Here is a 121,273-nt window from a genome sequence, read left to right as displayed (position 1 = left end):
ACCTTGGTGTCCAGAACCCACCACCCAAATGACCAACATCCCACCATCCCCTATGATTCAGTCCCCACCACCCCAAAGACCAGAATCCCATCACCCCAAAATCCAGCACCCACCACCCCAATATCCACCACCCTCAAGTTCACCACCCCGAAACCCACCACCTATCACCCATTTAGTACTTGCAGCCCAAAAGGGGCAGGGGGCACCCACTGGGTGACCCTCCCTGGCTGCACTTGGGTCAGAAACCTCACAGTAAACACGGAGCACCCAGCACCACCACCACCCCCCAGCCCCACATCACCCCCCCCAGGGGCACCGCGAGGGCTCGGGGTGGCACTTACCGGGTGACGGTGGCATCTCCAAGAAGCTGCCAGAGCCTGGGGGGTGGGATCGCCTCTCCAAAACATCTCCCATCGGTGTCCATCCAGCAAGAAAACCCCCCCCCGGCCAGCCAGCGGATGGAGCAGGGGAGGAGAAAACCAAAGACCACCCCCCAACCCGCAGCCCCTCCCGGGGTGGCTCCCGGCCGGGCTGCGGGCAGGGGGCACCCAACTGCTCACCCCTCCTGCCTGTGCCCCCCCCCCCCAAACCTGCCTGCACCCCTGCCCTGGGCTCGGGGAGGGCCGGGGGGTGGGGGCAGCGCTGTCTGTCCGTCCGTCCGTCCGATTGTCCTGCTGCGGGGCGGGAGGGGGGCGGCAGTCCGGAAAGCAGAGCCAGGCGGTGAGCAGGAGGAGCGGGGAAAAAAATCGGGGGGTGGTGGTGGTGTTTTGTTTTTTTTTCCTCTCTTCGTCCATTATTATTCTTTTTTTTTTTTTTTCCTCGCGTTTCGCTTATTTTTCAGCTTTTTTTAAACTTTTTTCTTTCCTTTTTTTTTTTTTTTTTTCCTTTTTTTTTTCTTTTCTTTTTTTTTTTTTTCTTAGAAAACAAACAAACGGTTCCAATCCCAGTTAAATACAGAACTTGAAAAGTGTTCCAGAAAAAAAGTGCTGGCTAAATTACCTCTGAAAAAGAAACACAACATGGAGAGGGAGGGGATGGACACACACACACAGTGAGAAAAACACAGGGGGTGTCATTTCATTCCCACCACCACCTCCCTCACCCCGAGGGGTCTCCCCCCACCTACCCTGTAACAAAACCTCGTTGTCCGGTTGGCACGTCAGCAGACACTACAATGAGGTGACCGTAAAAGTGTCCTCGGGGTGTTGTTGCTCTACCATGGGTCCCAAAAACCCGCTCTTCTGGGTGGGGGCCATGACGGGGTGCCCTTGGGGTGCAAAACTGGGGTACCTGTAGTTGTCCTGCAGCTGCAGCATTGAGTCTCTTGGTACGGGGGAGATGTTCAAGTCATTGATCAAGGGACAAGCGTAGGGACCTCGATGATGTGCCCGGGACATCTCCAAGGGTTCCTTCTCACCCTTGGAGGGGTGGGTGCTGCTCGGGCTGCTCAAGTGAGGGTTGAGACACGGGGGGTCCGTCCTCCCCATGAAGTCTACCAGCATCCCGGCCCCCCCTTTGCCGTCGTACGAAGGGCTCCGGGTGCTGGCATTGGGGGAATACCAGTACGGGGGGTTTTTGCAACTGGGGGAGTCGTAGTGAGGTTGAGGCATGGGGAGATCGCGGCAGGGCAGGTGGGGGGCGTGTGGCAGGGCCCCCCCCCTGCATGCTGTGTTTGAGCGAGTCGCAGGCGGGCAGCTTACGGATATCCCCAGCCCGCAGGTCCTCCTTGAAGGCCAAGGTTGGGGAGCAGTTGGGCGAGAAGGCTTTCTGCAAGCCGGCCTCGAAGACAGTCTGCTGGCCGGGGGCTGCCAGCTGGTGGGGGAGGGCAGGGAAGTGCTTGCTCTCCAAATCCGGCTGCCCCAACCCGGGGGAGTCGCTCTGAAACCCCTGGACGAAAGTCCCGTCCGAGGGGGTGGAGGGGTTCATGGAATAGGGGCCGGCGTAGTCGCAGGGGTCCCGCTCGCCCATCCCGAAGCCCCGGGACTGGGAGGGCAGGGGGGACATGCTGCTGTCCCCGCTGTAGTAGTCCAAGCCCAGGTCTGTGCTCTCCTGGAAGAGGGGGTTGACGGCCTGTGACTTGGTGGGGAACTTGGCCTTGCCCGTCCCCCTCTCCTTCTTGGAGGCACAAGCCCCCCGGGAACCCCGGGGCTGCCGGGGTCCTGTGCTCCTCTTGGAGGGGTAGACGGAGGAAGAGGAGGAAGAGGAGGAGAAGTTGAGATGGGAGGTGTCGAACATGTCCACCTTCTTCCGTCGGCCTCGACCCGGCTTGGAGTTGCTCTGGAAGAGGACGCTCTGGTTCCAGTTGTAGCCCGGGGCGGAGGACGCCTCGTTCCAGTCCATCATCAGCTTCTCCAGGCTGGAGAGACTGGATTGGCCCTCACTGGAGGAGGCTTCGCTGTTGGCACGCCGGTAACCGGCCGGCTGGTTGAACTGGGTGCTGTCGGAGGAGGATTCGGAGAAGGTCTCCGAGACCGTCTGCTGCTTGGCTTTCTGTGGGGTGTAGTTAGAGATATCCAGGATGACATTGGGCTCGTTGAGGTGACACTCAAAGCCCGGGTTGTAGAGCTGGCTGAAGGCCTCCGAGCTCCAATCCAACCCACCGTAACCTTGCCGGAAAGCCCACGGCGTGGCGCTGGGGAACTGCCGGCAATTTTCGGGCGAGGGTTGGAAAGAAGCCGACCCCTTGGGCACCATGTAGCCACCGGGTGAGACGGTGCTGGCCCGGCTGTCACAACGCAGGGGGGTGTGGGCTGCACTGGAGAACTGTCCCCCTTGCTCGGCGCTGTTGAAGAAGGCAGCTTTGCCCAAAGGCAAGCTGGGCCCAGCCGTCGGTGGGGCGTAGCCGGCGCTGTGGGCACTGCTGGGGGAGGACGGGAGGCTGCTGCCACTGCCATAGGCAAAGCTGCAGTCCTTGCTGTTGGGACAATCCTGCGCCGACGGATACTGCTTCCCCGGCGGGAAGACGCTGGCGGGTGCCACGCTCTGCCCGGTGCCGTAGTTGCCGTAGGGCGAGAAGCCGGTGGTGCCGCTGGTCGCTAGGTGAGCGGTGGGCGAGCGGGACACGGCGGAAGGCGGCGCCAGCTTGGGAAAGGCCTCGGCACCCCGGCATTCCGATGACCCTTGGGACACGCTGTAGCCGGTGGCAGCGGTACGGCCGGGTGGGAAGGCCGTCCGACCCTGCATGGCTGCGTGGAAAGCGGCTTCGGCGCCGGGGGTGGCGGCTGCCACCTTGCCACCCCGGGCCGGGTAGGTGGCCATGCCCCGTTGTCCCGGCAAGGCAGCCGGGGGAGCGGTGTAAGCAGCCGCCGATTTGCGGGATTCAGAGCGAGAGGCTGAGAGGGCGAAGTCCAAGAGGTCGGAGGAATCATCCGAGTCCAGCAAGGAGCGGAAATACCCGGTGAAGAGGCTGTGCCTCTCCGGGCCGGCCTCCGCTTGCGAGGATGCCGCGCTCCCCCCGTAGAAGCCAGCCCGGCCGGAGGAGCCCGACTCCAGCCCGGCGGCGTGGAACGGCCTGGCCTCAGCCCCTTGGTAGCCACCATTGCGACCGGCTTGGCCACCGGGGTGGCCATGATGGGGGGCCCAAGGGCTGCCCTTCTCTCCCCCAGCCCACTCGGTGGGACCATCGCCGAAGCTCTGCCCGGGGTTGGGTTCGGGGAACAGGGCCCCGTTTTTGCGTGCCCGTCGTTTCCGTTTGGGTTTGCCCACGGGATCGGGCTCCGGGCGGCCCCGCTTGCGCGGGTGCACGGCGTCGGCGTGGAGGGCGGCAGCGGGGGCTTTCTTCTTCTTCCCGATGCCCTCAAAGAAATCACTGAAGGAACAGCGGGCAGCACGGGCGGCGTGGCCACCCCCACGCCCACCAAACCCACCCGCCTTGCCGCCACGCCGGCGGAAGCCCTGGACACGGTGCAGGAAGTGGGAGATGCTCTGGGTGTCCGGGGCTTGGTGGATGGACTCGGGCTCACTGGGGGTCCAGCAGCGGGGCGGTGAGCAGCGCCCCGAGCACTGGCTCTGCCTGTTGAGGAAAGCCAACTTGGCCAACACATCCGAGTAGTCGGCCTTGCTGTCGTTGGTGTCGGCGATATAAGAGGGTTGGGGGGAAGCCAGCTTCTGCTTCCTCCTCCTCCTCTTCTTCACCTCCGGGACGGGTTCCTTAGGCTTAGCTTGGCCCAGCAGCAGGTTCTTGGGGGGCCTGCCCCGCTTGCGCTTCAAGATGATGGGCATCTCGCCGGGAGGGAAGACCACCACCACGTTGCGCCCGTTGTTCTTCATCTTGAGCAGTGGCGTGGGCTCCATGGAGCTGCTGGTTGCCAGCTCCTTGCCTTCCAGGTTGAGGTTGCTGCTGAGCGATGACACCTTGTAGGTGGTCTTGTTCCTCCTCCCCAGAGACACGGGGATCTTGGCCATCTTCACTACCATCTTCCTCACCCCCCGGCACTTGCTCTTCTTCCCTGGGGGGGGAGCCTTGGGCACCTCATCGGGGTCCATGGCGGTGGGAGGCGGTAGCGGGGGGGTCAGCAGTGGGGTGCTGGGTTCCTCGGGCCCAGGGGGCACCTCAGCAGGTAGGGCGAGCGGGGATAGGACACGGCTCTCGGAGGGGATGTCCGCCCGGCGCCCTCTCCCTGCCCTCCTCCTGCGGCACAGCATCTTTGGCTTGTCTGTCCGGCGCAGGGCGTACTTGCGGTGATCCTCTCCGCACCGCCCGGCCCCCCGGCCCCCGCAGGGACCCCGTTTCACCACGCTGCTCAGGGGACACCCCCCCAACCGGGGCTGCAGCCCATGGGGCCGCATTGGATCCCCAGCACCCGGTTGGGCTTCCAGCAGCTCTGACACGGGGCCCAGCGGCTGCGGTTCAAGCAGGGAGGGCTCGGTGGGCAGCAGAGGGGCTCGAGCATCCAGCAGCGGCGGCTCCAGCGCCCCGGGAAGCGGCTCCAATGTCTGCAGCCCCAGCGGTTCCGCCAGCGGCTCCAGAGACTGCAGCTCCAGCGACTCGGACAAAGGTTCCAGCGACTGCAGTTCCAGCGATTCCGAGAGCGGCTCCAATGACTGCAAGCCCAAAGGCTCCAGGTTTTGGAGTTCCAACGATTCCGGCAGCGGCTCCAGGCTCTGCGAATCGAGCAGCTGGGGCTGAGACTCGAGGGACTGGGAATCCAGCAACCGGGATTGGGAGTCCAGCTCTTGGGCTGGCAGCAACTGGGGCTGCGGCTCCATCGCTTGCGACTCCAGCAGCTGCGTCCCCGGGCACGCCAGGGAGGCCAATTCGTTCAGGATGTCCGCCTCGGCCAGGTCCGAGTAATCACCGGCGTCAGGTTGGGAGCACCCAGCTTCCTCTGCCGGTGCTTTGGAGACCCCCCCGCTGTGTCCTGGGGGTTGGGGGGTGCTCCCCCCACCCCCCTCAGCTTCTCCATCGCGAGCCGGGGGCCGGGGGTGCCGCGGTGGCTCGGTTTTGCAGTGCACCCCCCGCTCCTCGGGGCTGCGAATGCTGTTGGCCAAGGAGGGCGAGGAGAAGAAGCTGTACTGGAGGTCGCGGTCGGCAGGGAGGAGACGGTTGTCCTCGTGGCCACCACCACCACCACCTCCACCCCTTCCACCCCCACGGAGGCTGCCACAGTCCAGGTGCACCCCGCTGCTCTTGAGGTCCTCGGAGAGGCGGTTGAGGTCCTTCATGATGTCGATGAGCTGCACCACGGGGTGGAGATTGATGTGCCCGTTGCCGCACTTGCTCCGCAGCAAGGCGAGGATGCCGTCGACGTTGCAGCGGCCCGAGGCCAGCGTCGCGTCGGGGAAGGTTTTGGGCGCCCGATCGCGGGCGGCTGCCTCCTCCGCGCTACCCCCCAGGATCCGGGGCTCGCCGGCACAGCCCAACAACTCTTCCGCTGCTTTGGTGCCCCCGTGTACGCTCTGGCACCGGTCAGCCGGGTCGCCGTGCAGCAGCGAACCTGCTTGGTGCTCCCGGCCGAGCGCGGGGCAGGAGCCCTCGGGGAAGCTCAGCACGCTGCAGGATAAGGCCTTTTCCGCCGGGCAAGCCGGGGGCCGCTGCGCCGGGTGACCCGGAGGGTAGAACTTGGGCTCTCGGACGTAGTCGGGTGAGCCACGCACAACGCTGGTTGTTACCACTGGGCCCGGGGGCTTCACGCGCATCCTGACCTCCTCCTCCCCCGCGTGCCGCTTGGCCGAGCAGTTGCTGACATGGGGGTCGGGGAAGGTGGGACCGGGACCTGTGTGGGGGCAGAGAAGGGACAGTGAGGTGGTGAGGACACTGCTGGTGAAAGCAGCCAAGAGTGCCTGCTCCATCCCTTCTGCAGCTGAGCTCATCCTGCTCCATCCCTGCTCCATCCTCAGGAATCTGCCCCCACCACCTCCAGCCACCCCACCCAGGGGAAGGACAAAGGGTCCAGGGGGTATCTGGATGCCCTCCCCATGGAAGGATTGCTTATGCAGCCCCTGAAGTAGAGTCACCTCCAAACAGGGTGGCTGTGCCCATTGAGGGGGGGGATTGGGCCAGGGTTGGGGGGTCTGGGACTTACCCTCGGCTTTGCTGCTGCTCCTGCTATTGCACTTGAGCTCTCTGCAAGGGAAGGGGTGCAGAGGTCAGGGGGGAAAGGGAGGGACCTAGGTGCCCACCACTCTTCTGGGCAATGCCAGGCCCTCCAGAAGACATGGGGGTGTGTGGTGTGGGGTGGGCATCACCCTGGCCTCAAGGCTGCAATCTAGGGGGGGGGGGAAGAAAGTGGAGGGAAGGGGGGGGAGACTGCCTCTGATCTGGGGTGCAGAGGGGACAGGTTTACACCCCCATAACCCCTCCACAGGGATTGGGTGCTGATGAGGGGGGGTCCTGCGGGGGGGGTCGGGGGTCCTGTGCCCACGTGGCCGCTAGGTGTCCCCGGTGAGCCGCGCGCCCGCCACCGCCCCCCGCCCCCTCCCACCGGACAGACCAGGGCGGGGGGGGGGGGGGACAGCACTGAGGCAGCTCAGCATGCTCTCCCCTCCTTCACCCCTTTTCCCACCCGTGGCAGCCCACGCCCAGCTGCTGCTCCCCCTCGAGGTGACACCCGTTTCCCCCTGAGAACCTCCTGCCTCAGTTTCCCCTTGCTGCCAATCCGAGATCTGGAGCGGGAGGGTGGGGATGTGCCCAGCACCCACTGCCCCAGACCCACCCCCCATCCCCATTGCTGCTCTGCAGCCCCCTCTCCTCTCACCGGGGCAGGGACGGGCAGGGTAAGATTTGCTGCCTTCCCTCCACCCCCCCCCGCGTTCCCTCGCCGAAGCCCCCCCCCCCCCGAGGGTACCTGGGCCGGGGGTGTTTGCAGTGCAGGTTCACCGGGAAGGTGCTGCTGTCGCCGTCGCTGCCGGGCTGGCGGGGGCCGGGGCCCTGGCTGTGGGGGCACTGCTCGGCTGCCGGGGGGCTGGCACCGTTCTCCAGTGCGAGGGGCTGGCAGGCGACCGAGCTCCCATCTGCTCGAGCAAGCACAGAGACACAGACATCCCCCCCCGCCCCAAAACACGCCTTGTCAGCCCAACAGCCCCCTGGGCTGGGTGGTCCCCCACCCTCTTCACGCCGCCCCCCTCAAAGCCACAGCCCAAGGGAACCCACGCTGTCCCCTCTGCCCCTCAGGATGGGGCCTGTCACAGGGTGCCTGAGCAGAGGATATTTTGGGGCAGGACACCCCTTTTTGTCCCCAAAGGAATGCTTAGGTGAGGCCAGGCAACCCCCAGCCAGGCTATGGGCAGGTGAGTGCGTCCACATGGGTCAAACCCACATGGATGTGTGGTTACCACTGTTGCACACGTGTGTTCGTGCCCACACGGATGCATGTGAGGGTCCAGGCATGCCCAGCAGCTGCCCATCCAGCACAAGGGTGCACAGTGGATCCCCTCAACCCTTTGCAACTCCCTCCTCCCCCCCCGTGGCTGTTTTTTTCCGCCCTCTGGAGCTGCCTTGGCTCCTGTTTGCTCCCCCCATCCCTGTTGGCTCCTTCCCTCAGCACACACACACACACACACACACACAGAGCCTCTCGGCGTGATCCAGGCTCTTCCCGGTGTCTGGATTAGCGTGACAACTTATCAACAAGGCAAGGAAAAAAAGAATTCCAACCTGTCAGTCCATCCCCATCCCTCCCTCCCTGTCTCCTCGCCAGCCTTTGGGCCCAACGCTGGCAGGCGGGAGATGGGGGCACCTCTTCTACTGGGTGTAGAGTTACACCAAGGAGCAAAGGGGATGTGGAGCAGGAAAATATGTGCTAGAAAGACCGGTCTAGTCTCTGATCAAGCTGCTAAATTTGCCCGGAGAGCTGCTGGAAGGGAGGCGGGCAGGAAGGAAGCAAACGGGAGGTTTTCCAGAACAGCCCCTGGGAGCCCGGGTGCTGCTGTGCACGGCTCGACGGGGAGAACCGGGGTGTTAGGGGGTCCCCCAGCCTCTGTGCTTCTACCCCTCCTCGCATCTAGAGGTGTGGCTGTATAACCAAACCCTGTGGGATGGTCCCCAGCGGGGTGCCCAGCACCAAATGGGGTATCCCAGATCCCTTCCAATCCCTGCACTGCTGTCCCCTCCACCCAGAGCTGCAGATACATCACTAAACCTTCCAGAGGGTCCACAACGGGGTGCACAGCACCCACCAATCTCTGCACCAATATGCGTGTCCCCCATTCAGAGGCACGGATGCCTCACCCTGTGGGGTGGTCCACAGGGCAGCCACCAGTGTGCACCCAGAGCCTGTGAGGATGTCCCCCCCTTACCCCACAGTGGACCTCAGCCTCCTGCCTTCTGTCCCCCCTCCCGTCCCCACCGAAGCCACATGTCCGGCGACAAAACAAGGGACACTCCCCACACCACGCCAGCTCCTCCCTCTCCATCCAGCCTCCCCCCACCCCGCAGGGGAAGGCAGCACCCACCATCCCTACCCCACCACCACACCGTGGGGTGCCGGAACCTGGTCCGGGACGGTGGGGAGGGGGCTGCGGGGGGACCCAATGCTCTCCCCTCCACCGTGCTCACTTTCACCTCCCCGCTCAGCCCCAGGCAGCCGCCACATGTTTCGCATTAGGCTCTCCGGACTTCGCCATTCCCGGCTTCCTTGCCAGGGGTAGGGCCTTTTTCCTTTTTTTTTTTTTTCCCTTTTTTTAAAAATTTTTTAAAAATTTTTTTAGTGTTTTTTTTTTTCCCTCCTCGCTGGTTACAAAACATCAACCGAGACCACACAAGCGCGGAGGGACAGAAGGAAGGAGGAGAGATAGATGGGCGCCGAGGAGTGAGAGGGGGGGAAAAGCAGTGTGACTCGGGAGGGGGGGGAGGGAGGTGGGTGGGTTAAAGAGGGGACGGGGGGGGGAAGGGGGGGAAACCGGGCGAGATTGCAGTCACCTCCGCTTCCCACCTCCTGACCCCGCAGCCCTGCAAAGATAACAGCCCCCGAAGACTGCTGACTCGCCTCGCAGAAATCCAATATCCTCGCCTGGTGAACTAATCGACTACCTGGGCTCGCCACCTCCCCTGCCCGGCCTTAATCCTGCTGCTGCAAAGCTTTAATTAGTTTAACGGTTTCAGGCTTGACAGAGCGGCTGCCACCCCCCCCCCCCCTCCTCCCCTTCCCCTTTTTTTCCCCATCCCCCTCCCTCTCCTCTACCCCCGGCCAAGCTTAGGGGGTGCCATGAGGTGGCACTATGAGGTTGCGGGGGGATGTGTTTGCGTGTGTCCCCCCTCCAGCTCACCCCTCAGGTCTCCTGAGGCTGCTGGCGCCCTGCCTCGACCCCCCCAGTGCTGCTGGAGGAGATTGGAGGAGGGGAGGGGGCATGGCAGGACTGGCTTGGCACCGGCGTGGCGGCAGCTTGACGGCCCCGCAAGACACGGCCATGGTTTGGTGCCCGGCTCCGAGGCCACCCAGACGTCAGGGTGGGGCCGGAGATGCCACCACCGGGAGACAGGCGGGCGGCGGGGACACAGCAGCCACACAGATGGGGACATGGCACCTCCCACCCCGCTCGGGGCACCGCGCCGGGGATTGGGGGGTGGGGGGGTCCTCCCCATCGCCCCCACCGCCTCCCTGGGTATTGGAACACCCCCCCCCCTCCGGTTGGTGGCTGGGGGTCTCCGGACACCCCCATCGCCCATGTGCACAGCCGGCTCGTGCGTGGGTGCACACACACAACTGGGGGGCTGCAGGGGTGCCCCCTCCTTCCCGTTGTGCCCACTGCCCTATGGCACCCGGGGGTCCCGCTCCGTGTCCCTTGCACACGCGTATGTGGGGACACGGTGGGGTTTGCCCTTCCTTGCACACTCACATCTAAGGGGCACAGTGGGGGCTCCTTCCTTTGCACACACACATCTGGGGGGTACAGCGGGGGTGTAGCCTCCTGGCACACCCACCTGGGAAAACGGTGGGGTTTGTCCTTCCTTGCACACACACACCTGGGGGGCACAGCGGGGGTGCAGCCCCCTTGCACACACACACGCTCCTGAGACATCAGGGAGGTGCCCCCTTTGTACACCCCCCTAATGCTGTCCCCTCTGCGCCCTCTTTCTTGCAGGCTCCCACACCCCCTCTGCTCGCTGACACACACACACCCGGCCCCCCCCATCCCCCCACACCGTAAGCCCCCCCCGGAGCCCGTCCTGCGCTTGCTGACACCAATGGAAAATCCCCTCCAGTGACAGCTTCCTGGCAGGCGCTTTCCGAGGGTTTCCGTGTTCCCCAGCCAGCCCCCAGCCCGGGCCATCTCCTCCCTAACGCCACGCGGGGGGTCGGCCCGGAGGACCCCCCCTCACCTCTGACACCCCGACCTCCACATCCCCTTCTGCTCAGCACTGCGGCCCCCACCCCAACACGGGTCCTGCTCCCACCTCTTCCTCCCTGCACCTCATCACCCTGCCTGCACCCCATGCATTGGGCATCACCCACCGCCCCCCTGCCCACCCCCCACTCCCTCCCGGAGCACCGACCCACCTCAGGACCCCACCACCCCATGGTGCCACCGATGCTGAGGTTAGGGGTGGGGGGGGTGTCCAAAGGGATGGGCACAGAGGGGTCCTGGGGCACCAGGTGATTGTGGGCAAGGATGGGGGGTGCTGGCACCTTCTTTTGGTGGTCATCCCATGTCTGTTGCTAATTGAGCCCACCCACAACTGCATCCCCCCCCCAACCCCCCCCTCCCCCCCAGGTAATTAGGAGATAGAGCAGATGGCGCCTGGGTTTCATCTTAGGTAACGGGTCCAGGAGAGCTGTTTGACCACCAATTCCCTTTGTGGGGCCAGCAGTGGCCAGAGCAGAGGTTTTTGGGGGTTCTTCCCTCCAAGGAGAGAGCTGATGGGGGACTATGCCCCACCCCAAACGTGGTGCTGGGAAGCAGTGCTGCTGCAGGAAGAGATGGTGCTGCCAGGAAGGGCCTGGCTGGCACCATGGAGATTATAGTCCTGAGGGAGAGCTGGGGCTGGCAGCCACCATCTCATGGCACCCCTGGGTGACACATCCCCTGGCCTGGCACCAGGGAGGGGGCTCAGGGACCTCTGGGGATGCCTGCAGGTCTTGGCATCCCCCCAACCACCCAGTGCTGCAGCAAAGCAGAGGGGGGAAACTCATCACCAAACCAGCTCCAAAATCCTGGCTGGCCCTAGAAGTGGGGACCCTGGGGACACTGATGCCCCAGTGCTGCCAGGGACGAAGCTGCATCAGGGGACACTGCTTCTCTCTCAGGCCTGGCCCCAGCTCTGCTGCTGCCACCAGAGTCTTCTGCAGCAAAGCCCCAGCCTAGCTGGTGGCATCCTCCAAGCCTGCTGGTCCCAGGGCTGGTGGGACTCTTGATGGGTTCAGTCCTGAGCCCTGAAATGGGACACTGTGCCCTTGGGGTAGGCAGTGATGGGGACATCCAGTGCAGGACCCATCTTTCCCCTCTAGAACCATCTCCCCACAAGACCCCTCTCCCCTGACACAACCATCTCCTTCACAAGCCCCATCTGCCCTGCAAGGACCATCTCCACCACAAAAAAACATCTCCTCCCCAAGACCCATCTTCCCTGCACTGACCATTTCCCCCTTCATTCACCCCCCTGCAAGGAACCATTTCCCCATGCAAGGACCCCTCTCCCCCCCACCACAGCCCCTCGGGGGACACAAACCCCACGCTCCTCTCTCTCCATGACTAAACCCCCCCAAGTGGCACCAACTCCCCTCTACCACCCCAGGCTGGCTGTGCCCCTTTTCCCTGGCTGGATGGGAGGGAGTGGGTGGGCAGGAGGTGGCAGTGGAGGACCCGGGGGGAGGTGGGACCACGAAACCTCTCGACAGATGGACAGCAGCGACAGTGGCACCTCGGCCGGCTGGAGCCCAGCGAGCAGGGAAAGGGGCTAAATTTAGCTTCTTCCCTCGGTGCCAGCTTTGTTCCCCCGCCCCGCCGAGCAGGAGGCCAGCAGCCAGCCTGGCCCCCTCCCCTGCCCTCTCCCTGCTGGGGTGGGGGACAGGGGACACCCCAGCACCCATCCCTGGGTTGGGGTGCTTGAGGATCCTCAGGGTGTTGGGGTGCTTTTTGCACCCACGTCTTGATGCGATGGCATCGTGGGGTGCTTTGCTCCAGCGTGGTTCCCTGAAACATCCCCCCCGGTCCCCCCCAGAAGCATCAGGGAGCCTGAGGCTGCGCAGATGGCTGTGCCACCCCCCCACACACCCCCCCTCTGGGCTCCCTGTTATAGCCACAGCGTGAGTCACAGCCCCGGTGTGTCCCTGCCCAACGCCGGCCACTTCGGGTCACCTAACACCCACTGCCACCCGAGCAGGGCGGAGGGGGGGGGGTGTCCCTCCCCCGCCCACATCACCCCTCACTCGCAGCCTGTGGGACCCGGCGTGGCTCCGCGACCCCCAGACACCCTTTTGGGGGAACCCGGGGGGGGCTTAGAGGGGTGATGGTGGCTGCGAGGCAGCGGTGAGGGGCGGGTTAACACCGAGCAGGGCCGGGATCCTGCGGGGCCAGTAACATTTGGAAGGCGCCAGATGGACGCGTGCCCGTGCCGAAGGCTCCCTCCCAGCAGCCATGCACCCCCCCGGCACTCAGCCTGGGGGGCTGCAGCAAAGAGGCGCCCACCGAGATGGGGGATGCCAACCCTGCGCCCACCGAGGGGTATGGGCCCCCCAGCACCTCTCCACACCCTCCCCCCACCCCCCTTCCCCATCGCTGCCCCTCTGGTTTGCTGCCCCCCCTGCAGGGAGGGTAGGGTCCGGGGAGCCCATGGCATCACCCCTGGGGTGCTGACACCTCGGGGGGTCCAGGAAGGGTCCGGGCAGCGGGAAAGCAGCCTGTTGCCTCCCTTGGCCAATTTTAGAAACTGGCTAGACAAGAAAAGCAGAATGGGCCGGGCAGGATTTATGGCCGGGTTGGTGTCAGGGTGGTTTTTGCCTTTTTTTTTTTTTTTTTTTGTGGGAGGCACACACGAGTTGAGCGGAAACTCCTGGCTGCGGATCCTGTTTCCTGGGAGATGCGGCGCGGTGCGGGGCCGGCTGGGGCCGAGCTAGGGTGTGGGAGCCAGTGGGGGCACTGCCAGCCCTGGTGGGGAGGGAGTGCAGGGAAGCCGAGGGGGGGGTGGAGGAAGACCCTACGAGACTGAGGGGAGGCAGGCACCCATAGGGGAGGATTGTGTACACGTGGGTGCACCCAGGCAGGCAAGCTGGGGTGCAGGTGTATGCACACACCTACGCGGGTGCAGGTGCACACGCGGGTGCAGAACATGCGCGGTGGATGCACACCCCCCTTGGGGAGGGTACAACGCACCCACAAGTCCAACCGTGTGTCCCCACGCACCCCTGAACCCCCGGCCACGCACCCAGGAAGCCCCCGTAGAGGGATCCGACAGCGGGACCATGAGTACTCACGGGGAAACTGAGGCAAGGAGGGGGAGCGGCTGTGCTGGGGTGGGGCGCGAATGGAAAGAGGGAGCTGCAGCCAAGTCTCCCAGAGGACCCAGGAGTCCTGCATCCCCCCAGCCCCCTGCTCCCCCCCACCCAGCTGCCCTCCCGGCTCCGGTTACAGCCACCTTGGGCCTTGCTGTGGCATGCCGCGTGTGCCGGGGGGGGGGAATCCTTTGGGGATGGGGAGATCAGGGCACCCAGTTCCCCCCAGCATCCCTAACCCTGCCACTGCTGGCCTCAGACACACCTATGGATACACCGATTATTTTTCCACACAGCCCCCCCTCACCCCCCCGACCTCGCCGGGGAGCTTTCCATTAAAATTGGAAGAACGCAACTCGGCGGCAGAGCCCCGGCGCGGCTCGTCCCCAGCCTGTCACTCACACATCACTTTGTAGATGCCCATAAATTGCTTCATTACCTCTTCTAATTGAGGAGAACGCAGCTGCTGGGGGGCGGTGACAGGGAGCCTTCCCTTTGAAGGGTGCCTTGCTCGCCAAAGAAGGGCCCGGCAGAGCCACCGAGCTCCCCCCCGCCCCAAACATCCCAATAATAATAACAATAATAAATAATAATAATGGGAATAATAAGGATAATGACAGTATCCAAGGCAAAGCCCTAGGGCAAAGGGGAGCGGGGCTCACGGGTGCTGGAGTTGGGTGTGGGAAGAGTGTGTGAAGTCCCTGGTGAGCCCTGCATCGGTGGGGAAACTGAGGCACGAGAGTGGTTGCGCCCCGCACCGGGGAGAGGGAGGGCATTCAACCCCCTGCGTCACCCCAGGACCCTGGAGGGGTGTTCCAGGGGTGACAGGTTTTAGGAACACCCCTGGGCTCGGGGAGGGGAGGGGCCGCAGCATCTCCCCCATCCCTGCGGTGAGGATTTGGATCCAAAAGCTCCCACCCCGGTGCGGAGGGCCCCGACCTCTACCAGGGGGAAGCTGGGGAGGGTGGGGTGGGGGGTGTCTGTCACCCTCCCGGTGTCCTTGTCCCCTGCACCCCGTCCCCGTGTGGGCCCCCTGGCTTTGTCTGGCAGGCGGCGGGTGGCTGCGGCTGGGCTCGGTCCCCTCGCAGGATACTGCAGAAGGATTTACTGTATTGCAGCTTGTGCTGGCTGCAGCCCAGCGCACAATAGATTAGCTGTAGCCCAGGGCAGCACATTGCGGGGGGGTTTGGGGAGGGTTTGGGGGTGGTGGGAAGGAAGGTGGGATTCATTCGGCTGCAGATCGCAGGGTGTTTGCTGCAGGAACCTGCAGGATCCAGCTGCTGGCTCCGGACAACTCCCCCCCCCCTTTCCCCCTCATCAGTTTGTGTCCCCCCCTCCACCCCTGCGCCAAATTGGATGGCGTGTTTGCTTGGTGACACCTTGCTTGTCCCCTGTCCCCATTCTGGGCGGGGCTGTGGTCCCCGAGGGTGCCTGGGTGCTGCCGGGACCCCCCTCGGTGGGTGCGGTGGTACAAAGCCGGGGCAGGGAGGGAGCAGCACTGATTAATAGTGATTAATTCAGCTCCTGTACACCCCCCTCTGGGGCAGGGAGAGGTGCTGAGCCCCAAACCCAGCCCTCAAGCAGGCTGTGCCACCCCCCCTGTGCCCACCCAGTGCAGGCACCCAGGCCTGGGGGATCCACACCACCCATCCCGGGGGGGACTCAGGTGGGTGCCCGGCTCCTGCTGCTGCCCATGGGGTGTTGGGTGCCCACGCAGGTGGTTTGGGGGTCCTTGGGGTGGACCCACCTCTCTTGGGTGCTGGGTGGGTGGGTGCCCTCCTGGCACAGGGATAGCACACTGGGAGATGCTGCTTAGGGGAGCAGGGTGACCGGCAGCCTCGTGGTGACACCTCTGGCTGTGTCACCAGCCAGTGGGAACAAACCAGGGGACCCCGTTGGGGACAGCAGGCACCCCTGGGCACAGTGGGTGAAGGCGGGGGGGTGACACACAGCCAGCCAGCCGCCTGGATTTCGGGGGGGGGGGGAGTTCGGAGCCTGCAGATCCCAGCTCCATCCTTCTCCGTGGGATGCAGTTTCCACAGCAACAGAGGGTCAGGGGGCAGCCCGGGGAGCTGCTGCTCCACTCGGCATTGCCGTTGTGCCACCAACTGCCCCCAAAGCCACCGAAAAGCCACCGGGGGTGAGGTGAGGGAGCTGGGATGCTGGGGCCATGGCGGGGAAGGAGGGCGGTGGGTGCGGGGGCCGTGCGGGGCGCGGGGGCGGCCGGGCTGGTGCTGCTGAGAGCTCAGTGTGGCGTTGTCAGCAAAGATGTCACTAATTGTCTGCAGGAGCAGCAAACTCTCATTAACCCTTGGGCAGCCGATGGTGGGCACGCTGATGAAGGGGGGGGGCACCCAGGGGGTGGGGGACCCTCTGCCCAGCACCCTGGGGCAGTCCCACCTCTGCCACCACCCCCCTTACATGGCCTTGGGCAAGGCTGCACCCCCATTCCCCCCAGTGTGGCCTACTGGGACCCCAGTGTGTCCCAGTTGGTGCCCACGGGCAGTGGGGTGACACCAAGCATCCCCATGGGTGCTGGCTTTGTCCCTGCTGTCTGTGGGTGTGACAGCACCTGGCCAAGGAGCATGGAGACAAACACTGGCAGTGCCAGGGCCATGGGGACAGGGTCACCTCCATCCCTGAACACCTCCACCCCTGAACACCTTCATCCCTGAACACCTCCAGCCATGGTCACCTCCATCCCTGGCCACTGCCCTCACCCATCGAGCTCAGCCAAGGCACAGAGCTGCAGCACCCTCAGCCACCACCTACCCCCATGCACACCCCACACCCCATCTCTAACCTCATGGGAGAAGGGCACGTGGCCTCATGTGACACTTGGGGACAAAGTACAAGCACCCACCCTCTCCCAGGCAGGGTCCCCCCACCCCAGTGCCATGGGTTTGGGTGAGGAGGAGATGCCCAGTGGGGCTCCTGGCACAGGGCACCCATGGGGTGATGTAGATGGGGACACATCTGCCCCAAGGGGGGGTGACCAGGGGGAGGTGGCAACTGGGGACCTGAATCCAAACCTAAAAACTTGCTCCCCTCCCCATAACCACCAGGGAGGGGGGGAGGACATCAGGGTCCTCGTGTCCCTGAGCATTGTGGGGACACCAAACTGCCCCCCCCCCCAGTGGGTGACAGCACCAGGGCCCCTAGGAAGGCCAGGGTGGGTGCAGCTCTGCTGTGTCCCCCCCAGCTGGTGCCCCAGGAGGAGCTGGGGCTGGGCAGGTCTGTGCAAGGCCAGGGACTCTCCCAGCTTCCAAGGACTTTGTGCTGGGATCTCCTGAGCAGGACACGGGGTTGGGATGTTGCAACACTCCGAGATTTTGGCTCCACCAACCCCCAGGCCCCACGGCCTCATGAGTGCCCATCAGCATCCCAAAAGTCACTCCCACTGCCACCCACCCTCTTCCCTTGGCCAAACACCCCATGGGTGCCTGAGCCAGCTGCTGAGCTCCCAGGGGAGCAGAACCAAGGTTCCAACACCCCACCCAGTGGGGCTTACTGGGTATACTGGGTATCCCGCAGCCGGCACCGCTCTAAGCAACATCTCCAGTTTCAGCACTACCTGGGGACCTCCTGTCCCCTGGTGTCCCCTCACGGGCCCTCCAGCTGGGGGACAAACACACCCCTGGGTGCCAGTCTACCTCCTGGGTGCAGATAGAGCCCTGGGTGCAAACCCACCCTTGGGTGCAAACTGAGCCCAGGATGCAAATCCACCCCTGGGTACAGCCCCATCCATGGGTGCAGATGGGTTCAACCCCCCCAGGGTACAACCCCCACCCCCCCAGGGTGCAAACCCCTCCTCAGGGTGCTTCTTCATCTCATCACATCACCCCCCAGCACCCCAGCATCCCAATCCTTCCCCAGCTGCCCCAGCCCAGTGTCCCCCCATATTGTTGTCCCCCCCACACTGTTGTCCCCCCCAAGGTGCTGCAGGTCCTCTCACTGACAGCCTGGCTCAGCAGACAGGTCTCCCCCCCTTCCTCCCCCCCCCCCCCAGGCTCCCTTGCTGGGCGTCTGGCTGAGCTAAGCGTATTTAGTGCTTTTAATTGTTCTTAATAAATCAATCCCGCCAGCCCCTTAAATCATTTTTGTGGCTTCCCTCTCAGCCCTCCCCGTGGCCAGGCTGGTGCAGAGCCTGCTGTCTGCAGCCCTGCTGGGGGGGGCACCACCCTGCCCACCCCAGCACCCACCTGGGTAGGGGGGCAACAGCACCCACTGCCTGGTAGCTGGGGGAGGGAGGGGGCTCTGCCTGCACACACACACACACACACACACACACACAGTGCCTCAGTTTCCCTCCCTGCATGAGCCTCTCCCCACTCTGTGGGCTCGGTCACCCTGGTGTCACCATCTTTTGGGGAGCACAAAGCCCTCCCTGTGCCTCAGTTTCCCCAACAGGCTCAGCCCCAGCTCCTGGGGGAACATGGGCGGGTGGGGGGCCCTGCCTGAGCCCACAGGTGATGACACTGGGTGTCACCAGCATGGCACCTCTGTCCCAGGCCAGTGCAGGGGGCTTCACCAGCACAGATGGACACACAAGCCCCACAACTCCATCCCTCTAAGCCTCCCAGTGCCACCACGGGGCCACCACGGGGCCACCCCCGTACCCCTACCCAACCACGGGACCACCCTGTGCTGAGTCACCGAGGGCACAGGCTGAGGCTGACCCCACTCGTAACACCCCAGGTGGGATCAACCACCTCTGGTGTGCACAGGGGTGACAGTGACTGCACAGGGGTGACAGTGACACCCAATGCTCTTATTTTGGGGGACGCAGCACACACCCAGCCCATCCCCAACACCCCGCAGCATCCCAACCCCAGGCTCCATCCCTCACCCCACCAGCTGCTCCAACCTCAATGCCACATTTTTCTGGAAGGGATAAAAGGGATAAAAACACCTGGATTGGTTTGTTACCTGCAAGGGATGAACACTCAGAATTTGTTCTGGACAAACCCCCCAACCCTGCATTGAAACACCCAACCCCAAGCTCCATCCATCACCCCACCAACCACTCCAACCTCCCCAGCATATTTTTTCTGGAAGGGACAAACCCCCAGAATTTGTTCTGGAAGGGACAAGCACCCAGAACTTGTTCTGAAGGGGAAAACACCCCAAATTTTTCCTGGATAAACACCCCATCCCTAACACTCCACAACATCCCAACCCTCTATTGAAACACCCGACCCCAAGCTCCATCCATCACCCCATGAACCACTCCAACCTCACCAGTGTATTTTTTCTGGAAGGCACAAACACCCAGAATTTGTTCTGGAAGGGACAAACACCCAGAATTTGTTCTGGATGACCCCCAACACCCCACAGCATCCCAACCCTGCATCCCAACACCCAACCCCGAGCTCCATCCATCACCCCACCACCCACTCCAAGATGCCCAGCACATTTTTCTGGAAGGGATGAACACTCAGAATTTGTTCTGCAAAGGGAAAAAAAACCACCCAGAATTTGTTCTGGATGAACACCCAACCCTGTGCTCCATCCCTCACCCCACCAGCTGCTCCAGCCTCACTGGTGTATTTTTCTGGAAGGGATGAACACCCAGCATTTGTTCTAGAAGGGACCAAACACCCAGAATTCAATCTGGAAGGAACAAACACACACCATTTTTTTTCCCCCTTTTTTTTTTTTTTTTTTTTTCCAGAAGAGCCAAACACCCAATCCCCAAGCCAGCTGCTGGGGAAGGAGGGATGGCACCAACAGCCTGAGCTACCTTTGGGTGAAAAACAAACCCGGCAGGGCTTGGAGGGAGAGAGCTAACCTTGACACAGTTGCAGCAGTCACTAATAGCAGGCAATATGCCTGTTCTTGGGGGACTGTTGCAGTTGCTAAGATACTGGCAGCCGTGTGAATGGAAATGGGTCAGTAAACCTGTGGAGAGATAGTGTGACACTGTAACCGGCACAGCTGTTGCAGCCTACATCGAAATCCCACCCTTTCAATATTTATCACTCGCCGCCTTCGGTTCCTTCCTCCCGGCAAATTGTATTTTCTTTTCTTTTTTTTCTTCCTTTCTTTTTTTTTTTTTTTTTAATCCCCCCCCCCTGCCCTGCTCTCCTCCCCTCTCCCTTTGGCTTTGCCCCAGAGCATCCCCCAAGGCGGGGTGGGTGGGGGGAGATGGGTCAGGGTGGGCAAGGAGGGGTTAGGGAGGGGAATGCAAACACCACCCACCCCCCCCCCATCCCCCACCCAAGCTTTGGGTGGGTGGGTGGGTGTCTCCTCCTAGCTCCCCGAGCAGGATGGAGCCGGTTTGCAGAGAGTTTGAACAGGAAACAGGCTGTAATCCCCCTGGTAGGAAAAAGGGGTGAAAAGGTCAATTTACTCCTGTCCCTGGTTTAGGGATTGGGGGGAAATCACAGCCTGGGCAGCAGCGTGGGGAGAAGGGAGGAGAGGAGGTGGCGGGGTGGTTGTGCTTCTCCTCGGCCCCCCTTTGTCACTCTGTCCCCACTTGCCACCCTCCCCACCCCTCCTCGGGGTGTCCCGGAGCTCCTGGCTGGGGAGATGGACCCCCTGGAGCCTGAGCATCCTGCTGGCACACACCTGGCACACGCATGAACACGCGTGTATACGCCTGACCCAGCCCTGCTGGCACCAGAGTTCAGCAAGGAGCACTGGGTGTCCTCCAGATGCTCCAGTGACCCCCCCAGTGCTCCAGCACCCCCACCCCAAATGCTCCAGCACCTCTCTAAATGCTCCAAATCTCCCCAAGTCCTCCAGAATCCCCCCCAGTGCGCACCCCGGAATGTGCCAACACATCCTAAATGTTCCATCAAACCCACTCAAAACATTCCAGAACTCCCAAAAAACTCCAGCATCCCCCCCCAGACACTCCAGCATCCCCCCAATGCTCCAGCAACCCCCCCAAAGTGCTCCAGCATCTCCCTAAATGCTCCAGCAGCCCCCCCAAAACACTCCAGCATCTCCCCAAAGATACTTCAGCACCTTCCCGTGCACTCCAGCATCCCCCAAAAGATGTTTCAGGACCCCCCAGTGCTCCAGCATCCCCCCCAAAATGCTCTCACATGCTCCCAGACACTCCTGTACTCCCAAGAAACTCCAGCATTCCCCCAGACACTCCAGCATCTCCCCAAAGATTCTCCACCATCCTCCCAAACACTCCAGCACCCTCAAAACCTCCAGCATTCCCCCCAAACACTCCCGAATCTCCCCCAAATGCTTCAGCATCCCTTAAAAACACTCCAGCATCCCCCCCAGAATGCTCCAGCATCCCCTAAACACTCCAGCATCCTCCCAGACACCCCAGCACCCTCCAGAAAACTCCAGCACCCCCTAAACCACAAAGCCCTGGCACTGCAATCCCATCCCCGGGGCACTGCCCCAGGCACACACGTGGGATCCAGGAGCCCCCAGCTGGTCCTAGCCAGACTGGGATAGGACCAGTTGATACTGGGGAGCACTGGGAGCCAGGCCACTCGTTCCCTGTCCCCAGCCACAGCGGACTGGCTCTGGCCAGGACCCCGCTGGAAGGAGGAGGAGGAGGAAGAGGAGGAGGGTGAGAACATCTGGTGACAGGGAAGAGGGACAGAAATGTGCTGAGCTGCTGGGAGAGGACTTGGCTGCTGAGGTTGGGGGTGGAGCAAGCCCCTCCAGGCCCCCCCCCCCCTCCTTTCCTCCTGCACTGCAGCTGCACCGGGGCTCAGCGGGGAGTGGAGCCGAGCAGTGGGGTCAGGGGCACCGGCCCAGCCCTGGGGAAACTGAGGCACAGCCAGGTGATGCGATTTGGGGTCGTGGGGCTGGCAGCTCCCACATCACCCCCCCCACACACACATCCCTTCTCTCCCCACCACCTCCCCACTCCCCGTGTCTCCTGAGCTCATCCCAGGTGGTTGGAGGTTCTGCTTGCACCAGGATTTCCACCCTCAGACCCCAGAGCACTTCAGGGATGGGATTGCAGCACCAGGACTTGGTGTTTGGGGGGGTGCTGGGGTGTTTGGGAGGTGCAGGAGCATTGTTGAGGAGATGTGGGCTCTTTTTTGGGGGGTGCTGGAGTCTTTGGGAGGATGGGTGAGCATTTCAGAGGATGCTGGAGTGTTTGGGGAGGTGCTGGAGCATTTTTTGGGAAATAGAGAATTTTTGGGGGGTGCTGGAGAATTGTTGGGGAGCTGTTGGCTCATTTTTAGGGCTTCTGGAGTGTTTGGGAGGATGCTGCAGTGGTTTGGAGGGGATGCTTCAGCGTTTAGAGGCTGCTGGAGCATTTGGGGGGGTGATGAAGTGTTTGGGGAGGTGCTGGAGCATTTCTGGAAAGCTATTGGTTCTTTTTTTTTTTTTTTTTTGGAGGGGGGGTGGGGTACTGGAGTGTTTGGGAAGCTGCAGCGCAGGAGCAGAGCTCTCCTCCTCCCCAAAGACACTCCCTGCCACCCCCCCTTCCCCCCCCCGCAGGTGGCTGGAGCAGAACGGTTGATATGGAGACAGGGAAGCACAGACTGTCTGGGTAAGGTGACATTCGACAGATGCCAGGTTCAGACTCGCTCCAGCCAGTATCCCCCCCACCAACCCCCCCATCCCTGCCTCCAGCCCCCACACCCCCCGGCCATGTGCAGACAGGGAGGGGGGACACACACAAAGTGAGAAAGGGGGGACCGAGGCACCCTCGGGGGTGGGGGGGTTGCACGGTGACATCCCAAGGTGCTGGCACCCTGCCTGTCCCCCCCCTGGCACATGATGACCTGGCCCCCGGGGTGCAAGCCAAGGTGACATGTCCCCACCGTGCGTGGCCCCCACGCAAAGGAAGGGGGGGCCCTGCCCCAGGCCGTGATGGGGATGAGGGGGACACTGTGCACGGGGGGCTCATTACCTAATGAGAGACACCCCAACCTTGGGGGCAGCACGGGCACCTTGGTGACAGGGTGACACTGGGCATGTCCCCAGGTTCATTTGCCTGGGGGGTTGGTCCTGGGATGCCTGAAGCTCCAATGCTCTGCACCCCACTGCCCCCCCTCTTCCTCAGGCAGTGCTGAAGATCCAGGGGCTGCTGCCAGCTCGGGCCATTCCTGGCACCCCCCATCTGGGGACACCCGGGAATAATGGGATGGGGGCACTGGCATGTAGGGGGGGCATGGCACCCACCCACCCCACGGCCTGCAAGGAAGGAAACCGAGTGCTGTGGGGCAGGGAAGGGGAGGAAAAGCACAGCAGGGTGCAGCTGGGGGGTGGGGGCAACCCCTGAGGATCCCCCCCAGCGCCTGCTGTGTCCCCATCCAGTGACACTGTACCCCCAGCCTTGGGGACAAGTTTGGCAGGGACTGGGATGGCTTGTGGGGTGGGGGTCACCAACCCCCACAAATCACCTGCAGCCATGCTCCCCCCTGCTCCCTCCCCCCCCCAGGGCTGCTGCTCCCTGATCCCCCGTGAGGAGAGGCTGGAGCCTGCTCATGATGAGCTCAGCCCTTCCCCAGCACCTCCAGCCCAGACTGGGGGGGCCCTGGCAGGTGTGGGGGGCCCCCAGCAGGTGTGGGTGACTGCTCCCCCCCCCCTCCTCCCAGCATGGTGGGGACACAGTGGCCTGGAATGGATGGAAATGGAAGATCCCTGGGGAGGGGGCTGCAAAGCCTCCAGCATCACCTGGCTTCAGCACTCACTACGGGGGGGCTGCTGCCTCCTCCTCCTCCATCCCCCCCAAAGTGCCCCCAACCCAGTTCACAGCTCCAGCTGGGACACAGCATCCAGCTGGGGGGATCCCCAGCACCCTCTCCCTCCTGCTCCTTTCACTGCCTCCTTACTCCTCCTCCTCCTTCTCCTCCTCCTCCTCCTCCTTCTCCTCCTCCTCTCTGCCAGGAGGATTTCACCACTCTGCCGAGCTCCAAACTCCACTTCCAGATTTTCAGTGCGACCTTCTGGCTACCTGGATCCAGCACTGCAAGATGCCCCCTCTGATCTCCCCTCCCCTCCTCTCCCCCCCCCCCTACACCCCCCCTTTAAGCATCCCGGGGGAGCCCGGGGCTGGATACAGCCAGGAGCTGGATGCAGGGGGGAGCTGGGGGTGGCCGAGGAGGGGGGAGAGGTCGGGCTGCACCTGGCTGCAGCTCCTCCAGCCTGGGGGGGCTCAGAGCCTGCCTGGGGATTTGGGGTTTGTTGGGTTTAACCCAGCCTGGCCCGGAGAGAAGCAGGAGCTAAAAGGAAGAGGCCTGACAAACTCGTTACACATGTGGGAAGCACTGCCAGGGCTCCTTGGGCAGTGTTTGCCCTCACTGCCTGCACGGTGGGGGTCTCCTCATCGCACCCCCCCCCCCCGGGAGAGTCCCCCCAGTCTCTTGTGTCCCCCCACTCTCCCATGTCCCCATCCCACAGAGCTGTGCCCTTTCCCCAGGCTGCTCCCGGATCGGGCCCCACTGGAGAGGGAGGGGACTCCACGGCTCCCACCCATCCCAACCCCACATAACCAGGGAGATGGAGTGGGGGGATTGGGAAGATGAGAGAAGACATAACCCACCCCCCAAAAAAATCCCATCCGGGGCAGGAGGGGCTGTGGGCACAGGCAGCACGGCGGGGCACCTCCTCCCAAAAACCCCAGCGAAAAACCAAAACCAAACATAAAAGCAAAGCGACGGAAAAAGCCCCAAAGCTCCGGTTTCCCTTCAACACACCCCCCCCACCCCCCCTTTGCCCTCTCTGCTCTCCCCGCCGGTTATTTCAAGCCTCCTGCATCCCTCCCCCCCCCGCCCCTCTCCATCCCCTCCCCGGCACCCTGCTCTCTCCTCTCTCTCTGGTATTTGGTGTGTTCCTCAGCTGCAGGAAATTCCTGATGCTCTCCATCATGCAGCCCCCCCCACCCCCCCATCCCCCCCCGCCCTGCCGCGGCTCCCCTCCAAGGGACAGCCATGGGCGGTATGGACAGCCAGCTCCTGAGGATTCACTTCTCCCTTTTTTTCCTGCCTTCAGCTTTTAGTTTAGTTTAGTTCTTTTTTATTTCATTTATTTTCAACTCCCACCCTGCCCGACCAGCCCTTTTCTCCCTGCCAAAAGGGGAGGGGGAGGCTGCAAACCACCCAGCCCTAGGCCGTTTCCCTTTGCCTGCCTTTCCCCTTCTCTCTTCTTCGTCTTCCTCTCTCCCCCCCCTCTTTTTTTTTTTTTTTTTTTTTTTTTTTTTGCGAGACCGCTCCTGATCTTATTTTAATTCGTCTCAGACGGTGTTGGAGTGTTATTTTAAGAGAGAGGATATGCACAGACATTGTGTTTTCTGCTTTTTTCCTGGCCCCAAGCCAGGCTCTCTGGGCTGTCAGCTACCCACTGTGTTGCAGTCACGTGTGGGAAGAGGCAGCCAGAGCCAGCCTCACAACTCCTGGTAGCAACATGGAAATCAAGTGTGCACTTTCTTCCCCCTGTATGTGTCTGTATTATTAATAGCATCTCTCTCGGCGAGTTATCCATAATGTATCTTAATACCTGTCCGTCCGGGAATGATGGATGAGGGCGCACACGCGCGATGGCGGCGGTGGGGAAAGCGTCGCGACGGCATCGGCGTCACCCCCGGGGTGTGGTGTGGGGACAGGGGAGAGGGATGGGGATGGGAGAGGGATAGGGATGGAGAGAGATAGGAGAGGGATGGGAGAGGGAGAGGGATGGGGATGGAGGGAGATGGGGATGGGAGAGGGATGGAGAAAGAGATGGGAGACGGATGGGGATGGGAGAGGAATAGGGATGGAGAGAGATGGGAGAGGGATGGGGATGGAGGGAGATGGGAGAGGGATGGAGAGAGGGATGGGAGAGGGAGAGGGATGGGGATGGGAGAGGGATAGGGATGGAGGGAGATGGGAGAGGGAGAAGGATGGAGATGGGAGAGGGAGAAGGATGGAGATGGGAGAGGGAGAGGGATGGAGGGAGATGGGAGAGGGAGAGGGATGGAGAGAGAGATGGGGATGGGAGAGGGATGGAGAGAGAGATGGGAGAAGGATGGGAGAAGGATGGAGAGATATTGGAGAGGGAAGGGATGGAGAGAAGGATGAGGATGGGAGACAGATGGAGAGAGAGATTGGAGAGTGATAGGGATGGAGAGAGGGATGGGAATGGGAGAGAGATGAGGATGGGAGAGGGATGGAGAGAGTGGGAGAGGGATGGGGATGGGAGAGGGATGGGGATGGGAGAGGGATGGAGAGAGAGATGGGGATGGAGAGACTAATGGGGATGGGAGAGGGATAGGGATGGAGAGAGGGATGGAAATGGGACAGAGGGATGGAAATGGGAGAGAGATGGAGGGAGAGATGGGAGATGGGTGGGGATGGGAGAGGGAGAGGGATAGAGGGATGGGGATGGGAGAGGGATGGGGATAGGAGACAGATGGAGAGAGGGATGGGAGAGAGGGATGTGGAATGGGAAAGGGATGGGGATGGAGAGAGGGATGGGGATGGGAGATGGATGGGAGAGAGGGATGGGATGGGAGAGAGGGATGGGGATGGGAGAGAGGGATGGGAATGGGAGAGGGATAGGGATGGAGAGAGAGATGAGATAAGAGGGATGGGGATGGGAGAGGGATCAGATGGAAGAGGAATATGGAATAGGAGAGGGATAGGAATGGGAGAGGGATGGAGATGGAGAGAAGGATGGAGATGGAAAGAGGGATGAGGATAGGAGAGTGAGATGGGAATGGAAAGAAGGATGGGGATAGAGAGGGATGGGAAATGAGAGGGATGGTGATGGGGGACAGGATCAGTTAGCCATGCCCAGCTCTGGCTGTGCTTGTGGGGAGCTGCAGGAGTCAGTGTGGGGAGGGGGGGGGGCAGCGGGTGCTGGGACGGAGCTGAGCAATCGCTGTCACTGGGGATGTGCCAGGGGACACTGATGTCCCCCCCTGTGGATGCTGGCTCCTACCAGCTCATGCAGGAACCCAGCACTGCACACCTGAGGGATCAGGGCTAAGCTTGCACATGACTGTGGGAGCAGGGAAGGCGCAAGCTGGACACACAGAGCACAGCACAGGGCTCAGGACCCAGCCGTGGGTCACGAGACTGCTTGGGCTCCCTGGAGCCCTCTGGGGGCTTCCAGCCCTGGGGGACCAAGCAGGGTCCCCCTGAAGCCACACAGCTTTGTGGGCAGCACCTGGCACCCACAGCCCAGTCCTGTATGGTTTGCCAGGGTCCTCTGTCTCCTCCGTGTCCTGGGGATGGGGACAGGACAAAGAAACACAGCGGGACTGGGGTCCTCCCAGTGCACACCAGTAACCACCCAGAGCACACATCATGGATAGACCCCACTCCCCCTGCACCATGCACATGGACATCAGCCCCCATCCTCATGCACCCCCGAGATGCCCAGATGTGTGCAGATGTCAGAACTTGCCTGTGCAGGGTGATGCCTGCACTACCCCCTGCCTGCAGTACCCCCTGCCATGCACACCCCGGGGTGCCATGCATGGGTGCAAGGACACAGGAGCACCCCCTGAAGTGCCTGGGGTAGAGGTGGGGGGGTGTCAGCCCTGCACCCTGTTCTGGTGGGAGCAGCAGGGGTGCCCCGTGGCCAGCACCCCAGAACCCAGCCGGCATTCCCGGGGCTGTGGGGAGCAGGAATCCAGGAAGGCGAAGGGGAGCTGGAGGCTTCGCATTTCTGGATTCTGGTTCCCGTTTCTGCTCCCGGCTGTTTCCATGGAAACTGGCGTCGGACCTGGGAAAATAAGGTTAGGGTTTGCAGAGGAGGCCCCTCGCCAGCACCCACCCACCTCTGCACCCCAATGGGGGCACATGCCCGGGCACGCACCCACGATGCTCAGCTTTGGGGGGGATGAGCAGTACCAGCACCCTCCCTTCATCCCCCTGGTGACCCCAGCACCCTCTGGGTGTTTTGGCAACCAGCACCACCACCTATCCCTGGCACCCGGGTGAAGGGCACCGGGTGCAGCCAGCCATAGCACCCACCCCCCTGCACCCCTTCCCCAGCACCCTGCTTGGCTCATCAACTTTCCATGGGTGCCCACGTGCCTGTGACATCCCCGCTGGGACGGGGGACACCGGGACTGCCTCCAAAGTCCCCACTGCCACATCCTCGGGTGTTACCAGGATCCACCATCTGCCGGCGGCATCACCCTCCCCATCCCCACCCCAGGATCCCCAATTGCTGCGGGGAAGATGGGGAGTCAGAGAGGGGAAGGGAGGGGTTGGAGGAAAGAACCAGGACACACCACCTCGGGGGAGCCGTGAAGACTAATGAATGGAGGTTTTTAAAAAGCACTTTTGAGTGAGAAGCGCTGGAGTAGGAACTAATTATTCCTCCCGCCTGCGCGCACACTCGTACGCACACGCGCGGCTCGTTCCCTCCCGGAGCCACAGCTGCAAAATCCCAACCAAATCCGGCACCCGGCACCACCACAGCCACCCCCTCGGCACCTCCGCACCCAGGGAACATTTCCACCGCTTCTCCTCCTGCCTCCCACATTCCTGTTCTCCTCCCTCCCCCCCCGGCACCTCTGTGCATCCCCAGTTTACTGCCATTACCCCCCTGGTCAAACTGGGCTGGGGAGATGTTCACCCTCCTCCTCTCCGTGCTGCGGTTTTGAGGAGGGTTTATTTTTAATTTTTTTTTTTTTTTTTTTAATTAAAAGCCGCCATTTTATAGCGCTGGCAGCCGGGTGGTTGGTCCCCGGGGCTGGATGGCACCTGGGGTGGGCAGCAGAGCTGGCGTGGGCCCCCTCTGGCTCCACGCAGGTGGGACCCCCAGCCCCGGCACAGCCTGCTTGGTGGCACCAGGACAACGAGGGGCTGGCTTGGAGCTCAGCCCGGCTCCAGCGGGGGGTGGGGGGGTGGTTATCCACCCCCTACACATCACCCCAGCCCCACCGAACCCAGATGGCCACCAACACACAGAGCCAAGAGTTTTGGGACAGCGCTGCCATCACTCCCCATCCCTCTCCGGTCTTCGAGTGGGACCCGGTCTGAGCTCATCCCCCACCCTCCCCGTCCCAGCTCTGCCCGCTGCACCATTTTGCATTCTGGAGCTGGCCGGCCCCGCTGCCCTCCCACTCCCACCCCCACCCCGGGCTGCGTTTCAGCTGTTCTTGAAATCTGTCCAGGCTGGATTCATCACAAGAGCCCTCAAGCGGCTGCAAACAAACAGGAATAAAAAAAAAAAAAAAAAAAAAAAAGAAAAAAAGAAAAAAAATCCAGCTTGCAGGAGCGATCGATCGGTGCTGGGAGGGCCCCCCAGTCCCCTTCGGCGACGCCAAACCAAGCCCCAGATTTGCCACTTCCAAGAGAAAAGGGGTCGGGGGTGAGGGGCAGGGGGAGGGGGATGGAGAGAGCCCGAGGGGCAGCACCTCTCGGGGGGGTGGGGAAGGGTTGGCACCTCCCGGAGTGTTTGGGCACTTCCAGGATGGTGCCGGCGAAGCCCCCGGTGGCGGTGGTGGGTGCAGCATGGTGGTGGCTCTGCCTTCCCGGCTCGTACCGCTCCGAAACTTCCCTCTTGTGGTTACTGCAGTTAAAAAAGCAAACAGGAGGCTCGGGAGCCTTAAGAAAGAAATAGGAAATTCCACGGAAATCGGATCATCGACGGGGGGGAAGCCGGAGGGATGGGGGTGAGGGCAGCACCGAGATGGGTGCAGGGTCTGGGTTCCCACCCTTGGAGCAGGGGGAAGGAGAAGGACGGGAGGACAAGGGGGTCACCTCGCTTGGGACCCAGCAGTGAGGACATAGTGACACGCGAAGGGTGGTTGTGACCCCGAATCCCGGCCCGGGGATTGGCAGAGGAAGCAACCACCGGTGCTGCTCCGGTGGGAATTCACCCTCCCCGGAGCCTGTGGGGTCGGGTTGCTGAGCCTGGGATTTTTAAGAGGGGCTGGATAATTTTTACCAGCAGTAACGATCCCATCTGTGCCTGACACGCTCCAGCTCCGAGCCCGGCGCTGCTCCGGCAGCGTTCCCGGCCCGGCTGCCCCGATCCACCTCCCCCTGCGCCGGCGTGGGGCACCGAACCGGCCCGTGCAAGGTTGATGAACACACAGATATTAATTGTTAATTACCAGCCCGGCGGCTGTGCGGGCAGGACTGGGCAGGATCAGGCCCTGGGGGAGGCACAGGGGGCTGCGGAGCCCCCAGCCAGATCTCCTGCTGCCACCGCCAGACCCACCCATGGTGCTGATGGGGACAACGGGTGACAGCATGAGGTGTGCAGCACGGTGACAGTGATGGGGGATGCTGCCCAGCTTGGGGACACCGAGGTTGCACATGAGGGGAGAAACCAACGGAGTCTTTTTTTGGGGGGGGTGGTCGCATACAGAGGGTTGCAACTCGCCCCCATGCACTGGGATGTTCTGGGATGGATCCTGCCTGCATCCCACAGCCAGCCTGGCCTGCAGCTCTGCCTGCACGGGTGCCAGGTGCCACCAGCCATCACACCCTGCCTGGGGACAAGGAGTCTGGGGGTGCTTCAGCACCTGCCACCTTCCTCCCCACTTCCAACAAAGACCTCCTGGAGGGCGCTGCTTTTTGGGGAGGGGGGCTAACAGCATCTTGCAACCTCCCCTCCCCGTGGGACACCCCCAACCCCTTCCCCCCAAACCGGGCAGGAGCAGAGGGGCTGCGGGACTGGTGCCTGCAGCACAGGGCTCCTCTCCCTGCAATGTCAACCTGCTGCTCCGCAGCCGCCAAGGCTGCCCTTGGAAAAGCTGTCGGCTGCACCGGCTGGTTTGCCAAGCCCAGGACAAGCTCTTTAGCTCAACTCTGCCAGAACAGATGCCTGGGCGACTGTAATTCTTCCTAGCATGGACTGGAGGGCTGGATTGGGGGGGGAGTGGGTAGAAAAAAACCCAACAACCCACCCAACCTCCCTTAAGCATCGCAGCGCCTGCTCCTCTCCAACCCACCCGCTGCAGCATCACCACCCCAGAGAAGGTCCCCAAAAAGCTTGGAAGGGGGTGAAAGCTTGGGAGGGGGGGTCTGGGGGATGCTGGGAGGGGAGGAGGTGGGAGGACAGCGTTGCATGGCACACGCCGGAGCCAAAACGTGGCTCTGCCTCCAGCTGGGGAGGAGAGAGCGACCCGGCTGCAAGGACGAGTGGGAAGTGCCAGCTCCGTGTGCCACCAACGTCCTTGCAGCCTCCTGCCTGCTCCCTGTCGATGCTCCCCACAAAACAACCTCCCCCCCCCCCCCCGTCCTCACAGCGATGTCCTCTGCGGAGAGCACAGCGCCAGGAGCAGAGCACAAGAGGAAAGGTGGCCAGGAGGCTCCACGCTCCTCCTCACACTTCCCCGAGGGATTTCTCCTTATGCCAAACGTCCCTCTCTGCACTCAAAAGCCCCCAAAGCCACCCAGCCAGGAGCCCAAAGCTCAACCAGCCCCCCAAAAGAGCCACTGCACAGCGTGGAAGCCAGCAGCATTTCCACACAGATATTTTCTTCCATTGGCTGCAGTTTGGGGCTGCCAAAAGCCAAAACAAGAATGGAAACATCCCATGTTTTTGGCAATAATTCAACGCAGGGGTTGGTTGGGTTTGGGTTTTTTGTTGGTTTTTTTTGGTTTGGTTTCTTTTTTGTTGGTTTTTTGGGGTTTTTTCTTTCTTTTTTTTTTTTTTTTTTTTTTTTCTCTCTCTTGTCTTTGGTTAGGAATGGAATTTCCCTGCCATGAAAACATGACAAAACCCCAAATCAAAACACAGCTCAGACTGAAACCTTCACTCAGTTCCCCAGGGATCCTGTGCAGGGAAGGTCCCAGGGCTGGGGCTCACCCACAAATGGCCCCAGGACATGGGACTGAGCCCATATCCCAATTCTGGTGCTGGCCACAAGCTTCCAGTCTTGCTCTGCAGTGTCCAGCACACGGGGGCCTGTAACGGGTCCATGAGGATGCTGGTTTTCCCCTGGGGAACCAGTCCCTGTGCACGGGGCCATAAAAGGACACAGGTCCAAGCACAGCATTCACCCATGGTATTCCCAGGAAAGTGCTGCCCAGAGCTCCCTGCAGGTCTTGGAGACCTCTGGGCTCCTTTGCTGCTAGGAATGGGCTCATCCCAGGGCTTTGGATCTGGCCAAGCCTCAGAGCTCATGCCTGCAGCACCCATGCAGCATTCCCCCCTCCCCAGTCCTGCTTCCCACCAGATGTTAGGGCTGGAGCATGAAATGGTTCTTCCCACCCCCGTCCCCTCCGGGTCTCTCTCCAGTTCCCATTCCGGAGTCTGGATCCGTCCAGGCTGGCTGAGTCAGGCTCTGCCTTTGTCAGGCTCCCCCCACAGTGCTTCCCCTTATCTGGCCCAGATGCTTTGCCAAGAGCAGGCAAGAGGACAGCAGCCAGGCAGAGGCCCTTAACTCTTCTCCTGCACCATTCTCAAAGCCCCCGCAGCCTCCAGCACCTCTCTTCCAGCTCTACCTTCTCCCCAAAACGGGGGGAAACTCCCCCCCCCCCTCTTCCCACTGCTCAGCACTGCACCCCAAACTGGGCACAACACCATCTCCCTCCCAGCTGCTTCTCCAGCAGGGTTGGGGGTGGGGCTGAGCATCCCTGGGGAGTGTTCAAGCATCTCTGGGGAGGGGTTCAAGCATTTCGGGGGGGGTTCAAGCATCTCTGGGGGGGTGGGGACTGCAGGCCAGGCAGGGGGTGGGTGCGGCGGGTGTCCCGGGGGCAGCACAGAGCTGGGCTATCTGTCTGCAGAGCTCAGCGAGCAGCAATTAACCTCGAGAGAGCAGCCGCGGCTCCTGCCAAGAACCACATTAGGTGTGTGTGTGGCAGCGTCTAGACATGCGAGAGACCAGAGGCCTTGAGCTGGAGGAAGCAGGCTTCATCCCTTCCCCACCCCTTCATCCACCCCCCCAACCCCCCCCCCCGCCTCCCCAGAAACCCCCTAAAACCCCCTAGCAGGGGGCCGGCCAGCCCCCGGGGCTGGAGCCTGGAGCACTGAGGATGCAGGGATGGGAGCTGGAGGTTTTGCTCAGCCCCACATCCCTCTGTGGAGTGCGTGGGTTGGAATAGCTCCGGGATGGGCTTTGAAACCAGGGCTGTGCTGCTCGGCACAGTGTAACATCCCTGCATCCCCCCCCCATCCCCCCCCAATGCCTGACCCCCAACCCCTGGGAGGAGGAGGAGGAGGAGGAAGGTGGCTGCGAGCGGTACCCGAGCCATCTCCCAGCCCTGGGATGCAACAAGCACCCCCAGGGAGCAGGCAGGAAACCCCGGGATGAGCCCTGGAGCTGGGGGTGGAGTTGGGAAGAGACCCAACTGGTCACCTCCCAGTGCCCATCCCTGTTTGCCCAGGCAGGTGGGTGCGGTGGGGGCTGGGCACCCTCCTGGCCATTGCCCCTCACACCCCTGACACCCCCTGGCTGTCACCTGCTGGGTGCAGCTACCTCAGATAGCTGCAGGATGCTTGGGAGAAAAGATTTTCCCGACGTTAATTAATTAAAATAAACAGCAAATTAAATACAGCAAAATTAAAATAGCTCCGGAAATTAATTTTCAACAAAAACCCACCTGGAAAGGCTGGATATTTAAAGAATTAATGGAGCCCTCTGAGACCAGAAAGAACCATTGAGCTCCTGGCATCCAACCAGCCCCCTCTGAGCCACCCCTGGGGTAGCCAGGATGGGACCCACCCTCGCTGGGGGCTGTCCCACAGCCCAGCACCCACGTCCCCATGCTGGGCACCTCCTTGGCACGCTTCCTGCCTGTCCCTGCCTGCACGTGCCACCATGCCAGCAGGGAAGGAGGGATGCAGGCAAGGGATGCAGGGACAGGAGGGATGCAGGAGAAGGATTGAGGTGGGAGGGATGAGGGTGAGGGATGCAGGCACGGGAGGGATTCAGGAGAAGGAGGCAGGCACAGGAAGGATGCGGGTGAAGGACGCAGGTGGGAGGGATGCAGAGGGATACAGGAACAGGAGGGATGCAGGAGAAGGATGCAGGAACAAGAAGGATGCAGGAGAAGGATGCAAGCAGGGCTCAGTGCAGGGCTGCCAGCACCCTGCCTGGTGAGGGGACACAGGGACACCAGGCTCTGGTGACCTAGTGGCCTCTGGTTGGTGGAACCCACTCTGGCACAAGGATGTCCCCGTCACCCTCCACGGCTCTGCGGGAACCCCCAACCTCCAAATAAGCCCCACGGCACTCCAGGCCCCCCACAGCTCTCCCCACGTGTAATCCCCCACCCCTCCCAGCAAGGCAGGATTACTCTGCCAACCAGCTGTGGGCAAAGCTCCTTACCAAGCACGCCAGGCAGCTCGACAGGTTCCCGAGGGACCCAGGGGGTCACGGGCAGAGCACTGGGTGGGCGAGGTACCGGGGTGCATCACCGCCCCAGGTTGGGGATGCTGAGACCGGGCACAACTCATGGCACCGTTGGGACATACCCAACCCAGGGTGGCGGGAAGGCCCATCCGGCGTGTGCCGGGCCCCTCCCCCGGGCACCGGCAGCGTTTCCTTTCCCCGTTGCCGGGCGGGTGTGCACAAGAGGCAGCGAGAGAGGCACCGGCGAGTGAAAAATGGCTCCGGAAGGAAATGGAGAAAGCGAGAAGGCGGCGGCAGGTGAAGAGCAGGAGGGGCTGCGACCGCCCCCGCCCCGAAGTACGAGAGGGGCACTGGGTACTCCCCCTCACCTCGCCGAGGTGCCTGCCAGCACACAGGTGACTCCCTACCTGGGGAAACTGAGGCACGGCAGCCGGCAGGCTGTAGCGGAGCCCCGCTCTCCCGGGGAGGGAAATGCTTCCCCCCGACACCCCCCGAAACGCTGCCGGGATGACACCAGCTGCCGGCCTCCTCCTGCTCCACCCTGTTCCTGCAGGAACCCAGGACTCCGGGCTCCGGGCAGGCAGCCAGAACCTCCCGCCCTGCCTGCCCTGCCCGTACCGCGGCCGGCTCTGGCCCTCAGCACCCACATCCCCATCCCGCCTGGCTCCAGCCTCCCTCCCCGGGCACACACACCTTCCCACCGCATGTCACCACGACCTTGGAGCCATGCCGGTGCCTCTCCGTGCCAAACTTCCCCCAGCCTTGATGCCCAGGGCAGAACCGGAGGGAGCGGAACGGGTTTGTTTTTTTTTTTTTTTTTTCCTCCCACATTTATATATTTATTGGGTGTTTTGGGTGGTTTTTTTTCTTTTTGGATTTTTTTTCTTTTTACTTTGGTTTGGCTTTTTTTTTCCAGCTTGCTAGAGACAAAAGCATCCATCCCGTGTGCCCGGACGCGGGGTTCGGAGGGTGCCGGGACCCGCTGGCAGTGCCGGGCCAGCCGCCCCGGGGGCTCTGGGTGGCCGGTTTCCTCCGCACACAGATGGTTGTTTCGACTCAGTCGAGCGCTTGACCTAAATCTCCTCCTGATCCACGGGAGCTGCAGTCCCTTAGCAGCACAGCTCAAGGCGAGGAGGAGGAGGATGAAGGGGAGGTGGGGGTGGGAGGGGGGAAACCGAGGCCAGCTGCGGGGAGGGTTCCACCGAAGGGCCCCCCCCACAGCCCGAGCTTGGCAGTGGAGGCGGTGATGGAGGGAGGGAGGGAGGGAAGAGGGGAGGGGGGTGCAAGGAAAAAAATAAAATAAAATAATAAAAATCTCCCACGCTTCAAGCTCCAGCGCCGGCTGCTCGCGCCTGCGTGCTGCACCCCTCAGACCGCCCCGTCGGGCCCGACACCCCGGCAGACCACTTCCTCGGAGAGAGGCCCCGGAGGAAGCTCCAACGGCTCGAAAGTTTCAGCTGTGACTCAAACCGCTGGCTGGGGGTGACCGAGCCAACCCCAACAAGAAGAGAGGACCCGTGGGACCCCGGGCTGGGGGTGGGTTTGGGGCAGCTGGGTGGGGGATTTTTATTTTTTTATTAAATTTTTTTTTTTTTTTCTTTTGGGTTCCCCAGACGAGGGTTGTCTGCGCTCCACCCCCAGTGTCGGAGCAGCCCAAACCGGCTTCCCAGCGACAGCAGAAAGCTTTTAAAATCCCCTACGCGCGGCATGACTCACTCCAGAGCCAGTGCCCAAAACAAGCTCCGACACGGAGAGGAATGGCGAGAGCAGAGCAGGGAGATGCTGGGGGCGGGCAGGAGGGGCTGGGGAGGGCCGGGGAGGGGGGAAAAAAAGGGGGAGACAGAAGGAGGGAGAGAGAAGAGAAGAGGCAGAAATAACAGCATCTGAAACTCTGCCTGCTGGAGGCTAATTGGTTCCGGCACAGCCTGGTTTGTTTGGCAATGTTTCCTCTAATCCTTCAGGCTCCCAGCCCCAGGGACACGGGGACATCTCGACGCCCCGGCCAGCGCCTCTGCGGCACATTCGTTTTGGGGTCTGCGTGCCCCCTTCCCTCCCAACCCCACCCCGAGGTGCAGCGGGGGTGATGCTGGCAGCGGTTCTGCTCCCCACGGGGGACCCTCCCCTGGGGCTGCATCCCGCCACGGGGACATCCTGGGGACCGTGTCCCCTGATGCGGTGCCGGGATGCTCGGAGCGTGGCCACGGTGGTCAGGGGGGTGGCAAAGGGAGGGGAGGAGAAGGGAAGGGAGGGGAAGGAAAGGGGGGGGGGGGGGGGAAGCCCACAACCCGGCCACAGCACTAGCCAAGAGTCGGCAGCTTTGTTCCAGGTGCCGGCTCCCTTTTTTTCATTAGGCTAATGGGATGCGGATGCATTATTCCATTCCACATGCTGCTAATGAACCACTCAGGCCAGTGCATTTGCATTAATGTGCAAAGCACTGGAGGAGGGTGGAGTGGCTGCATCTGGCCAAGGCTGACCTTCCCCGAGCCGCCCAGCTTCCCCGCAGCCCCCACCCCCACCCCGCCTCCTTCCCCCCCGCAGCCCCCTGGCCTCCCCAAGCTCTCCGCCGGACCCTTGATCTCCCCAGGACGGCTCCAACACACATTCCAGGACACATTAACCAGCCCCAGCCCGGCCACCCCAAGCTCGTTGCCCTCCTGGCCACACCGTGTCCCACCCACCGGTTCCCCCATCCTTCCCCATATGGATCCCAGACGATCCCCGCTGCCGACACCCCCAAAACCACAGCGTTTCCCCCACTGCCCTCCCCCAAAAGCCATCACCCTCGCGTCCTGCAAGGAGTGACCCGCTCAGCGCGCACGTTCCCCTCCCCAGTTATTTTTACTGGGACCTCTCAGCACCACCCTAAACCTCCTTTGTGCACCCCAGGGCAGCGGGGGGGGGGGGGCAGGGGGGGCTGTCCCCCAGGTCGTCGTCCCCCACGGTGCTGGCAGGCAGCGCCGGGCGCGGGCGTCATCGGAGCCCTTGGGTTGTTTGTTACGGCTCCCAACTGCCTCCGTCCCCCGAGAGGTTTCGAAGGCGAGTGACCCACGAACTGGAATGCGCAAAAGCCTCCAGCAAACAGAGCCAGCTGCCTGCCCCCGCGCAGGGGGGCCAGGGGGGGCAGGGGAGAGCAGCCGGGACCACGGCATGGCACGGCAGAACGTGGCATGGAAGAAGATGGCATGCCATGGAGAAACATGGCACGGCTAGAGCATGGCATGACCCGGCACGGCAGAACATGGCACAGCTCCGTGCTTGTCACTGTGCAGCCCCAACATGGTCGCTTGTCCCCAACACCCTCCTCCAGGACACGGTACGGCACGGTTCGGTTCTGTGCACGCAGCTGTGCAGCCCCACCGTGGCTGCTCGGCTCCAGCACCTCTCCCGGGATAAGATGACAACATTCCACTGTCCTCACCATGTCCCCAGCACCTCCAGCCACCCCGACGGGCCCCCGGCACCTCCACCCTTCCCACCTTCCTCCCAGCTCATTTTTTGGCAGCACGTGGCCTCCCAGCACAGTGGAGGAGCTGTACCGGGAGGATGCTTCAGCCCTCCATCCTCGGGTGGCCCAGGGACCTCAGGGAGAGGGGACAACACCAGACCCCCTGCCTTGGCCTCTACCACCCTTCCTGGGGGCCGGGAGGGCTCTGAATTGGTGGCAGAGCGGGGGACAGGCAGAGCCTTAGGGGGCACGTTGGGGGCTCTGGCAGCTCCGTGCCCGTGTGGAGCCCCAGTGCAGGCAGGCGGGTGCCTGGGTTTGTCACAGCCTGGTGAGCAAGTTAATCTCAGGCTCCCTGACACGTGGAATAAAATCGCGATCCCGTAATGGAATTCATTCGTCTTCCTGTCCAGGAGGAGAACGAAGCCCCCCCACTGGGGCTGGGGCAAAGCAGACAGTGGGCCAGCACCCAGCTTGGGGTGAGGGTCCAGCCTGCACCCACCCTCTTCTCTGCAATGCACTCTGCACCGGCATGGGGGGAAGGGGAGGAGGGAAGGACATTCCTGGGAGCTTCTGCCCAGGGATGTGCAAAATCCCGGGTGCTGCTGTGTGACCCTGTCAAGGTTTAACCAGGACAATCCCCTTCCCAGGGGACCTCGGCCATGGGGGTTGAGTTCCACCCCGCCCAGAGGTGATCTGGGGTCTGTTGTGCCAGATGACAGCCATGGTGCTCACAAGGGGGGAAACTGAGGCAGGCGGCAGCACTGGGGAAAGGGCAATGATGGTGGAGTGAAGAGGACAGGGGAAAATGTCCCTCTGTCCCCACAATGTCCCTCTGTCCTCATGATGTCCTTCTGTCCCCACAGTTTCTTAACCAGCCCCAGCAGGGAGGACCCCCACCCCCCCCAGGGACCCAGCAGGGACAGTACTGCCTGGGGCATCCCTGGGGGAAACCCAGCATGTCCCCAGGGATCTGGTCACCCACAGTGTGTGGCCCCAGCTGATACCACAGGTAGAAAGGACAGAGAAAACCTCTCACAGGAATCCAAGCAGGAGAAGGAGGTCAGCATGGCCACTCTGTGCCTCAGTTTCCCTTCAGCACCCACACGAGGTCATCCCCAGGCGGGAAAAAGGCCCCGTGGCTAGGGAGGAGGAGGAGAAAAAGGAGGAGGGTTGCTCCTTCCCGGGCACACAAAGCCCCTTTCATAGGGGCCAGAGTTTGGATTTCCTCCTCCAGCCCAGCACCTCGCTGCCTCCTGCCCTGCCAGAAACGCTGCGGTCGGAGCCGGGGGCTGGCGGGTCAGATGCCTGAGGGGACTGGAGGAGGGGGAGGACGGGACACACGGGGACCTTGGGGTGGCTCCATCCCTCTGTTCGACCGTCCCCGTGATTTTTTTCCCTCCTGTCAGCTTTTAATTATATCCTTAATAAAAGTCGCTTTGCAGGGAAACGGGAGCTTTGTTGCTTGGGAGCTCATCTGCTCCCGCTGCTCCTTCCCCGTTTCAAACCCTAATCCTCAGCTGGGGACACTGCAATTAGCCACCGCTGAGCTGGGCACTGTGTCACCGAGGATTAGGGCTCCCTTCGGTGGGGACATGGGGGACCTGGCCCTGGAATGAGTCAATGGCTCTGGGCAGGGTGGATTGTCCCTCCCCCTGACCATCCCCTGACCATGGAGATGGTCACAGAGTCCCTGTCCCCAGCCAGGCAGCCCCCAGCCCCCCTCTTCCAGGGTACCCACAGATCTGCAACACATCACAGCCCACTGGGTTATTTTCGGGGTGCACAGAAAGCACAGACCCTCGAGTGACACCCCACTCCCCCAGGGCCCCCCTGCCCATTCAAGGTGGCTTTGTACAGTGTGATTACAGGGACAAAAATGAGGCTGGGGGTGACCAAGATGAACTTCAACCCACATCCCCAAATCCTGCCCAGCCCCCAAGGTGCTGTGTGTGTCCTCCCCCAGGACGGGAAACTGAGGCGCCCATGACGCACACGCCACATCCACACGGGCCTGGCAGGAGGGTGACAACCCTGTCCCCAGGTACACTGCTGTGCTGCAAAAACCTGGCAGGCTGCAGGCAGGGAACTGTTGGTGTCCCCCCCCCATGGACAATGGGGCCACCAGGGTTGCAAAAGCCACCAACACTGAGCTGGGGACAGTGAGGTGGGACCCTCAGGGTGCAAAGGCCTCATCTGTGACACAGCAAAGGGGGGGTCACTCAACCCCTTCAAGCCCCCAAAAGGAGCCTGTGCATGGCTGCTGGGTGCCTGCTCACCAATCAGCCTCATCCCAGGGATGGGGATGTGGGGGGCTCATTAGCAGCTGCTCATTAAGGGCCCTCTGGGAGGAGGAAGGTACCCGGGGCACCTGCACCTTCGTTTAATGAGCTGCAGCACCATTAATCGCTGGAGCAGACCCTGGGCATGGTGGGGCTGCTGGTGAGGAGGGCTGACCCCCACCCAAACCTCACTGGGGGTTCTGTGGCTATAGGAACAGGAGGGATATGGGGAGTTGAGTCACGGTGACAACTGCAGGCAGTGGCAGGAACACCCCTGAGGTCCCCACCAGCCCTGGGGGGCACCCAGCTGCACTCCCTATACACCTGCACCCATGGGTGCTGCGTGGACAGGGCAATGGTGGCCATGGTGGCTAGTGGTGCTACACAGTGTCCCCTACACAGTGAGGGGACAGGACCTGTGGGTCCCCAAGGTTGGGACCTTCCCCCTGTGGGTGCCCCCCAAGCTGGGAAGGGAAGATGTCTTTCCCCCAAGGACCTTGCCCAGTACCCAGTGCTCCCAGTTTACCCATTACATCCCAACCTCACGCACTGCCTAGAGGGTTCCCAGGTACCCGGGGCGATGCCCCTGGGTGCACCCCAAAACACGGGGGCAATCCCCCCACCCCAGCACCCAGTCCTGCAGGATGTCTGGGTCCCCAGAGCCCTCCCTCCCCCCCAGAACCCTCCCGCCCGCCCCGCGTGGGGCTCTCCCTGGTTAATGTTTACTCGGGTTCGTTAGCACCAGCACGTTGCCATGGCAACCATGCAAGCTGCGCGCCGCCACCGGCGCCACCGCCACGAGGCGCAGGGACGTCCCCACGCGTGGGGTCACCGTGGGCACCCACCACCACCCACCCTGGGTACCTGGGGCTGGGGGACAGCGTGGGGGGCAAAGGGACAGTGGGGTTGGCCGCTTCCCCATTGGGGTGGCCTGGCTCGGTGTCACCCAGATGAGGTGACAGCACCCACTGGCTCAGTCTCGAAGAGCCCACGGTCACGGTGGGGTGGCAGGGGTGTGCGTGGCACTGCCACCACGCCTGGGTGCTGCGTTATTTGTGAACTGGAGGAGCAGAGGGCTGGGCAGCAGCCCCACAGCCCGGCTGGGCCACCCAGCCCAGTGTCACACAGCCACCGAGCCCACTGCCACAGTGACACTGCAGCCTCTCCAGGCCAGGAGGGACAATGGGGACGAGGCTGCCCATGGTGCTGGCAGTGCCACAAGGCTTCCAGATGCCACCCTCGGTTTCCCCTTGGAGGTGCAGCACACGGGGACATCCAACGTGTCCCCGAGTTCCCTGCGCCAGCACGGCACCTCCTGCCACTGCAGACGGGTTGGGGTGATGCTCAGCAATGGGGTACCCCCACCTGCCCCCCAGAGCCAGCCAGCCCAGCACAGGGCAGCCCCCCAGCTGTACCCCAGCACCCTTCCCCAAGAGCAGGATGCGGCCCCCGGCGTTTCCCCCTCCCCGCCCCTCTCTCCGGACTCCCTCTGCTCCAGCAAACAGGTTTTTCCTTTAGCTTTGCAAAATCCTCCCACCTCCTCCGAGTCCCACCTCCAGGTTTGGGGATGGGAATTGGGGAGGGGAGAAAGAAAAAGGTTGAGTTGGAGCGGAGAACCGGAGGGGGGGGGGGGAAGGGGGGGAGGAATGATTTTTAAATTTTTCATTATTAATTTCCCATCGATGCCCCAGAGGCGCCGGGGATGGTTCAGCCGCCCCCAGCATCGCCCCCCGCACTCCCCCGGAGCTCTGCACCGGCTGAAGCCGAGCCAGGCTGCCGATAGGATTAATTCTGCATGACTGCCCATCTCCGCGGGGGGATCTAAGACCCTCAGGCCTGCAGCAATCTTTAAAATTCCTCCAGCCCAACTTAATTCCCTCTTCCTGCAGAGCTGGCGCATCTGCTGCAGTCAGGCACAGAGAAAGGGAGACCGAGGGAGAGGAGAGATTGGAAGAGGGGGGAGGTGATGCCGGCACCCTGGATCACCCTCAGCTTTAGAACCAGGTGGTGGCCCTGCTGGGATGGTCACGAGTGTGCATTGTCACCGTGGGGTCACCCAAAGGCACGCAGGTCACCTATTCCAGACACACAGGTGGTGGCAGAAGGAAGGGGTTCGTACTGGGGGAAACTGAGTCACAGTGGGGCAGCCTTGGGGACAGAGACCAGTTGCTGTCACACACACACACACACACCCCTGTCCCCAGCTGGAACTCCCTAAACTGGCAGGTTGCCTTTTTTTAAGGTGTTTGTTTCCCAAACACCTTTAGGCTCTCTCTCTCTCCAGGGTTGGTGCTTATTCAGGCCCCCCACCCTGCTCCCACCCCCCCCAAGGGACAGTTGGACATTGCCTGGGGATGCCTGGATTTTGGGATGAATTACAGAGATGCAGCTGCTGCTTGGCAAACAAACCCACCCCCCCAGCACAGCCTGAGGGCAGCGCCTGCCCCCCTCCCAACCCCTCTCCTAGGGTACAAACACCCCCAGTGTCACCCCCCCAGCACCAGCCACCCCCAAACGGCGTCAGGTCCACGGTGTGGGGTGTCCTCCCCCAAACCCCACCACGGCAACCAGGGGGACAGCAAAGCCAACATTCGGGGGGCATGGCAGGGAGAGAACCAGGATGGAGGAGAGGGGGGAGGACTCAGAGCCACCCAACTCCAACCTCTGCCTGCACCCAGCATCCGGCAGCACCAACACCCTCAGGGCGCCAGAACCATCAGCCCATCAGCCCTTTGCCTCCTCTCCTGCAACTTGCCCGGCTTTCCTGGCTTTCCTGGCAGCAGAGGAGCACAGCCCCAGCCCAGCTGCCGGCAGATAGATGCATTTAAATCACTTATATCTTTACTTTCTCCTGCACTGGCTGTGAGATGGGTTTGCATTTTTTTTTTTTTTTTTTTTTTTTTGCATGCGTAATTAGGGGGTGGAACAGATGGCAGAGGGTTCGTTTAAAGTAATGCATCCATTAAAATAACCTTCGCTGTCGGGGACTGAGCTCCGGCAGGGGCCTGTTTCACCGGGGGCGGTGGGGAGGGGGGGGGGTGTGTGTGTGGGGAGGTTGGGGGGTTTTGTTCTGCAAAGAGGGGAGGGGGTGTTGGTGGTGTTGGATTTTGGGAGCCGGGACGCACGGTCCCTTTGGGATGCATCAGCCCAGCTGGTGGGATGATGAGGTGAAGCTGGTCCTGGATGCGTCGAGCTGGATTGCTACGGGGCCAAACTGGGATCAAACTGGGGCCAAACTGGGGTTGCAGCGGTCCTCTCCGGGGGCTCAGTTTCCATAGCAATGTGATGGCAGCGAGATGGCGGGGATGCAAAGCTCAGCCAAGGGCTAGTGGCCAGCCCTCGGGCAGCTCCCAAGCTGGGGAGCTCGCCACAGGGCAGGCACGGTCCTCACACAGGGTACCCCGACCCAAGCCACCACCCCTTCGGGGGGACCTCTATTCCCCACCCACCCTAAAAAACAACCCCCAAAGAGGCTGGAGGAGGACATTTCGCCTCGCCACGCAGCACCAGGCTCCTCTCCTGTTTCAAACCCCGGGTTCCCGGGAGAGGCAGGAGGGCTTTGTTCCGGCCCCGGAGGAGCGGAGGCCAGAGCGAAGCGGAGTGCCCTGCCAGCTCTTGTGTTTCACGCCCGAGGAATGCCGGGGAGGGGAGGGGAAAGCTGTTCCTCCCCCTACCCCAGCGGGCACCCAGCCCGGCTGCTGCGGGGCGCCGAGGATGGGAGGAAGAGGAAGGGACGGGGATGAAGGTTCTTCAAGGGAGGTGGGCATCGCGCCCTGAGACCACCATGGGGCTGGCAGCGGGCTGGGGACACACGGTGACACCCACCCGAGGTGGCACTGGGCCACACTTCCACCCCTGTCTCTTGGAGGAGAAGCCCCCCAAATTTAGGGGAGGGGGGTGTCCCCCCAAATTTAGGGGGCTCCAGAGAGGCAGAAGCTGGGAAAGGGGCTGGGGAAGGGTGAGAGCAGCAGCGAGCCCGAAGCCATCCGTGCGTGTTCAAATATTTAGTGTGCACTTGCTAAGGTGCTTCTGCTGCCCCCAGGGCATCATCCCTGCGTTTGAAGCATCGGAGAGGTGGGAAGTGTGTGTGTGTGTATGGGGGGGTTGGGGAGCAAATGCCAGGACTGCACTGAGCAGAGGGGGTTCTCTCCTTCCAGTTGGGCTGTGGGGGGTCAACGCTGGCCCCCACCACAGCACAGGGAGCCCAAAGAGGGCTGGGACAAGCTCAGCTTTGCTCTGAGGCATGCAAAGCCTGACCCCTCACTGCCCCCTCCCTGGTTAAGGGCCCCAAACCCTCAGGGCAGTGCATCTCTCCCCCCTCCTCATTCCCCTCTTCCTCCTCCTCCAGCCCTGAGCTTCTGCTGGCAGCCTGGGGTGTCCCCAAGCACTGATGTGGCCCAGGGGACAGCCAGTGGCTGCTGCCAGCAGCAGGACGGGGCCACTGCCCCTGCCTCTATGGCCAACGCTGGGGGCAGAAGGCGAGATGCCAGCGGTGGTGGTGGCATTGCCAAGGGCAGTGATGGCAGGCACTGGGGTGAGGAGACAGGCAGTGATGGTGGGGGGCTGCCCCAGAGATGCCAACAGCCAAGAAGGGATGGCAGGAGCACCTGGATGCTGGGGTCACAAGGGTCCCCAGGCTGGCAAGGGGTGAAGCTCCTCAGCGTCACCCTCCTCAGCCCCATACATGTCGAGGAGGGCACGCCTGCCAGCTTTGTCCTGCACACCCCTGTCCCCATGCTGTCCCTCAGTCCCTCACCCTCCTGCTCCCCACAATTCCCCCAGCTCATCCCTCTGCTCACCACCAAGTCCCCCCCCGCACACTCCCCTTTGTCACCCCCAACATTTTTCCCACTCCTTTTGCTGCACCCCAACCCTGTGAGCAGTTCCCACTCCCCTGCCAGCAATCCACTGGGAAAACCAGTCCCCAAACCCTCACCTGCTGCCACCTCCAATCACCCCCAGACACCCACACCCCCCCCCCCCGCCACCGCTTTGCCTCCCCTGGCCGCTCCCCTTTGGTGCACCCCAACCCGGGGAGCTCTTCCCACTCCCCAGCCAGTGATCCGCCGGGAAAACCGGTCTCCCAGAAAAAAGAAAAAGAAAAAAAAAACAACAAACCAACAACCTTCCCCACATCCGTGCCTCCTCCGCCAGCTCTGCGGGTCTGGGGGGGCCGCGGGCCGGCCCCCCGCTCGCCAAGAACAATAGAGCCTTGTTCCAGCCCTGCTCCATCCTTCTCCTAGCCGGGTTGGGAACACCTCCCTGGGCAAAGCTCTGGCCACTCTCACCTCTACGTCTCTCTCGCTGTTTCCCAGCTCCCTCCTGCCAAATCCCCGTTCCCGAGCGCTTCTCCTCCCCGCGGGTCCATATTAAGCTACATTCTCCTTTCAGCTGGGTGGAAAACAGCAGTAATAACCATGTGGAGAGAGCCGTGCCCCCCACCTCCACTTCCCTCCCACTTTGGGGTTCAAATTTCATTTCAGCAAAAAAGCTTCCCCCGCCTCCAATTTCTTCCCCCAAACCGAATCGCTGTCGTCTCGTCTGATCTCGGCAGGGGCCGTGGGGATGCTCAGCTCCTCCTGGTTCAGGATCTGCTGCCAATCTGGACCTCGCAAACTGGTTCTCACACAGCTCCCGCCCAGCGCCTCCCCCTCGGCATTTATTGTCCCTCCTCAGCCACCCAGCCCCAGCTTACTCCCTGCCACCCTGTTCCCATGCCACCCTGCTCCCCTGCCATCTTGCTCCCTGCCACCCTTGCCACTCCACTCCCCGTGCCACTTCACTCCCCTCTGCTCTGCTCCCCAGGGCACCTCATTCCCCTTCACCTTGTTCACCATGCCACCCTTCTCCCTGCCACCCTCCTCCAGTGCCACCTTGCTCCATGTGACCCCGTTCCCCATGCCACCCGTGCCACTCTGCTCCCTATCACCCCACTCCCCATGCCACCTTGCTCCCCGTCACCCTGCTCCAACGCCACTTTGCTCCCTGCCACCCTGCTCCCCATGTCCCTCTGCTCCTCACACCACCCTGCTGCCCACATCACTCATCCAGCGATGCACGGGGGGTGCTGCATTCCCCTCCCACCCCAACTTCTGCTCAAACTCATCCATTCCAAACCCAGCCAAGAGTTCCCTGGGGCGAGATTTATACCCGGCAAATTCCCAGGGGGCCGGCAGCCAGCGGGGAGTGGGGCAGCCCTGTTTCCTCCAGCCGAGAAGCTTCCCTCCCTCCTTCTTCCCTCCCTCTCTCCCTCCCTCCCTCCCGCAGCTGAAGAGCTCATCTCCCTCGCCCAAGGCGCTCCGTCCTCCTCCAGATATTTTAGGCCCAGGTTTTTGCGAGGAATGTTCAGGCGCCGAGCCCAAGCCCATGCGCTGAAGTCAGCAGGAGCCGGAGAGCCTGCGCGGGGCTCGGGGCCCCGGGGGCGGCCATGGGATGGGGATGGATGGGATGCTGCTCCCTCCCCGCCTGGAGCTCGTTTAGAGGTGGGAAGGGCAGAGGTTGGAGCTGGCGGATGCCAGAACTGCTCCGAGAGGATCAATACCACATTTCGACGCTCTCCCCCGGCTCCCCCGCATCGCGCCGGGCCGGGCTGCAGCACCGCTCGCCCCTCTGCCCGGGGTGGGTTTTGGCACAGGGAGGGAGGGGCCCACTGCTCTCTGTCCCCATCCCCTTCACCGAGGAGGGGCAGGGGGTGTTCTCACCACGGTGGCATTTCCCCTGCCACCACCTGCCCAGACCCGCTTTCCCCTCCAGCTTCCCTCGGCACTCCAAACCCTGCTGCTGCCCCCACCAACTGACCCCCTGTGCCCATCGCAGCCCCCCCCTTTCTAGACCTTGCAACCCTGGCAACTCATCACAGCCCCCAGCCCAGCTCAGCATCCCCGGGGGGGTGGGTTGGGGGCCACACAGAGGGAGTCCCCAGCAGACACCAGCCCTTGTCACGGCCCCGCTGGCACGCAGACACCCTACGTGCTCCGACAGGTGAACCCCCGGGGCAGCGTTCCTGCCTGGGCCAGGAACTGTCCCCACCGGGCAGCAGCTTTGCAGGCATGTTCCTTCCCAGCACGTCCCTCCCTCCTTCCCCATCCAGCCTCCCTCGGCCGGCAAAAAAGGGGGGAGCCGACAGATTTTAATGAGCTCCCCGGAGGCATCGCTCCGCACCCCCCTCCTTCTCCCCTCCCTCCTCTTCCCGTGCCCGGGAACCGATGCTCTGAAACACAACCCTGGATGGCAAGCCTGGAAAAAAACCACAGGGCACATATTCCCCTGTCTACACCCCCCCCCCTCTTTTTTTTTCCCCACCTCGCCTCCCCCAGCTTTTTTTTTTTTTTTTTTTTTCTTTCTCTCCTGCCGATGCCAAAGACCCAGCCGGGCTCTTGTGCTTTCACTCGCAGCTGCAGCTGCCGATTTTTGCTGTAAGCCCTTGTGCCTAGAAGGCCCAGAGCGAGGGATTCTGGGACGTGGTGATTGAAGACAGCACCAGCACGGAGACCATTGCTCAGACTTTCCCTGTCTGTCGCCCCAACGCTCAACCCACAGAGAGGGAGGGAAAAAAAAAAAAAAAAAAAAGGAAAAAAAAAAGGATGGAGAAAGAGACACACACACACACACAAAAAAAAACCACTGGACTGGCGCTCGCCCCTTCCCACCCACACTCTGCTGTGCCAGCACTGAGTGGCCCAGCCTTTGGACGGGTCAACCAGACCATGGGGCTGGGGTGAGCTCCCCCACTGTCCCCCCCATCTCAAGGGAGTCCCAGCTGCTTTGCTTCACAACACCAGATCCCACCCAGAGCACACTGGATCCCTCTCACCAGGCAGCCCCATGCATGTCACCATACACCACATGGCAGGCACCTCAGTGACACCCTGTTGGTGTCCCCTCTGTGTTATCTTGCAGGAAAAATAACAATAATGCAGCTTTTGAGGCACCATCTGCAGCACAGGGTGAATACCAGGGGGGGTTTGGGGGGGGTGGAGGTGATGCCGGGTCCTCGTGTGCAACCAAAACTAAAACAAAAACCAAATCCCTGCTGGGATGCATCCAGGAGCTGAGCAAAACCCCTGGGCACATGTCACCACGTCCCCTCCACATGCAAAGGCACCAAGGGAGAGGGTCCCCCAGGACCAACCACCTGCCCTCCAACACCCGTGCTGGGCCAAGGCACTGCTCAGAATGTGGCCCCGAGGCAGAGCAGGAACAACTCCAGCCTGGAAAGACAGACAGACACACAGTGGGGAGGGGGAATCTGGCTGCAACCCTGCAAACCCCCACGCTGAGGAGGGGAGGGGGGGGTCCTGCTGAGCATCTCCCAGACAGCTGAGCCCTTGCACCCCCAGATCCAACCCCGACATCACTGGCTCCACCAGGACCACCCGGCACATCCCAGCCCCAAAGTTCAGTTGGGGGTTGGGGAGGGGGACAGCGAGCAGGGGGGGGGCACGACACATCTGCGATGCATTCAGGGGCCATCCTGCATCCGGGCAGCCCAGCCACAACCCAGCAGCCAGCCAGCCAGCCCCAGGGGAGGTGGAGGGGGGAGCTCTGCCTTATCACCAGGCAAAAATCCACCCCTTTCCATCTCGTCCCTCTCACTCCCCCCCCCCCCTCACCACACTCCCGTTACCGAGCCCGGAAGAAGGAAACAGCCCTCCCCACCGCTGCCCTGTTTACCAAGAGCTGGTTCCAAGCACTCGGGAGAATAGCAGGAGCATTTCAAGGCCCTGTTTCCACTCGGCTGACACACACTATTTATAGAAGCCCACAATTCTCCCAGAGCTTTCCTCGGGATCTCAGCAGAAATAGCCCGCCCCGGGTCCCTGCTGCCTCCTCTAAGGAGGCCAGGGCAGCGTTGGCCCCCCCAGGCTTCCCATAACCTTCCATGGGTTTCCATCCCACTGCTCCCAGCATGGCCTCGGCCATCCCTGTCCCTGTCACCAACCCAAAATCCCGGCCACCTCCTACCCCATCGGTTCCCGGTGGGTGCCCGGTGGCTCTGGCCGGTGCCTGCTCGCCGGACAGAGGGAGGGAGGGAACTGGGCTGTGGTTGCTCGGGGTTTTGTTAGGGGGGGGAAGGAAGAGGGGGACGAGGGACACACGACGGGATGGGAAAGGGGGCAGCAGAGGGGTTGGGAAAGCTGTCGGCTGGGTGAAAGCCACCTCCCGCCTGACTGCATCGGAGCGCGGCGGAGCCCCGGGGGACTCGCACCGGGGATGGAGTTGGCCTATTCAGGTTACAGAGACATGGCAGAGCGGAATTTGGCGCCACGCCATCCCTTCTCCAGCCCCCCCTTCCCTTCTCCGCCCTCCTCTCCCCCCCCCCCCTCTCTTCCCCTCTCCCCACTACCACCACCACCACCCTCCCCTGCAAATTCCTCAGCCCAGCAGGAGAAGCCAGTGTAAGGGGACACCTGGGGGGGGGGGGGGGAAGGGAAAAAGGTTGAGGGGGAGGCCTGGGGTTGTGGGGGGTGGGCCCCAATTCGGACCACACGTCCCCCTTGGAAAGCCAGCAGGCGGGATCCGTGCCCATCGCCCCGGGGGTTCGCTTCTGCTCTCTGTCACGCCAGGATAAATCTGGAGCGACTCCACCGCGCACTGGGGCTCAGGGCGGCACACAATGAGCTCAGCCCGTAGCTTTTGGTGGCCATTCTGGCAACCACGGGCCGAGGGGCTGGATGCACGAGGCCACCTGGTCGTGGCTCCAGCCAACGAGGCCACCTGGTCGTGGCTGAAACCACCTTCCCCCCTACACCCCTCTCTCCAAGCACATAAACACCCAGGTGTCACCACCTGGCCCAGCCCTGGGGACACCAAATGCCTCCCCAAGGTGGGCAGGTCCGGTGTCAGCGTGACCCCCCAGGGGTGACACCAGCCTTCGCCAAAGCCTCCGGTTCCCCCACACCACCCCCCACCACCCCCCCGTGGTTCCCAACGCCGCACAAGCATGGAGGGGCCGCGCCGTGGGGGGTGGATTTAAATCAGCTGATCGATAAAAACAAATCAGAGGGGGGATGACAGGCACCGAAGTGACAACCGCTCACAGAGCCCCGCGCCGCGCACCACGCAACTTCGCCGCCGGGGCTGGGCTGAGGACCCCCCCCCAAAACATCACCACCACCTACACACCACCCCCCCACAAACACACACACACACACATACCCCTAGGGCTGCCCCCCACGGGCCAGCCCGCTGCTCCCCGGGGTGCCAGGGGAAAGGGGGGTGTGGGATGCTGTGTCCCAGGGGGGGCCCCCCACGTCCCCCGGGAAGCCCGGCGCCCCCCAAACGCTGCTGACACCCTGCCTTCTAGCGGACAGAGCTGCTCTGACAGCTGTCACTCAGCCGGGGGGAGGAATGGGGGGCGGCCAGGGGGGGTGGCGACCGAACTCCTAGTGCTTGCAGCCCCCCTGTCGAGGGCTCGCCCCGGCCCCCCCCCCCATCCCCCGCACGCCCCTCCCCGCCCCAAGTGCCATTAAACTCCTGCAATTTGGCAGCAACTCACCGCGCAACTTCAGCGGAGGGGACGGCGGGGGGGACACACAGCGAGAGGGGGGGGTGGCAAACGACGACGACGACACGAACCCCCCCCTCCGAACCACCCGGCTCTGCCCGAACGGGGTGTCCCATGTTTCCACCCCTACCCCCCCACCCCAACCCCACCCAAAGGAGGGGGGTCCCCCGGTACTCACCCACCGGCTGCTGCGTTCCGAGCCCCCCGGAGCCCGCCCGCTTGGGGAGGCTCCTGCTGTCCGCCGGGGCGACCTCCGGACCGGCCGCGGGAGTCCCGGAGCCCTCGGCACCGCTCGCCACCTTCAACGAGAGCATTTCCAGCGCCTCCTGCTCACATTCTCCCCAGGCAACTCCGCTCCTGCCAGCCCGCCCCCTCCTCCGTCCCCTGCCTGCTCTTTCCTCTCGGCTTTCCTCCTTCCCTCTCCCCCCTCCTCCACCCCTCTATTTTATTTTTTTTCCGGGCTTTTTCTCTCCCTTCTGCCTTTTCGGTTTGGGGTTTTTTTTTGGTCTATTTTTTCTCCTATTTTTTTCCCCTCCTCTATTTTTTTCTGATTTTTTCCTGCCTCTCCTCTTTCCCCCAACACCCCCCCACCCTCCCCAGCCCCCCCAACCCCCTTCGCCTCTCCACACACACACACAAAAGGCAGCGGAGCGGGAGGCGGAGGGGAACCGACCTCCCCTCTGCGCCTCCGCCGCTCGCCGCCTGCGGAAAGCAAAGAAAGACACAGCGCAGCAGAGCCCTGGCTTGCCGCTGCCTCCCCCCTTCCTCCTCCTCCTCCTCCTCCTCCCTCCTCCTCCTCCACCTCCTCCTCCCTCTCTCTTGCCTTCTGCCGCTCCCGGCTTTGTGGGGGCTGGGAGAAAAAAAAATTAAAAAATAAAAGAAATTGGAAAAAAAAAAGAAAAAAGCCGAGCAGGGAAACGGGGAAAAAGGAGCCGGCGGTCAGGCGCGCCCTGCCCCTTCTCTTCTCCTTCTCTCCGCTCTCGGCGGGGACCGCGGCTCCGCTTCGCTCCGCTGTCAGCGGCACGGCCAGCATCCGGCACCCCGGGGAGCCGTGCAGCACCGCCGGGGCATGCCGGGCCTTGTAGTCCTTCCTTCTTTCCCCTCAACCCCCCCTCCTCTCTTTTTTTTTTTTTTCTTTTTTTTTTTTTTTTTTTCCCTCCTTCCTTTCCTCCCCCCCTCTCCACCCCTCTTTCTCCTCCCCGCTGCTGCCAAGCGCGCAGGGAGAGGCGCAAACGGGCGCGCAGCCGTTGCGCGCTGCGTGGGGAAGGGGATACTTATTGGGGAGGGGGTGGCAAACCACCGGGTGGTTTGTCCCCCCCCCTCGTGTTCCCCCGCTCCCCCGAGGTCCCAATGGGATACGCGGGGCATTGCTGCCCTCTTCTGGGGTGCACCCGCACTGCGCACCCCCCTCCCCAATCCTGCATCTTTAGGGAGGGGGGGGACAGGCACACGCAGCACCCACTCCCCCCTCGCCACAATCCGGGCTGCACCGTTGCACTTCATCCCTTTCCCTGTCTCAGCACCCCCAACACATCTTTGGGTTGGGTTTTTTTGCCCACTTCTGATTAGTTTATATATATATATAGAAAGTAACAGCTCTGGCTAAGGCCCGAAAACTTGGTACAAAAAAACTGAAACAAAGAACTATGTTCCTTGGGGTACAGCATTGTGTCCCCCCACATCCAGGTGATCCCAGGAGGGGAAAAGATGCCCAAAGCCCCTTGGGACAGCAGGGAGCATCCTGTGAGCACCCTGTGGCCTCCCTCCCCGTTGCTCCTTTGAGCATCTCTCCAGCTCCTTTCCCTCCAAGTTTCTTTTCCTGGGTAGATCCAACCTAATTAAAGCAGATAATCCCACTGATATTTGTTGTGACTTGGTGTGTTGGTGAGTGACGAATGAAGGGTTAACTCCAGGGAATTGGGAATATTGCTTGGCTGCTGTGAGTAACCCATGAAATAACACATGGGTGCAGGGAGAGACACAGCACCTGCCTTTGCAGTAGGTCTGGGGGGGTCGATCCTTGGCTCTGGATCAACAGGAAAGCCAGGAGAAAATGTGCACTGGGCACCCCAGCTTCATTGCTGGACTGGGATGAACTGGTGAGCTGGGGTCAAGCTGTGCGGTGTCTCCAAGGTGAGATTTATTGCCCCCAAAAAGCTGGTAACTCCCTGCCAGGGTTCTGTGAATCCCTGTGGGGATGGAGCAGGGATGGAGCAGGGACTGAGCAAGCATGGAGCAGGGGTGGAGCAGGGACTGATTGGGGATGGATTTGGGGTGGATTTGGGGTGGATCTGGGCTCTGCACACCCCAGCTAAGCATGAGGATGGGTCTGGAAGCAGTGCAGAGAGGAGGCCTGGGCTCCAGCCTGGTCAGCACTGGAATCTGCACACGCAGACAGGATCACTGCAATCGCTGGTGGCTGAGTGAGCAACTTTGCAGCCTTCCTCGTCCCCTCGCTCTGAATGTCAGCTTTGAATTTTCTTGCTATTTTTAGGGATGGGTTTAAAAAAAAAAAAAACAAACAAAAAACCCACAACAAAACCGAGGAGGATCCCGGATCCTTCCCTTCTCGCCTTGCAGGGCTCTGCACCCCATGAATATTGCAAAGCTGTGAATTGCCACACTACTTGTGGGTGCAGGAGGGGGAGCAAGGCCAGGAGGGACAGGTCAGCTGTATTGCCTGAACAGGAAGAAGAGGAGGTCATGCAAAAAAAAAAAAAAGAAAAAATAAAAGAAAAAGAAAAAGAAAAAGCATTAGATTGCAAGCAGAATGGGTTCGAATGGAAAAGATTTATTAATTTAATCCGAAGCATTAAAAGGTCATGTATTAATCAAAGAGATGCTTAAAACTGTCAAAGTCCTTTGTCAGGTTTGAAGTGCATCTCTAGAGTTATCATAAAATATATATATCAGTCTGGCAGGGAGCCCTGGGCTGGGAGTGAGGGTGAGGAGCAAAGCTGGGCACTCAGTAGCAGGGTCCCTGGGGAGGGGCACCGTGTGAAGCCCCCTGGGGTGCCCAGCACCCCCATGCTGAGCTGGGTGCCTTGCAGGTCACTCATCTTGTCCCCAAGTCTGGATTTGTCCCCCTCCTCAGGTCAGCTTTGGTGGCCCCTGGTTGTCCCCAGCTGGGCTGGGTGGGGTGGGGAAGGGTTTGAGGTGGAGTTGGGGGGGGTTGGGTTGGGAGTGGGGTCTTCCCCTCACATCCCCCCCCCTCGAGGAGGGCTCCCCGGCTGTGGCAAGTAGGATTGGGGTGGGGGGAGCCGTGCCCACGCCATCTGTGTCACGATTCCGCCAGTGCTCAGCCCCACCCGCGTCTCTCTTTTTATCGGGGGAGGGGGGGCGGTGGTGGATTCGGGTCCCCAGGGCCACCCGGGTCACCCGGGCACCCTGTCCCCTCTCCCATCCAAGTGCTGTGTCAGCAGCCTTGGCGTGGACTTACGCTACCATCTAGTGGCTGCTTTGCCGAGACGGGGCCACCGCTGTCCCCGGCTCTCTGCCCGTGTCCCTTCGCCCCGCGGGTGGTTGTCCCGGCACCCCAACACCCTCCTCCCCAAAATCCGGGAGGGAGGAGGGGGACAATGACTCCGCTCGCCACCAGCTTTGCCGGGACCAGCGGGTGACCCGTCTGGGTTTGTCCTACGGTTGGCTTGGCTGAGGGTGGGGATGGGGGGGTGGCATTGTCCCCCAAAGCCACCAGCTCCCTGGGGACACACACACACACACAGGGGAGTTGGGAGGCAGCGGGGGGAAGCGAGAGGGACAGTAAAGGTGGGTGACATCGCTGGAACACAGGAGCAGAGACCGGGACTGGGGGGTTCCAGCCCCTCCGGGGTCTGCAGGGGATTGGGACAGATTTTTAGCCCCACTAAATGCAACTGGACCCACCCAGCCCCGAATTCCAACCCTGAATTCCCTCGAGCAGCAGCAGCAGCAGCAAAACCATCCCGGATTTGTCCCCGCTGCCACCATTTCCCAGCAGTCCCGGGCAGAACAAGGCTCTCCCTCCGTGTCCTCCCCACCCCCGTTGTGACCTGACCGTGCCCACGCCACGAAACCTTCGTCCCCAAATCCTGCTGCTCCCCTTTGCTGTCACAGGCGCTGCTGTGGCTCTTCCCAAACCTCAATTGTTTGGCTGTTTTGTTTTGTTTTGTTTTTCCATGGAAAAAGGAGTCCCCTCCCAGCGCCTGGTGCTGAGCTGCTGGGTGATTGCGGAGCAGTTCCTCCATGCCTCAGTTTCCCCTCAGGGGACACAGTCCCTGCAGATCTGGACCAGCAGTCCCAAGCTTGGTCAAGCCTAAAACCACATTTTTGGCCACTGTCCACTGTTGTCTGGCCACCGCCCCCGCGGGGACTTGGCTCTGATCCATGACCCAGGAGCTCTGCGGGCTCTGCCAATCCGTGGGGACCTTGGGCTGAAGGGGACCGGGACAATCCCGGTCCCCGGGGCTTTTTTTGGGTGGGGAAGGCTCCTTCCCGCTTACGAAGGAGACACAACTCGGGGCGAGGGGACCCTCCCCGGGGAAGGGTGGCAGTGCCATGACTCCCCCCTGCCAGGGGCTGCATCGCCGGCCATCTGCAGTGGTCTCACACCTGTGCCCACCGAGAGCTTGGCACCGGGTGGGCACACGAGCTCCAGAGCCCCCCGCCCGCCAGCTCCCCGGAGAGCAGAGTCTGGCACGGCACAGGCAGGGCAGGGATTGCAGGCAGGAGCAGGGAATAAAGGTCTGGGCATGACGGGGGCGGTCCTGGGGAGTGTTGGAGGGATACGATGCTGCAGCTTGGAGCTGGATTTGGCCTGGATTTGGCTGCGGGCAAGGTGAGGGGGGGGAAGTGATGCAGAAAGGTTTTTGCCTCCTCCCCAGAAGATGCTCCAGGGCTCGGCTCTGCGGCTTTGCCACCTAGACAGCCGGGAGGGGAAGGGGACAGAGCCCCCGGGGCTGGATGCTGAGCTTTGCCCTCCCCAGAATTCCCAACCACGCTCCCTCCGAGCACCCAGCCCGAGGTCTGTAGCAAAGAAATGAGTCCTGGCCTCTGCCCTGGCCCCAGGAGTGGGTAGGTGGCCATGCCCCATGTCAACCATCGGTCCCTCCATCCCTGGTCCCTCCATCCCTGGTCGATGCAGCCCACCATTAACATAAAATCGATGTCTGTTCCTCTGCCCAGCTGCCCAGAGTGAAACATTTTAACCCCTTCGCCCCTGCCTCAGGGCACCCATGGGGGGCAGGACAGAAGGACAGGAGGGGGGTGCCTGCCTTCAGCCCCTTCACGCAGGTCCCTGCCACCTTGGACCCCACTCTCTGTCCCCAAGAGCTTTCTCATTCATGCCACCAAAGGGCAATATTGGGGGCAGCCCACTGTGACATGCCCATGGTCCCACAGGGACTGCTGCAGCACAACTGTATTTAAAAACACGTGGCCAAAGCCACTCGTGTCCCCAGGACATGGCACAGCCACCACAACCCCCCTGACACCACCCTGGAGCAGAACAAGGAGCATCCACCCACTCCTGTCCCCAGCACTGGGCACAAAACCCCTTGGCTGGGGACACCAGTGGTGGCTTTGCATCCCCACAGGAGGGCAGGATGTGGCCCAGGCTGGGGGGAGGCCAACGTGGAGCATGAGGAGGGGGGGCAGGGGGGAGCCCCATCCCCAGCCAGCCCCTCCATGCTGGGCCAGGCCCCAGATTTACATTTTTATTCCTTTTTAAGTGAATTTCGTGCTGCAGGGAATTGCCACGTTGGCAGCTCAGCAGCGGGAGGGACCGATCCTGCTTTCCAGTGCCCTGGTGTAACGCTGCCTGCCGGGGGGCTCAGCCCCTCTGGGTGCCCCAGCAGGAAGGAATGGGCAGGATCCAGGCAGGAATAGGGATGGAGTTAGGGCTCAGGGGTGGGGTTGTGTACTTGGGGGGGTCTGTCCAGCAGTGTCTGTCAGTCCATGGCACCCCAGATGGAGGGGTTGGCTGTGGAGGATGATGCTGAGCCTTCCTCCCCCCCCCCCACGCTGCCCAGCTCTGCCCCCTCCCACACACATCCACATCCATCCCTTCCCCATCCAACCTTGGCCTGAGGCTGCTGCTTGCCCCTGTCCCTCAGCCACGTTTTGGGTTGGGGTCCCCATAGCCTCCCCTCCAATTGTAATTAAGTGGGAGATTTTAATTACCAGGGCTGAGCCGCAGGGGCACCTTGCCCAGCGCTGGTACTGGGGGGCACTGGAGGGGTGGGGATGTCCCCAACCTTGCTTCGCTTCCCCAGACAGAGCTCATAAACCCGGGGATGAAGCAGGGGGGGCTCAAGGTCTCTGCCCAGCCCACACCTCCCCCCCAGTCCGTCGGGGGGTGGCACACATGTCCTGGGGACAAGGGACACATCGTGCGTGGGTTTGGGGTGCAGGAGGTGTGTCAGAGTCTGCGTGTGACGAAGTTTTGGAGGGTGGGAGGTACACCAAGCGTGTCCCCGGGTGCCACCAGCCCCCAAGGCAATGGGGTGGCCGGGGTTTGGTGGCAACAATCTGTCACCGGGGGCTCTGCCCGGTGCCAACCGCCTCCTGGCAGTGCCACGCAATCTGCTCTCCTCGTTTGGCCCCCCCGGCACCGGGCACGGTGCCACCCTGCCCAGCCAAGCCTGGCCGGGGGCCTGGCCCCTCCCAAAGGGATTTTTTTCCCTGGGATAAGGAAAAGGCTGAGGGTGGTCACATCCCGCCCTCCCCCTCCTCCTCCCCTCCTGCTGCTCGCCCTCGTAGGGACTGCGGTGAAGCAGGAGGTGACCAGGGAGAGTGGCATGTCCCTAAACTCCGTGGCATGTCCCCAAAACCCGTGGCATGTCCCCAAACTCCGTGGCATGTCCCCAGAATCCATGGCATGTCCCCAGACCCGGTGGCATCGGCTCTATGCGCCCCTCCCCACCTGCCTGACGCCCCCCCCCCTCCAACCCCTCCGTGAGTCTGATCCTCCCTCCCCTGGATGGGGCTGGGGCTGGGGCCAGTCCCCCCTTCCCACCAGTGCTGGGGAATCCATTACTGGCCACAGCTGGGCCCTGCTGGGGAGGTCAAGCTGCGAGAAAAATTAACCTCTTCCTCCCCGGCCTGCCAGCACCGGAACCCCCCCAGCGTGGGTCACCCCTGCACACACCGAGGAGGGGGACACCCCACACCCCCCCAGTTAATTAACCCCAGGATGCTGCCTCATTAACGTACGTGGACGGAGGCCACGAGTGGGAACCGTCCCCTCGGGGTGTGCTGGGGGGAGCTCCAGGAGGTTGGGGTTGAGTGGGGGAATGGGTGCCCCCACATCAAATCTTGCACTCCAGCGTTGTCCCCCCCACCTCTAGCACCCCCCTCAACCCCACCCAGACGGTTCTGATCCCCCCTCCTAGAGGGGGGGCAGAAGGACCGACACCCCGCACCCCCAACTTGTTAGAAACGTTTTATTTCTATTTACAGACTTAAAAAAAAAAACCCAAACAAACAACAAAACCCTCCCCTTCCCTTCTCCCTTTCTGTCTCCCCCCCCCTAAACCTCCCCCCGCATGACAGTGCCCACCCCCAGTCCTGCCTGGGACACCCCCTCTAATAAAAAGGGGGAGTCTTGTGGGGGGCAGCCGACCCCAGGAGCCAGAGAGCAGGGTGCCACCCCCCACCCCCAGTGCCATCACATTCACAGTCTCCCCCCCCACACCCCGTTAATGCCTCCTGAAGGGGTTTGAGTCAAGCTACAGCCAGGACCCCCCCCAAGTGACCTGGGGGTGACCCCACCCCGTACCCCCCTCCTGCCCCCCCCCTTGGGGCAGGGGGAAACAGCCCCTGGGGCAAAGCTGCCCCCCCTTACCGTAGCCTGATCCCCCCTCCAGGACCCTTTGTCCCCCCCTCCCAGGATGCTTTGTCACCCCCCCCCCAATGCAAGCAGAGGTTTATGGCTTTCAGGATTTGGTGCTACAATAAGGAGAGGAGATAAAGGGGGGGGGGAATGTCAAGGCAACCCCCCCAAAATACACCCTGGGTGTGAGATGGCTGCCGGGGGAGAGGGATATTAAACCTTATAAATTAAATTAAAGAGGAAGGGGGGGGGGATGAGGTGACCTTCCCCACGGCAGTGCCAGGATTTGGAGGGCTGAAGCCCCCCCCAAATATGCAGAGCTGAGCTGAAGGACAGGAAATTGGCATGGGGAGGGCCCCCCCCTTGAGACCTCTGCTGTGGGGTGAGGGGTGTCTGGGGAGGGGCATGGTGGGACATCCCTCCCCCCTCCAATCAAAGCATTTCTGGGTGTGAAGGCAACAAGAGAGGGGACAATCAAGGGAGGGTAAAGGGAGCTGGGGTGGGGGGCACAGCTTTGCCCCCCCCTCTGAGTCCAAAATCCTTGTGCAAAGCCCTCTGGCTTCCGTGGGGCACCTCAAGCACCTCCTGATAGGTGGTGGTTTGGTTGTGGGTTTTTCTGTGTGTGGGGGGGGAGAGGGCAAAGGGAGCAACACCCCCCTTGCAAAAAGGGAGGAGCTTTGCCCCAAAAGCCACCCCAGAACCTGTCTGGGGGAGGTGCCAGTGGCGGGTCACTGGTTGTCCCCTGGCTGGTACTGGGGCTCGGTGGCAGTGAAATAATCCTCGAGGAAGGACTGGAGGTACTCGAAGGTGGGACGCTCCTCGGGCTCCCGTTTCCAGCACTGCACCATCACCTCGTGCAGGGAGGGGGGGCAGCTCCCCGGGCACTGCATGCGGTACCCCCGCTCCACCTGCTCCAGCACCTCCCGATTGTTCATCCCTGAAGGACAAGGAACCCCCTGTTCAGCACCCAGAACCTCCGTGGGGTAAAGCGGTGGGGAAACTGAGGCAGGAGGTGGGATAGAGCAGCATTGTTCCACGGTTGGGATACAGAGCCCAGCTGTAGTGCTGGGGAAACTGAGGCACGGGTATTTGGGAGTCGTGGAGGTGTGGTGCTGAGGGATGTGGGTTAGTGGGACAGTGCTGGACTTGATGACCTTCAAGGTCTTTTCCAACCAAATGATTCCATGATTTGGTGATTCCAAGCCTTGCTGGGGAGCTTAAGCCCCCACCCTCCTGCTCAGCCCACCCCCAGAGTGCCCACCACCCCATACCTGGGTAGGGCACCCGGCCTTTGGTCACCAGCTCGGTCAGGAGGATGCCAAAGGACCAGACATCTGACTTGATGGTGAACTTCCCAAAGAGTGCGGCCTCCGGCGCTGTCCACTTGATGGGGAACTTGGCACCTGTGAGGGCAGGCAGGGGAGTGTCCTGGTTTGGGCCAGGATAAAGGTGATTTTCTGTTTTGTACTTTTACTTTTAGCTCAGTCTCCTGTAAGTAGTTGCACTTGCTGAAATTAACAGCAAGTTTCTCAGACAGTGTGTGTTTCTAGGACTGATAACACTGATGTTTGGAGTTACTGCTGGAGACTGGTGTGCAGAGCCAAGGACACTGCTCAGCTCTGAGGAAAACATTTTACCGTCCAGGAGGATAAAGAGGTCCCACCTGCAGCCTCCTTTGGGGAGGAACAGACAAGATAGATGCCAGAATTGACCAAACAGAGGATTCCATCCCATATACGTCACACTCAGTATAAATTTGAGGCATCACGAGGACCAAGCCGGATCTTTTCCGGATTTCCAGATTTCCAGACTTCTGGATTTCCTGATTCCCTGTTTCCCTTCCTTCACCCAGCATCCTGGAAGGATCCTGTCCGTTCATCTGCCTGTGGTCCTGATCCGTGCCAGCCCATATCTGTGTGTTCCTGCCTCCAGTTCCCGACTGCTGCTGACCCCAGGATTCCAGCCTGGACTTTCCCAGGGCTGCCCTGCAGGCTTGGGGGTGACGTGAGAGTTATTGGGGGAAAGGGGGAGGAATGTGGTTTCCATTTTCCTGTATATTTGTATAGATTTAGTAATTTTTCCTATTTATCATTCCTGTTTCATTAAAGTTGTGTAGTTTAGTTTCCAACCCATCAGTCTCTCTCCCTTATTCTCTCTCCTTTCTCTATCAAGGAGAGAGAGATTAATAGAGAGCATCTGTTATTCGGTTTAATCGCCGGGCCAGTGTTAAACCCTGACAGGGAGCTCTGGCCAGGGTACCCTACACGTGGGGCACCCATCATCTGGGGCACCCATCTCCTGGGACATCCATCAGCTGAGGTATCCATCACCCGAGATACTCATCCACAGGGGTACCCATCACCTGGGGCACCCATCACCCAGGGTATCCATCCCCCAGGATACCAACCCTGGGTTACTCATGACCTAGGATATCCATCCTCCAGGATATCCATCCTCCAGGTTATCCATCCCTTGGGACACTCATCACCCAAGGTACCCATCACCCAGGATACTCATTCCCTGAGCTACCTGACATCTGGGACACCCATCACCTAGGGGATCGATCCATCATCCAGGTTATCCATCCCCTGGGACACTCATCACCCACGATACCCATCATCCAAGATACACATCACTAGGGTACCCATCACCCAAGGTACCATCACTCAAGATACCCATTCCTTGGATCACCCATCACCCAGGGACCCATCACCAGGTTACCCATCCCCTGGGACACCCATCACTCAAGATACCCATTCCTTGGGTCACCCACCACCCAGGGTATCCATCCCCAGGTTACCCATCCCCTGAGATACCCATCCCCCCAAAAACACCCATTACCAGAGTACCCATCACTCCAGATACCCCTCCCCTGGGTATCCATCACCCAGGACACCCAGCATTGGGGTGACCAGGCCCAGGGTGGGACAGGGCAGTGTTTCCCCCAGGAGCAGCACCCATCCAGCTCACCCTGCCTGGCTGTGTACTCGTTGTCCTCGATGAGGCGAGCGAGGCCGAAGTCAGCGATCTTGCAGACGAGGTTTTCCCCCACCAGGATGTTGGCAGCCCGCAGGTCCCGGTGGATGTAGTTCATCCTCTCAATGTAGGCCATGCCTGCTGCGATCTGGGGGGGGACACATGCAGTGAGGACCCTCTGGGTGCACCCCAAAGGGGGCACCCCCACCCCATGCCAACCTCCCCAGTACCTGGGCAGCCATGTCCACCAGCTGGGGCAGCTTCAGGTAGCGACCATCTCCATCCTTCAGGAAATCCAGCAAGCTGCCTGTGGGCAGAGGGGGGGGTTTCAAAGCACTCAGGAGTCAACAGTGCCCACCCAAAGGTGCCCCACCTGCCAGGCCCCCCATGTCAGCTCCCTGAGCAATCAGGGTGAGGGCTGAGGAAGAGGCCGGGACTTCGGAAAAGAGCATTGAGTGATGGCTTTAAACTGGCAGAGGGGGGATTGAGGTTGGACATGAGGAAGGAATTCTTTGGGGTGAGGGTGCTGAGCCCCAGGGTGCCCCCAGAAGCTGTGTCTGCCCCATCCCTGGCAGTGTCCAAGGTTGGATGGGGCTTGGAGCACCCTGGGCTGGGGGAGGTGTCCCTGACCGTGGCAGGGGGGGCACTGGGTGGTCTTTAAGGTCCCTTCCCACCCAAACCAGTCTGAGACTCAATGATTCTAGGATCTTGGAGTGAGCAAGAGAGTTCCTGGCTGTTCCCAGGCTGCCTCCCTTCCCAAGTTGAAGAGGTTTTCTAGACCCACCCAGGAGATCTCATGAAGTCATTTTTATGACCAGTGCCCCTGAGATGTCCGTGGGGGGGGGGGCAGGACTGAGAAAACCCCCCTGCAGAAAGACAGCTCTGGCTGCTCCTGCACCTCTGACACACGTTTGGTGTCCTTGAACTCCCCCTGCCCATCCCAGCACATTTCCCACCCCTTCCACTCTCAGCCCACTTCTGCAGAGGCACTGACCCACGGGAAGGTGCTGCTGGGGTGAAGGCAGGGGTGGCACTGGTTGAGCTTTAAGGTTCTTTACCACCCCAAGCAGTCTGGGATTGACTCTATGGCAAGCTGAGGGTCCCTGGGCTGTGCCTCTCCTCACCCTGGCTCATGAACTCCGTGACAATGTAGATGGGCTCCTCCGACACCACGGCGTAGAGCTGCACCAGCTTGTCGTGCCGCAGCCGCTTCATGATCTGAGCCTCCTCCAGGAAGGCCTCGGGTGACATGGTGCCCGGCTTCAGCGTCTTCACAGCCACCTTGGTGGTGCCATTCCATGTGCCTGTGCCGGGGACACGGGGTCAGCAGGAGCCCAGGGGGCAGCTGGTCCCAGCAGGGCTGGGATGGAGGGGTGTGGGGATGGAGGGGTGTGGGGACGGAGGGGCGCGTGGGTGCGTGCTTGGGTGGGTGGGTGGGGATGGATGGATGGGTGGATGGATGGATGGGTGGATGGGTGGGTAGAGGGATGGATGGATGGATGGATGGATGGGTGGATGGATGGATGGATGGAAAAGCAAGGAAATCAGGGCAGGGTGTGGCACCACACCACCATACCCCTCAGGACAAGGAGTCCCCCTCACCCCATGGCATGGGGCCACGAGCTCACCTCCTGCCCACTTACCCCCATTCTTGGGGGCCAAGCTTGTGCCAAGCTGCCATCACCACCACCTCAGTGAGTACCCCATAGGATTCCTGTTGCCCACCCCCTTGCCCCCCACCCTGGCCGGCTGGGCCAGCCTTACCCATCCACACGTCTCCAAAAAATCCCATGCCGACTTTCTGGTTGAGGCTGATGGATTCCCGTGCTATCTCCCAGGCATCCTTGGCTAACCCCAAGGTCTGGGGCTTCATAGTGGGGCAGGGGTGGGTGAGCAGATGGCACAACCCGTCGTTATATTCTGCATGGGGTTTGGGGGTGGGGGACACACAGGAGGAAAAGGAGGAGCAGGGAGGAGGGGGGATGTGATGGGATGAATGCAGCATGCACACCGAGCAGAGGGAGCACGGGGAGAGGGGGTGTAGGAAGAGGATGACGAGGAGACCTCCCCCCAGCCTGGTCTTGTGGTCTCATTTGAAATGAGGGGGCTGCTCACCCACGCTGGGACATCACGAGGTGACCCCAGAGCAGGACACATGTGATCCCAGAGCAGGATATGGGATATTTCCCCCATGCTCCTAAACTGCTGGGGCTCCACCTGTCCAAGCCTAGGGCAGGGTGGGGAGGATGTGGGGTGCCAGGCCTGGGGGTGTCCTTGTTGTCCCCTTTTCCTTCACCACTCCCCCCCCCCCAGCCCGCCTGCCAGGTCCTACCCATCCAGACTTCCCCAAACTGCCCGTTTCCCAGCTTCTTGAGGAGCTGGAGGGACTCTCGGGGGATCTCCCACACGTCTTTGGTTTTGACTGAGAGGTCAGCCAGCTTGGGTGTCCCCTTGGGACATGGCACTGCCAGGCGGCAGCACAGCCCGGCCGCCCGCTCTGTGACACCGGGGACAGGGGGGACACACGTGTCAGCTCTGGGCACAACCCCCTCTGATAGCCTTTTGTCCCCTCCTGTGACCCCCAGCACCCCCCGGGCTCCTGCGTGGCCCAGACACCCCTCAACGTGCACACAGGTAGATGGGGTGCAACCACCTCTACCTCCCCCAGGGACAGCCCAGGACCCCCCCAGACTCCTGAACCCCTCTAGGATGTGTCTGGGGAGAGGCTGATACCCCCCCAGATCCTCTCTGGAGAGGTCAGATGCTCCCAGCACCAAAGAGGGGACTCCCAGTGCCTCCCAACACCCAACAGACACCCAACACCTCCACCAGAACACCCAATGCCACCACCAGAACACCCAGTGCCACCACCAGAACACCCAATGTCACCACCAGAACACCCAACACCACCACCAGAACACCCAGTGCCACCACCAGAACACCCAACACCACCACCAGAACACCCAACACCACCACCAGAACACCCAGTGCCACCACCGGAACACCCAACACCACCACCAGAACACCCAACACCACCACCAGAACACCCAGTGCCACCACCAGAACACCCAACGCCGCCACCAGAACACCCAACACCACCACCAGAACATCCACCATCACCACCAGCCCAGCCCCCTCACCCCCCTTCAGTTACCCCCAGGTAACCCAGCCAGCTGTCTCCTCCCAAAGAGCCTCCTGGGCTTTCCCCACCCCTCCCCACCACCCCTTCATTCCTCCCCCCTCCCCGTGCCCCCCACCCTACCAATGTAGTGCTGGACCAGCTGCTGGACGGTGTCGAACTGGGCCCGGGTGGTGATGTAGTACCCCCCGATGTCCAGTTTCCGAATCTTATAGTGCTTCACGTGGTCACCCTTGGCCTCATCCCAGTCCCGGATGGAGAGGGAATAGGCACCTAGGTGAGGACACGGGTAAGGGAGGAGGGGACACGGGATGCAGCCACCGCCCCCCCCTCCCCCGGTGTCCCCGCCCCTGTCCCTGAACCTTTGGTGGTTTCGCTCTCCCGGATGAGGAAGGTTCCCCGGCAGTTCCCGTGGCACAGGAGCTGCCTCTCTGCATCCTTGCGCCCAATCTTCCCAAAATACCACCTGCGGGGGGGGAAAGGGGAGTGTCAGGGGACATCACCCAGGGGACATCGCCCAGGGGACACCACACCAGCAGCACTGCATTGCCAGGGCTCACAGGGGGTGCCAAAGCATCCAGGCTGGAGGGAATTGGGGTTGGGGGCCCCCTCCATCCCTGTCGTCCCACCCCCATCCTCCCATCCTCACTCTTCTGCCTGGATGGAGTCCACGGGGGCCACGTAGTTGCTGGGGATGTAGCCGGTGGCACCTGAGCTCAGTGACCTGGCTTCCCACCAGTCCCCCTCCCTGGGGAAAGAGGAACCCAGAGTGAGAAGGAGGGACAGACAGAGGGAACGAGGCCACCCTGCACCTCCCCACCCTGCACACAGCATCCCCAGCCCCTGCTTTGCCCCCCACCCATCCCTGCAGAATCCCACCCAACGTGGCAAGGGAGCCAAGGCAGAGCCTGGCACGGAGGTACCTCCTGGGGTGGCAGGGGGGCACTGGGGGTGGCAGGGGGCCCAGGGGGGGGAGGGGGGTCTCACGTGTTGTTGATGATATGGAATTTCTCCCCTTTCTGGAAGGTCAGGTCATCCTCTGTCCTGGCCTCGTAGTCGTACAGGGCAATGAAGAGTGTCACCCCCCCACCTGTCACACACCGAGGGGACACCGTGAGCCCCTGAGTCCTTCCTCAGCACTTCAAGGGTGCAGCTGGACCCCTCCTCAGCACCCATTCCCCCTCCCCACTCTGACCTGTGATGCCCCCACTCCTCTTCCGCAGCGTGTTGGGGGTGAAGCCCCCCAGCCCCCCGAAGGTGGGAGCGCTGGGCACCCCCGTGCCGTGGAAGTTGTTGAAGTCGGGGATGCGGGTGAAGGCGGAGCCCGGCTGCGTGGGGTCGGGGTCGTACTGGGAGGCGGGGGGCGGGGAAGCCCCTCCCTCACCCCCCACCTGCCCTTTGCCTGACTCTTTCTCTTTGCAGGGCACGCAGCCCATCCTGGGCACAGCCTGGGGGACAGAGGGACAGTGAGACCCGTGGGAACAGCAAGCTGTGACATGGAGGCATCAGGGTCCCCATGGACACTGCCACCAGCAGGGACTGGGGGGTGAGGAGGGCTGTGCTGTCTGGAGCACCCCGAGTCCCCTCCAGCAGCGGGGGGTGGGGGTGCTCCTGTCCACGGTGACCCCACTCACTGAGATGGGTCCTCGGGTCACTTCAGCTGCTCCATGTCACCTCGGGGAAGAGAAGAGGCACCTGCGGACATCGGGGAGGGCATCAGGGGAGGGAGAGAGACTGCAACACCCCTGCACAGGCTGCAACACCTCTCTAAGGGCTGCAACACCCCTACACAGGCTGCAACACCTCTCTAAGGGATGAAACACCCCTGCACAGGCTGCAACAGCCCTGCAAGGGCTGCAACACCCCTACACAGGCTGCAACACCTCTCCAAGGGATGAAACACCTCTCCAAGGGCTGCAACACCCCTCCAGGAGCTGCAACACCTCTCCAAGGGATGAAACACCCCTACACAGGCTGCAACACCCCTGCACAGGATGAAACACCCCTGCTTGGGCTGCAAGACCCCTGCACAAGCTGCAACCACATCCTTGAGCATTTTTTAATTTTATTTTTGTTTTCCCCCGTGTCCCAAACCAACCCCTCATTTTCCTCCAAAGGGAGATGCAACCCCCCAAGGCTGGAGGGAGCCAGGCTGGGTGGGAAGGAGTCTTCCCAACATCCCTGTCCCCCGGGTTCAGCAAAGGACCTGGTGTAGCGGGTCGGGGGGGTGGGTAAGGACCCCTCCCCTACTCTCCTCCCTAAGTTCCTGGCTGTATTTTTCTGGCTGGGGCTGGGAAGGTGTTGTGGAGGAGGAAGAGGAGGGGTGGGAAATTGGATCTCGGCTGCAAGGAGACGTTTCTGTCCCCAGTCCTGTCAACCACCCTCACCAGTCTGCCCAGTTTGGACTGGATCTGCACAGCAATATGCCAGAGCTCACCCTGTCTCCAGCCCTAGAGAGGACGGAAGGAAGGGGGCATGGAGCCTGGTGACCACCTCCTGTCCCCTGTGCTCCAACGAACAGGGGTACACGGAGGTTTGGGGGCAGAGGAGATGTTTCCTCCCTCTGTCAGGGGCTTTGATTCGCTTTCCTCTCTCGATGGGGGCCGGAAAGAGCCCAGCTCTCCTCCTTCCACCTTCTCTTTCAACACCAGCAGTGAGGCAAGGCCCCGGCCGTTGCAGTCGGGGCAGCGTTGCCAAATTCCCCCAGGGAGTGACACTTTTGCTGGCACCGAGTGGCTGTTTTAGCTGATAAATAGCTCTCACAAACCCCCTTCTCTCCAGGTGGGAATCACCCACCCCGCCACCAGCATCGTGCTCAGAAACTTCCCTGAATTTTGGTTGGCAGGACAGGAGCAGCACAAGCCTGGAATATCACAGCACTGTGGGATTTAGAGTGGTTGCACCCATCCTGCTCCTCCTCTGGGCACCCATGACCCCCCTGAGCTGCTCCCTGCCACCTCCCAGCCGGCAAGGTTGTCACAAAACCCATCTCTTTACATCTACCTTGGGGAGGGGATGCAGCCACCCCCTTGTGTCCACTCCTGCTTTCTGGCTCCTAGCCCCTCCTCTCCCGAAACGGAGCTGCTGGGAGCTGCTGGGAGCAGATGGCAACCGAGCCCTTCCCACACCGGCTCCACCGGCACCGCTCCCGGCCGAGCTGCCAGCTCCCCCGCCCCCCGTGCTGAGACCTGGCCAGCTCATCACCCCCACCGCTGCTCCCACCCCGCCGGGCACGATGCAGCAGCCACGTCCCCCAGCTGAACGTCCATCTGCTCCCTGATGGGACACGGGGCAGCTCAGCCCCAGCCCTGAGATGGAGCGTGATGTCCCCCGTGCACACCGCTGTCACCCTTCGTGTCACACACCCCACACCCCCCCGCCAAAGTACCCCCTGGGGACTGCTCCGTCCCCTCCCTCCAGTCCCTTCTGGAGGGGTCAGGCTCTGGGGGGGGATGCATGGAGAAAGATGGGGGCTGCTGGAAATGTCACCCCCCAGCGTCGTGGTGACAAGCCGGGGTGGCATTTGGCAGCCTGAGGTGGGGTTCCTGGCAGGCAGGAGTGTCACAGCTCCCCGGGTGGCAGAAGGGGGCTGGGGGAACCCACCGGCACCTCGGCAGCAGGAGGAGGAAGGAGCAGGAGCAGAGCCGGGGGGGGGAGGATGGAGAGGAAGAGGATGGTGCTGAGGCCACCCAGAGGAACCTGAAAGCTGGCAGGATCCCAGACCTTGGGGACAGTGACACCTGAGGGGAAGGGCAGGGACAGAGTGGCTGCAGCCCCTTCAGCACCCTGTGCCCCCCTCCCATGCTGTGTCCCACCCCTCTTGCCCTGCACCCCCTTGTCCCTCACGTGTGGCCCTGCACCCCGCTGGCTCTGGCCACCCTTCCACCACCTCCTCAAGGGGAGAGGAACCAAGAGCTCTGCATGGCCCAGCCCGCAGCCCACCCCCATCCCCCTGCCACCCCCAGGCTCTCCACTTCCCTGCTCCCAGGGAGGGAAACTGAGGCACAAAGCAACTGAGGAGAAGGTGTCTTGTTAGGACACACGACCCCCAGCCCGTGCCCAGGAACCCCACAGACCTGGGGAGGGGACAAGAGGACACGTCCTACTGATCCTTGGCCCAGCGTGGTGGCAGACAGTGTCCCTGCTCCTTCCTCCCTGTCCCCAGCCCCAGCTCCAGCCCCCTGACCCAGTGCCCTTCCTCCCAGTCCTCCCAGTTCACCCAGTGCCTCGTGAGAACCCCGCAGCTCCCGGCAGAGCGTGGCAGCCCCTGGCCCAGCTTGGTTCTGGTGGGAGTGGGTTCCCAGAAGACAGAGGGTGCAAGGAAGGACAGGGACAGGCCTGCTACACCGGGGAGACCCACACCAGGAGCAAGCAGCTCCAGACCACCAGGTGACACTAGGACCCCGGCAAAGGTGACAGGATGGGGTGACAGCCACCAGCTGTGAGTTCCCTGGCCAGGGGGTTCCACCCTGGTTGGGGCACACAGGGAGCTGATGCCCCCCAAAACCAGCATGGCATGGCCAACACTTGGTACCATCCCAGTGCCATCTCCAGAAGGTGACAGCATGCTGACACCCCCACCCCAAATCCCCCGGGAGCTGACGAGGAAGGATTCACACCCCTCAAAAAAAAAAATCTAACCCTAAATAAGCCCACCCAGCAGCAACCAAGCCCAGGGCAGGGGGTGTCCCTTTGCCCCCCCACTCCAAGAGGAGATCCCAAGGACAGAGAGGGACCCCCATCCCCCCCACAACACACACCCCCGGCCTCCCAGCCCCCCCGCTGGCTGGGCAAGCAGGATTTCCGCTGGAAGAAGAGCAATTCCCGGATCCAAGGGGCTGGAGGGGCGGGGGGGGGCATGGCCAGTGCACTAAATACAATGTCCCGGGGGAGCGGGGCGGGGAGGGAATTGTGCAGAGCAGGAAGCGGCGAGTTCCTGTCCCTCCTTGGGACACACCAAGGAGTGGGGACAAGGCAGAGCTGCAGGCAGCTGGGAGTGGTGGGGGGGGCAGCGAACATCGGGCGGGACCTGAGCCCCCCCGCAGTTTTACCCCCAGCATCTCCCCCCCCGGGACTCCCTGCTGGGATCGCACCCCCCACGGGCGGGGAGAGGGGAGCAGGTGTGTGGGTGTGAGTGTGGGTGCGTGTCCCATCACCGTGTCCCCCGAGGTGCCGTGAGCTGCCCCCTCCCCAGTTTGGGTGAAGCACCATTTGTCACCGCACGTCCCCATCGCGGAGTCGCCGATGATTCATGCTCGGGGTGGGGGGGTGGAGGGGTGGGCGAGCTGAAGCCCCCAGCCCTCCCCACGCCACCGCTGTCCTGCCCCCCCCACTCCCCCCCGCTGTCCCCCCAGGACGAGGAGGCCGGGGGTCTCCTGCCGTGTGCCCCCTCCCCAGGCTCATTGCAGAGACCGACGTTGCCCAGGGGGGAGCGGGGAGGGCAGGGTCCGCTGGCAGCCCCCCCGCTACCCCTCCCCCTGGGAGCACGGGGCCGTCCCACCCAGCACCACCCCACACTTTGGGGAGGGGGGGTGGCGGCTCTCAGCGCCCCTCCAGCACCCGTCAAGGGGACTGAGAGACACATCCCCCCCCCCTCCCATCGCAAGGGGCTGAGCCCCCCAGCAACCCCCGACAGCCCCCCCTGCACCCCTCCTACCTTCAGCCCTCGGGCTCGCATGGACCCCTCGCTGGTCCTGGGGGGACAGGAGGTCGGGGTGTCACCAACCAAAGGGGTGTCGAGGGAGGGTGGGGGTCGGGGGGTGACAGGAGGAGAGCGGGACCGCCCGCGCCTGTGGTTCCCCTGTCTCTTCGGCAGCTCTCGCAGCCCAAGCAAGAGCTTCCCCTCCCCTCGCCCCCCCTTCCTCCCCGCGCTCCCAGCAATGTTTCATTGTACCAGTCAGCCCGGCCAGCTCGGCCACTGGGTCGCCCAAGCCCACCACCACCACCAGTCCATGGAAAGGGAGAAGATGGCACCGAGGGACCCCGGGTCCCTTCTTAGCATTGGGGGACGCTGCCACGGCTCTGTCGGGCAGGATTGGGAGATGTGGTGCTGAGGGACGTGGTTTAGTGGTGGGCTGGGCAGTGCTTGGGGTAATGGTTGGACGAGGTGATCTTAAAGGGCTTTTCCAACCCTTCTGTGATTTTCTGGCTGTCAGGCTGTGCGTGGGGATGCTCGGCCGGGTGGCATCCAGCTCGTTCCCGGGAGCAGCCTGTCCCTCCCATTCCCCTGATGGAGCCGGGGACCCTCCCCACCACCCATCACCCCCTGCCCATGAGGGTGCTGAGCCCCAGGGTGCCCCCAGAAGCTGTGGCTGCCCCATCCCTGGCAGTGTCCAAGGTTGGATGGGGCTTGGAGCACCCTGGGCTGGGGGAGGTGTCCCTGCCCATGGCAGAGGGGCACTGGGTGGTCTTTAAGGTCCTTTCCCACCCAAACCACTCTGGGATTCTATGACACCACCACCCCCAAAACACGCATCCCTGGTCAGCGGACATCGTGGGGACAGCATGTGGCAAACAGGGGTGACCCCGTGAGCAGGATTAAGGTGATCCTCTGATGGCAGAACACATGCAGCAGCCCCCCCCCTTCCCCATCCCCCTCCTGGCAGGGGTCTCAAGGCATGGGGGGAGCCTGGGACAGGGCAGAGCTTGGAGGAGGGGAGGGAGAGGGCGAGGAGGAGCCCACTTTGCAGAGTGGGTGACAGAGGCAGCTTGGCACCACGTGTTAGGAGGGCTCCCACTTGTCTCCCCGGGATGGGGTGGGGGTCCTGGGGGTCCTGGCCAGCTCAAGCTGTTGCTGTGACCACCCATAACCCACCAGGTACCCCCAAGCCCTTCGATACTCCTTGTCCAGACAATGTTGGTGGTGGGACAGTCCCAAAATTTGGCACTGGTCACACCAACTCCCATACTGGTGAGCCCTGGGAGAGGGGTGAGCCCACCAGCACCCTGCCTGGGCTTCCAGCACCCTGCCTGAGTACCCAGCACCCTGTCTTAACCCCTCAACACCCTGTATGAGTTCCCAGCACCCTGTATGAGCCCCACAGCACCCTACCTGAGCCCCCAGCACCCTGTCGCAGCCTCCTGCACTCTCTCTGAGCCCCCAGCCTAGGGTGCTGGGAGCACCCACCCTGCAGAGTGCACCTCAAACTTTTGTCCCCCCACCCCCTGGATCAAGGGAGTCTTTGGGGGGTTGGGGGGGGTTGTCATTGGCTGGGGGAACCCCCATGCAAACTCTCAGTGTGAGGCAGACACCCTGCCAAGGCAAAACCTCCCTGGCTGGAAATAACCCAACCCCCAGCTCCGCCTGGGCCCGATCCTGACCCCCAACCACCCTCCAGCCGCAGGGGGAGGTGACAGCGAGGGGCTGCTGATATTTTGATGTCACCCTCCGCCGCAGTTTCCGGCTCGGAGCTGTGTTCCCAAGGCAGGCTGGGGGTGCACAAGAGGCTGCGGTCGTGTCCCAGCCCGGAGGAGCCTGGCCCCAGCTCTGTCACCCCGTCCCCAGCTCTGTCATCCGTCCAAGGCTCTGTCACTCGTCCCCACCTCTGCCACCCTGTCCCCGGCTCTGTCACCCTGTCCCCTTCCCAGCGAGGCGGGCTGGTGGCCGTGGGTCTGTCCCCAGCTCCCCGGAGCTTTAATACACACAACCCCAAGCCCCCTATCTCCCCCCACCCCCCAAACTGGGGAGGGAGGGGGTCATAGCTCCAACCATTCCCCACTCTGCCCCCTGGGACTCATCCTGCACTTCGCAGCACCCGGCATTACTCCATCTCCCTCCGTGGGGACCCTGCCGGGACACGCTCTCCCCTCCAGCACCCCGGGGTGCCTGGCACCTCCTCCTGAGGGGAGGGCCCCGATTTCTGCATTGGCTCTGCCGGGTTTCACCCCCTCCAGCTTGGGCTTAAAAAGGTGTCAGCGAACTGGTGCTGGGCCAGCCGGGGTGGTGAGGAGGATGGGTGCTCTCTGCTGGCTTGTGGCCTCTGCGCTTTGCATCGCCATCCGGGGTGAGTCTGTCCCCTCCCACCTCCCCGTCCCCCTCTCTGTGGCACCGTTCCCATTGGGGACAATCTGGGGACACGCTCTGACCTCCCCCCCATTGCGTTGCGTTTCCCGGAATGCGGCTGGGGAAGTGGGATCTTGCTTGGTGGGTTCCCAAATTCGTGGTTCTGTCAGGGCTGAGGAGAGCTGAGGGTTGGGGTGGGGGGGGGAAGGGAGGGGGTGGTGCCTTCAGGGCTTGGTGAGGAGTGTGGGAAAATGGGGTGCCTGCCAGCCGGGTGGGCTTTAACCCTCACCCAAACCTTTCCCTGCCTCTGCTGCCGGCGAGGAGCCAGTAGGGAAGGTGGGTGGGTTGTCCCTGGAAGCAGCAGGAGGGGACAACACCCCCCGGGCCCCCTCTCCGGGTGGGTGTAAAGCCAAGCAGGGTTGTGGGCTCGTTGGATCCATCCCTGCTCCTCCCACCCTGGGAACCATCTCTGGGTGCCCAGCCACAGGGGGTACCCCTGAGACAGGGTTGGGGTGCAGGCAGTGGGGGCTCCTTGGTGCCCCTCCAGCCTGTCCTGCTTGTCAGGGGACAGCTTGGCTGCACCTCTCCTTGGAAGCATCACCCAGAGCTGTGGCAGGTGACACATGATGTCCATGGGGACATCACTCCATCAGCCACCCCAGAGTTCCCTGGAGACCTCAGGGTGGTGGCACAGTGCTGAGCCAGGAGCTGGCCCTGGGAGGGTGTCAGTGTCCTGTGTCTGTGCCACGGGGGGGTTCGTGGAGCTGCTTTCAGCCAAGCCCCCCAACCCAGGAGGGGCAGCACCCCCTCGGGCAGCACCCACCCTTTGCATGGCCAGGGACAGGGGACAGCCCCTGCTCACCCCCACCCTTCTCTGCCTTCCAGGACAGGACCAGGGGTTCTCCCGCCCACACCCTCAGTTTGGTTCCATCTACCACGTCCAAGGTAATGGGACCCCTGTGCTTGGTGGGGCACACAGGGTGCTCAGCACCAGCTCCTCCCAGTGCCAAACTGGGACAGAGAGATGCCTCTCTCTCTGACCCATGGGGACAGTAGCTGTGGGCCTGGGGGGGCTCGGGGAGGGATGTTAGGGTGCTGAGGCTTTGGAGCTGACTCCTGGCCCACTCTGGGGACCTGTAGGTGTCATTAACCTGCCCTATGCTGAGATCGAGGAGCCCTTTGAAGCCTGGTACAACCAGACAGGAAACAAGAGCCGGATCCAGTACTATGATGGTAAAACTGGAGGGGGGGAGGGGAGGGGGAGCAGCCGTCTGCTCCAGGCCATGCCCAGCCCACCCCATCACCCGTGCCTCAGTTTCCCCTTCCTGTCCTGCACAGGGCAGGTGATCACCTACCAGCTGGCGGGGGTGAAGCCCTATGGGATGCTGTACAAGATCACACCAGAGACCACTGAGAAGGAGGTGAACACCAGGAAATGTTTCCAGCTGCCTGGCTCCAAGGAGGATGTGGTCAAGGCACAGAGTGTCTTCCCCAGCATGGATGGCTTCAAGGTGAGGAACACCAAACCCTGGATCCAACCAACTCCTCGGAGCATCCTCATGCTGAGGATGGTGGCATCGGGCAGCTGGGGATGCTCCTCTCCCTCCTGAGGGTGCTGGGACAGGACAGGACATGTCCCAGCACCCCGGGGCACAGGGAGGGTCACTTCTCCAACCGGATCGGGGCCGGACCGTCGGCTCCTTTCCCAACCCAGCAGCCGTGTTGGGACGTGTCACAGCCCACACGAGTGATGGTGTTTTGGGATGGTTTGGGCAAGTCCCTGCACGGTGCTCAGCTCCAGGCAGGCTCCGGCAGGGCTGGGAGCAGCAGGAGGAGGTGTGCAGGGGGTGAGTGGTGGGGACAGCAAGCTGCCACCGAGCTGGACACTGACCCAGACACATGGCCCTGGGCTGAGATCTTGGAAAGATGAAAAGAAGATGTGAGGAAGGAATTCTTCACCATGAGGGTGCTGAGCCCCAGGTTCCCCCAGAAGCTGTGGCTGCCCCCTCCCTGGCAGTGTCCAAGGTTGGATGGGGCTTGGAGCACCCTGGGCTGTGGGAGGGGTCCCTGCCCATGGCAGAGGGGGCACTGGGAGAGCTTTGGGGTCCTACCCAACCCAAGCCAGTCTGGGATTTGATGATCCTATGAAAATCCTGGAGACTTTTGGAGGGGGAATGCAGCCAGAGCCCCCTCTATGGGTGCACTGTGTCCCCCAGCACCCCTGAGCCAGGCAGAGGGTTTGTCCCGTGTTTGTCCCCAAACCCCATGGCTTTCCACCCCATGGCCACACAGGGTCCAGTCTGAGATCCTGGTGCAAGGTGCTGAACCTTCAGAAGGTTCACCAGGAGCTCTGGGCTCCTGAGCAGGTGTTGGGTGGGAAGGAGTGAGGGGGGGGGGCAGGATCTGGGGGCTCCACCCAAATCTGATGCCCACCCTGAGGCTTCCACCCCCTCCCTGATTCCATATCCCCCCAGTTCCTGCGGGAGGAATACTTCCAGGGTCGGTACTGTGCTGTCTGGCAGAACATCACCCACTGGGCACAGAAGAAGAACGTTTACACCATGTGGGTGACCAACTCCAGCTGTGGGGTGGCCCCAGTCCACTATGAGATGCGGGGCTACAACACCCTGCTGGGCTCCCACTACGACAAGTATGAGATCTCCTACACTGACTTTGACAACAGCTTCCCCCCCTCCATCTTCGACCCCCCCATCAATGGTGAGTTGGGTTGGGGTCCCCAGATGCTGCCCATGAGGTTTGGGGTGGTGGCAGCTGGTAGAATTGTGGAACTCCAGAATATCTGCTTGGAAGGGACCTCCTGGATCATCTGATCCACCCCTTGTCATGGTGCTGTTGGTGGGAGATGTCCCAGCACCCCATCAAGCTCAGAATTCCAACTTTCCAAAGTGGGGGAATCCACCCCTTCCCTGGGGACCATTCCAATCCCTTGGAATCCAGTTTTCCTCTGGTGTCCCATGGGAATCTCCCCAGGAGCCACTCGTGCCCATTGCCCCTTGGCTTGTCCATGGCCACACGGAGTCCCCATCTTTGCAGCCACCTTTCAGCACCGGGCCCTGGGCACAGGGGTCCCCTGAGCCTTCTCAAGGCTGAACAAGCCCAGACTTCCCAAAATCATTGGTCTCACCTCCTTGGTGCCATCTCAGTGGTGTCATCTCAGTGGTGACATCTCTCTGGTGGCATCTCTGTGTTGTCATCTCACTGGTGCCATCTCACTGGTGGCCTTACTCCCCAGAGACAAAGAAGTGTGGGGTGCTACCAGGGAGCGTGGCAGAGCACCGGGTGCTGGCAAACCCCATGGAGGACCTGGTGGGACGGCACCAACCTCGGGCCCACCGGGTTTTCCACCAGTACCACCGGCGCTTGGGGCGGAATTACAGCTCCGTACGGGAGCTGGAGCACAGGCAGAGCATCTTCATCCACAACATGAGGTACAGGCAGAATGAGGGGGGGGGATGCCCAGCCCCCCATCCATGGGGAGCACACCGGGATGGTTGGTTGGTTGGTGCCTGCAGGTTTGTGCACTCCAAGAACCGAGCTGCCCTCTCCTACACTCTGGCCCTCAACCACCTCGCTGACCGCACAGCCCAGGAGCTCTCTGCTCTGCGGGGACACCGACCCAGTGGGACCCCCAACCACGGGCAGCCCTTCCCCACCCACCTCTACACCGGCCTCATCCTGCCCGAGAGCCTGGACTGGCGCATGTATGGTAGGTGGGGAGATGGGGGTCTTGCTGCCAGGGGGTGTCCGAGGGTGTGAGAACCCCCTCTGGGACAGCCCCGAGTCCAGCTGAGCTGTTCCCACTTCCCATCACCGTGCTGGGGAGCCTGGGGCTGGGGGTGTCCCTTGGGATCCCCAGGTCCTTGTTGTCCCCACTCTGCTCAGTAACTGGGGAGCACATGTGGTGATGCCATCCTTTAAGACCCCCAGGTCCTGGATGTCCCCAACCCATGGAGCTGTAATGTCCCTTGGGACCCCCAGGTCCTGGATGTCCCCAACCCATGGAGCTGCAATGTCCCCTGGGACCCCCAGGTCTTCAGAGTTCTCCCTCTGCCCAGGCAGTGGGGAGCCCACATGGTGATGCTGTCCCTTGGGACCCCCAGGTCCTTGTTGTCCCCACTCTGCTCAGTGACTGGGGAGCCCCTGTGGCTGTGCTGTCCCTCGGGACCCCCAGGTCCCCATGTTGTCCCCGCTCTGCTCCATCACTGGAAGCTGGAGGAAAAAGGGCTCAGCCCTTGGCCCTTGTTCTGCTGCCCCAGATGTGAGGAGGTGCCACCTCTGCCTTCCCTTTGTGTCCCCACCAGCTCTGAGTGACCCCCCCAACACCCTTGGCTCCCACGTGTTGCACCCAGCCCCCCACCAGCTGCCTCTGCAAGCCCTCAACGCCTGCCTCAGTTTCCCTCGCCCCCGGGTGCCACCCCAGCCTCTCACCCCCCATCCCTCTGTCCCCAGGTGCCGTGACCCCTGTCAAGGACCAAGCAGTCTGTGGGTCCTGCTGGAGCTTTGCCACCACGGGGGCAATGGAGGGAGCCCTTTTCCTCAAGGTGAGAGTGGGGCCATGCCCCAGGGACACAGTTGGGCTCTCTGGAGGGTGCCTGTCCCCAGCTGTCCCCCCCCACAGACCGGCGTGCTGACCCCCCTGTCCCAACAAGTCCTCATCGACTGTTCCTGGGGTTTTGGGAACTACGCCTGTGATGGGGGTGAGGAGTGGAGAGCCTACGAGTGGATCAAGAAACACGGGGGCATCTCCAGCACCGAGTCCTATGGCACCTACAAGGGGCAGGTGAGGGACATCAACACGCCCTGGGTGACCAACTCTGTGCTGCCCCTGAGTCCCCAAGTCTTGGGATGGGCCCTGATGGGGGGAGAGGGGGGATGGATGGTGTAACAAGCTCTGGGGATGGGGAGGTCACCTCCAGCCCAAGCCACCGACGTCCAAAGCCCAGCCCAAAGTGCAGCCCCAGGGCTCAGCCGGGTGGTTTCATCACCACGTGCCTCAGTTTCTCTTCTTGCAAAACAGGGATGAGGCTCCTCCACCCATGGGTCCCTCCATACCCTGGGGTGCAGGGATGGAGCAGAGCTGCCTGGGGACAGGGACGTAGCTGCAAGACTCAGGGAAGAGCCTCTCAGGGCTGGGGGTGCAGACCCAGCTCCCCACCCTGCCTGGGGACAACTTCGTGTCCCTGCAGCCACTGGGACAACGTCCCCACCACCACCACCACCAGGGTGGGCAAGGCAGGACAGGGACCCTGTCACAGCCCATGTCCTGCATCAGATCATCCAGGGTGGGCAGGGGCCCTGCAAGGGGACCCGGGGGCACCAAGTGACGTGGTGTCCCCATTCCCTGGGTGCCACAGAATGGCTTGTGCCACTACAACCAGTCTGAGATGCTGGCCAAGATCACAGGCTATGTCAATGTCACCTCGGGCAACATCACAGCAGTCAAAGCTGCCATCTACAAGCACGGCCCCGTGGCTGTCAGCATCGATGCCTCCCACAAAACCTTCTCCTTCTACTCCAACGGTGTCTACTACGAGCCCAAGTGTGGTGAGTCGGGTGGCACCTGGGGCACGGGAGGAGCTCGGGGGTCCTGGGATCCCCTAATTCCTGCTGAGCATCTTGGGCAGGGATGGGAGAGGGGACTGACCCTGCAGCCCCCACCCAGAGCTGCTGGGAGCACTGGGAGCAGGGGTGGTGTCAGGACAAGGATGGGGTCAGGACAGAGATGGGGTCAGGACAGAGATGATTTCAGGACAGGGATGGTGTCAGGACAGGGATGGTGTCAGGACAGGGATGGTGCCAGGATAGGGATGGGGTCAGGACAGGGATGGGGTCAGGACAGGGATGGGGTCAGGACAGGGATGATCACCAGATAGGGATGGTCTCAGGAGAGGGAAGATCTCAGCACAGGGATGGTCTCAGGACAGGGCTGATGTCCAGATGAGCTGTCCCCATGTTGTCCCCTGCAGGAAACGTGTCAGGAACGTTGGACCACGCAGTGCTGGCCGTGGGCTATGGAGTCCTGCAGGGAGAGACCTACTGGCTCATCAAGAACTCCTGGTCCACCTACTGGGGCAACGATGGCTACATCCTCATGGCCATGAAGGACAACAACTGTGGGGTGGCCACAGAAGCCACCTACCCCATCCTGGCCTGATGGGACCACCTCTCTGCTAGCTTGGCAGGCTGAGCCCTTGGGGACACTCTTGGACCTCTCCCTGGATCCAGTCTGATGGGACACAGCCCCCCAAGTGGGTCCTGTCCCCTCCATGTGCCCTTGGGCAGCTCCAGAGGGAGTTTGGGCTGGCAGAGGGGACGAGAGACTCCAGGAGGTGGCTGTGGGCAGCTCAGCTGGGAAGTTCAGAGGATGCTCCCTGCCCTCTGGAGAGGGAATGAGTTGTTGGGGCAATAAAAGCTGTAGAAGATCCTGCCTGAGATCCTGGGGTGTCTTCTGCTTCCTGCCCTTGGTTGTCACTGTCTTCTGCAGCCCTCTGTGTGATGAGTTTCACCCAGTGCTCAGCCCAGAGGACATCTGTGTCCCCTGCTCAGCTTCTCTCCGTGGGTCAGTGCTTGGTGTGACTCAGTTTCCCCTCCTCATTTTGGGGTTGAAAGCAAAGCTTCCAGGGTGGGTTTTTTCTTGGGGAGTTTTACCCCAAAATTGCACAGCCATGGGGGAGCCTGGCTGAGGACCTGGAGAAGCTGGGGCTGGGTGGCAGGGTGGGGTGAAGGCTCCTTCCTGGTGCCCTGCTCACACCCAGCCTGGGGACAGAGCCCCACGGGCAGCAGAGCTGGGAGCTGCCTGATTATCCTGAGCCCAATTTGCAGGTGGGGAGGGAACCCTCCAAAAGGGAAAGAAGGGTCAATCCTCCCTTCTCCGGGCTGCATCTTCCCCCTAAATGTTTTTTGGGGGTTTTTTTGGTAGCTGAGGAGCAGCATCCTCCATGGCTCCCCCTTCCTCACCACCAACCCGGGGTGTCCTTCCATGAGGTGGGATTAGCTCCCAGTCAGGGCTGGAAGGTTGGGATTCTTTTCCTGTTTTCCTTCCCTTGTTCACCTCTTTTCCTGTTTTCTTTCCCTTGTTCACCTCTTTCTTTTCCCAGTTTGCAGCCCTGACTCCTGGTGCTGCCTTCATCCCCCTTAGCAGGGATGCTCCAGTTCCCAGCCAGGAGAAAGCATCACTTGCTGAGGGAATAATGTGATTTATTCCAGGGGAGTCCAGGGCTCTGGGTCTTTGATTCTCTTGCCTGCAGTCAATAAAAAACAGGCTTTGACTTTCAGGGAACTGGGACTTTCAGGCTCCCTTTGGACAAGGTGGGAATTTGCTGGAAGGAATTGAGCTGAAATTTTGCATTTGTGGCACGAGGAGGGAGAGCAGCTGGGGGTGTGGGGAGTTTGGGGTGGTTGGGAACTTAAAAAAACCCCCACAACCCCTCTGTTTATGACAGCTGGAAAAGGGGAAAAATAAAAAAGGACACACCTGAAGAGAGGGTTGTTGTTTCCAGAGCCAACCTTGGCATCTGGCTGCAACCTCCAGACTTCCCTCAACACCCAAACCATGGAGCTGCTCCAGTTTTGGGTTGTTTTCTTGCTGAGTGAAGCAAAGAGCAACCACCCTGAACCCTGCTTTTTATTGGAAGCAAAGCTGGCTTCAAGGGAAGCATTTCAGGTTTCCTTTGGAAGGAGCCCATTGCCTGCTAAACTCCCCAAACCTGATGCTTTGGTGGTGAAATAGAAGCTGAGGTTGGTGCTTAATGGGGACTGAGCACTGTCTGGAGGGTGAAATCCAAGAGGATCTGGCACCTTCCCTCCTGAAAATCCCACCAGGATCTTGGGCTGCAGGCTGGGGTGGCTCCAGGGCTCAGCTTCCTGCTGGAAGCCCTTGCTGAGCAGATTTCATTCCTCTGTTCTGCCTCCTGTTTGGTGTTTTCTGTGGTTTTTGTGGTCCTCTGCCACCTCCAGGGTCCCCTCCTTCTTCAGCTGCCCCTTCTCAACCTCTGCCAAGCAGGGGATTGGTGCTGAGGTGCCCAAATCTGGTGACATCTGCCTGCAAGGTGATGTCTTGAGAGGGTTGTCTTAAGGTGATGGAGCTGGGAGCCTGTTCTGGGCTTTCCTGAGCTTCCAAAGGACTTGTCCACCCTACCTGATGCTCTCTTGGGATTTCATCCATAAAGATGCCCACAACTGGCTGCCAAAAGTCCTCACCTCCCAGCTGAGCATCTCCCAGACTTCCACCTTGACAACTTCCCCACCTATGGTGCAGGTGGAGCTGCTCCTGGCCTTAAAGCCATGAATTAAACCCAAGATTCCTCCTGGATCACACCCAAGGACATTTTCCCCTCCACCAGGGTGCTGGAGGCTCCGGGACCCCACAAGCACCCTCAGCATTCCTCTGGGAACGCTGCTCCCTCCTCCTGCCTGCACCCAACTCATCCCCTGGGCTGGGGATGGGAATTTTGGGATCATCCCAGTTCCCTGCTGGGTTCCCAGCCAGGACCAGGGAGGGAGCTGAGAGGGAACAAACCCCTCCCTAAAGCTGTTTCACTCTTTGAGAGCATCCAGAGCTGTGGGATCGAGCTGTCCACAGAGCCAGGAATCCAGGGTGGGCTGGGTTTGCCGAGCTAAATCATCCTCTGAGGGAAGGCTGCTGGGATTTCAGAGGGGTTTGGGTTGGGGTTTTGGGTTTTGGGTTTGTTTTGGGGGTTTTTTTTCAGCCTGTCCTGGATCCGGCTGCTTCCCTCCGGAGGCAGCTGCGTTCCCAGCCCTCTCTGCAGCGCTGCCAGGTGGCCAGAAAATGGGTTCCAGCCCCTAAAAACCCCTTGGCTGCCTCGCAGCTGGGGCTGAATTCTCCTCGGAAATAATAATGATAATAAAAAAAATTTAAAAAAAACCCAAAATTAAAAAAAAATCCCAACCACAAACCCCCAAAACCTCTCGCAGCTCGCATAAAAATAGGGAATTATTCCAAAAGAAAGGGAAAGAGCCAGAAAATGGGATTATTATCTGTTAGGGGGTTGGGACAGGGAGCTGCAGCTGAAGGAAAAACCATTTGGCAACTTCTTGGCTCCCAATTCTGCAGCCAAAGAGCTCCAGAACCTCTCGGGGGTTTGGGAGCTGGGGCAGGACAGAACCGGGTGGTTCCGAGAGGAAAAGGACCCAGGACACCCAACCCCGAGGGTTTAGGCTGCCCCAGGGGGCTCCATCTCGGAGTTGCTTTCTGGTACCAAAACTGGAGGGTTTTGGGGTTTTTTTTTTGGGGGGGGGTTGTTACAAATCGCTGCATCCGCCCCCCCGGCTCTGCAAAGGAAAACTGCGGGGGTTCTGTGCTGGAAAACCACCCAGCGGGGCTTTGGAAACCTTGTTTTCTTCCATTCCCTTCACCACCAGCTCCTTCCCCAGCACAACAGCTCGGCCCGGTTCGGTGTTCTGTGCCCCAAAACACCTTGGGGTTTTTTTGTTGGTTTTTTTTTCTTTATTTTTCTTTTCCTTTTTTTTTCCTTCTTTTTATTATTTTTCTTCTTTTCTTATTTTGCTTTTTTTTTTTCTTTTCTTCTTTCTTCTTTTTTCTTCTTTTTTCTTTTCTTTTTTCTTTTTTCTTTTTTTTCTTTCTTTTTTCTTTTTTTTCTTTTTCTTTTTTTTCTTTTTTTTTTCTTTTTTCTTTCTTTTCTTTTCTTTTTTTTTTTTCTTTTTTCTTCTTTTTCTTTTTTTCTTTTCTTTTTTCTTCTTTTTTCTTTTTCTTTTTTTCTTTTTCTTCTTTTTCTTTTTCTTTCTTTTTCTTTTTTCTTCTTTTTTCTTTTCTTTTTTCTTTTTCTTTTTTCTTTTTTCTTCTTTTTCTTTTTTTCTTTTTTTTTTCTTTCTTTTCTTTCTTTTTCTTTTTTTTTCCTTTTTTCTTCCCTTTTTTCTTTTTCTTCTTCTTCTTTTCTTTTGCCTTTTTCCCTTCTTTTTCTTTTTCCCTTTCTTCTTTTTTCTTATTTTTCTTTTTTCTTCTTTCTTTTTTTTATTCTTCTTTCTTTTTTCTTCTTTTTCTTTTTTCTTCTTTTTCTTTTTTTTTTCTTTCTTTTCTTCTTTTCTTTTTTCTTTTTCCTTTTTTCTTCTCTTTCTTTTTTCTTCTTTTTCCTTTTTTTCTTTTGTCTTTTCCCCTTCTTTTTCTTTTTTTCCTTTCTTCTTTTTTCTTTCTTTTTTTTTCTTTTTTTATTTTCCCCTCCTTCAGCCCAACAGACATTTACAACCCCTCCCCCAGGACTTCTGAAGAGTTACTTTATTTTATTTTATTTTTCCTCCCCCCAGAAACCTGGGGACATTTCCCAGGTGAGCTCACAACCCCTTCCAGACCTCACAACCCCCCCTAAACCTCCTCCCCCCTCCTCTCCCAGAACCTCGGAGCATCCAAAAGGTTTTTATTTCCAGCTCTCCCTCTTGTTTTCCACTCCTGGGATTTCCCAATCCCCACCCACAGGCACCAAACCACATTTCACGAGGTGTTTCTCCTCCCCACGGGTGGATCTGCCCAAGCAGCCCCCGAGGTCCCCAAGCACAGCAGAACCTCGGGTTTAACATCCACACCCAGGCAGCCTGGGTTAAAAAAAAAAAGAAAAAACAAACAAAGAGTAAAACCCAAACCCCAACCCAAGATACTCCCCTGGTCCTGCTTGGGAAAGGCAGAGAAATGCAGTGAGCAGCTTGGGTTTCAGCTTCAGCACTTGGAGAAGGTGGGAGTGGGAATGGTTTGGTATCTGGAGTGGGGAAAAAGGAAAAAAAAAGAGGGGGAAAAGAAATAAAAGAGGGGAAAAGAAATAAAAGGGGGGAGGGAAAAAGGGGGGAGGGAAAAGGGGGGAGGGAAAAAGGGGGGGGAAAGGGGGAGGGAAAGGGGGAGGGAAAAGGGGGAGGGAAAAGGGGGAGGGGAAAAGGGGGGAGGGAAAAGGGGGGGGAAGGGAAAGGGGGAGGAAAGGGGGAGGAAAAGGGGGGAGGAAAAGGGGGAAGGAAAAGGGGGAGGGGAAAAAGGGGGGGAGGGAAGGGAGGAAAAGGGGGGAGGGAAAAGGGGAAGGGAAAAGGGGAGAGGGAAAAGGGGGGGGAAAAGGGGAGAAAATGGGGGAGAGGAAAAGGGGGAGAGGGAAAAGGGGAGAGGGAAAGGGGAGAGGGAAAAGGGGGAGAGGGAAAAGGGGGAGAGGGAAAAGGGGGAGAGGGAAAAGGGGAGAGGGAAAAGGGGAGAGGAAAAGGGGGAGAGGGAAAAGGGGGAGAGGGAAAAGGGGGAGAGGGAAAAGGGGAGAGGGAAAAGGGGGAGAGGGAAAAGGGGGAGAGGAAAAGGGGGAGAGGGAAAAGGGGAGAGGGAAATGGGGGAGGGAAAAGGGGGGAGAAAAGGGGAGGGAGGGAAAGGGGAGGGAAAAGGGGGAGGGAAAAGGGGGAGGGAAAAGGGGGAGGGAAAAGGGGGAGGGAAAAGGGGGAGGGAAAAGGGGGAGGGAAAAGGGGGGGGAGGGAAAAGGGGGGGAGGGAAAAGGGGGAGAGGAAAAAGGGGGAAAAGGGGGGAGGGAAATGGGGGGAGGGAAATGGGGAGGGAAATGGGGGAGGGAAAAGGGGAGGGAAAAGGGGGAGGAAAAGGGGGGAGAGGGAAAAGGGGGGAGGGAAAAGGGGGAGGGAAAAGGGGGAGGGAAAAGGGGGAGGAAAAGGGGGAGGAAAAGGGGGGGAGGGAAAAAGGGGGGGAGGAAAAAGGGGGGAGGAAAAAGGGGGGGGAGGAAAAAGGGGGGGGAGGAAAAAAGGGGGGGAGGAAAAGGGGGGGAGGAAAAAGGGGGGAGAGGAAAAAGGGGGAGAGGAAAAAGGGGAGAGGAAAAGGGGGGAGAGGAAAAAGGGGGAGAGGAAAAAGGGGGGAGAGGAAAAAGGGGGGAGAGGAAAAGGGGGAGAGGGAAAAGGGGGAGAGGGAAAAGGGGGAGAGGGAAAGGGAGGAGAGGGAAAAGGGGGAGAGGGAAAAGGGGGAGAGGGAAAAGGGGGGAGGAAATGGGGGGAGGGAAATGGGGGAGGGAAATGGGGGAGGGAAATGGGGGAGGGAAATGGGGGAGGGAAATGGGGGGAGGGAAATGGGGAGGAAATGGGGGAGGGAAATGGGGGGAGGAAAGGAGGGGGGGAGGGAAAGGGGGGAGGAAGAAGGGGGAGGGAAAAGGGGGGAGGGAAAAGGGGGGAGGGAAAAGGGGGAGGGAAAAGGGGGGGAAGGGGAGAAAAGGGGGGAGGGAAAAGGGGGGAGGAAAGAAAAAGGGAAGAAAAACAAAAGAGGAGGAAAATAAAAGGGGGGAGGAAAAATAAGAAAAGAGGGGGGGGAATGAACCTTCCTGGAGATTTCAAGGTCTCCCCTGACAGCCCGAGAGGGATCGAGTGGAAAATGAGAGGAATGTTGGTGCCAGAGGGCAAACTGGGCAGTGCTGGGGGCTGTGAACACCCCGGGAGGGGTTGGGGCTTTTGTTGGAGAGATTTGGGATTTCCAGTGGGCTTTTAACTCCAAACTGCTGCAGTTTCCCCGGGGGTTCGGGCAGGCAGCAGAGATCTGAGCTCCCAGATCTGAGCTCCCAGCACCTCTTTTGGGTCATGTTGTGAAAACCAAACCTGAGTGGCTGGAAACCCCCTGATCATTTCGGGTGTGCAGTTCACCCTCCTCTTCCTGCAGCACCTGAAGTCCAACCTCCACCTGGAAGCAGAGGGAAACCCAAAGCTTCCCAGCACCAGGCTGGGGCAGAACCCCCAGAACTGGGGTGTCAGACCCTGCCCCAACCCAACCCCCCCTGCAAACCAAATCATAGAATCCTAGAATTGGCTGGGTTGGAAGGGACCTCAGAGATCATCAAGTCCAACCCTTGATCCACTCCCCCCGTGGTTCCCAGCCCATGGCACTCAGTGCCACATCCAGGCTCTTTGGAAAGATCTCCAGACACGGAGAATCCACTCCTTCCCTGGGCAGCCCATTCCAATGCCTGATCACCCTCTCCAGAAAGAAATTCTTTCTCATCTCCAACCTAAACCTCCCCTGACACAACTTGAGACCCTGCCCCCTTGTCTTGCTGAGAGTTGGCTGGGAAAAGAGCCCAACCCCCCCCTGGCTCCAACCTCCTTTCAGGGAGTTGCAGAGAGTGATGAGGTCTCCCTGAGCCTCCTCTTCTCCAGCCTCAACACCCCCAGCTCCCTCAGCCCTTCCTCACAGCAATTCTGCTGGATCCCTTCACAGCCTCCTTGCTCTTCTCTGGACCTGCTCCAGCACCTCAATCTCCTTCCTGAGCTGAGGGGCCCAGAACTGGACACAGGACTCAAGCTGTGGCCTCCCAGAGCTGAGCACAGGGGCAGAATCCCTTCCCTGGACCTGCTGGCCACGCTGTTCCTGAGCCAGCCCAGGATGCCATTGGCCTTCTTGGCCACCTGGGCACACTGCTGGCTCCTCTTCAGCTTCCTGGCAATCCAGACTCCCAGGTCCCTTTCTGCCACTCTGTGCCCAGCCTGGAGCTCCCCATGGGGTTGTTGATCCCAACCTCATCCCCTTGGGATCATCCCAACTCTCCAGTCTCTCCAGGTCCCTCTGCAGAGCCCTCCTGCCTTCCAGCTGATCCACACTCCCCCCAGTTGGTGTTGTCAGCCCGGGGCTGCTGGGCAGGAAATAAAACCCCACAAGTTTTCCCTGTGGCTGCAGACATCACCCCCCTGCCTTGCCTTGCCTTGCCTTGCCTTGCCTTGCCTTGCCTTGCCTTGCCTTGCCTTGCCTTGCCTTGCCTTGCCTTGCCTTGCCTTCCCTTCCCTTCCCTTCCCTTCCCCCAATTCTCTCCCCTCAACCTTTTCCCCGGGACAGCCCCAGGGAATTCCCTGCAATTCCTTTTTCCTCCCCATTTTCTCTCCCTTTCCTTCCCCCAGACCCTCGGAACCCCCCGGGGGGCTCTGCCCAGACAGAGGGTTTGGACCTGGAGCAGCTTTAAGGTTCCCCCCACCTCTCCTTCAGTCCTGCTGTGACCCAACCCAGCCCGGTTCCTTCCCGTGCCCTGACCCGGCCCAGCTCAGCCTCTTCCCTCAGCTTTGGCCCAGTTCGCTTGGCCCCATCCCCGGGTTCGGTTCTGGCCCAGTTTGCTCATATGCATCTCCCAGTGAGGTTCTGGCCCAGTTCACTCAGCCCCATCCCCCAGCCCAGTTCTGGTCCAGTTCTAGCCCAGCTCAGCCGCATCCCCCGGTCCAGTTTGGGTCCAGTTCTGGTCCGGCTCAGCCCCAACCCCCAGTACAGTTCCGGCCCAGCTCAGCCTCAGCCCCATCCCCCGGTCCGGTTCTGGTCCGGTTCTGGTCCAGTTCTGGCCCAGCTCAGCCCCATCCCCCGGCCCGGTTCTGGTCCGGCTCAGCCCCATTCCCCGGTCCGGTTCCCACTTCCGGGTCTCCCCGCAATGCATTATGGGTCAGCTCCCGGTCACGTCACGCGGGGGGGCGGGGCCATCCCGGCGGCGCGCGCAGCTCTCCCCCTGCGTGACGTCAACACCTCCCCCCCCCCCTCCCCTCCCAACGCCCGCGGAGGGAAAGGGCGGGGACAGAAGGCGATCCCCTCCGTCTCCGCCCCCATCCCGGGAGTGACGGCTGCGCTGACCAATGAAAAGGGGAGAAAGAGTGAATGACGAGAAGGGTAGCCAATGGAAGGGGCGGAGCGGCTGGAGGGGGCGGGGCCTGTGGCCGGGGCGGCCGGGGCTGCGCCTGTCAGCGGGGCGGCGGGATGGCGGCGCTGTACGCCTGCACCAAGTGCCACCAACGCTTCCCCTTCGAGGCGCTCAGCCAGGGCCAGCAGCTCTGCAAGGTCCGGGGAGCGGCGGGAGGGAGGGGGACGGAGGGACAGGGGGTGGCTTGGGGGGGGGGGACAGGAATTTGGGAGGGGGTTGCTTGGGGGGGGCAGTGAGGGAGCTGCTGAGGGGGGATTGAGGGAGATGGGGAGGGGGGATTGAGGAAGATGATGAGGGGGGGATTGGTGAGGAAGGTGCTGAGGGGGGATTGGGGGAGATGGGGAGGGGGGATTGAGGGAGATGATGAGGGGGGATTGAGGGAGATGATGAGGGGGGATTGAGGGAGATGATGAGGGGGGGATTGAGGGAGATGAGGGGGGGGTTGGTGAGGAAGGCGCTGAGGGGGGATTGAGGGAGATGCTGAGGGGGGGATTGGTGAGGGAGATGCTGAGGGGGGATTGAGGGAGATGGGGAGGGGGGGATTGGTGAGGAAGGTGCTGAGGGGGGATTGAGGGAGATGATGAGGGGGGGAGTAAGGAAGATGGTGAGGGGGGGATTGGTGAGGAAGGTGCTGAGGGGGGATTGGGGGAGATGGGGAGGGGGGATTGGGGGAGATGATGAGGGGGGGATTGGTGAGGGAGATGCTGAGGGGGGGATTGAGGGAGATGAGGGGGGGATTGGTGAGGAAGGTGCTGAGGAGGGATTGAGGGAGATGATGAAGGGGGATTGAGGGAGATGAGGGGGGGATTGGTGAGGAAGGTGCTGAGGGGGGATTGAGGGAGATGTTGAGGGGGGGATTGGTGAGGGAGATGCAGAGGGGGGGGGTGAGGGAGCTGCTGAGGGGGGATTGAGGGAGATGGGGAGGGGGGGATTGGTGAGGAAGGTGCTGAGGGGGGATTGGGGGAGATGATGGGGGGGATTGGGGGAGATGCTGAGGGGGGATTGAGGGAGATGGGGAGGGGGGGAGTGAGGGAGATGATGGGGGGGATTGAGGGAGATGGGGAGGGGGGATTGAGGGAGATGATGAGGGGGGATTGAGGGAGATGATGAGGGGGGATTGAGGGAGATGAGGGGGGGGATTGGTGAGGAAGGTGCTGGGGGTGAAATTTGTGAGGGATATGCTGGGGGGGGAAGTTTTTGAGGGAGATGCTAAGGGGGGAAATCTGTGAGGGAGATGTTGGGGAGGGGATTGGTGAGGGAGATGCTGGGGGGGTAAGGTCTGACTGAAGGGCTGTTAGGGAGGGAGGGGTGGGCTGGGAGTGTTTTGAAGGGGCTGGGGGCTCTTTGAGTGCCTGGGGGTAACTGGGAGGCTGTTTATGGGAGGGAGGTTGGGGGATACGTAGGGGATCTGGGGCTGTGGGGTGAGTTTTTGTGGCCTGAGGGTGTGAGGTGGGCAGTTAGGGGCTGTGTGAGGAGTGGGGGGGGGTCTGGGGGTGTTTGGGAGGTTTTGAAGGGGGTGGAAGCCTGGGAGTAGCTGGGAGAGCCTGGGGGGTGGTGTTTGGGGGAGCTGAGGGCACTGCAGGCTGTTTGGGGGTACTGGTGGAGAGGGAGTCGTGGGGTTATTGAGGGGGGAAGTGGGTGCTGGTTGTGAGGGAACTGAACTGGAGGGCTGGAAGAGGAGAGGTTTGGGGTGTTTGGGGAGGATCTGGGGACATTTGTGGTGTTCTTGAAGGAGGGAGGTGGGTCTTGGGGGGACAGTTTGAGAGGGGGGGGGGCAGTTTGTCTGGGGATGAATGACATCAGGGGAGAGGGAGGGTCAGGAAATGGAGTCTCCTGGGACTGCTGAGGCAGATGGGGAGAGGAGGAGGAAGAGGTGAAGCTCAGGGAGGGTGGGGTGAGAGGAGAGCAGGGCTGGGTGGAAGGCAGAGGTGTGAATAACTGTGTTCCTTCCCCTGGGAACCCCCCCTGCCCCTTGTCTGTGGGTGTTGGGCACAAACCAAGCCCTCATGAGAAGCCTCAGTTGACTCCTGGCTCACCTCTGACACATCCCATTCCTCCCCTCCTTTTCCTCTTGCTCTCAGCTCTTTGTAAGAGCAGTGTGACTGCCCAGGGCTCTTTGTGACTGCCCAGGGAGGAGCTGTTTGGGGTTTGAGGGATGTGTGTGCTGGGATTTTGGGGACAGGGGGTGTGGGGGAAGGACTGCATCTCACCCAGGCCTTCTGCTGCCCACAGGAGTGCCGGATTGCACACCCCATTGTTAAATGCACTTATTGCAGGACTGAATTCCAGCAGGAAAGGTAAATTCTCACTCAGCTGGGGAGATCAGGGGTTTCTTTAGAACAGATCCACCCAGGGAACCCAAATATTTCAACGTCTGTGATAATTTAAGCTGTAGGTTGTTGCTCTGGAGGACTTGGGGCAGCTTTGGTTCTCCTCAAGCTGGTGTTTCTCTGTGGTCTCCTTAAATTTGCACTTTTTGCTTGGCTTTTACTCTTGGCCAGTGCTTAGACTCAACTTCCAGTGAAGGATCTGGGTGCCTCTTCCCAGGAGTTTTCCCCTTGCCTCATTTTTGGTATCAAGAAATGATTTCCCAACGTGTTTTGACCTTTTTGTGTGTGTGTGTTTTTGCTTGCAAGTGAGTGTGGCTTGCAGAGGAAGGCTTGGCAAACCCCGTGGCTGTGTTGGGGGTGTTTTTTCCTGTGTCTGTTGGGCAAACACACCTCTGTCCTGACCTCCTGTCACCTCCTCACCCAGAGCTGTCACCAGTGCTCAATCACCCCAGCTAGCCAGTGATTTTTCTTTTCCATAAGGATGAAAACCCAGAGCTCCCTGGGGATGCTTTCATTAAAAGCCATCTACCAAAACCACTTTTTTTTTTTTTTTTTTGGTGAATTCTCCTCAAACAGCTGGGGATAGGAGGGGGAATTTTTAATCTGAGTCCCTGGTGAAGATGAATGCCCCTAGAGATGGAGCCTGGGGGAAGGGGGAGAGACAGGATCCTCACCACAGAGGTTGAATTTTCTTTTGGGGAGGTGTTAAGAGGATTTGTCTTTTTTTTTTTTTCCCCAGCAAAACCAACACAATCTGCAAGAAGTGTGCTCAGAACGTGAAGCTCTATGGCACAGTGAGTCAGGGGGGCTCCTTCTTTCCCTTTCATCTCCCTTTTCTTTATCCTGCTCAATCCCAGAGCAGTTCATGGGTTGGCTCTGGTTGCAATGGTGTTGATTGATCAATAACACACAGCTCCCCCAAGCAGGAAACTTTTACCTTTTATTTTAGTCCAAGAAAAGAGCAGCTCTGCCTCAGTTTCAGCCAGGAAATGAACCATTTGATAGCAAATCAAAACAGGAGTGTGCTTACCCAGAGGGCTGCAGGAAGCACTGATAAATCTTTCTTTCCCTGCTTGTCTGAAATCTGAAAAAGAAAGACAGAATAAAAAAAAAAAAGAGATGATTTGATTCTGGCTGGTTTGGAGGGAGCTGTTTCCTCAAGATTCCACAGGTTTTGCTTGTTGGCTGGGAAAGGGAGGGGAATGAAAGCTCTGAAGTGATCTGGGGGAGGGAAGTACAATGGATTTCAGGAATTCCCAAGGTTTCTGCTGGCTCAGTTGTCCTTCCTCTTCCTTCCAGCCAAAACCCTGCCAGTACTGCAACATTATAGCAGCCTTTATTGGCAACAAGTGCCAGCGTTGCACAAACTCCGAGAAGAAGTACGGCCCCCCCCACTCCTGTGAGCAGTGCAAGCAGCAGTGTGCCTTTGATCGCAAGGATGACAGGAAAAAGGTCAGTATTTCTGCAACAAAAAGGGGGCCAAAAGGGTAAAAAGGCTGGTGGAAGTGATGGTCTGTCCCACCTCCTTCACACAGCCTCCAAAGGAGGTGTTTGGTGGGTAGAAAGTCTGTGTTTGGGGTTTTTTTCTGGAGGTGAAGGAGCTGGTTTGGTGCTTGTTAATCTCTGCTCTGCTGTGCCAGGTCTGTTGAGAAAGATCTCTTTTATTTTGGTTTGGGTTTTGTTTTGTTTTGCTTTTTTGGAGGAGAAAAGGCCTCTGGGTGAGACGTGAGGTGCCTGATCAGAGAGAGAGGGGTGGGGAATGACCTGAGGAGTCAGAAGTGTCATCCCTCCAGCAGGAAGCTTCTGCACACCCTTTGTTTAAACATGAGAGCTCCTCAGGAGGGGTGTGCATCCAGGGCCTGCTTCCTGCTGCCTTTAAACATCTCTTGTTCCTTTGGGAACCTGATAGTCCCTGTCCATCTCCTGATCCTCCTCACACAGACACCTTGCTGGGTTTGGTCTCCAGTGACCATTCCTTGGCCTTGCTTGGGCCTGTCCTGCTGGATGGGTGCTACCAGCACCAAAGCTTGACAGGGACTGTATAGAATCCTAGAATTGGGTTGGAAGGGACCTCAGAGCTCATCAAGTCCAACCCTTGATCCACTCCCCCCGTGGTTCCCAGCCCATGGCACTCAGTGCCACATCCAGGCTCTTTGGAAAGATCTCCAGACACGGAGAATCCACTACTTCCCTGGGCAGCCCATTCCAATGCCTGATCACCCTCTCCAGAAAGAAATTCTTTCTCATCTCCAACCTAAACCTCCCCTGGCACAACTTGAGACCCTGCCCTCTTGTCTTGCTGAGAGTTGCCTGGGAAAAGAGCCCAACCCCCCCTGGCTCCAACCTCCTTTCAGGGAGTTGGAGAGAGTGATGAGGTCTCCCCTGAGCCTCCTCTTCTCCAGCCTCAACACCCCCAGCTCCCTCAGCCCTTCCTCACAGGAATTCTACTGGATCCCTTCACAGCCTCCTTGCTCTTCTCTGGACCTGCTCCAGCACCTCAATCTCCTTCCTGAGCTGAGGGTCCTGCTGTCCATCAGCACTCTCTGCATCCCACCACCCATGCCAGAGGCACTCCTCACCTTCTCCAGGAATCCTTTTTGAGTCACTGCTTGTTCCTACAGGATCTCCTCTTCTCTGTGTTTGCTCTGTGGGCAGGAAGCAAGACCAAAACCTTTTCCCCCTTCTCTCTCTTTTCTCCCCTTCCAGGTGGATGGAAAGCTGCTGTGCTGGCTCTGCACCCTCTCCTACAAACGGGTCCTGCAGAAGACCAAAGAGCAGTGCAAACACCTCAGCAGCTCTTCCCGGGCAAGCCTGCAGGAGAAGGAGCAGTACAGCAGGCTTAGCAGTGGCAGCCACTACAACAGGTAACCCCCAGGAGCTTTCCTGGCAGGCAAAGAGGTCTCCTGGCTGCTCTCTGCTTCTTGGAGGAACTTCCCAGAGGAACTGGGAGAAGCTCCTGCTGGTTCTCAGTGCCCTGGTGCTGGGCTTTGGCAGTTGTTTGGTGGTCAGGAGGATCTGGCCAAGTCAGGCTTTGCTTGTTTGCAGACTGCTGTGGTGCAGCCTTGCAGGCCAGCAGTGCTGCTGACTGAACTTGTAGACAATTACAGCTAAATTGCATTTGTAAAACTTAATCTGTGAAATGCAGATTGTTTTGCAGCCTGACTTGCTCACCTCCCCACTGACACCTTGACTTCTCTTTGTTTTTCACCTCCAGCTGCTCTTCAGGGAATTCACTTTTTTATTGGGCTCTCTTGCACTAGGGAATCTCCTTTCCATGGGCTGAGAGTGGATGGGAATTTATTTTACTTTATCTTATTATTATTATTTATTTTATTTTATTTACCTTCTACTTTGGCTTTTGCCTGGGAGTCCTTGAGGTGCTGACACACAACTCCCTCCTTTTTCTAGCCAGAAAACCTTATCCACCTCTTCCATTCAGAACGAAATCCCAAAGAAGAAAGCCAAGTTTGATGCCATATCTGCCAATGGTGACAGGTGAGCCCGTGCCATGGGGAAATTGGGGGTGGGTGCTCTGCTTTGCCATGGTTATTGAAGAATTCAGTGGAAACACCAGGAAACTTTCACCCTTAGAGCAGGGAACTCAGGCTCTGGGGCCTCAAGGGGCTGTGGCAGCAGCTTGCCAGAATTCTGAGTGAGTGTGGCTTGGAATTTAGCTGGAAATTTGTAGAGAAAAAGAATACTTCATGCCTGTAGGTGCAGAACAGAAACTGAGCTCCCCAAAAATGAGGAAAACAGCAGCCAGAGCAGCTTGATCCTCCCCTGCAGTGCCAGGGAGAGAAGGGGGAGGGTGTGGAGTCCAGGTCTGCAGCTTTCCTGTGCTCAGACTGATCCTCCTGAGAGGAGAGGTCAGGACTCACCTCCCATCACCCCTTCTGGGGGAGGGATAAGCAACCAAACAGCTCTGGTTTGGAAGCCCCCAGCCCCTTTCTGCTGTCACACTTGGTGCAGGGTGACATTTGTCACCACCCGCTGGTGGGCACTAGCAGAAAGGGGGGAGAGGGGAAGAGATTTGAGAGATGGATTGAAATATTATTTTTTTTTAACCACTTTTAGTTATTTATTCCTATTATTTATGGTGCATGCATATTTTCATTCCTGCCTTTCCTCTCTGATTCTCAGCGTTCCTTCCTCTCCCGAGATGCTTTGTCCCCCTACCCAGAGTGTCCCAGCCCCCCTGGTGCAGTGGGCTGCTTCCCAGCAGAGCCTCGGTGCCCACCATTGTCCTGTTGCTCAAGGCACTGACATCCTGAAGTGAGATCACCCCTTGTTTTCTCTCCCACCCCCCCTCCACCCCCCCAAACCACCACCCCTTACCCTCCCTCCCTGGGAACTGCATCACACCTGGGAACTGTCCCTTGCCAGGGATCTTTTCCCAAATAACAGCAGGGAATTGGGAGCAGAGAGCAGAGCCCAGGATTGTTAGTGCTAGAGGGTCTGGTAATTAACTACTCATTTACCTGCCTTCTCTGGCTTTTATTCCAGTCACTGCTGACACCTTGTCAGTGCTTGAGAAATGGGAAATGAGAACTTAGGTAATTTTGTCAAGAGTTCTCCAGAGTGGGCTTTTTAAAATCTGAACAGTGCTTTCAGTGAAAGGTTGGAAAGGTTTCAGGATTAACTGGAGCTGAGCACAGAGTGAGCAGAAATCATAGAATCCTAGAATGGGCTGGGTTGGAAGGGACCTCAGAGCTCATCAAGTCCAACCCTTGATCCACTCCTGCTGCAGTTCCCAGCCCATGGCACTCAGTGCCACATCCAGGCTCTTTGGAAAGATCTCCAGACACAGAGAATCCACTACTTCCCTGGGCAGCCCATTCCAATGCCTGATCACCCTCTCTGCAAAGAATCCTTTCCTAATATCCAACCTAAACCTCCCCTGGCAGAGCTGAAGCTCTGCCAGGGGAGGTTTAGGTTGGATATTAGGAAAAAATTCTTTAGTCCGAGTCCTCTTATCCCACTGATACCTCCCCGACCCCCCCCTGGCTCCAACCTCCTTTCAGGGAGTTGCAGAGAGTGATGAGCTCTCCCCTGAGCCTCCTCTTCTCCAACCTCAACACCCCCAGCTCCCTCAGCCTCTCCTCACAGGATCTGTGCTGGATCCCTTCACCAGCCCAGTTGCCCCATTTGGACAAATCATCTCCCTGCTTTTAGTGCTGGTGGAGTCAGAGGAGAAACTGGCAACTGGTGCAGCCCATCAGCTTTTCCTCCAGAGCCCTGCTGAGGCTCCTCCTCACCTGCCCAGCCTGCTGTAGGACACCACCAGGTATTTTTATCTGCTCACTGAAGCCTGGGCTGAGTCTTAACAACTTACTGTAATCCCTGGGCTGGCTTGAAATTACCCCAGAAGCAAAAAAGCTCCTGTGCTCTGGCATCAGTGGCTCAGCCACTCATTTGCATACATTAGAAGAATCAAATGGTTTCTTTTCTGGTTGCTCTTGGGTCAGATGGTGTCACTTTCCAGCTCCTGCCAAGGCTCTGGGCCTTGCCACAGACTTTCTTTTTTTTATGAATCCCAGTAACAAACTATGTGTAATTTTAGGATCTGCTGAAAAGCTCCAGCAACACACTGGAGAAAAGGCAAAGCTGGAGCTGCCTTAAATAGACACAGGGCTGCCTTGCTTGAGTGGAATAATAATGGGGCTTCATTAAGTGTGGCTTTGGGAGTTGCTGGGATTCTTGTGGTGAGGATGAACCCTCCAAAAACCTCCTCCTCTTGCACCATCAGGTTCTTTTCCTGCTCCAGAGTCACAGCCTGAGTGTAGAGTTAGGGTCTGCCACAGCACAGGGTTTGTGGGGTGGGGGGTACACCAGGCCCAGCTTTCTGTGCAGCCTCTCCTGGCTCCAGCCTCCAGCTGGGCACAGTTTGGGTGTGCTTGACCTCAGCTACACCCCCACCAGGGTTCATCTTCTCTGAAGTGTCTTCTCCTTTGCAGATAGGACAGAAATTCCTTTACCAGATCTTTCTGGGCTCCCTCTGTCTGTTTTTAGTCTGATATTTTGGGGTGGTTGTTGCTCCCTGTGCTACAGGACCTCAGGGATTTCCAGTGCTCATTTAGTGGGTGGTGTGGAACTGGGGGAGCTCTGGAAGGAACCAGAGTTGCTTTCTCCAACCCAGGGCCTCTCAGCACATCCTGCAGCAGCCCTTCCCCTGCTCATCCTGCACCCCCTCAGCTCTGAGGTGCACCCCAGCTTCACCTCCCACCTCTGCTGGGCCCACTTCAGGCAGTGCTCAGTGTCCTCTGCCTCTCATACAAACACTGCCAGAAGTGTTTTGATGTTCCAGGCTTCTCCTAAGGTGCTAAACTGCTTTTTAACACCAGGCAGTGAGGAGTGGGGGAGGGCAGCATTGCCAGCAAATCTAATTTAGCAAAAAGATTCTTATTTGCATAGAAAAGTCTTGCTGGATGCTTAACCCCCCCCCCGGGGCTTGGGCTGAACTGTGTCTGCCTTTGCTGGAGTCAGGGGAAAGCTCAGTGCAGGTGCTTGTTCTGCTTGGTCTGGGTGGAATTTTTGGCAGGTGGGGGATGTTTTTGTCTGAGGTGAAACCTGGGTGCTGATTCTTCAGCCTGGTCTGGGCCTCTTCACCTGACTTGAAGAGCAAAGAAAACAAAAATCTTGAAGCTCAGCATTTCTTTGGCCTCCTTGCAGCCATTTAACAGGTGTGGAGTTCAAGGCAGTCATTTTGCTTCCTTCCTTACTCAGGAGAGGTGTGGGTGTCTTTGGCAGAGCTCCTTTTTTTTTTTTCCCTATCTCCACTGAAAGTGGGAGCTCATTAATACACTTTTTTTTCAGACTGTTCAACCTGGAAAGCACCTCTCCCTCTCCCCTGGCCTGCCCAAGGGGCTGAGATCCTGAGATGGGGTTTATTTGCAGGGTCTGTGGCTTTTTTTGGTGGTTTATTTGGTTGTTTTCATTCTTAATCTGCTAAAGGACTGGAGTCACAGGTATGTGGCAGTTTTTCTTCTAATTTTTCCTTCAGGTAGAGGTAGAGACAAGAGGAACCTTTCATTCCTAACTTGTCACTCTCTCAAAACAGAAGAAGTAGAGGAGGGGAAAAAAAAACAACCCAAGAAGAACAAAGCCCCCAAAAGTTGCATCTCTAATTAGCTCCTTGACACATCTGAGGGTGCATTTTGCAGCAGCTGGGCAGGAAAACACCGTGGATTTGGCAGGAGGGGGTGGCTGGGCACCCAGAGCTCCTTGTCACCCACTGGTGGGTGCAGACCCCAGGGCAGGAGGAACCCCTGGGAGCCCTGGACTCAGGTACTTGGGCTGCTGAGTGTCTGAGTGGCTCCTTGGCAGGCTGCTGGCCCTCCTGTCCCTTCTCCCCACTGGGTGGCAGGGCTGGCTCTTCCCTTCCTGCCTCCACAGGAGCTGCCAAGGAGGGAATTTGTCCTGCCAGAGCTGCTCAGGGAAATGTGAGCATCTCCCAGCACTTTCTGTCACCTCAGGACATGGCAGGAGGAGTGGTGTAAGGAGGAGTTTGTTTCTAGCCACAGGCAATCCAGGAGGAAGCTTTTTTTTTGCTCTGTGGAGGCTGCTTCTTCCCCCCCCCCCCTTTCCTTCCCTCCTCCCCAGCATCTTTGCACTGAATGGGGAGTGGAAGCTGCTGTCAGTAATGTGCTTGCAGACAGGAGGGTGCTGGAGCACCCAGTCCCATCTTGCAGAGCCTCCCCAGGGGGAAACCACTTGAGCAGAGCTTTAAAATGGAGATCTTCTCCTGGGTGTCACCTGCTGCTGCACTGGAGAGCAGACAAGTCCAGTGCTAGATCCAAGGGCAGATTTATCAAATCCCAAACTGGTTTGGGTTGGAAAGGACCTTAAAGCTCCCCCAGTGCCCCCCCTGCCATGGGCAGAGACACCTCCCACAGCCCAGGGTGCTCCAAGCCCCATCCAAGGTGTCCATGAAAGCTTCCAGGGATGAGGCAAACATAATTAATGCTCCTTGACTTAATCAGCAAGGAATCATGGAAGGGTTTGGGCTGGAGGGGACCTTAAAGCTCATCCAGTACCCCCTGGATAATCCAGGGACCCTTCCCCCAGCCCAGGGTGCTCCAAGCCCCATCCAACTTTGGACACTGCCAGGGATGGGGCAGCCACAGCTTCTGGGGGAACCTGGGGCTCAGCACCCTCACCCCAAAGAATTCCTTCCTCATGTCCAACCTCAATCTCCCCTCTGCCAATTTGAAACCCTTCCCCCTCATCCCATCCCTCCAGCCCCTTGTCCCAAGTCCCTCCCCAGCTTTCCTGGAGCCTTTTGAGGCACTGAAAGGAGCTCTAAGGTCTCCCCACAGCCTCCTCCAGACAGAAGAACCTCAACTCTTTCAGCCTGGCTCCAGGTTCTGGCCATGCTGTCCCCAGTCTGCTGCAGCTCCCAGCTTCCTAGCTGAGTGCAGGCTTTAGGAGATGGCTTGACCTGCTCTGGAGGCTTTAAAAAATAAAATGCCAGGCTTCAGGTTAGCCTGGCTGCTTCTCTTTATGGCAGCAGTGCCAGACTCCAAGTAATCTTCAAGGTGAAGCTTTGTTGTCTTTAGGACTGTGACGTTTTTATACAGCAACTTCAGGCCTGTGGGGCTGGGGGTGTGCTCCCTTTTTAGCACCCAGATATAAAATTCAGGCTTCTCATCACAGCCCTAAGGATCAAGTGAGCTCCCTGGGCCTGTGGCTGCAGCTTCTCTTATCTTCTGATTGTCAGTGTTCCCCTAGTGCAGGGCTCTGCCCGGATCACTGGGATTCTCCTAGGGAGGTTTGGGAATTACCAGTGCAGGGCAGCAACTCCTGACCAAATAAATTTTCCCCTGGTTGCTTAGGTTTAGAGCCCCTGGTGGGCTACAAGCTATTTCTCTGTATTCCTGGAGGGTTTTTCCTGCTCTGAAGTGGTAGTGAAGCTTCTTCCTAAATTGCTGGATCATTGTGGAATCAAAAGTACCAAATGTGGGGTTTTTTCCCCCTTTCTCCTGCTGAGGACACTGCTGATGGCTCCCTTTGCTTTGTTTGTGTGGCTTGAGGTCATTTGTTTCTCTTTCCTGTTCCTTCCTTGCCAGAATGCTTATTTATATGTCGTGAAAGGTTTTGCTGTCCCTCCAAAGACTGCCCGGGAGCAAAGAGAGTTCATTAAGTGGTTGCAATAAAGTTTCTTTAACTCTCTGATCGCTTGGCTTTAACTCCTGGCTTTGCAAAAGGCTTCAGGCTGTTTGAGTCGTTGCTGCAGACACTCGACCATGGAGACTTTTGGAGTCCCCTGTCCCTGCTGATCACTCAATAAACAACTGGATCTATTGTACATTCCTCATGCTGCTCATCCCCGGTGTTTCCCAAATTCCAGGTGGCATCCAGGGCACCTAACAGCCGAATTCTGGGAGTGTTTGGAGAACACGATTGTCCCTGAACGACTCCCATCTGTGTGGGAGTGTCCCTGCCTCGGGGAAGAGGAGGGCTGCTGATCAAGAGGCTTTGTCTTTTCTTTGTTGCAGTTTTTCTCCGGACCTGGCTCTGGACTCTCCCGGGACTGATCACTTTGTGATCATTGCCCAGCTGAAGGAGGAAGTGGCCACTTTGAAAAAAATGCTCCACCAGAAGGATCAGATGATTCTGGAGAAGGAAAAGAAGGTAGAGCCCTGGGTTTGCTTCCTCCCCACCCAGTGTGCTGACATCTTCAGACAGATCACACCCCAGCTGAGGCTGGCTTTTTATTTAGTGTTTAGATTTATCTAAACCAGATAAATCTCGATTTTACCTGGATTGAGGTTGGACATGAGGAAGAAATTCTTTGGGGTGAGGGTGCTGAGCCCCAGGTTCCCCCAGAAGCTGTGGCTGCCCCATCCCTGGCAGTGTCCAAGGTTGGATGGGGCTTGGAGCACCCTGGGCTGGGGGAGGTGTCCCTGACCGTGGCAGGGGGGGCACTGGGGGGTCTTTAAGGTCCCTTCCCACCCAAACCAGTCTGAGACTCGATGATTCTAGGATCTTGGAGTGAACAAGAGAGTTTCTGGCTGTTCCCAGGCTGCCTCCCTTCCCAAGTTGAAGAGGTTTTCTAGACCCACCCAGGAGATCTCATGAAGTCATTTTTATGACCAGTGGCTCTGAGACCTCTTGGGGGGTTGGGGCAGGACTGAGAAAGCCCCCCCTGCAGAAAGACAGCTCTGTCTGCTCCTGCACCTCTGACACACGTTTGGTGTCCTTGCACTCCCCCTGCCCACCCCAGCACATTTCCCACCCCTTCCACTCTCAGCCCACTTCTGCAGAGGCACTGACCCACGGGAAGGTGCTGCTGGGGTGAAGACATTCATTTCTTCTTCCAGCTGACTTGCTCCTTCCTGCTTCATCTGCAGATCACAGAGCTGAAAGCTGACCTGCAGTACCAGGAGTCACAGATGAGGGCAAAGATGAACCAAATGGAGAAGACACACAAGGAGGTCATGGAGCAGTTACAGGTGACAGCATTTTTTGTGTGAATTTCCTGAGCTGTGCTGTCCCCAGGAGTGGCTGAGGACAGTCCTGAGCAGAACACCCCATGAGCTGCTGCCCACACAGCTCAGTTCATGCTTCTCAGCCTCTCCCCAGCTCTGACCCAGGCTGCAGGGCATCATTTCCTCTGAGTTAGATCCTCCTGGCTGCTCTCTGCTCAGGCTCAGACTTTCTGCCATGTCAGGTGCTGCATTGTGTCCCCCAGGGACTCTCAAACTCATTTCTCCTCTTACCAAAACCAGGCTTGAACCCATTTCTGCAGAACCTTTGCACCCCATAACTCTCCCCCTGATTTCTGAGACCAGTAACAAAACTGGAGGAACAAACCAGCAGTTCTTTAAGCTAACACTGGATCTCTGCAGCCCAAATAAAGAAATCCCTGAGCTGGAAGGAACAGGGAGAGCAGGATTCTTGTGGTGGCAGATGAGCAGAGACAACTGAGACACCAGGGGTCAAAGGGGAACTGGTTACAGGGAAGAAATCAGCCACAGAAAGGAACTTTGCCCCCTTTTAATGACTCTGGGCTTTAGAAGCCCTGAAGGATGAGATAGGGGAGGGGAGAAGACAAAAGGTTTCTGTTCCTTCTGAGAAAACAGCCCCTCCTCCCTCAGCACACACCCAGGGTCACCAGCAGAGGGAAGGTTTTGGAGGCTGGAACCTGTCAGAAAGCTGCTGCGTGGGAGATCCCTTTCCCAGGCCACTTCCTGAAGGGCTGCAGGGCTGTCTGGAGGTTGGGATATCTGGGGGGGGTGTGCCCAGGGCTGGCTGGGACACTGGTGACTTGTGTTTGAGGGATGGTGACAGCCATCCTTCAAACCATCCATCTCTCACAGAGAGAGAACCTTCTCTCTCTGCTCTGCTCTACTGATCTCTGGCAGCCCAGAGCTGTTCCTGGCTCATGGTTTTGGGTGGCCTGCAAGAAATGAGTTGTTTTTCACTCCAGCTCTGAACAGAAAATGTTCCACTGCTTCAAACCACTTTTTTGTTGCCCTGACAGCCCTGGCCCTGAGCTGAGGGGCAACTTGGGAGCTGTCCCCCTGTCCCCTGGGGTGTTTTCCTGGGGCAGGCTGGGTGTGCAGAGGAACAGGAACCCTGCTGCTGGAGCTGGAGGAAAACATCTGCTTTGAAAGCTATCAGAAACCTTCCAGCAGCCTTAAACTTGCTCAATTCTGAAAAAAATAAATTAAAAAATACAAGGAATGATCAGATCCAGGAGCAGGTTTGTCCATGGCCACCTGGGTGGGAAGAGGTTTGCATGGCTGTGGTGTTTGGTGCTGAGCTCAGGCTGGGGCTGCCCTGAACTCATTCTCTGTGGGGTTGGAATGTTTCAGACTGCAGCTGGTATGGACTGGGGCTCTGGGAAATCTCATCCCTGATTCCAAACTCCAAGTACAAATCCTCTGGGTGCATTGTAGGTGCCTGGCACTGTTCATATCATTCCCTTTTTTTGAACTTGCTCTTTGGGTTTTTATTATTTAGTGGGGGGAGCCAGGGCTGTCTGTGTTCTTCCAGTCTGCAGGAGGCAGAAAGAAGCTGCACAGCACAGGCAGCACTGGAGCAGGGGCTTTAACTCCTCTAATAATTCATTCAGGCATGGGAAACCAATACAACAGAGCTGTACCTGGCTTCACAGGGCTCTTATCCTACAGCTAAAGTGGGATTTCCTGCTGAGGCCAGAGCAGAGTGAGCTCAGAGCTCTGGCAGAAAGGGCTGGAGAGCCCTGGCCAGAAGTTGCCATGATTTTTAATTAGGGGGAAGCCAGAGAGACTGTGTGTTGGTGTTCTGGTGAGTTTGAAAGCTGCTGCAGGGTCAGTACAGAGCTGAATCCTGGTGAAATAGTGGGGTGGGGTGGAGAAACCAAGAGTGAAACAAAGCTGGAGAGCTGTGAGCTGCTCCTTCTGCTTTTTTGGTACAATTGAGAGTGTGAGGCAGGGCAAGGTGGCCTCTGAAACAAGAGCCAGGATGGTGAGGGCTTGAGCCACTGGAGATTTATTCCACATTCATTCCAAGCTCAGCAGCTGCTGAAAGGGGAAGGAGGGAGAGCTGGTTGCTCTCCTTGCCTGGTTTAATGACAACTTTGTCACTTTTGGCAGTGGAAGCTGTTAACTTCCAGCCCACTTCTCAGGAAGGGTGAGAGGACAGGAAGGGGAGTGGGAAGCCTTTTCCAGGGCTCACACAGCCCCCTCTGCCTCCTTTTTCACCCATGGAAGATGCCACGGAGGACCCAGAGGATGCAGCTTCTCTCCAGGCAATCTAGGATCCCCAAACTAACCCTGAGCCATGCCATTAAATCCCCATCTCCCCCTTTTTTTTTTTTGTTTCCAGGCCAAGAACAGAGAACTCCTGAAGCAAGCAGCTGCCCTATCCAAAGGCAAAAAGCCTGAGAAGTCTGGAGCAATAACCTCCCCCTAAAACCAAACCCCCCCCCAGTCTGGGAGCTTTCCCCAGCATTAACCAAGGAGCCCAGGAGTCCTGCCTGATCTCTGGAAGCTCACACCTCAGTGTTGTCACTCCCCTGCTGCCATGGACTTGATGAAAACACTCAGTGTGTGTTGTCCTCCAGCAACTCTGGGTTCCCATCACTGTTGAACACCAGCTCATATCCCAGGGAGAGGTCCCAGCCATCCTAAATCCCCCTTTTTTTTTTGAAGTTTGATTGGTTTGGGTTTGTTTTTGGTTTTTTCCTAACCAGTTCCTCCCACTGCCAACCCTTTCTTGTTAGCAAACAGGAACCTGCTGCATGAGAGACTCCTGGCTGGTTCCCAACCTGCTGCTGGGAGGCAGCAGCCCTGGAGAAGCCACGAGCTGTGGGTGGGGAGAGCTCCAGTGGAACTGTTCCCTCCTCAAAAGGAAATCACCAGCCCAACAGATGTTACTGGAAGGTTGTGCCACTGCTGAGAACAGTTGCTCAGCTTTTTGAAGATGCTTCCAAAATGGGGGCTATGGTATTTATCTTGGAAGGGTTTTTTGGTTTTAGTTATTATTTTGTTTTGGTTTTCTTCTTCTTTTTTTGGTTTTTTTCCTATCAGCTTGGCAAACCCAACCCTCCTGGCTTTGTGTGTTCTTGTTTTGTTGTGACAGCTTTTGGGTTGGGAGCCAGAGTGGAACCACACAAACCCAAACCCCTCTGCCTGTCCCCCCACCCCACGGTGACTTGGTGACCTCTGGGGCTTTGATGACTGGGTGTGATCAAGCATCTTTTACTCCTTTTCTTCAGAGTTCAAGGCTTGGATGTTCCCTCAGATCCAATTCCCCCTTTCCCTGCCCCATTCCTTCTTTCCTTCCAGCTGCAGAAGCCAGGTTGGCTCCAGGGAAGAGCTTACTCAGGCAGCCACCCAAGCCATGGAGCATTTCTTGGGGCTCTCCAGGGACATTTCTCAACTGCTGCTTCAAAAGCCAGCAGGATAAAAGGGCTATGACAGTTCCCTGGAACAGGGACGTGCTCCTCAGAACCAGCACAGAGCCCACAGAACCCTCCAGCTCCCCCCAAGGCTCTCGGGGTGGATGGAAGCAGAGGGATCAGAAGCACTTGGCATCCAGCACCCAACTCCTCCATCCAGGAGGGGAAAAAAACAGCTCAGGGTTTGGAGACCCTCAGGGTGGAGGAGCAGGGGGTGAAGCTTTAGTCTGGAGCAGCTCTGGAGGTAGGTAGTGAAGTTGTCCTGTTGGATGCAGGGCTGGCTGCTCTGTCAGGGCTTTTATTAAGATTTTAACTCGAGATTGTGATGTTTTTCATCCTTTTTTTTTCTTTTTTTTTTTTTTTTTTGTGGTAATAAAGATAACTTTACTCAAAGGCACTTTTTTTGGCTGATGCTGGCTTCCAGCATGGAAGGAGCACACTGCAGCATCACTCTGCCATCTGGGATTTTTCTTTATTGTTGTTCCTTTGTTTTGGTTTGGTTTGTTTTTTTTTTTAAAGAGATTTCTGATGTGAAAACAAGAGGAAAAAAGAAAAAAAAAAAAAATGGTTACACTTTTTTCCAGAGTGTGACAGCAGAAAAAATACCTAATTTTATACTTCAGATGTTTTTAGCAAATGAGGTGCATTGGTGGGGGGTTTAAAAGTGGGGGTTTTGCTTTTCTGCTTCCCTCCAGATCCAGAAATGAAGAGAGGGAGGAAGGCCCTGCAGACACTATTATGGGATGGGGTTTTGTGTTTTTTTTTTTTTTAATTGTGAGAAATCTGACCATCCAGTTGAGTAGCTGAGGGTTTGTAGTAATAACATTGTTTCTTTGTATGTTTGTAATAAGGGAGATTTTCAAAGGGATGCTTTGATTTGTACAAAACTCTGAGGACTGTAAAAATGTTTTAAAAAAAAAAAAACAAAACAACAAACCAAACAAATCTTCCTCTGTGTCTGCTACTTTCTATTTGAAAAAGAAAAAAAAAAACCAAGTAAAACCCAACAAACCCAGAGCATCATCCTTCCCTGCCTGGAACTGATTTATCTCCTGCTGGTTGTGCTGCTCTGGAGTGTTCTGGGAAGGAGATGAGGAATTTTCTATTGTTTGCTTCATTCCTACTTTTGTCTTTATCTTGAAATCCTCCTGATTTAAAGCCTGTTGCTAGGATCCATGTTCCTTGGTTACATCCAGCTTCCCAGGACCCATCTGGCTGTGAGCCCACCAGATCTGTCCTCTGCTTTTCTTCTTCCCCAAGCACATGAATGAAGACAGGAAAAAAAAACCCAAGAGGATGAGGGGCTTTGTTCTTTGGAAAATAAAGCTACAAACGAGGTGAGAAAACCCCAGTGGTGACTCTGAAGTCTTCCCCTCAGCCATGAGTCTGGAGGCAAAACAGGCTGAGGGGGGGATTTTGGTGTTGTGGGGGTTTTTTTATTATTATTTTAGTTGAAAACTTCTAATTTTCCAGCAAAATTAGGGCAAAACTGGAGTTTTCCTCTTGGGAGATGGAATAAAAAACCTGTTGTGTTTTTTCTCTCCTCTGCCACCAGTGCTGGGCACTCCAGACATCCCTCCCCCAGGGCAGGGAAAGGCAAAATCTGCCTCTCATGAGAGCTTCTCCAGCTCCAAATGATCTTTCCAGGTTCTGTTTTCCAAAGCTGCACCCAGAAAAAAAAAAAAAAGACATTTTTCTATGGTTCTTTTTGTCCAAATCCAGTGTTAAATCCAGGGAAGAAAGAGCAGTTCTCTGAAACCTTTTTCAGCACTGTTACTCTTCCAATCTTTTCCAGCCTCTTTTAGTTTTCCAAGCTCTTTGATCCAATTCCAAGCCCTTTGGCTTCTCCCTCCTGGGAGGCCAGAGGCAGATGGGTTTCTGCTGCTCAGGGTTTCCCTCTGCCAGCTCCCAGCTTCCCTGGGAGATTTCCTGGCACCACTGGAGCTCTCCAAACCTCACCCAGTTCCTGCAGCTCAGGGTGACACCTGGTGACACCTAAAATCCCCCAGGACAGGGTGCAGAGTGTCCTCTGTGTCCTTGGAAGCTTCCTCATCCGTCCCTTGGCTCTGGGGCTCTCAGCAGCTCCTTCTCCATCCTTCTCAGGCTCATTTTCAGCTTGCAGGTGCCCAAATCTTGAGCTTGCAGCCCCCAGAGGATCCCAAAAAGGGGACTTGGGATCTCTGGAGGCTCCTGAGAAGGGGACTTGGGATTTCTGGCTGGTGACACTCGGTGTTTCCAGGGTGTTTTATCTCCCCTGCCCTCCACAAACCTCACCACCCCCTGGAATGTGCCCATTCCTCCTCCTCCTCCAGGCTCCCAGAGCCAACCAAAAATCCTCATCCTCCCCCCAAACACCTCCTGTCCTGGGGCTCTGAGCCAGAGGGAAGATTTCCAACAGGTTTGGGGCAATTTTTGCACAATTCCCAAGCAGCTCTTGGGGCAGCTCCTGCCTCTCTCTGCTAGCACAGGCTTCCTTCTCTCTCTGCTTTATCCTCTGCTTCTGCCATCAGTTTGGATGCTTGCAGAGGGGTCTCCTTAATTCATATGCTTTATTCATATGATTTATGAATCATAAATTAATTAATTCATATGATTCACATAATTCATTGATTCATATGATTTATTCTGGGTTGTGATTGCTTTATTTTTATTTTAAAGCTTCAGGAAAGCAGAGGTTTGGCAGTAACTGAGTGCACCTGAACGTTCCACGCTGCCCTCAGCCACCTGCTAGGAATGAAAACAAACTCAGAAATGAGACTTCCACTTTTTTAGGTCAGTATTTTTTTTTTCCCCCATTTCCCCTCCTTTCAGGCTTCCCTTTTTCCTGCTTCCAGCAGAAATATCTCCTCAAGAGAGATCTCCAGAAGCTTGTATTTCCTGGAGGACTGATGGGAGCTGAAGGTGTTTGGGTTTTGGGGGCAAACCTCTTACAAACTTATTTTCTTTTTTTTAGAGATCTACTAACCAAGAAGATTAGATTTTTTTTTTAAATTTGTTTATTTTTTATTTAAAAAGCAATTACTTAAATAAATATTTCCTTTCCCAACTTGCAGGCCCCTTGGCAGGAACCTGAGACTTTAGTAGGCAGATGAACCTAAACTGGTTTGCAGCCCTAGGGGCAGTGAGTACCCACAGCAGAAGTGAGTAAACCAACTTAACCAGCTGATAATTACCCCCAGACACATTCCCTGCCGTTCCTCCCTAATTGCTGGAGCTTTCTGGGAGTGCTGGCTCAGGCAGCAAACCCCGGAGGCAACGAGCTTTTAAAAATTGGCTTGCAAATAAATAAAGAAATCAAATGAGGAGCTTGAAATCCTCTCAACCTTTAGGAACTTGTGTTTTGGAGCCGAGCCAGGAGAGGTGAGCACAAGCCTTGTTCTGGAGATGAAGGAGAAAAGAGGTGAAATGAGCTCCTTCCAAAGCTCCTGGAGAGGGTGAAGAATCTTTGGGGGATCCCTGCAGGAAGCAAATGGGGCTTTAGGGGTGGGAAGAGCTCCTTGAGTTCTGCTGCCCTCACTCAGCTGCTGGGGATGTAAAGCTGGCCCAGGCAGTGAGAGCTGCTCCTTTGGGATGGAGCTTTTCCCTTTTGCAGATTTCCACAAAGAAACCAGGGCTGCCCTTTGCCTTCTGCCCCAGGAGATCTCCAGAAGTCCAGGAGTCCAAAGGTGTCTTGGCTCCTACCCCTTCCTTACTGTCTGGACTGGCCCTGTTCCTGCAGCACCTGGGGACAGCAGTTCCCTCCTCCTGCTATTCCCCAGACCAACAGGGATCACTCACCAGTCCAAACCAGTCCAAACCATTGTTTCTACTGTGTTTTTGCTGCTGAAGCCACAGCCACCTGCCCCTGGGGCAGAAATCCCAATGGATGGAGCAAGGTGCAGCTCTTGTCACCATCTTGGGGGTGACCTTGGCTCCATGACCCTCCCAAAGGTTCTAAACTAAGCTGCCACAGAGGAATTTACTTCTCCACCCCCCAAACAGTCTGGGCTTCCTTCTCCCAGCCCACCAGGGCCTGAGGTTGGTGGGTTTTAGTGGGGAGGTGTAGGACAGCCAGGCAATGCAGCTCCTTGTGCTTTGGACAGGAGCAGAGCCTGTATGGAAAGGAAACATCTTTGTCCTCAGAGTTTGACCTGGCTGAAAAACATGAGCTGGTGGAGCAGCAGAAGGCCAGACAAGGCCATGGCTGTCCCCAGCCAACCTCCCTGCTTGTTCTAAGGTGACTTCTTTTGAGCAATCTCTCTGGGCTCCCTGTTTAGCTTTCTTGTTCAACTGCAACACCAGACTTGTCCAGTCAGCACCTTGAGAACTAGGGCAGTGCCAAGCCCTAAATCATTCCTGAGCTGTTGCATGGTTCCTGGGATTGAGCTTTCTGGAAACGGGGTGTTCAGGTTCAGCTCTTGGTTTTCTCTCTCGAGGAAATCTTGGCCTTGCCTTTGCCACCTTCTTCTCAATCCATATCCTCAGGAGTTTCAGCTGCAATGCTGCCCAGGTGACCCCCTGGGGATGAGAACCCTCCCAGCACTCCCATTGCCATGAAGCACGAGCTCTGCTGAGACCTCGAGTGCTTTGGGTTGAAGACAAAAGGACTTGAGGTGCTGGAGCTGCTTTGGCCCTGCCTGGCAGCCCCCCCGCCCCATTTCCCACAGCATTAGGAGGGATAGGATCCCCCCCCCAGCAGCTTGGAGCTGGTGGTGGCCTTTTGGTCACCTCCTTTTGCCAGGCTGCTGTCACTGAGGGGAGATGCTGAGTGCTGAGCAGGAGCTTTGCAAACAGGTCAGGAAAAGTGCTGAGGCTGCAGGTAAGGGGGGGCTGTCACGGGTGGGATGGGCTGAGAGGGGCCCTGGAGCAGATGGGGGATCTCGTGCTGCTCCTTATTGCCAAGTGAGTGACCTGCCTGTGGACTCAGCCCCTCCAGCCCTTTCTCAATCCCTCCATCCCCTTCTCAACCCATCCAGCCCTTCTCAGCCCCTCCAGCCCCTTCTCAGCCCCTCCATCCCCTTCTCAGCCCCTCCATCCCCTTCTCAGCCCCTCCATCCCCTTCTCAGCCCCTCCATCCCCTTCTCAACCCCCCCAGCCCCTTCTCAACCCCCCCCAGCCCCTTCTCAGCCCCTCCAGCCCCTTCTCAGCCCCTCCAGCCCTTTCTCAACCCCTCCAGCCCTTTCTCAACCCCTCCATCCCCTTCTCAACCCCTCCATCCCCTTCTCAACCCCTCCATCCCTTCTCAGCCCCTCCAGCCCCTTCTCAACCCCTTCAGCCTCTTCTCAGCCCCTCCATCCCCTTTTCAGCCCCTCCAGCCCCTTCTCAGCCCCTCCAGCCCCTTCTTAGCCCCTCCAGCCCCTTTTCAGCCCATCCAGCTCCTTCTCTACCCCTCCAGCCCCTCCATCCCCTTCTCAACCCCCCCAGCCCCTTCTCAACCCCCCCATTCTTTCTCTACCCCCCCAGCCCCTTCTCAGCCCCTCCAGCCCTGCTGGCCCTGGGGCAAAGAACTTTCTGGCACAGCTCTGGGTGTCTCCTGATGGGATATTTTTATACTAAATGTTTGGCAGTGTCTCCAGCTGGACTCCTGCCTGACACACACCCACAGCCACAGGGTCCCCAAATCCATCTCTGTCTGTCCCCTTCATGTCCAGAGTTCTCTGGGAGGCACAAAGGGGAGAACAGAGCCAGCCCCCCCCCATCCTTCTGCTCTGCTTACACCATGTTGCTTTCACTGCTGCAAAGCAAGAATCACAGAATTGTGGCTGAAAAGACCTCGAAGAGAACCAAGTCCAATTGTCAACCTAGAAAAAACCCACCAGCCTAGAGCAGGTCCTGAAGTGCCACATCCCCACGGGTTCTGAACCCCTCCAGAGATGGGGACTCCACCACTTCCCGGGGCTTTTCCTCCCTGCTCAGCCAGAGCTCCCACAGAGTTCCTGCCCTCAGGTGGCCACTGCTGCCCAGGGAGCAGGAGGCATCTTGGGGTTTGCCTCTGGTGACAGGAGCAGAAACAGCATCTCCAGTCCCAGGGGAGAGTGGGGTTGGGTTCCTCTCAGAGCAGGCACCAAATGGACCTCCTATCAGATGCAATTAAACCCCCAAATTGTTCCTATCCTGGAGTCATTGGTTGGAAAAGCCCTTTAGGATCACCCAGTCCAACCCTTCCCCCAGCAGTGCCAAGGCCACCCCCACCCCATGTCCCTCATCCCCACATCTCCAGGGCTCTGAACCCCTCCAGGGATGGTGGGGACTCCACCACAGAATCCCTCAGGCTGGGAAAGCCCTTCAAGATCCTCAAGTCCAACCATGACCCCAGTGCTGACCAAGGCCACCCCCACCCCATGTCCCTCATCCCCACAGCTCCAGGGGTTTCTCTGAAACCCCTCCAGGGATGATGGGGACTCCAGCCCTGCCCTGGGCAGCCTGGGCCAGGCCCTGACAACCCTTTCCAGGGAGAAATTCTTCCCCAGCTCCAACCTAAACCTCCCCTGGCACAACTTGAGTTGTGCCCAAAGTTCCTCTTGTCCCATCCCTTGTTCCTTGGGAGCAGAGCCCGACCCCCCCTGGCTCCAACCTCCTCTCAGGGGGTTGCAGAGAGCCACAAGGTCTTCCCTCAGCCTCCTCTGCTCCAGGATCAGCACCCCCAGGGCCCTCAGCTGCTCCTGGGCAGAATTGGGCTCTGTTGTTTTTAATGCCCATGGGAATATGAATTTATCAGAACCCAGGCAGTTCAGTCCTTCAGAAATCTGAAAATCTGTGCAAGACAGACCCAGGCTGGGATGGAGAACAAAGTTCTGACAAAGTCCTGGTTCTCACACATCCCTCACAGCCAGATCTGTCCAACCTGCAAAAAAAAACACAACTTAAAAAAACCCCAAACTAAACCACTGCAGATCTCCCCAGCTCCCTTCCCTTTCTCCAGACACCCTCCAGCCCCTCAAGCTCTCTTTTTGTCACCCCCAAACCTTTTAGCCCAGGACTCAAGTGACACAAACACCAACCCAAGAAGTAGTCACCTCAGGGTGACCAGAACCTCCCAGACCCCACACCCTGGGTACAGAGCTGCTTTTCCAAAACACCCCTAAAAATAGCAGCGGGTGTCTGCAGGCTGTGTCAACAGGGACAGGGACAAGGACAAGGAGCAGACCGAGGGGCACCTACACCCACCCTGTCCCCTCTGTCCCCGCAGAGCCCCGGGGTGCCAGGGGTGGCCGTGTGGGTGCCAAAAGCTTCGTTTCTTGGCAGGAGCTCCAAGCTCAGGGCAGGAGGAGGTTGTTGCCAGGCAAACCCCGAGTTGTTTGTGCAGCCATCCTGGACTTTGCCATGTGGAGGCTGTCAGGCAGCAGCAGATTGTTATCAGCCTGGCTGTCTGCAGCCGACTGTCTTTATGTGGGGTTTTTTTGTTGTTGTTGTTGTTGTTTTGGGGTTTTTTTTCCTCCCTTTTTTTTTTTAATTATTATTATGACGATTTGGTTTGGTGGGTATTAATCTGTGTGTAGGGAGGGGTAGAGGATTGGAGGAGAAAACTGCTTGGGTATTTTCTGCTGTGGGTTAAGCAAACTGCTCCAGGTTTGATTTATTTTATTTTATTTTATTTTATTTTATTTTATTTGGGAGCCTCAGGGTGCAGCGGGGGGGCAGGGGGATGGGACACCCCCCCCCCCCTCATTTCCCATGGCCAGATGGAGCCTCGGTTCCAGCTCTGGGCACAAGGCAGAACCGGGGCAGCTCAGCAATTCTGGACAAACCCCACTGCCCCTGAACGCCTCCCAGGCGCCTTTTCCATCACGGTTCTTTCCCCTTTGGCCCCGGGAGACATTTTCCATTGCTCGTTCTTTCAGAAGGTGCGGAAAGTGCCGCAGCGGGGAGCAGACAGGGGGATGGGAGGGAGAGAAGCCCACCCTGCACCCCCCAGGGCGCTCCCCGGGGTCGGCACCGCCCGACGGGGAGCCCGGACCGGACCGGGGGTCTCATCCTGAACGGGGACGGGGGTTTGGGGGGACGGGGGGCTCGGGGGTCTCACTGAGGCCAGGGGTGGGGGTTCTGGGGGATGGTGGGTTCGGGGGTCTCATTGCGGCCGGGGATGGGGGCTCGGGGGACGGTGGGTTCGGGGGGCTCATTCCGGCCGGGGATGGGGGCTTGGGGGACGGTGGGTTTGGGGTGCTCATTCCGGCCGGGGATGGGGGCTTGGGGGGGGGGTTTGGCCTCGGGGGTCTCATTGCAGCCGGGGACGGGAGCTTGGGGGGGCGGTGGGCTCGGGGGTCTCACTGCGGGCGGGGGCTTTGGGGACGGGAAGGGGCGGGGGCTCCGGCGCGGTTCGCTCGGTAGCGAACTACAACTCCCAGCAACCCCCGCGCCATCGCAGCATCCTATTGGCTGTCTGCTCTCCGTTTGGTCACGCCCCCTCATTTCCATTGGCTGAGGCGGCCCGGGGGCGGGGCTGTCCCCGCTATGAAGCCGAGGCGGGCGCGGAGCAGCGGAGCCGTTCGGAACCCGGGGGGTGTCCGGGACCCCCGTCCCGCCCGGGGGGGGCCCGGGCCGTGCCCTCCGCACACCCCCGCGCTGCCATGCTGCTGGCCGGCTCGCCCTGCTGCCCCCCGGGGCTGGAGGAGTACCCGGCCGGCCAGGTAAGGGTTCGCTGCTCCCCCTTTGCATCGGCCCCTCCCCAATTCTGCTGCCCCCAACCCCCCTGCCCCTGGGAACGCTGTCCCCCCACCCCAGGGCCACCTCGGTGATCCGCGGGGATGGGAGGGACAGGGACAGATCGGTCCGAGGCTTTACTGCCCAATAACCCCCTCGCACCTCTGTTTTTCAGCGAACCTAAAAACAAGGAGGGTGGGAGCCCCCCCCGGGGGTGCTGGGGATGGGGTGGCTTTCTCAGGACAGGGGGATGTTGTGGTCGCCGGACAAAAGATTTCGGGATCTCCCCAACTCTCCAGAAGCTGCCATGGGTGCGGGAGGTGGGGAAAGGGTCCTGCCTTCGGGCGTCGGTAAAGGGAAACTGAGGCAGGGGCTGGGGATGGGATCAGCCCCCACTCATCGAGGTGGGGGGCTCTGTCCGTCCGTTCGGCTTTGCTGCCGTTCCCGGGCTGGACGGGGGATTTCTCTGACGTTAACCCAGAGGTCTGGGAAACCCAGGAGTCCAAAACTGGCGTTCCGAGATTTCTGTAGAGCTTTGTCGGACCTCCCTGTCCCGTGTCTCCCCCCACCCCTCCCCAAGCAACCGGACCCGTCTGCAACTTCAGGTCACCAACATACCGAGTTACCCGAAAAACTGGGAGTATTGCACTTATTTCCCCCTTTGGAAAAATCATTCCCAGTTTGTCCTTTTGCTCCAGCGTTCTCCTTCCCTCGGGTTCCTCTGGGTTTGCTCTGCAGCTCGGGGGCTTTGGTTGCAGGGAGTAGGTGACACCCCGAAAAGCCGTGTCACCTCGGCCTGGCAGCGGGGACAATTCCTCCTGGCACGGGAGAAATGCTGGAGACCCCAGGAGAGGGTGGAGAGAGAGAGAGAGAGAGACCCCGGCCCCTCCTGGCTGGGAGCTGGAGCCTTAAATCGGGGATTTGGGAGCAGGCTGGGGGAAGAATGGGACTGGTGGGGATGTCACCGGGGTCTGGAAGGTGCCACTCCGCGGGCTGGCATGGTGACACCCAGCGTGGGAGCCCCTCGGCTGTCTTCTGGCGAGCTGTGACAGTGGGGGTTGAAACCTCTGGAGGTTTTCAGGATGAGGCGAGAGCCCCTTTGTCCTCCCTCCTGGAGCTGCCTTCCCTTAGCAGGAGCAGCTCATGCCCAGGGGGATCGTGCCGTGGGGGGGTTGGATCGTGCCGTGGGGGGGGGGAATCGTGCCGTGGGGGGGTTGGATCGTGCCGTGGGGTGGCTGATGCCAAAGGGGTTGCACTCGCCGTGTGTCAGCAGCGGGGCCGAGCCCTGGCTCTGCTCTCCCCCCCCGTCCCCCCCCGATGCAGCTCAGCTACAGCCCCCTCCCTGCCGGGGTTTGGTTAGGAGGCACAAACCTGCTCAGCCGGGTGGCTGCCCCGGTGTTTGTTTAACCTCACCTTATCGGGAATGATTTTCAAACACCTGACTGAGCACTGGGAGCAGTGCGGGGGGGTGTGTAGGGGGGTGTGCTCAACTGCTTGGCACACCCATCACCCCCCCCCCCCCGGGGGTTATCTCCTTCTCCCGGGGTTTCCATCGAGCCCCCGTGCTGGCCGGGAGCTAATCGAGTGCCTGGCGAGGGTCAGGACATCGCCTCCGTGCCTCAGTTTCCCCAGCAGCTGCTGAAGGGGGTGCTGCCCGTGCCCGGCGGTGGGGTGAGGGTTAAGGGCAGCGCTCCCGGGGATTGCTTAATGCAGCGAAACGGAGCGAGGCTCCGCGCAGGGGTGATTCAAATGCACTTTGGAAGGTCACCCTGAGCTGTCACCACGAAGTGGCCGGGTTGGGAGCCCTGCCGGGAGTTCTCCTGTCCCCTGTTTTTCCCTGCTGGGGTCTCTCCCTTGTTGTCCCCTCCCCAAGGAGCCTCTTGGAGCACCCGAAAGCTGTTTCACCCTAAGTTGTGAATCAGCACGGAGCCAGCTCAACAGCGGTGGCATCAGGCTGTTCCCGCTGTCACCTTTGGTGTCACCAACCTCCCGCCCCGTCTGGCTTCCGTGGTGACTCAGGGCAGGAGCACCCCGGGTGGCACTCGGAGCCCTTGGTCGCTTTGCTGGGGTGGTCTCAGCCTGGTGCCAGCCAGAGCCCGACACGTGGAGAGCTCGTGGCCACGGTGACAGCTGCCCTGTGTCACCTCATGCCATCCTCACCCTGTCCCCACCACCACGGGAATGGTTTGGAGAAAGCCACCCGCTTGTCACCTCTGCCAGCTCCAGCTCTCGGAGTGAAACCCGTGGCAGGTCCAGGGCTTGTCCCTTCACAGGACACCAGGGCAAAGACCCCTGGGAGAAGGGATGGAGGGTGGGATGTGTCCTCCTGCCATTGTCACCCTTGGCTCTGGGGATCCGGGCACCCTCCTCCTGCTGCCACCACCCCCCTGTGACATGTCCCATCTCCCAGAGGTGCAGCCCAGCAGTTGGTGTGGGGGGCTGGGTGTTGATGTGGGGGGCTGGGTGTGATGTAGGATGTTGGGTGTTGGTGTGGGGTGCTGGGTGTTGATGTGGGGTGCTGAGCAGGGGGTGTCAGGAATGGGTCTGGGGGCAGAGGTGCCCCTGGAGCTGTCTCAGCCACGGGAGGTGGTGTTGGGCTTGGGTGGCTTCCTGGAGGAGATGTTTCCCCTCTCCTGGCTTGGTGACAAGGCAGCTCTGGTGTCCTGGCTGCTGTCCCCAGGTGTCACACCTCCTGGGGGTACAGAGCAACACCCCTGCCCGATTTCATCAGGCCTGATGCAAGAGTGTGGGGGCGATGGCCTCCTGTCCCCGTGGCCCATCGGGGGTGGCTCCCTGAATCACCCTTTCCGGTGCCGTCACACTCGTCCTGCCGGTGGCTTCTCAACCAGGGGACACTTGGTGGCTCCTGGGCTCAAGCCACTGCTCTTCCCTTTCTAGGACAGGAGTGTTGAGAGCCCCCGGCAGCTGGGGAGGGGTCCCAGTGCCTTCATCCCCCTGGAAAAGGTAAGAGAAGTGAGGGGGAGGTCTTGGGTGGGGGTGCTCCTGGGTGGTCTCAAGTCCCCATCCTCATCGGGGGCTTCTCTGCCCCTCCCTGCCCTGGCAGGGGAGAGGGGGGCACGGTTCAGGATCACCCCCCCCCCCACTCTGCACCCCACTTGCTGGTACCCAGGTGGGACAGGGAAGGGTCACCCATCCTGGGGGTGTCCCCCTGGCAGTGGGGTGGGGGGGCATCTTGTTTTGGAGGTTGAGGGGAGAAGTTGTGTTTTATGCCCTAAGTTCTTGTCTGTGCCTCAGTTTCCCCACTCATCCAAAGCAGGTGGTTGGCTTTGTATTACAAAGCCCCCCCTCCAAAAAAAAAAAAAAAAAAAAAAAAAAACCAAAAAAACCCCAAACAAACCCAAACCAAAAACCCAAACCAAAATAAACCCAAACCCCTGTTCTGAAATCCTCCCCTGCTGGAGCACCCTCAGCCCTATCTCAGCACCCAAGGGTTGGTGTCCCAGATGGTTCCCCCATGGCAGAGATAGCACCCTGGTGTCATCACCACCCCGAGGGTGGAGAGAAACTGGGGGTGTGGGGGGGGCTGAGCCCCATCTCCTCCCCACTGCACACCAATCCTCAGCCAAACAAACAACTCAACCCAACTCTGAGCTGGGCTCTGGGGGTTCCCAGCATGGAGACCCCAAATCCCCCCCGGCCCCCCGGGAGCAGCCGGAGGTGCCCGTTCCGGGCAGGGAGGAGGTTGAGCACCTTGGATGGGGTGAGCATTGGGATGGGTGCCACCAATCCCTGATGGGTGGGGGGTGTTTGTTTAGGATAGAGGGGGCTGTTGGAAGGAGTTGGAGGGGGGGTACACCCCAAAACCCTTTCCCTTCCCCCTTCCCTATGCCCCCCTCCTCTCCCCATGCTGGCAGATCCTGCAGGAGGGTGTGGAGAGCACCCAGGGCCAGCTCCTCATCCAGGCCTTGGTCTCCCAGGGTAGGGTGGACAACATCACCATGGTGATGGGGCTGCACCCCCAGTATCTCAGCAGCTTCTGGAAGACTCAGTACCTCCTGCTGCGCATGGACGGGCCCCTGCCCTACCACAAACGTCACTACATTGCCATCATGGTGAGGATTTGAGGTCCCTTGGGGGTTGGGGAGTCCCTTGGGGTTGGGGGTCCTTTGGGGTCAGAGGGTCCCTTAGAGTTGGGGGTTCCTTGTGTTGGGAAGTCCCTTGGGAGTTGGGGAGTCCCTTAGGGGTTGGGATCCCTTAGGGTTGGGGTTCCTTATGTTGGGAAGTCCCTTGGGGGTTGGGAGGTCCTTTGGGGTTAGGGGGTCCCTCAGGGGTTGCAAGTCCCTTTAGGGTCAGGGATCCCTTGTGTTGGGGTTCCCTTAGGGTTGGGGGTTCCTTGTGTTGGGGAGTCCCTTGGGGGTTGGGGACCCTTTGGGGTTAGGGGCTCCTTAGGGGTTGGGGTCCCTTGGGGTGGGGGTCCCTTAGGGATATGTGTGGTGCCAGCACCTCTGCTGGGTCGCTGCCTGGAGGCAGGAAGGTGTTTGGGACCCCTCTGCTCTTGGGTGGGTGGTCCCAGAAGTTGAGAAGCCCCTTTGGGGTTGGCCCCATGGTGCCCACCCATGGTACCCCAGCACCCGACCCCACCAAGGTCCCTGGGACCAGCTCTGGTGAGGGGGGGTGGGCAGAGCCCCCTGGTTGGACTCTCCTGCCCGGGGCAAACCCTCAGTGGGTGATGCAGGGGTAGGGGGGGTTCCCTGCCTTGGCTTCTCCAAGGGCTCGTAGCAGGGTTTTTTGGGGTGGGGGGTGGGTGCAGCCTGGCTGAGGTGGGTGCTGAGTGCCCGGCTCTCCCTGCAGGCAGCAGCCCGACACCGCTGCTCTTACCTGGTGGGGTTGCACATGGGGGAGTTCCTGCAGGTGGGGGGCAACCCAGAGTGGCTGCAGGGGCTGCACTGTGCCCCCCAAAAACTCAGGAACCTCAATGAGATCAACAAACTGCTGGCACACCGGCCCTGGCTCATCACCAAGGAGCACATCGAGGTGAGAGCTGCTGGTGGTGCAGACCCCCCCTTTCCCTCCCCAAAACCCACCCCACACTCTTTTTTTTTTTTTTTTGGGGGGGAGGGCTTGAGCCTGAGGGCCACATCCCTGCTTGCACCCCCAGCTTCCCCAGTTTTAACCCTTCCAGGGCTGGGATGGATGGGGAAGGGGTGGCTGGCTTGTCCCCTGGGGGTGGCTTGGCCCAGCTCTTGGGGTGCAGTGGGGCAGGGGGGGGGGTAAGGGGGGGGTCTTCTCCAACCCTGTGTGCTTTGCAGGCTCTGCTGAAGACAGGGGAGGACAGCTGGTCCCTGGCAGAGCTGGTCCAGGCCCTGGTGCTCCTCACCCACTACCACTCCCTCGCCTCCTTCGTCTTTGGCTGTGGCATCAACCCCGAGGAGGAGCAGGAGGGGGGGCAGAGCTGCAGACCCCCCTCTCCCCCCAGTGAGGACAGCATGGGGGGCTCTGGGGTAAGGGGAGGGGGGATTGCTTTGCAAGGGGGTGGGAAAAGAGGGTATGGGGGGGTCTGTGGACTGCCTTAAGGGGCTGGGAAGTGCCCTCAGGACTTTTATTGGGAAGAAAAGATGCTTTAGGGCTGTGTAGGAGCCTCCTCCTTGTTGTAGGAGCAACCTGCTTCCTGCAGTAGCATCCTCCTTGTAGGAGCATCCTCCCCCTCCTTGTAGGAGCATCCTCCTCCTCGCATTAGCATCCCCTGCAGGGTCTCCTCCTCCTCTCAGCCTCTGGGATGAGCCCCTGGAGCCATCTGAGAGTCTGAGCAGAACCAACCCCAAGGCAAATCCTCTTCGGAGCAACTCCGGGGCTGCTCCAAGTGACACCAGAGCTCTGCCCTTGCAACCCCTCTGCAACCTCACTTGTCCTGGGGCAGCACTGACCCCAACCTCTGCTTGGGCAGGGCAAGGATGCCATGCAGGAGGTGGAGGTGCTGATGGAGAGGCTGAAGCTGCTGCAGGAAAGCCAGCTGGAGGAGGAGGAGGTCACCCAGGAGGAGATGGCCACACGCTTCGAGCTGGAGAAGACAGAGAGCTTGCTGGTGGCTCCCACGGGTGAGGAGAGGCAGGGGGGGGGGGGCAGCTGGCTGGGGATGGGGTCCCCATGGGCTGGGGAAGGAGCCAGCATCTGCCTGGGGTGCAGCAGGGTCTCTCCAGGTGACACCTCCTGGCTGATGGCTGTGCTGATGCTCTGTAGATCTTGGGGATCACTCCCTGCAGTCCAACGTCCGCTGCTTCGTGGAGGACCCCGAGTTTGGCTACAAGGACTTCACCCGGAGGGGTGAGCAGGCACCCCCCACTTTCCGTGCCCAGGTGGGTGCTGGGGGTCCCGTGCAGGGTGCTGGGTGGGGAACCTGCAGGTTCCTGGGGATGTGGTCAGTGTGGGTGCAGTGTGGGGGACTGGAGCTGTCTGAGAAGTACCACCAGATTTTGGGTGTGTGTGTGTGGGGTCAGCATGGTGGGGGGGACCCCAGCTTTGAAAGGGAACCCCCAGTTGATCCCAGCATCCTATCTCCACCAGGATTACACCTGGGAGGACCATGGCTACTCACTGATCAATCGCCTCTACCCCGATGTGGGGCAGCTCCTGGATGAGAAGTTCCAGGTTGTCTACAACCTGACCTACAACACCATTGCCATGCACTGTGGTGTGGACACCTCCATGCTTCGTAGGGCCATCTGGAACTACGTCCACTGTGTCTTTGGCATCCGGTAAGGTCCCCGGGAAGCCCACTTTGAGTAGATCCCCCAAGCAGGTCCAACCTTGGGAACCTGGGGCTTGGTCTTGGTGAGACTGTTCCTGCTGCTTAGATGAAGGCAAAGAGCCCCCAACACAAGAATCAGAATGTCAGGTGGGAAGGGACCTCAAGGATCAGGTGAAGGATGTGGAGCTGTTGGAGCAAACCCAGAGGAGGCCATGGAGATGATGAGGGGCATGGAGCAGCTCTGGAGACAGGCTGGGAATTGGGGGTGTTCAGCCTGGAGAAGAGAAGGAGAGACCTTAGAGCACCTTCTGGGGAGACCTTAGAGCACCTTCCAGTGCCTGAAGGGGCTCCAGGAAAGCTGGGGAGGGACTTGAGACAAGGAGATGGAGGAATGGGATGAGGGGGAAGGGTTTCCAGCTGCAAGAGGGGAGATGGAGTGGAGATGGGAGGGAAGAAATTCTTTGGGGTGAGGGTGCTGAGCCCCAGGTTGCCCCCAGAAGCTGTGGCTGCCCCATCCCTGGCAGTGTCCAAGGTTGGATGGGGCTTGGAGCACCCTGGGCTGGGGGAGGTGTCCCTGCCCATGGCAGGGGGGGCATTGGGGGAGCTTTAAGGTCCTCAATCTAACCCAATCCAATCCAGGTGTCTGTTTCAGAGTGATGCTTTTGAGGGGTTGATTTAGCTCCACCAAGCCCCCAGGGGTTTGGGAATGGGCAGGGGTGGGATAACACTCTCTCCTCTCTCCCCCAGCTATGATGACTACGACTACGGGGAGGTGAACCAACTCCTGGAGAGGAGTTTGAAGGTTTACATCAAGACGGTGGCTTGCTACCCGGAGAAAACAACCAAGAGGATGTACACCCAGTTCTGGAGACACTTCAAACACTCAGAGAAGGTGCTGCCCCATCCTTTCAAGGTGCCTGGGGGGGGTTGCTAACCCCCTCCAGGCTCTGACCCCCCCCTTTTCCCTGGGTAGGTGCACGTCAACCTGCTCCTGCTGGAGGCTCGGATGCAGGCGGCTCTGCTCTACGCCCTGCGTGCTGTCACCCGCTACATGACCTGAGCCCTGCTCCCTCCTCTGCCTCTGGGAGGGCTCTGGGGGGAGCTGATCCCCTCCAGATGGTCCCTGGAATATCGTCTCCCCCTTCTTTAAGGAAGGAACAGAGAGAGGAGGGGGCTTCCCAGCCCCTCATCCTGGAAAACCAGAGCCCCGCGATGCCAGCGGTGCCGGGAAGGCCCCGGGGAGCAGAGCTGGGGATGCTCCACTGCTCCTGGGGTTTCTTCTTTTTATATATGGGGGGGTGAGCCCCCACCTAAAAGAAAAAACCCAACCCAACTTCATTTTGAGCCCAAATGAAGTCAACCTGTGAGTGCAGCAGCAGGGTGGCACCTTGGGGCTGTGTCCTGCTGCCCTGGGGGATTCTCCTCAACCCTGGGCATCACCCGAGGGGAACGGGGGCTCTGTCTCTGTCTCTGCTCCGTGGGATTTGTGCTGGAAAAGACCCCCCCTGCTGAGGACATCCTGGGGTCTGGGTGGGCTGGGGGGGAGGAGGCTGCAGCTTCTCCATGCTCTGCCCCAGGGTGTTCCTGCTGTGACACTGAAATGTCCCCTCCAGGCCCCCAACCCAGCCCCTGGGTGGGGTTAAGCTCAGCCCCATCCTGTCCCCTACAGTTTGGGGGACACGAGGTCCCTCTTCCCCTACTCCAGGGGCAGGGGGGCAGCAGTGCTTGCTGTGTATTTGACACCTTTTGGTTTTTGTTTTTCACCTACTGGTGCATCTCAGCCTTGGGGAGAGGGGGCTGGGGGCAGGGTGGGACAGGGGGTGGCTGTCACTTGACCCACCTGTACCAGGACATCTCCCAGGGGTGCTGGTCACCTCGGGGGGTGCTTGGTTGGCAGAACCCCCACTCCTGCTGCAGCATCACCCACTGCTCCTCCCCTCTTGGTTTGTCTCTGCTGAACTGTGGCTCCAGTTAAGTTATTTCTATATTTTATTATTATTTTTTTTTTGGAGGGGGGGGGGATGTATTTTACTCCTGTCTGGGCATGGAAATGCCACGGAGACTTTGCTACAGATCTCGTTGGAAAAAAATAAAATTATTCTTTTATTTCCCCTTTTTTTCTTTTTTTTTTTTTTTTTTTCTTTTTCCAAACCTTTCTGCCTCAGGGACTGATCCTGCATGGCCCAGGATGGGTGGGAGTCGCTGGGGGGGCAATAGCTCCCAGGCATCCTCCTCCCAACCTTCTCCTGGGTGCAGCATCTTCCTGGAAAGCCAGAATTTGGGACACGGGGTGGGTGTCCCATGGGATTGCTGCTGGGGGGGGGGGGGGGGGGTGAGGCAGCACTGGGGCCACCCAGCCCCATGATGGGGAGCCCAGAGCTTATCAGGGGGGGCAGGAGCCCCTGGCAGGTGCTGATAAGATCCCTGGGGAGGGTGCAGCAGAACCAGGGTGCACCCAAGGAGCCCAAGGTCCCAGCTCCAGGGCTGGCTGAGCCCCTGCTGACAGGTAGGGCTCGTGGAAGGGGAAACTGAGGCACAACGAGGGTGGGGGGGGGGTCCCTTTGCTTTTCCAAAGTCCTTGGGCTGGGATCCCCATCCAGGTGTCTGCCCAGGTCCCTTTCATGTGGTTGGTGACCAGGGGGGGTGGGTTTAGGGAACCAGGACCCTACAATTCCCCCTCCCCAGGTGGATCCCAAGGGGGAGCCCATCCTCAAGCCAGCACTGCCCAAGGAGCCCCAAAGCCTCTTGCAAGGGTTGGTTTCAATCCCCTTTTCCACCCCCACCCCCCAAGACTGTTTACCAAAGCCTGATCTTAGCAGCAAGTCCTGGATTGGGCCCCAAATTCTCCTC

At 59.5% G+C, this 121,273-nt stretch overlaps 5 protein-coding genes across 9 annotated transcripts; 3 read left to right on the top strand and 2 right to left on the bottom strand.

Annotated features, from left to right (window-relative positions):
* Nucleotides 1-909: 909 nt before the first annotated feature.
* On the bottom strand, nucleotides 910-50,604 carry AHDC1 (AT-hook DNA binding motif containing 1). The gene is given in 6 exon segments (XM_030464517.1): nucleotides 910-1,001; nucleotides 1,127-1,658; nucleotides 1,660-6,215; nucleotides 6,525-6,565; nucleotides 7,287-7,452; nucleotides 50,463-50,604. Coding segments are annotated over 5 exon segments (5,388 nt in total). The 5' UTR covers nucleotides 50,599-50,604; the 3' UTR covers nucleotides 910-1,001; nucleotides 1,127-1,169.
* A 7,577-nt stretch (nucleotides 50,605-58,181) lies between these two features.
* Nucleotides 58,182-70,016, bottom strand: FGR (FGR proto-oncogene, Src family tyrosine kinase). 3 transcript variants are annotated; one of them, XM_030464472.1, is made up of 13 exons: nucleotides 69,866-70,016; nucleotides 65,844-65,904; nucleotides 65,405-65,657; nucleotides 65,197-65,299; nucleotides 64,859-64,957; nucleotides 64,572-64,675; nucleotides 64,333-64,482; nucleotides 63,403-63,567; nucleotides 62,195-62,374; nucleotides 61,301-61,377; nucleotides 61,065-61,218; nucleotides 59,366-59,497; nucleotides 58,182-59,031 (listed from the first exon to the last, which is right to left on the bottom strand). In XM_030464472.1, the coding sequence occupies exons 3-13, from the start codon at nucleotides 65,643-65,645 to the stop codon at nucleotides 58,823-58,825; spliced, it is 1,614 nt and encodes a 537-aa protein (XP_030320332.1). In that variant the 5' UTR covers nucleotides 65,646-65,657; nucleotides 65,844-65,904; nucleotides 69,866-70,016; the 3' UTR covers nucleotides 58,182-58,822. The 3 variants fall into 3 exon arrangements, with proteins under 3 accessions (XP_030320332.1, XP_030320333.1, XP_030320334.1); XM_030464473.1 differs by lacking the exon at nucleotides 63,403-63,567 and adding an exon at nucleotides 62,835-62,990; XM_030464474.1 differs by lacking the exon at nucleotides 63,403-63,567.
* Nucleotides 70,017-72,084: 2,068 nt separating this feature from the next.
* Nucleotides 72,085-78,655, top strand: LOC103535480 (digestive cysteine proteinase 1). The gene is made up of 11 exons (XM_008501537.2): nucleotides 72,085-72,212; nucleotides 73,097-73,156; nucleotides 73,352-73,444; nucleotides 73,550-73,722; nucleotides 74,686-74,929; nucleotides 75,465-75,660; nucleotides 75,745-75,938; nucleotides 76,682-76,773; nucleotides 76,851-77,012; nucleotides 77,587-77,776; nucleotides 78,199-78,655. The coding sequence occupies exons 1-11, from the start codon at nucleotides 72,161-72,163 to the stop codon at nucleotides 78,384-78,386; spliced, it is 1,644 nt and encodes a 547-aa protein (XP_008499759.1). The 5' UTR covers nucleotides 72,085-72,160; the 3' UTR covers nucleotides 78,387-78,655.
* An 8,241-nt stretch (nucleotides 78,656-86,896) lies between these two features.
* FAM76A (family with sequence similarity 76 member A) lies at nucleotides 86,897-104,013 on the top strand. Of its 2 annotated transcripts, XM_030464518.1 has the most exons (10): nucleotides 86,897-87,020; nucleotides 89,116-89,180; nucleotides 89,953-90,007; nucleotides 90,513-90,665; nucleotides 91,920-92,077; nucleotides 92,622-92,708; nucleotides 93,354-93,485; nucleotides 98,708-98,843; nucleotides 99,563-99,664; nucleotides 102,024-103,607. In XM_030464518.1, the coding sequence occupies exons 1-10, from the start codon at nucleotides 86,940-86,942 to the stop codon at nucleotides 102,108-102,110; spliced, it is 1,056 nt and encodes a 351-aa protein (XP_030320378.1). In that variant the 5' UTR covers nucleotides 86,897-86,939; the 3' UTR covers nucleotides 102,111-103,607. The 2 variants fall into 2 exon arrangements, with proteins under 2 accessions (XP_030320378.1, XP_030320380.1); XM_030464520.1 differs by lacking the exon at nucleotides 93,354-93,485 and having other exon boundaries at nucleotides 102,024-104,013.
* Nucleotides 104,014-111,447: 7,434 nt separating this feature from the next.
* SESN2 (sestrin 2) lies at nucleotides 111,448-120,538 on the top strand. 2 transcript variants are annotated; one of them, XM_030464336.1, is made up of 10 exons: nucleotides 111,448-111,704; nucleotides 114,616-114,681; nucleotides 115,593-115,790; nucleotides 116,530-116,712; nucleotides 116,988-117,179; nucleotides 117,623-117,773; nucleotides 117,916-118,031; nucleotides 118,240-118,430; nucleotides 119,171-119,315; nucleotides 119,397-120,538. In XM_030464336.1, exons 1-10 carry the CDS (start codon nucleotides 111,645-111,647, stop codon nucleotides 119,481-119,483), a joined length of 1,389 nt encoding a protein of 462 aa, XP_030320196.1. In that variant the 5' UTR covers nucleotides 111,448-111,644; the 3' UTR covers nucleotides 119,484-120,538. The 2 variants fall into 2 exon arrangements, with proteins under 2 accessions (XP_030320196.1, XP_030320195.1); XM_030464335.1 differs by lacking the exons at nucleotides 111,448-111,704; nucleotides 114,616-114,681 and adding an exon at nucleotides 115,201-115,438 and having other exon boundaries at nucleotides 115,656-115,790.
* The last annotated feature ends 735 nt before the right edge of the window (nucleotides 120,539-121,273 follow it).

The sequence above is a fragment of the Calypte anna genome, chromosome 23 (genome assembly GCF_003957555.1).
Source record: "Calypte anna isolate BGI_N300 chromosome 23, bCalAnn1_v1.p, whole genome shotgun sequence".
NCBI classification, from domain to species: Eukaryota; Metazoa; Chordata; class Aves; order Apodiformes; family Trochilidae; genus Calypte; species Calypte anna.
This window is presented reverse-complemented; position numbering and strand designations above follow the sequence as displayed.

Coding starts and splice junctions, on each gene's coding strand:
- SESN2 (XM_030464336.1), top strand. CDS start 111,645: ATGCTGCTGGCCGGCTCGCCCTGCTGCCCCCCGGGGCTGGAGGAGTAC. Junction 111,705..114,615: donor AGGAGTACCCGGCCGGCCAG/GTAAGGGTTCGC, acceptor TTCCCTTTCTAG/GACAGGAGTGTTGAGAGCCC. Junction 119,316..119,396: donor ACTTCAAACACTCAGAGAAG/GTGCTGCCCCAT, acceptor TTCCCTGGGTAG/GTGCACGTCAACCTGCTCCT.
- LOC103535480 (XM_008501537.2), top strand. CDS start 72,161: ATGGGTGCTCTCTGCTGGCTTGTGGCCTCTGCGCTTTGCATCGCCATC. Junction 72,213..73,096: donor GCTTTGCATCGCCATCCGGG/GTGAGTCTGTCC, acceptor TCTGCCTTCCAG/GACAGGACCAGGGGTTCTCC. Junction 73,157..73,351: donor TTCCATCTACCACGTCCAAG/GTAATGGGACCC, acceptor GGGGACCTGTAG/GTGTCATTAACCTGCCCTAT.
- FGR (XM_030464472.1), bottom strand. CDS start 65,645: ATGGGCTGCGTGCCCTGCAAAGAGAAAGAGTCAGGCAAAGGGCAGGTG. Junction 63,568..64,332: donor GCTGGTCCAGCACTACATTG/GTAGGGTGGGGG, acceptor CCGGTGTCACAG/AGCGGGCGGCCGGGCTGTGC. Junction 59,498..61,064: donor CGAGTACACAGCCAGGCAGG/GTGAGCTGGATG, acceptor CTGCCCTCACAG/GTGCCAAGTTCCCCATCAAG.
- FAM76A (XM_030464518.1), top strand. CDS start 86,940: ATGGCGGCGCTGTACGCCTGCACCAAGTGCCACCAACGCTTCCCCTTC. Junction 90,008..90,512: donor ACGTGAAGCTCTATGGCACA/GTGAGTCAGGGG, acceptor TCTTCCTTCCAG/CCAAAACCCTGCCAGTACTG. Junction 99,665..102,023: donor AGGTCATGGAGCAGTTACAG/GTGACAGCATTT, acceptor TTTTGTTTCCAG/GCCAAGAACAGAGAACTCCT.